The sequence below is a fragment of the Rutilus rutilus genome (assembly GCF_951802725.1).
Source record: "Rutilus rutilus genome assembly, chromosome: 17".
Lineage (NCBI taxonomy): Eukaryota > Metazoa > Chordata > Actinopteri > Cypriniformes > Leuciscidae > Rutilus > Rutilus rutilus.
The window spans coordinates 34,586,387-34,730,565 of record NC_140230.1 but is presented as its reverse complement, the minus strand read 5'-3'; the positions used below and the strand labels follow the sequence as shown (position 1 = coordinate 34,730,565).

The 144,179-nt window shown below is 38.0% G+C and overlaps 9 protein-coding genes and 1 long non-coding RNA gene across 18 annotated transcripts in view; 6 read left to right on the top strand and 4 right to left on the bottom strand.

Moving 5' to 3' along the window:
- Positions 1 to 553, top strand: part of dhdds (dehydrodolichyl diphosphate synthase) — a 12,132-nt gene extending 11,579 nt beyond the window's left edge. Inside the window, exon 9 of the mRNA XM_084384988.1 lies at positions 1 to 553. This exon is cut by the window's left edge and continues 323 nt beyond it. The gene's annotated coding sequence lies outside the window, so the exon portion shown is untranslated.
- Positions 554 to 675: 122 nt separating this feature from the next.
- Positions 676 to 3,925, top strand: hmgn2 (high mobility group nucleosomal binding domain 2). The gene is made up of 6 exons (XM_084384989.1): positions 676 to 979; positions 2,093 to 2,128; positions 2,450 to 2,479; positions 2,563 to 2,616; positions 2,965 to 3,027; positions 3,239 to 3,925. The coding sequence occupies exons 1-6, from the start codon at positions 965 to 967 to the stop codon at positions 3,272 to 3,274; spliced, it is 234 nt and encodes a 77-aa protein (XP_084241115.1). The 5' UTR covers positions 676 to 964; the 3' UTR covers positions 3,275 to 3,925.
- Positions 3,926 to 6,601: 2,676 nt separating this feature from the next.
- On the top strand, positions 6,602 to 17,502 carry LOC311276509 (putative transmembrane protein ZNF593OS). Its single transcript, XM_084386205.1, has 3 exons — positions 6,602 to 6,702; positions 14,381 to 14,502; positions 16,872 to 17,502. The coding sequence occupies exons 2-3, from the start codon at positions 14,452 to 14,454 to the stop codon at positions 17,016 to 17,018; spliced, it is 198 nt and encodes a 65-aa protein (XP_084242331.1). The 5' UTR covers positions 6,602 to 6,702; positions 14,381 to 14,451; the 3' UTR covers positions 17,019 to 17,502.
- A 23,321-nt stretch (positions 17,503 to 40,823) lies between these two features.
- LOC311275637 lies at positions 40,824 to 45,518 on the bottom strand. Its single transcript, XR_014624962.1, has 5 exons — positions 45,279 to 45,518; positions 44,915 to 44,999; positions 43,645 to 43,712; positions 42,256 to 42,383; positions 40,824 to 41,448 (listed from the first exon to the last, which is right to left on the bottom strand). It is a non-coding gene; the product is annotated as an uncharacterized lncRNA (long non-coding RNA).
- Positions 45,519 to 45,848: 330 nt separating this feature from the next.
- On the bottom strand, positions 45,849 to 119,811 carry LOC311275950 (leukocyte elastase inhibitor-like). Of its 5 annotated transcripts, none has more exons than XM_084385316.1 (8): positions 119,788 to 119,811; positions 52,298 to 52,474; positions 49,250 to 49,321; positions 48,930 to 49,070; positions 48,732 to 48,849; positions 48,372 to 48,514; positions 48,104 to 48,271; positions 45,849 to 47,991 (listed from the first exon to the last, which is right to left on the bottom strand). In XM_084385316.1, the coding sequence occupies exons 2-8, from the start codon at positions 52,463 to 52,465 to the stop codon at positions 47,587 to 47,589; spliced, it is 1,215 nt and encodes a 404-aa protein (XP_084241442.1). In that variant the 5' UTR covers positions 52,466 to 52,474; positions 119,788 to 119,811; the 3' UTR covers positions 45,849 to 47,586. The 5 variants fall into 5 exon arrangements, with proteins under 5 accessions (XP_084241442.1, XP_084241441.1, XP_084241439.1 ...); XM_084385315.1 differs by lacking the exon at positions 119,788 to 119,811 and adding an exon at positions 102,840 to 102,972; XM_084385313.1 differs by lacking the exon at positions 119,788 to 119,811 and adding an exon at positions 81,722 to 81,852.
- On the top strand, positions 54,086 to 63,190 carry LOC311275964 (uncharacterized protein). 2 transcript variants are annotated; one of them, XM_084385339.1, is made up of 9 exons: positions 54,086 to 54,290; positions 54,657 to 54,741; positions 57,300 to 57,440; positions 57,530 to 57,618; positions 57,754 to 57,890; positions 59,157 to 59,250; positions 59,371 to 59,470; positions 59,635 to 59,886; positions 59,997 to 60,158. In XM_084385339.1, exons 2-8 carry the CDS (start codon positions 54,660 to 54,662, stop codon positions 59,715 to 59,717), a joined length of 726 nt encoding a protein of 241 aa, XP_084241465.1. In that variant the 5' UTR covers positions 54,086 to 54,290; positions 54,657 to 54,659; the 3' UTR covers positions 59,718 to 59,886; positions 59,997 to 60,158. The 2 variants fall into 2 exon arrangements, with proteins under 2 accessions (XP_084241465.1, XP_084241464.1); XM_084385338.1 differs by lacking the exon at positions 54,086 to 54,290 and adding an exon at positions 63,087 to 63,190 and having other exon boundaries at positions 59,997 to 60,183.
- On the bottom strand, positions 71,376 to 81,852 carry LOC311275951 (leukocyte elastase inhibitor-like). Its single transcript, XM_084385318.1, has 8 exons — positions 81,722 to 81,852; positions 80,189 to 80,365; positions 74,396 to 74,467; positions 74,076 to 74,216; positions 73,872 to 73,989; positions 73,517 to 73,659; positions 73,248 to 73,415; positions 71,376 to 73,135 (listed from the first exon to the last, which is right to left on the bottom strand). Exons 2-8 carry the CDS (start codon positions 80,354 to 80,356, stop codon positions 72,731 to 72,733), a joined length of 1,215 nt encoding a protein of 404 aa, XP_084241444.1. The 5' UTR covers positions 80,357 to 80,365; positions 81,722 to 81,852; the 3' UTR covers positions 71,376 to 72,730.
- Positions 89,659 to 102,977, bottom strand: LOC311275953 (leukocyte elastase inhibitor-like). The gene is made up of 8 exons (XM_084385323.1): positions 102,840 to 102,977; positions 100,241 to 100,417; positions 94,783 to 94,854; positions 94,463 to 94,603; positions 94,259 to 94,376; positions 93,900 to 94,042; positions 93,631 to 93,798; positions 89,659 to 92,788 (listed from the first exon to the last, which is right to left on the bottom strand). The coding sequence occupies exons 2-8, from the start codon at positions 100,406 to 100,408 to the stop codon at positions 92,384 to 92,386; spliced, it is 1,215 nt and encodes a 404-aa protein (XP_084241449.1). The 5' UTR covers positions 100,409 to 100,417; positions 102,840 to 102,977; the 3' UTR covers positions 89,659 to 92,383.
- On the top strand, positions 104,790 to 113,714 carry LOC311275957 (leukocyte elastase inhibitor-like). The gene is made up of 8 exons (XM_084385330.1): positions 104,790 to 104,892; positions 105,135 to 105,311; positions 109,734 to 109,805; positions 109,985 to 110,125; positions 110,212 to 110,329; positions 110,549 to 110,691; positions 110,792 to 110,959; positions 111,054 to 113,714. The coding sequence occupies exons 2-8, from the start codon at positions 105,144 to 105,146 to the stop codon at positions 111,453 to 111,455; spliced, it is 1,212 nt and encodes a 403-aa protein (XP_084241456.1). The 5' UTR covers positions 104,790 to 104,892; positions 105,135 to 105,143; the 3' UTR covers positions 111,456 to 113,714.
- On the top strand, positions 104,813 to 133,916 carry LOC311275952 (leukocyte elastase inhibitor-like). Of its 4 annotated transcripts, none has more exons than XM_084385320.1 (8): positions 104,813 to 104,892; positions 123,570 to 123,746; positions 129,631 to 129,702; positions 129,882 to 130,022; positions 130,109 to 130,226; positions 131,925 to 132,067; positions 132,156 to 132,323; positions 132,436 to 133,916. In XM_084385320.1, the coding sequence occupies exons 2-8, from the start codon at positions 123,579 to 123,581 to the stop codon at positions 132,838 to 132,840; spliced, it is 1,215 nt and encodes a 404-aa protein (XP_084241446.1). In that variant the 5' UTR covers positions 104,813 to 104,892; positions 123,570 to 123,578; the 3' UTR covers positions 132,841 to 133,916. The 4 variants fall into 4 exon arrangements, with proteins under 4 accessions (XP_084241446.1, XP_084241447.1, XP_084241445.1 ...); XM_084385321.1 differs by lacking the exon at positions 104,813 to 104,892 and adding an exon at positions 123,369 to 123,392; XM_084385319.1 differs by lacking the exon at positions 104,813 to 104,892 and adding an exon at positions 123,405 to 123,472.
- Positions 133,917 to 144,179: the final 10,263 nt, after the last annotated feature.

The window sequence follows — 144,179 nt, the reverse complement described above, 5'->3', positions numbered from 1 at the left end:
GTGGCTATGTATGTTTGTCAATAGAACAGATCTTAAATCTTCAAAATAAATTGATTGACCACAGGGGCTTCTTTTATGGACTAGAAATATGTTGTTCAAAAGTTTGGGATCTGTAAGGTTTTTAAAAGAAGTTACAAAATATTTTTATTTCAGAAAAATGCTGTATTTTTTTTTACTTTTTATTCATCTAAGAATCCTGAAAAAAACTGTTTTCAACATTGATAATAATAATAAATGTTTCTTGAGCCGCAAATCATCATATTAGAATGATTTCTGAAGGATCATGTGACACTGAAGACTGGAGTAATGATGCTGAAAATTCAGCTTTGATCACAGGAATAAATTCAAATAGAAAACAGTTATTTAAAACTGTCATAATATTTCACATTATTACAGTTTTTTGTTTGTTTTAATCGAATGATTGGTGAGACTTTTTTTAAAAACATTAAAAAAGATTACGATCCCAAACTTTTATATAAGTATATATGTATATATAAATGTAATGTGTAAAAATGTATACAAATTTTAATTAAATGAGATGAGTATGTGTGTATAAAGTTATGACTAGCGGTTTTTCCCTCTGAATTCGGTTTTTAAATTTCCGGTGTAATTCCCACTCTGTCCAGCAGAGGCGCCGTTCTTACCAAGACGAGCATCATCATCAGTCTGAGCTCCGAGTCTGAAACCTGAGCGGGGAATTCTGTCATTGTTGCTTTAAGAGATAAGCGACGCCCAACGATACGTGATAGTTCTAGCAGCCAATCGCTGAACGGAATATGCTAAATCTGGTTTAAACCGGTTTCTATCTTAAATTTCAATATAAAAACTTAATAAAACATATACAGCCGTTATTGTATTTTACGCGAGACGCTGTGAGGCGTGTACGGTTCCGTTGCTCACGAGCACATTATTTTGACAAATATTCCGATTTTTGACATTTTTTCGGGGTTTTTCTGCAGTCAAGATGCCCAAAAGAAAGGTAAGGATGCACTGCAATATTTTTTATTTCTAAAAAAAAATCACGAATTTTGTTATTTTGTACATATGTTCCTATATTTTTACATTTTTCTGTTGCTGTTATGGGCTGTGATCGTGTAGTTGTTTTATAATGGCGGACAGTCGATTTTACATATTCACTGTCAGACTGTCAGTCTTGCCGCGCAGTGATCAAAACATGACCCAAAGAAACTCGACGTTTAACTTAAAATAAACCAGACGGGCATTTTAAAAACGACAAATACTGTAGCCTGTATATGTGCATTATTATTTCCTATAATTATCCGAGCAAAACAAATCCTGTAACATCCGCCTGATCACTTGGTAATATAAATGGAGGGAACTTGCATGTCTTTAAGATGCTGCTCGAACTCCCACTGGCAACTATTACTAGTATTACTGAACATAAGCCTTCACATTAACTAACATATTAGCATTTTCACACTGCAGATAAGTGTTTGTGTTGGAATTTTACAGGAAAAATAGCTCTCGTTTAATATTTTGCGTTGATATCAGATTGCGCACGTGTATTTTCGGTTCTCAAGTCAATTTTATTAAACATAATAATGTGTTGTACTGTTCTTTCGTGTCATTTAAGCTCTGCTCCTGTCATTGTTGATGTGCACAACGCCTACCCGAAACGTCAAGCTGCCATCTTTACAGCACCTGTGTCTTTAGAAGACGGTGCCTTGCTAGTTATACGCGTTTTGACTGTAAATGTAATTTTTTGCATTTTACTTCAGTATTCAATGTGCTTTTGTGCGAGTTACAGTGTTTTCGTGCCGAAAACAAAGGAACTATACGCTGAGAATCGCCCCTCAATCGTTTAAAAGGCGCGTAGTGATGCGGCCAAACAAAAGGAAGCCGTCTTGCCCGCGCGCACTGACAGCCCGGATTTGAATTTGAATATGCGCGGGAAGACAGAGCAGAAATAAAGTCATCCGTTATGGAAAATAACTGCGGCTCGTCGCCTGTGACGTAACGCCGTGTAACTGTCACATAGAGCGGTCTATTGTGTATTTCGACGAATAGGTATGTACAATATATATATATTTTTTTGATATCTATAACGTTTTTGTGTTTTGTTATTTTACAGATTGATGGTGAGAAGGCCGCCAAAGGCAAGGAGGAGGTTTGTCCATTTAAATATATATATTTAATATTTGTATATATTTTTTACAATTATTTTTAATAAATTATTGCATTAAAATGACATAAGAAAGTTTTTTGCATAAATTTGTCCTACTTTTGCTGGAAGAATAACGCCCTTATTTTTAGTTTATGCCTGTATTAGTTACATCAACCATCAGATGAATTTACTATAATGGGCGATTAATATGATGGGGTTTTTTTCCGTTTTTTTTCAGTGAATATAATAATTAGCATTTTATATTGGCTCCCCCACTCTTTAATATTTACTTTCATGATTGATTTTGTATAATTTTTTTTGCAGCCAACAAGACGCTCCGCGAGGTTGTCTGCTGTAAGTATCATCTTTAGGATCTATTCAATAATTAGATCTTTGTCTAATTTCTCTGTCTAATTAATTTCTGAATTGATTTACAGAAACCAGCTCCTCCTAAAGCAGAACCAAAGCCCAAAAAAGCCGCCGCCCCTAAGGTAAGGATGTAATGTGTGTGTGTATATATATATATATATATATATATATATACAGTAGTCAACATTTGAAGTGGATCAAAACCTTCCAATACCCGTTCTTGTCTTAGGACAACTTTGATGAACTTTTTTGATCCACTTGAAATGTTGACTACTGTATGTATGTGTGTATATATATATATGTGTGTGTGTGTGTATGACCATTTAGTAATTGATTTTTGTTCCATTGATGACAAAATGCCTTGCCTACTTGTTAACCCTCAAACCGCCGGGTGTGAATGCGTCCTAATCCAGCGGTTCGGTGTGTGTTATTATTTCTGCAATCATATTTTTGTGTCATTGCTCACACAGAAGCCAGCCAAGGGGAAGAAGGGCAGCAACCCTGCTGAGAACGGAGACGCCAAGGCAGACCAGGTCCGTCTGAAAACTTCTTTGCTTAAATCTTTACTCTAAGATGACACTTGTATAAAGAGAGCTAAATAAACGAGACCCTCGAGTGCTTCTGCTTTTCGTTCAGTAGCATAGATAACACACCAACTAATTACTGGAGCATATAAGATAATTACTCCGCCAAATCCCTGTTTAACTGACTTGTTTTTAACGTTTTGATCATTTTTTCCTCTAGGCACAGAAGGTTGACACTGCTGGTGATGCCAAATGAGAAGCTAATGAGTGTCTAATCCTTCTATGTACTTGGTGACTGTACAGTTTGAAATAACTATTTTTTACCAAGTTTTATATTAAGAATAACATTTATAGTTGACTTGTTGACTTGCTTTTGATGTATTGATTGATTTGACAGGAGTTACTATATTTCATTCATATCCATTTGTATCCCATTTTTTTTTAATCAAGCGTCTATATCTTGCCAGAACGGTTTGCCCTTGCTAAATCCAATGGCGAAACGCAAGAATATTGTCCTAAAGTTTGTTTATTGCTTTCTTCTATCTCTTTCTTTCTTGGTTTATCTTTGGATTTTAAACACCAAACATTCTCAAAAGGCAGCTTAAGAGGGTTTTCACCATGTTGTTAGCATTTAAATGTAGAAATACTGTGTTTTTTTCTTTTTTTTTTTAGGGAAATTACAATGAAATTGTCACGAGAAAAAAAAAAAATGATTAAGGCAACAATGTTAAATAAATTTACAATGTGAACCTTCAATTTCTTTAGATCTGTGTGTTCTGAACTTGTCTTTTTTTTTTTTTTTTTTTTATTAAGTTATGTTCTGAAACAGTGGAAGGATATTCAGTGACTCTTAAAATGCTTTGTTTTAAATGGTTTTGAATAAAAAAATTAAAAAACTGTCCAGAAATTGTATATCATCTTTGTCATCTTTTGCATGTGATGGTGGGCTAAATATAAATACAATTGATGACCTCATAAAAAGTAAATATATATACAGTGGTTTGCCAAAATTATTATAACAATAAGATCTTTTTTAATGTTTTAAAAAGTATCTTCTGCTCACCAAGGCTTCATTTATTTGATCTAAAGTACAGCAAAACCTAATATTGTGAAATATTTTTACAAAATAACTTTTCTATTTGAATATATTATATATATATATAGATATATATATCAAAGCTGAATTTTCAGCATCATTACTCCAGTCTTCAGTGTCACATGATCCTTCAGAAATCATTCTAATATCGTTAGCCTCATAGCATAATTGCCTAAGTCATTTAAAAAAAAAAAAATTACTTAGCCAATTATGCTATGAGGCTAACAATATATATTTACTGCTCAGGAAACATTTATGATTATTATCAATGTTGAAAGCAATTTTTTTCAGAATTCTTTGATGAATAGAAAGTTTGAAAGAACAGCATTTATCTGAAATAGAAAGTTTTTGCAACATAAAAAAACACTTTTGATCAATTTAATTTATCCTTGCTGAATAAAATTATTAATTTCTTTCCAAAAAAAACCCCATACTGACCCCAAACTTTTGAACGGTAGTGATAATGTTACAAAAGCTTTTGAACTTTCTATTCATCAAATAATCCTGAAAATAAATTGTACACAACTGTTTTCAACATTGATAATAAAAAAATATATATAATTTCTGAAGGATCATGTGACACTGAAGACTGGAGTAATGATGCTGAAAATTCAGCTTTGATCACAGAAATAAATTCCATTTTAAAATATATTCAAATAGAAGTGATTTTAAATTATAAAAATATTTCACAATATTACTGTTTTTTGCGTTATTTTGGATCAAATTAATGAAGCCTTGGTGAGCAGAAGAGACTTATTTTAAAACATAATAATTTTGTCCACCACTGTATATAAACAGATAAATAAACAATTAAGTAGTATTAAATCCTTTGCATTATTATCAAATGATCATCTCACTATAGCAAATTGCATTGTGTTTGGGAGAATTCTGCTTTCTAACAGGCAAATGGCAATCGAGTGCAGTTAAAGGGCAACTTCCAGAATAGGTAACCGAGAATGCATATTTCTTATCCGAATAATCTAACAAATAGTGCATGCAGAGTGAATATGATTTCAGATTCCAATCAACCAATCAGATTTGGGTTGCACTTTATTTTACAGTAGCACTTACAGTGTACTTACCTAATAAAGTACTGTGATATTAACTACAAGGGTTTAGGGGTTGGTTCAGGGTTAGTACCTACTGTAATTATTACAGTATGGAAATGGGGAACAGAAACTGTAAACTTGTCATTCAAATCTGAGTTTATTTGACAGTTCTGTCAAGTTTAGGCTTAACCCCAGGATTAGGTGCTTCTCCGTCGGTGTTATTCACCTCTCATTTCGGTCTGATTTTGGGGATAACTTATTGTTAGGGATCGGACTGTGTTCTTGTAGGAATGTCGTTCTAGGATCAACAAAATATGATGATCCAGGAACATGAAGGGTGCTGAAGTTACATTTGTTGCTCGCTAGATGTCGCTGCCGTTTAATAAACGAGAGAAAATGATTCAAACGGTAATTCGTTCACTGTCCAGCAGGGGGCTCTGTTTATATCGCTCGATTTCCTCAGCAGGAGAGCGTCAAATAAACATTTCAATCTCAGTAATACATGATTTTGTGACACGATTGGTGTAAAATCAGTTTTACTTTCTTTTGTGGGAATATTTTCTGTGGGAGTTGGAATGTGTTCCCTGGAAAACGCCTCTTGCTCAACACATGCGGCCTTACACACTCCCAGAAGACATGTTGACCAAATTTAAAACCATATAAAGACTTGTATTTCTTGTTGAGACTGGAGAGCACAAAGATCTTGTAGTACTAAATATCACACCGATTCTACTACATTGTCCTTGTAAAAGGCAAAATATTTTGTGATCGTTTATGAATGAAAAAAAAAAGTTTATCTTGAATTGTGTTGAACATAGTCGCAGCTTTCTAGATGCTCATGTAACTGGTTGACCTGCTAATTTGCTGGTCTTTAGATGATCATGTACTGGTTAACTTGATAATTTGTTGGTCTCTCTATGATCATGGTTGACCTGCTAATTTGTTACAAAGCGGATATGACCATGCAATGGATAGTCAACATTTTGGACGGATTTCTAGTGCTACATGAGTTGATAAATGGCAATTCGATCGTTTATGCTCTAAATTATATATTAGATATGTGAAGAGACAGAATTTTACTCCATTAACACTGAAGCAAGATCTTTTCTCGTTGTTTGCTGAGCGGATTCGTTAATAACAACAGACAGAACAAATAAATGAAAGCTAAACCCATGTGAATGCCAAGTGAGACGATGATAACACGATGAGTAAATCTCGGTTTGTTGACCAAACAACTCTAGTCCAACACGTAGCTGTTTATTATTGGTAAGAAATCAATAAGAAGATGTCACCGATGTTCCAACCCCGTCTGAAACTCAAACACACGACTCTGGTGACAACGAGGAAAACGTGCAAGTTGTGTTCTTCTGAACACAATCATTAATCAGCACTGAGGGGCTGCACGTCTATATGTTGTGTTCAGCCACACCTCCCACTGAACCTATAGGCGGACCGGGCTTCATATATAATGTGGAGGAACATCGTGTTCCTTGCTTCAGTGTTCTGCCACTCTCAACTCACGGCGGTCCATATCATCAGGTAAGCAAAAAATAAACACAAGATCAGTGAGTTTCATGACAGTCATGTTTGCGCAAAAAGCGCAAAAATGTGTCAACGCAAGGTGGGATTTATAACGTTACCCCCTTTGTAAAATTACTTTTCTGATTGGCAATTGGCAAATTCTGATACTGGTGGTAAATAACAGTATATTCCTGTGGTAAATAACAGTATATTCCTGCACCAAATGCAAACATTCTTCCCTAAATGGAATAAGTGAATTTATGGGTGTTTCGGTTCATTTTCTTTGTTTGTTTGTTTGTTTGTTTGTTTGTTAAAACCTTGCAGTTTTTTTTTTTTTTTTGAAAAAGCATTGACAATGTGCGGTTGATTGGGACGCTTTTTCCAAGTTATCTCAATAGGAAAAAAAAGTCCCAATCACCCATACGTCCTTTTTTTTTTTTTTTTTTTGTAATTTATAGTTTCATATGAGCAAGTTTCTTAATTACTGTATATGGAAAGATTATCAAAACTACCGTGTTGTAAACCTCATATGCTGCTCATTATGGATCTACTGAATACAATATTGTTTGGTCCCAGGTTTTGCATTTAATAAGATGTCTTAACCACAACTGGCAATTTTGGTTGTTCATAATGATAAGGGAGACTGTATTAATTTGAAGACATTGTATTGAATGCAGATTTGAATGACTGTAAAATCCAGGTTATTTCTGTAATATTTCATGCTAGTTTACTATTGTAAAGTGGTTCAACAACATTGTTGGAAATTAAGTTTTGATGGCATGTTCCACTTGACCTAAAACTAGCTTGGCATTTTTGATTTGATCTTTCTTTATAGACCAGATAAGCAGATGTTAAAATATGTTTCAGATCAGTGTCGTCATTGTGATTTCATTTGGAATTTACTCCTACAACAATTATTACTTTAAATTCACCCAAACCTGTGGAAGGGACTTTTTGTCCTCCGATGAGGGTCATTTCAGCTGATTGAGTGTCAGCTTGGGGATCAAATGTCTCCTGTGAATGTAATTGTATTTTCCTGTCATTAATGTAGAAGTGTGAATGGTAGCCGTTTGGTTTAGACTATTGATATTCATGTCTCTGGGGGCTGAATATTCAGATGCCGCTCACAGCTGTTTACAGTTGCTATCTGTTTCAAGTGATCCAATCACAAATGCTCCGCTAAAACTGCTTGACCTTTACACCTGGTATTTAAAGGGTGGTTGACTATGATTTCACTTTTTTAACTTTAGTTAGTGTGTAATGTTACCCTGGTAATCCAGAGTTCTTGCGAGAGCACAAGTTGAATTTGCTCAGCGAGTTACTCTGGCGTTGAGTAATGATGCTCATTAAATATGCCCTTGTTTCCAAGCTGCACCAATCGCATCGGGTTATCTAATATAGGCGGGCCAGAGGCGAGATGACGACAGCGCTGTGACGGGGAAGTCATTAGTAAACATTGCAAGATGGCTATGGATGAACACCAGTTGTATGAAACGGCTTTGGCCGCTACAATGAAAGATTTTGACTTTCTCTCTAAAAGAGGAACAGAAGACGGCGCTCGAATCGTTCCTTTGTAAGAAGGGCGTTTTTGCTTTTTTTGCCGACCGGATACGGCAAGAGTCTAATCTACCAGTTAGCTCCGCTGGTAGCTAAGCGATAACTTGTTGTGATTGGTCATAGTGTTATCTAATTGCGTGCAGTGAGATTTTCAAATGCATGCTTGGTGCCGCCCCTCGAGCTGGCCGATTTTCATTAGTCGATGCTAGACCATTAATCTTTTAGATTTAGGTCTGGATTTCCAGGCTAGTGTAATGTTGCTGTTTGAGCATAAACAACATCTGCAAAGTTACAACGCTCAATGTTCAAAGCAAAGGGAGATATTTGCTTTTAAAGAAATTGCTTTTTAAGGACTACAACAAACGGCTGGTAGAGACTACACCACATTCCTCCCGGGTTAGTGACATCACCAACCCTAAAATTTACATAAACCCCACCCCCTGAACACGATTTATAGATTATCAAGACAGAATCATGCTAATCAATGACTTAAAGATAACTACACATAAGCTACACAAATTCATCAACTAACCATTCAGAAATGTCCTGTTGCTTCTACATGTCACTTCTTCTTGAGTCTCTCCATCATTGTCTGAATCCGGTTTGGACACAAAAGGCTAAATGTTTTGAAATTTATAGTGCATGCAAGCTGTTGAAGCTCCGCCCTCTGTGCCGGGAGCAGCAGCTCATTTGCATTTAAAGGAACAGACACAAAACGGTGCGTTTTTGCTCACCCTCAAAAAGTGACAATTTTAACATCTGTGGGGTATTTTGAGCTAAAACTTCACACACACACTCTGGGGACATCAGAGACTTATTTTACATCTTGTGAAAAGGACATTATACCACCCCTTTAAACGTCTCAAATCAAATGCATCTCTCTTGACAACTTGGGTCCAGTATGGACTTTCTGGTTTCATAATTGCATTGCTGCATGTTGGTGAAGTGCAAAAAAGTCAATTTTGTGTGATAAATGTGAAGTAATTTGTGATGTTACATAAACTAAAATGAGGATGTGCTTCACATGATCTTGTGTGTTCATATCAGGCATATTGTAGATGTTCTTAAGTTTTGTGCATCTATATGTTTGTGCGCTCATGCAGTTATTAACTGGTCATGTTAACTCTTGCGCAGTGGATGATTGATGTTTTGCTCCCTGTTTGAACGATGATCATAAACCTAGATGATGCTTAATGTTTTCATGTCACTGCCGAGAGCTCTTGCTACAGAGCCATGTGCTCAAACCATCGAAACTGCACATGCCACTAACATGAGAGGTTAGGATGAGGGCGGCGCTTAAGCTTTAGTAGGAATGGGAATGCTCCTTACGGCTGGGAATCACTCCGATTGGGCAATGATGTAATGCTGAGCAGCATCACGGACACTCAAGCGAATGCAAAGCGAGGGATGCTGTGAACGTCTGCTTTGTTCTCAGTGTATGAGAATGGAGGGAAGCCCCCAGACTCGTTTCAGACGTGAGGGCGAGTTACACATGGGGGCGGGGCTTGCGGGGATGGTGGGATGAGGAGGGGGAGGAGGGTTTGTTAAAGAGTGAAAGGAGGGGTTGCGCTACGATTGCTTGATGCACAACAAAGCTTGAGGATTTCTCATTCAAACCCTAAACTCTCCTAACCAAAATAATAAAAAGGGTTGCACAAGGATAATGAGTCCTGTTTTAGGGTTCATGAAAGACTCTTTTTGCATATTTTTTTCAAATTAAGAAACATTTCCACTAAATACTGATTACTACCCAAAAGTTTTAGCTTTATGGTTATATACATAATAAATTGTTCTCTTAAAGGGATAGTTCACCCAAAAATTCAAATTCTGTCATTTACTCTCCCTCAAGTTATTCCAAACCTGTATGAATTTCTTTCTTCTGCTGAACACAAAAGATGATATCAGTAACTAAACCGTTGCGGGGCCCCATTGACTGTAGTATTATCTTCTTTCTTTTTTCCATACTGTGGAAGTCAGTGGGGCCCCACAACGGTTTAGTTACCGATATTATCTTTTGTGTTCAGCAGAGGAAAGAAATTCATACAAGTTTGGAATAACTTGACAGAATTAAAAATGTTTGGATGAAGTAACTCTTTAATACTCTCATAATGCACACAATTCTTGACAATGTCACAAATTAATATCTACAAATATAGCTTAAGTTCTCATTTCTCTTTGGTTTTGGGGACGAAATGTTCTTGACAGGTTTTATGAGATTTGCCCTTGTACTTTTAGTAACTAAACAATAACTGATCAAAAGTTCAAAGATCTTGTTGTAAAAAATGACTACTACCATGGTTAATAGGTTTTAATATTGTATTGTTGGTATGGTTGGATTTTTATGGCAAGTGTCAACAAGACCAGCCTCAGGGATTCACATCATTTTAAATGTGCATGAATTAGATTTAAAATGACTTGCAATACAACCAAAATGTTGAAGGGTGTCTCTAATGCCCTGTTTATTAAGATTTGTTTTGGTCGAAGTAAACTACGCTAAATACAGGTGTAAACTGGGTGTAAAATGTTTTGAGCTTCTCCGCTTTCGACCACTTCTAATGGTAGTTGAAAACCCATTGGACCGAATTGCTTTCGTAGTGTAAATGCTCATGTGATCGAATGTGTTCAAACATCCACAAAAGACCGTCTTCCCTCCAAATACTGACCTAATGCGTAAACATTATGGGAAGCGCTCTAGCCAGACGGGATTTAAACTTTGTCGGCTGAAGATTCAAGTTTGTTTTGAAGATGAAAGACGTACCAAGCACAACGTTCTCTCGCCGTTCCTGATTTCTAACACACACTCACAGCGTTCGGCTGGTCTTGCGACTGTCAGAGCAGAAACGAAAGCTCCTGCTCTCCGTATGTTTTTCCGTCGTCTCCGGGCGCGTTCATATGCAAATTGTGTGAGCTTACTTTGTGCGTTAGATTGAAAGATCTGAAAAAAACATACATTTACCCACCCATAGCCTCTCCTCTAGAAGAAATCAGGACAGAAGTGGTTAAAAGTGGACAAAAGAGACGGGTTAAAACACCAGGTGTAAACGGGAATGTGTCTCTCGTCTACTTGTGTTCCGATCGATCAAAGTGCATCTTAATATCAGGTGTAAACAGGGCCTCACTCTGGAAGTTGAAAAGGATAGTCTAAAGCAGGGGTTCCCAAACTTTTTCATTCTAGGACCCACCTAGACAAGTATAATCAATCTCAAGACCCACTTGCACTGGTGCTACCAACTTTCTCAGTTGGTCGCACCAGCATGATTTGGTCGCACCTTTTTTTTTTTTTTTTGCTACATGCCATGGGATTAATCAATGCATGCTGATGGTCTTAATCTGCATACCCTAGTTTTTCACTGATGTAAAAAGACTGACAGTGACAAGACTTCATGTTAGCAAAATATTTTTAACTGTTAACTCTTAAAAAAAAAAAAAAACATGTATGTTCTTTAATGTTTGATTATAATTTTACCGTCTTCACATAGGGATGGGAAATGATAAGATTTTATCAATAATAAAAATGCCACTGACGATTCTGCTTATCGATCCGATTCTTTAACGATTCTCTTATCGATTCTTAATAGCACTGTGTGGAAAAATGTGGTCATATGCTTTTCAAAAAAAATAAAAAAAATAATAATATTTTAAAGCTTGAGTAAGCAAACTGTACTTTTATGTAATTTATGTAATAAATAGAGCCTTATTGTAAAGTGTTACTGATTAGTTATACACCGATTCAGACGTCTCCTGAGTTCACTGTTGGAAAGATCAGTTGTTTTAACCATTCATTAAAATGAATCGTTCAAAGGAGTCATTAGTTCGCGAATTGGACGTGTGCGCGTTGTGTGATTATCCCAGCAGTTAGGACATGGACATCCAAGATTTGTGTCAACACAGAAAACATTTCCGACTTTTTACCACCGTGTCAATTTATTTTGATTAATATGTGCGAGGGAGAGAGAGGAAGACAGCGCCTAGTTTGGAGATGGTGAAGTCTTGTTTACTTTTTCGCCTGGCTCCGAGAGAGAGAGCGCGCGCGACCTCTCTCTCTCTGCTCGTTCTTTCAGTTAAACATGCACTGTGTGACTCTGTCACACGCGCAGCAGTTCATCTAGGCTACTCACCGATCAAATAAGACTTTGGCGGGACAAAAATTCACTTTGGCGGGCGCTAAAACTCACATAAAAGTCGTTTGGTCATTAATCGGACTGGTTTTGTTCCACTCATCGTAACAAATTTAGCTGCAGCTAAGTGCCTTTGCGCGACCCACCTTCTCTCACTGCGTGACCCACAAGTGGGTCGCGACCCACAGTTTGAAAACCACTGGTCTAAAGTGAAGTGCGTGGTCAATTGATGTTTAAATGGTCTACAGTCTGATATCTGTCAGGTTCTTTGTCTTTATAAATAACTCATGCGTGAATAAATTAGGCTTTCATTGTCTCACAGTCTTTTTAAGGAGCTTAATTAAATCCCATCATGATAGAAATTTACACTGGAAACTATTTTTCTCACTGAAGAGAAGAAATCTGTTCCCTTTACCACACAATGCTCCAAAAGACAATAACAACCGGAGTAGTGCTTCCCAGTCTTTGTAACTGCAAGGTCCTCCATTGTCAATATTTGAAGGCCCACATGCACAGGCTGTGGAATTTCCTCTTCTGCTGAAATCAAGTGGTGTTTTTTTTTTTTTTTTTTAAGCTTATTTTTAATTGAGAGAAACTAGGGTTCATATGACTGTACAATCACATTGTCTATTTTATCTTTCCTTAAAGCGGTTTTCTTGGCCTTAAATGTTAGATTATTTCAAAATAACGGATGTAATAAAGCCCTCTACCGAATCAGGTCATTGAGATGATCTTTTGTTACATCACTCTTTGTAAAATCTGCAGTGATGCATTCTGTAATTCAGACCAGTGAAGTGGAATAGACTTGCATAACGAAAACACTTTGCCACATGTGGTCTGTGGCGTAGAAGCATAATGTTGTGTGAATGCGGTCACTCCGTCCTCACTTAGAGGCAGGATAATGGAGGATGATCTTGACAACACGTTGAGTATTTGTCACGATTTCATAAATGCAAAGTGTGTTCTTTCTGTTCACATGGCTATTAAAGTCATTCTTGCAAAGGCAAAGTGGGTGTGTACATGTGCAAGCCAGAAAGCCCATGATGCATTCTGACAGCTGTGCATGGTGAAGAGAGAAGAGAGAGAGAGGGCAACACACAATCCGCCAATCTGACGGCAAGAGATCAGGTTGAATAAAAGGGCGGAGCTCCTGAGAAAACTTCCTCTTGGAGCAGCTTCTTCATTTGCTGGCCGCTCATGCTGTTTGCAGTCTGACTGGCAGAGGTCTCTGCATTTAAAGTCCAACTTCAGCTGCTAGAAATGAGGTTTATTGGCTAACCTTTGAAGGTCTCATTGTTTTTTCCATTCCAGCTGTTTTTGGAGTTTGCCTTGGAGCAACAACGACGGAGTCATTTTCCTTTCCCTGAACAAGCGTGCATTTGCAGCAAGGTTGGTAGATGCATCCCAGACATGTATCTACCATTGCCTTCTCACTTCTTGCCACTTTACAAGTGGTTAATGTAGTTCTAGTTCCTCTTACCCACTTGTATATCATATTTTGAGTACCAAATTTGCAGTCGTTAGTCTAAAACGTGAAGCTGTTCTAAACTCTGAGTTCGAATCGTTGTTTTGTGATCTGTTCTGAGTAATGGTGCCTTGCAGGCTTTGGACGAGTTTTTCTTCTGTTTCTTATTTGAGTCAGAGTAGGTCTGGTTCAAACCAGCACAGTATGTATTTTCAGACAACAGATTACTGTCACCCAGACGTGATTCTCTGCATTTGTTCGGGATTGTTGCCTACGGCGTGAAGTGTTCCCTTGCTCTTGCATCAGCCATATTCGGTTTATGGCAAAACAAACTTTTTATTTGTATTCTTTTTTTTATTTTTGGTGTTTCTTTTAACCCTAATTTTGAACTTTCCAAGGACCATTTCAAGGTTTTAATAGCATTCTTTTTTTCTAATGATTTTCAGTCAGAATGGCTGAATAAGTGGTCCTTTTTGGCGCACTAATTATTTAAATGTTCACAATTGATTGCATTCTCGTTGTTTTTTTTAATTGACTCGTCCTGTCCGGTCTACAGGTTCACACCTCGGCATTGCACAACCCTTCGGGAAGTTCGTTTCAGTCGTGTGGCGCACAAAAACAGCAGTGATGATCATCAGACTCGGCAGACTGACTCCTGGATACTTCCGTCTTCTGCAGGTTGGTATTTGTTCAAATCTTTTAACTTGGTTAAATCTGTGAAAAGTGAACCTTTTTGGATTGCATGTATAAATGGGTCATCTCATGAGGAACCAGATTTCCTCAAATCTATTGTTAATTGTACTGTGAAAACATACTGGAGCTTTCAGAACTCCATTTCTTTCTAGTGAAAAAAAAAAAAAATTATTTTAAACTAAGCTGCTTCAATCTCTTGATCTGACATCTGAGACCCATCATTAATATGATTGCTCACATTTAAATGTATTCGGTGTTCACCAAAAAAAAAAAAAGTGCATCAGAGAATAAATAAAATGATAAAGTATGATATGACCCCTTTAAAACGCATGCATGTGTGACACTTACATAATGGCTTTTTGCGAGGAGCAAGTAATGTTGGTTAGTTTGGGGCGTGATAATGTCCATTGGAAAGATCAGACTGGTGCCGGTCTGGCTTTTACACTGCATTCCTCATGGCTAAAAGCGACTGAACTAATTATATGAACAATGACCGTGAAGGGCTGAATGAAGGCTATGTACACATGGGAAATACCAGTTTAAATTCATCTCTCATGAGCTTGATGTAATTCTCACGACTTGGAATATAAAAATAGCGTGAAAGCCGCAGGGGGGAATGGTAGTAAACAAGCAACTATCTTGATTGATTTGTTTTGACAGACATTCATTTTAAAGTTTTAACATTCAAAACATTATCAATCCTCCATCTTGAATAGCAAATTTAATTATTGGACTAATATTGGGGTATAACAAACACCTACTTTTTCCATAGTGTCACAATAGTTCAGATTTTTACAGTATTGAGCTGCTTTTTCCAACAAGTATCTACATATATTGTTTTATGTATTGTGCATGTAGATTCAGACGAGCTAATCAAATGGTGTTTGGTGTTTTTAGCCCCCAACGGCGCCTTCCAGGCAGCGAGGGGATGGGTAGGTTTAAGGTTGAGGTTAGGGTTAGCTGCCTGGAAGGAGCCATTGGGGGCTAAAAACACCATCGAGCCAATCAAACACTACTAGAACTACTTCGAAATGTCAAGCTTATTACTTAAAATACTGACATTAAAACCCATGAACATTTAAAAATTCTTGCAGTTTGAACAAATCCTCTTGTTAGTCAGTTTAATAACCTGTCCTTAGTTTTTAATTCGACAACAATTTTCCATACATCACAAAACTCTGAATCATTAAGTTTGCAATGCATAAAAATCTGCAAATCTAAGGCAACCTTATTGTCAAGCCCTGCCCTAATGATTAAATGCTTAATCTTTTTAATCTTAAAAAGATTATCATCTTACTTTTCTTAGACCCCTCTAAACCTACTTGCTTTAATGGAGATTGCAGAGACTTGTTAAACCGTCTTAATGTCGTCACCTTGAGGTTTGCGGTGGTTAAACCCGAGTGTGGCGTCATTCAATGAGCTTTTATAGACTCCACTTATCACAACAAATACTGTCATAATCCTTCATATCTGGTTGTAAAATAATATTTAATTAAAGCTACCCTTTGTAACCGCATGAGTCTTGTGGAATAACGGTGTTTTGGTTGTGCTTTGCATCTCTGCATGGATGAATGTGGATACTTTTTGCTCGCTCTCATTATAGACGACCTATTATGCCCTTTTTTAAAGTCTCGATGTTGTTTTTGGGCTCTGCTAGAAGAGGTTTTCATGCTTGAATGTTCAAAAACGCATTATTTTCCCCATATTCTCCATTGTTGCAGCTCCTCTCTTCCCAGTCTGTCAGTAACGCTCTGTTTAGTTTCTGTCTCTATGAAGCCCCTCCTTCTGAAAAGCACACTGTGCTCTGATTGGTCGGCTGGAGCAGTGTGTTGTGATTGGTCGAGCGCTTTGAGCGTGTTTTTGGACGAAACCGCCAGTTTTAACACACTACTAACTAAATCAACCAGACCCCGCCCCATTATTCTGCATATTAATTATTTAAATGAGGAATATTGTGACGTGTTTGATTGGTCGAGTGCTTCGAGCGTGTTTGGGAAATATCCCGTCCCTTACCATAACCGCCGAGAATAACTCCCGCTGGAGGGACTTTGCAGAGCTTTTTCATGTTCAAACAGCAACATTACACACTAAAAAAAGTTAAATAGTGTAGCTTTCATTCAAGTTGTAATTGAGTCCTTTTTAGTCGTCATATGCTTTTGATTGCAAACATGCAGAATGATGTTCCTGTCCTGCTGTTACTTTATTGGCAATAAATATTTAATGATTCCATATATCCCACACAAATGAGCAGGACATTGTGGTCTTTATGAGGAAGTCTGATGATTGTACAAAATTTTAAAGCATTTAGAAGATGATGGCCTTGTTAACGATCCTTTTTCCCATTCTTTTCGCAGAGGCAGGTAGCAGGAGAGGTTCAGGCCCCGGCTCACGACCGCTCCGTCAACCAGATCGCCATGATGCTGGCCATCATGGGCCTTGGCATGTCCTACTACAGCGCCAAACAGATGACCGAGAAGGTTCACCATGAGCCCGCCCCGTGAAGATGTGCTCCTGTCCTTCGGAGTGACGGCATCCGGAGAAGACGAAGCCAAACGGAAGATGCAGTTGGATCTTGAAGATGTTCAGACTCTGTCACACTACACCTTTCTATAACCGTTGGATTTCCAGGGATCGCACACCATGGTGCTTCTGCTTAGGGGTTCTCTTGCTTTAGTTTCGCTCTCAATGGGGTCTGGAAGGGGTTGAATGTTGTGGCCTGAGTTTCGATAGCTGCCGTGGTACATGCATATCAGAGAGTCAATCAATTCTGCTGTGGGTTTACTGGGAAAAAACTCGAGCTCCATCAGCGCATGTCTAAATATGGAGCTCAACTCTGAGCCATAATGTCTTTAAAAGGGAAGGACCTCTGCATTTGAGATGTACCAAGCAACTATTGAAAGCAGGGCCACTGCACAAGGTTGAAATGCTGGATTTATTTAAGATTTCCCCCGAAAAGATGCTATTGAAGAACGTCAGAGACTTGAGGATTTATAGTGGGAGGTACTACACTTGTTTTAGACACTTTAGGAAATTTATTGCAGTACTACAGAGACTGTTCGAGGACCTTATGTTAAAGTTACTTATCTTTCTTTCATAATAACAAACAATATCTTCATATCATCTTGTTTGTTCTGGCAAATGGCTTCAATCTTTAGATTGTTAAAGCCGACTTTCTATGTGCAATTGCATGAGCTTAAAGCAGTTTTTTGTGAAACCAATCCATATGTTGTTTCTAATACTTTTTATGATAATGTGATTTATGATGATGACGAATGTACTGTATGTTATATTTTTAAGACACAATGATCAAATAAAGCTGTGAATAATTTGAACACGATCAAGTAATGGGAAGCAAGTCATGACTCAAGAAGGTTTAGAAGAAACTTATAAAATAAGTTCTCAGAAATTGTCCGCTGTTGACAATGTCATTCCTGCTGAGTCGAGTTCCACAACGAAACCATATGAAGGGTTTTCGTGTCGACTGAAGCGTGCTGTTGAACAGGAAGTGGGCAAAGCCTCAGGCAACAACTTCCTCTATCTGCACGCAATATTTGTCTACCATCCTGCCTGTTGCCTCTGTCTTGAAGTCTGGCCCACTTACCATATTCAATAGATGTCGGTTAAACCCAACATTTGTACACCTTGTAACATAAGGTGCATCTGCTCCATCACTCCCCTCATATACTAAGCAATTTAGACCTGAACAGTACTTACACACGTACAGGAACACCGATGCATCTACCAAGACAGTATTTTCCTCATATTCTCCATTGTTGCAGCTCCTCTCTTCCCAGTCTGTCAGTAACGCTCTGTTTAGTTCCTGTCTCTATGAAGCTCCTCCTTCTGAAAAGCACACTGTGCTCTGATTGGTCGGCTGGAGCAGTGTGTTGTGATTGGTCAATCGCTTCAAGTGTGTTTGGGAAATGTCCCGCCCCTTACCATAACCGTCAGTTTAACACACTACTAACGCAACTCAACAAGCCCCCGCCCCTTTATACTGCGTATTAATTATTTAAATGAGGACTATTGGCTGCGTCTGACATGATGAGCTCTCTTGAGTAGCTACTTATTTTAAATAAGTAATTACTTCACGACCGCTAAAAAAGTACGTATGTGTGTAGTATGAATGTAATCTGGACGTCTGCCGGAAATAGTAGGTCATCCGGGCACTTTTTGCCTTCTCTTTTATGAGTACTGTTAATTCGGACATACTACTTTTGTCTGTTTTTTTCGTCTACTTTATAGTAGGGACACATGCGAAGTTCCCGGAAGAAAACTCAAGACTGCAATGGAGGCGTTTCAGGGAGTTCAGAAACAGTGACACTGACATAGAGAATAACTCTCACTGGAGGGACTTTGTGCTTTGGAAATTTGCAGAGCTTTCTCATGCTCAAACAGCAGCATCACACACTAAAAAAAAAGAAGAAAAAGAAGTATAATCGAACCCCTTCCTGATTTTGGTTAAACCCCAATGGTGAATTGCGTCCAATCCACCCAACTACCACCAAATGTTTCTTTTGACGCCATGATTTTCCCATTATTACCAAGCAGTTAACACACCATTGCTGTGTGGATGGGGGAGCGGGTGTGTTTTTAAGCGTTCGCTCGGATGCTCTCGGCAGATGTGATGTCCTGTGACAAGCCGAGGCCACATTGCATGACACGTTTCATTACGCCAATCGCCTTTAGCTCCTCCTCTTTCCGCTCAACTCTCTGATCACTGGGCAAACTTGCCCAAAAAAAATACCGCTGGGGCAGTTCTGACATGCTAGCTCAGGACATGAACCTCAACACGCTCGTCCCATTGGCTGTCTGGTGATGCATCATCATGGTGTCTTTGCTGTGAAACAAAAGGATGGGGATCACGTTGGCGGCGGCGTAATGCACATGGCTGCTAAAAGGGATGGATAAAGAAATACCTTAAATATGAGGTAGCAGAGGCCTTTTCTGTTTGTTGTTTTGATGGTGATTTGTACATGTAAGAAGCACTTTGAGTTTGAAATAATGGTGAGAATCATATTTTCTATATGATTGATTGCTTTGTATTAACGAATGACACTGAAATGTGAATTAAACCATATAGTTAACCATATGTCCATCATTAAGTGACTTGTTTTGTTGCTCATGCCATGTTGCTATGTTTCATTAAAGTCATTTCAATCATATGTCTAATTTCAGTTGTTGTTTTCATCGCCTCACACATTTGTCCTAATTCAGTGGTTTCAACTGGTGCAAAGCTGGTCTTTTTTGCAAACAGCAGGGGAAAAAACAATGCAAAATACCAAAAATATAATGCAACTTAGTTAGGAAAATAAAATAAATGGACAACACTTCTCATATATGCTGGAACTTCAAAAGTTGGGGGTCAGTAAGATTTTTTTTTTTTTTTTTTTCGGAAGGAAATTAATACTTTTATTCAGCAAGGACGCATCAAATTGATCAAAATGTGGTTCTTAAAAATGTTTTATTCATCAAAGAATACTGAAAAACTGTATTGCTAATTTCATCACTGATCAAAATGATTTCTGAAGGATCATGTGACACTGAAGACTGGAGTAACGACGCTGATAAATTCAGCTTTGATCACAGGAATAAATTAGTTTAAAATATATTCACATAGAAAACAGCTATTTTAAATTGTAATAATATTTCACAATATTTCAGTTTTTGCTGTATTTCTGATCAAATAAGATTATAAGAGACTTCTTTCAAAAAAAAGCTTAACGACCACAAACCTTTGAACAGAAGTACATTTTGTTATCAAAGGTCATGAAGGTCACGTAAGGCGGGTGCCAGTAAGTCTGGGCTACCCCGCGAGAAAGCAAAAGGCTAACATTTGAACTCTCGAAAAGGTAATAAAGTTTCTAAGAGATAACTTGCACACAGAGGAGGCTGCGTCTTCCAGGCAAATGGCCTCCTGCTCTCAAAAGGTGTAAACTCTGAATGCAAATTCTCATTGTACTAAAGGTGTGACAATTCATAGACCCCCGAAGTATACACACACCTCGGCCTACAGGCCTTGATCGCTATCAGCCCCTCTGTGTCTTTGGGAAATCCAAATGGTTCTTGTGGTAGAAAGAGGGGGTTGGAAAACAGGAAAGCAAATGTCTTTGTTTATTTCAAATATCTTGGATTATTTTCAATCCTACAGTCATCTAATCTTTCTAAAGATACAGACAACATTGTGAATTTAAAATCTGGGTCTATGAAAACCAGTTGTGACTGAACATGGACTTAAACCATGTCATTAAATATATCCAGACACTCACATCTCTGTTCTTATCCCACTACAAGCACACACAGGCGTTTGACATGATGTCTTGGTTGACGTGCCGGTCCGTGTCTGATGTTCTGTCTGGACCGTGACAAAGATCACTGTGTGTCGCAGCATCTGCTCTGTCAGCCGCTCAGTGAAAATACGCCATCATGTTCTCATCCGCGTGTTTGTCCTTCTCTGTCTTTCATCAGGGTTTGTGGGAGAGAGTTTATCACTGCAGCAATGCTGGATAATCCTGCCTAGAAACTTGTGGGCATTTCCCGTCGTTTTGATTTGATATACAGCAGTGGCCAAAAGTGATGTCTTCACCCTTCACCCTTTATTTCAATATTATTAAATATTTAAGCATATTGCATAGTCGTGCTCGGAGCCAAGAGTTTTATTTGTGATAATAACGCAATGAAACATGACAAATTGTGTGGACATAATTTTTGGCATACAAAGAAAATCTTCATACAAAAGTATATCTTCATACAAAGATATTGTGAACACATGCAAAAACAAGAGAACCAACAAAATATTTCTAACTGTCAATGTTTGCTTTTTTTCTGTGAGCTTTTTGGTTTTCTATGCATTTTATGTTGCATATAGTACAATAAAACCTGTAGCTGTTTATTTTGCCAAATAATTTTGTAAGACAAATACCTTAACCAAGTTTAGTGTTTTTTCTTCCTTCACATTTAAAATGATAATATCCCCCTATACTGTATCTGACCAAAAGGTAAAGCTGATATGAAATTAAAATGCATACTATTTACTACTTAAATATTCACTTACATGTTATTTAAAATCTAAAACTATATATATATATTTTTTTTTTATATATTTGTCTTCAATAGTTTTTTTTTTTTATTTTTTATTAAAAGATATTATACAAAATATATCTTAAAATCTATGTGGGTTTTTTTTTTTTTTGTTGCTAAAATCACAAATATCTTTTCCCTTTTTTGATCTGACTCCATTATGGCATGTAAACCCCATTTTCACAATCTAACTGATCCTGTTTCACTCAACAGTCAACATACATCAGATTTTAGGAGGTAAAATAGGTTGCAAAGAGTGTTTCTCATTGACTTTGTCAGATTTTGGTTTAGCTGTTAGCGAATTAAAAGATCCCTATATACGAATAACCACGAATATGTATTTAACAGTTTTATTTTTCATATTTTAATGTTTTGCAGAGGTCTCTTGCTGCTCTGCAGATTTGATCAGATTTGTCACAGATCTCATCAAATTCTTCCCAGATCAAATGATGCTGCTCATCTGCATTCATATTCCAACTCTAGTATATCTGAATTGTTTTGATTCTAAGATGTAAACATGTTCATTCTTAATCAGTTATAACTGTGCATCATGTGTATTTATCAGTGTTGGTGTGTTTGATGCAGAATCATACAGTAAAACCATCTCTGCATGTGATTTCAGTGGTTGCTATAATAAAACCGCATGTATTTTAGTCAAATACCCTTGAAAGGCAAATCTGTGCAAAGCCATGCAGGTCTTGGCGATGGACGTGGCCATTTTGGGGAATGCAGCCTTTGGAAAGATTATATACAGCATTTGAGCCCTGTTGCAAAATAGAGAAGTTAAAATGATGACTCAAGGAAACGAGGACCATAACATAATCGTATCATTTTTTTCATCAGCTTATTTAAATCTGAAGATATGCAAGTTACACTCTGCCATCTGTTAGCATGTTCTTTTGTGCTCTGAAAACATATACATGAATATTTAAGGTTTAATAAAACTGCATTAATAACACCTTCAGTCTTCAGTGTCACACGATCCTTCAGAAATCATTCTAATATGATGATTTGCTGATTATTTTGTGGATACTCAGATTTTCAGGATTCTTCGATGAATAGAAAGTTCAACGAACAGCATTAATTTGAAATAGAAATCTTTTGCAACATTATAAATGTAACTTTTGATCAGTTTAATGCATCCATGCTGAATAAAAGTTTTAATTTCTTTCAAAAAACTATTGAATGTAAGTTTATATCTTAATTTAAGTGCACTTCTTTTTCCACAAGTGGTTGTTTGTGAAGCGCTTGACTTCATTTGTAAGCGAGAACATCTTTTCCCTGGAGCAGCTTGAGATCAGCATGTATTTTAATCACACAAAGCATGTTTTAGTAAAAGACTGAAAGCTTAAATTACGCTGCAAATTCATTTTGCACAGAAGCATTTTTAGATGTGTTATATGAGAAAATGAAATGCAAATAAAATGGTCATTGAGTGTGAGAATTCAATATTTTTGTATATCATGATCTATATATCTTTCTTCTCAGATGATAAAATAATTTCCGCACTGAGCTCAAACTCAAGCACCTTCACTGAACCTTGAGTGCAGTTGTGTTTTGCTCAAAGGTGATCACTGACAGCCTCATTGCAACACTCACACACACTCAACTCATCTAAACACTGACGTGAGGGCTGGATCATTTCAGGGAACAGGTGCTGGGAGACATCGGAGTGGTTCAGGTGGAAACATGTGGAGAGACAGCCAAAGTGTGTTTGACACGGGAGGAGAGGTTTCCAATAAATTCCCTCATCAGCTGCCATTTTGCCCTATTGGTCAACAGATGCGCCGTCACAAATGCTGCCCTGAATAGGATGAGAAGAGGATTTTGTGTGAGATTCATCATAGTGACAACAGCTGAATGTGGCATGTGCTCTGTGATTGGCTGGCTCACGTCACATGACTGAGTTACATAAAAAGTACATGAATCTGCCCTACATTCTGATGTCAACAAACTTATCCCTTATTTAAATTGATGCCTTTGGCAGATTCATTTTATCCAAAACTACAATGCAAATGTATGTAAATTCCAAGTTAAATTTGTATAGCCTACTGTAACCTATCATATCATTTGACACGCATATTTCTCTGGCCTCTGATCAACATGATCAAAACTTTGCTGAAAAACCTGTTGCACACATGCTACTACATGCCTTCTGTCGTCTGACTGTAGTTTATATATTTCAGCAAGTAAAAAGGCCTTTTTGTAAAAACGCCCATCAGCTTCACTGTCTTTTTGCTGTGAAATCTTTTTTATAAGTTAAACATAAGAACTTATATGTTATTTGTAATATTTCAAGATGAACATTTACTGAACATGAATCAATGGTTTACTTTATTATCCATACATCTTTTTTTTCTTCTTTTTTTTTATGTTCAAATATGATCCATCAGACTTTTGAGGAACGTTTCTTTTTTCATCTCTCGATCATCATTGTATGTTTTGAAACTACAGAGCTTTGATCATAAAAGTAAGCATTTAAATATCATCTTAATAAGAAATGTTATTGGCAGATTTAGAGTGACGACTGATATTTATATGCATTTTATGTGAGTACTGTTGAAAAGATCGCATTGCTTTACATTAATGCATCAGAGATTTTCATATTTTTGTCCATATAAATATCAGCATCTGCACCAAATTGCATATTTTTGGTCAGTTTGGGCTTCTGAATTATTTTTTTTTAGCGGTTTTTCCCTCCCGCATATTCTCGCGATTTCATACGATATGAGCCATAAAAGCCTGATGTCAAATATCAAATGATCAAATATGATACTTAACATAAAACCATAGGCAAACTTTTGCTTAGATTTTGTTTTATATATTTATTATTTTATATTAGGTTTAATATCATTTTTGTCAGGCTTTACACACTAAAAAAAAAATCTGGTCAAGAAACAGGTTTTACTCCGAAATTGCTATTAATAATTGCAAAGAAGTTACAAAAAATAATTACAAAGAAACTGCAAGTAACACTTTGAATTAAACATACATTTTTGAAGTAGAAAGACTTGTAAAACATACAATAATCTTTTGAAACTTTGAAAAATCTTTTTTTCTTGACGAAAAAAGCACTTTTGCCTCATTTTGCTTTGTTTCATTGGCAGATTTGTATTCACTTGTTTTAATCACTAAATGCTTGATTCTTATTTTCTGTCAGCCATTGTTTCTGAGTAGGAAAGGAAGCTGTTGAGCATGTTAGGTTGTGTAATGTTGTCACATTCTTCCTATGAAACTCTAGGGGCCATTTTTGTTGCACTTCAGTGCCATGTGATATTTTTGGTCACTTATTCTGTGCACATGAGGCCCGGGGTCCCATTTCAACAGGTTACAGCTAATTGTGGCAGATATGTAAGAATGACTATGTGTGTTTGTGTTTAGCAGGACATCCAGGACATCAGTGAGGCCTTTGAATAAGAAGTGAGTTCAAACATGCGGGAAAACCTGCTGAATAACTGCACTGCAACCAGTTTGAACCAGTTACCAGAGACGGGTGGGGGCAATACAAACAGAACCAGATCTCAGTACGGAGAAACACAACCCTGGAGTTTCAGAAATGTGTCTTTGGGAAGGTTTAACCAGCAGCAGTTCTGGGAAGAGTGGTCCTAATCCTCTGGCTTAACTGCAGGGTCACGGTTTGATTGGCAGGTAATAAATATCAAAGGGATATATCTGACTATTGTGTGAATCACTTTGGATAAACACATATGCCAATAATGTAAATGTAAAATGTAATGTTATATTAAGCACAAGTTCACTGCCTCTCAAACTAAAAAAAGAAAAGAAAAGAAATTAACACTTATATTCAACAAGGATGCATTAAATTGATGAAAAGTGACATTTATAAAGTTACAAAAGATTTCTGTTTCAGATAAATGCTGTTTCTTTTGATTTTTCTCTTCATCAAAGAAAACTGGAACACAAACTGTATTATGTTTTCCGCCAAAATATGAAGCAGCACAACTGTTTTCAGCATTGATAATAATCAGAAAAGTTTCTTTAGCGGCAAATCATCATATCAGAATGATTTCTGAAGGATCATGTGACACTGAAGACTGCAGTAATGATGCTGAAAATTCAGCTTTGATCACAGGAATAAATTACTTGTTGCAATATATTCACAAATAAAAAGTTATTTTGAATTGTGATCATTTTTCACAGTATTACTGTTATTTTTATTCATCAAATGCAGCCTTGGTGAGCAAACATCTTTATTTGTTTATTTTTGCAGTAACATGCAAAGTTAAAAGCATCTTAAAATAATCCAAAACAGTGCATTCAGGATTAAAATAAAAATGCACGTTAAGTGTAACATTTTATATTATTAGTTGCATTTTTAAGTTAGTTGCAAAGATTTTCCTAAAGTCCTGTGAAATTCCTCGAGGACATAGAGACGATTGCTGAGGCTGTTTGTAGGATCACTGCATTCCTCACAGGCAGGACAAAGATTGGGGGGGGGGGGGGGGGGGGGTATTCTGGTGACCACCGAGCCTCATACTGAGTCACATAACCATACGTTACATGAGGGGCAGAGGTCAAATGGTGCTTGCGTAACAGAGGAGCTCTGATTTATGAAATCTCTGTCAAGTAAACAGCAGGTTTGGTAACGTGGAAGTCACCCCTATATTAGTATCTATGGTCTTTCAACACATTTTTAAAAATCTGAGTTCTGTTCCATTACATTCTGTCCAGTTGTTTTTGAATACATGTACAAAAGCATAAGCCCCAATATTCCCATAAACCCATACTTCAAGCGAAGTGGAAAAACAAACTGGTGTGATGTCATTTCTAACTAAATCAAGCCAAAATTAAGTTGCTTTTGGGAGTTTGAAACAGCTTGCCAAAGCAAACTTTCCAGAATAGCTCTTTCCGGCTGTTAAACACCTTCGAACTACCATTGGTCCATGGCGATGATGTAACAGGTGGGTGTGGCTGAGAGGCTCAGAGAGGCTTCATGCAGCTCTGCGCAGACCAATCGGCGGCTGACTTGAAGCAGTGCATGCCGGTTAGAAATTTTGTCCGACTTGATACAGCCAGGGGGGCAGGGTTTTTTATTATTTTGAAGGTACCCCAGGGCGCCGCCATTGGCTAGCGGACCCCCACCTGCTGTTAGCATCCCATTGACTCCCATTCATTTTGGCGTCACTTTGACAGCGAATAACTTCACATCTGAGGCGTTTAAAGACTCCATTTGTCCATTATTTATTTCTAAAGAAACACGAAAATGTATAAAAGGCTTCATTACCTTGTAGCTTCTGTTATGGCCCCGTAGAAGCAATTTTTGTAAAAATAGGCTAACGGTTGCGTCATAACCACGCGGCTCTCTGTCGCACAGTAGAGAATTACCGTATGGACAGGAGGAGAAGCTTGCGCGCAATCGGGGGGACGTGGAGGCAAAGTGACAAAATAATTAATCAGAATACCTAGCAAACGTTTCTCTTGCTCCTAGCTCATGGACACCTCCTACTCACGCTCTCCGTCTCTGCAAGTTTCGGAAGGGAATGATTCAGATTTCTATTGACACAGCTACTAGAAGACAGACGGGTTGCTCACGTCACATCTACGTCATTAAGCTCAGTTTGAGTCTGCGCAGTACGCTCGACCCCCAGGAAGTAAGAGTTTCTAATTGACTTCACTTTGGGTGTTTCTCAATATACGTTCTTCAGCGATCTTGCGTCCTTGTGTTCTCGTTTTACGTCATCATTAACCGTCGAAGTTCAGACCCAATTCTCAAGAACGCAAGTACAGAGGACGCATGAAAGAACCCGGATGTGTTCTTGATACCGAGGATGCATCGAATGCAGACTTGAGCTAATACTCGCCTGGTGTCCCAGAAGTCATTGCGGGCGGTTCCGAGTTCGTTCTTCCAAGGAAGCTTGGCAAGACCGGTCTCCACGAGAACACAAGTCCGTTCTCTGCGTTCTTGGAATTGAGAAACAGCCAATGTCTCCGTTGAATCCAATGGGGTCGCTGTGTCCATTTCTTTTACTGTCTATGGATACAGCGCCGACGCCACGTGACTGTGACGTATGCCATCAAAGTACCGCGAGAGCGATTCGAGAGTAGCCGGAGAACTCAGCCAGCGGAGTTCTCAAGAGCGGCTGCACTGGGCTGCACTGGGCTGCACTGGGCTGCACGAGGGCTGATGACGACACAGCTGTTCCACGATTGGCCGGATTCACCGCATGACAACGATCACGTGTGTTTCGTGTTTATTCGAACACCTTTAGTTCCTCTAAAGCTCACAAATCAGTTTTGTATAACAGTAAACACTCTTTTCATGTCGTTGCGATGTTATATTGTGTCATGTTTATCAAATTAAAACTGATTAAAAAACGTAGACTCCACTTCATTGATAGTAGCTTATGCTGAACTTTATTCTTGTTCAAACAGACGCTGTATGAAGCAGTACATAAAGTATTGAATGAAAATGTCTCTGAAACATCTGTGTATTATTTGGCAAATATTGCATTTATTTCACTTCAGCTGTGGTAAAGTATGCAAACACCACATGAGCGGTCACTGCGGGAACCAGAAAGTGTCCGACTTCACGTCTCCGTTTGCAGCTCCTCCCCGCCTGCACACGGCTACTCTCGCCGATCGGTTACATCCAGCGGCAGCCGATGTCGAACACACCTGAAATCTTCTCCACTTGATTTCTTCTGTTCAGTCTGTCGCGTTCAGACGTCTACGAGTGCAAACACGAACACGCTGGATTACCGCTTTATAGTAGAAAACAAAGTTGTAATTCTAAACAAAAGAGACACTGACACTGTTTTTCTGCTGCTTTAAAGAAATGCATTGTATAAAGTGGTATGTAAATTAATGTGACGTGACTCGACTGTGCTGAATTATAGAGCTGGTGCAAACATATTCATATCATTATTATCAGATGCTTTCTTAACTGCTGTTTTCTCACCACTGTCATTTTGTTGTGTGTTTGTTTTGGTATTAAAGGTGCAGTAAGCAATTTCTGAGAAACACAGTTGATATTTGAAATCAATCAAACAAACACACCCCTCCCTTCATTGCTCCGCCCCCAAAATGCACGACCACTCTATGCAAGAGTGGATGTCTCTTTATCATAGCTGAAGCGAAGCGAAAAATAAAGCAAAGATGACAAACAAACGACAAGGAAGAACAAAAAATGAACGTAGTACACAAGATATACAAGCAAGAGTTTGATGTTAATCTCTAGCAGCACGCACACAAATCAGTGTTACTCACTTATGGAGCAGAAACAACACTTCTGCGCTGGAACGCTTTTCTAATATTAACACGGGTCTTGAAGCTCTTGGCTCTTGCCACATTTTTACATATTCATCTCTAAACGTCTTCTCGGCAGTGTGGGAGGCGTCGGGATGTTCGCTACACTGATAAAAATGATTTTGTGGTGAAGTAAATACTACAGAAAAAAACAATGTAATTTACATGAAAAATTTAGTTAAGGCAAGAATGAAAAAAAAAAACTAAGTAAATTCTATATTAGTACTCAGTTCAAACATGTAGAAATGAAAGCGTAAATATCAACGTTATAAAATTAAAGGGGTGGAATAATGCCCTTTTCACAAGATGTCCCCAGAGTGTGTGTGTGAAGTTTTAGCTCAAAATACACCACAGATATTTTTATATAGCATGTTAAAATTGTCACTTTTTGAGGGTGAGCAGAAACACACCGTTTTGTGTCTGTCCCTTTAAATGCAAATGAGCTGCTGCTCCCGGTACAGAGGGCGGAGCTTCATGAGCTTGTGTCCTTTTACCTCACAAACAAAACTTTTAGCCTTTTATGTTCAAACCGAAGTAAGAAAGATGGAGAGACTCAAGAAGAAGTGACAACATGTAGACAACATTTCTGAATGGTTAGTTGATGAATTTATGCAGCTTATGTGTAGTTATCTTCTAGTCATTGATTAGCATATTCTGTCATGATAATCTATAAATCATGTTCCCGGGGCGGGGTTTATGTAAATTCTAGGGTTGGTGATGTCACTAACCCGGGAGGAATGTCCTGTAGTCTCTACCAGCCGTTTGTTGTAGTCCTTAAAAAGCAATTTCTTTAAAAGAAAATATCTCCCTTTGCTTTAAACTTTGAGCGTTGTAACTTTGCAGATGTTGTTTATGCTCAAACAGCAACATTACACACTAACTAAAGTTAGAAAAGTGAAATCATAATCAACCACCCCTTTAAGTCACCCCATCATGCACTGGGCCTTGAATAATTAATGAGGTTGATTTTTCACTGTTTTCCAGCTGTATTTACACTGTTTTATCATTGCTTTCGTTCTTAGGATGAGTAACGTGCCATTTTGTGACTTAGAGTTCATTTTCTACTCAAAATGACCCATTCAAACACAAAAACGATCAATCAAATGTTACCGTCATTGTGTATTGTCAACCGAGTGTTGAGGTCTCTGTGTTCACGTGATTAACCTTTGACATGTAGATATGTTGTCTTACATTAAAATGATTGTATTAATTACTTGTTGTTACTTAATTAAGTGAAGTATATGCTTAAAACGAGTGATTTAATTCAATATTATAATGTTAGGGAGAACTGTATTTGCAAAGGAAATTTGAACTAAATAATTATTACTCAACCTTTTACTAGCCAAGTTAATATTACTTATTTTCTTTATTACTTTCACTTAATTTAGTTAAATAGTTTACTTAATTCCATATGTGAAATTTACTTAAAAAATATGTGTGAAATTTACCTAAAAAATATTCATGCAAAAACTTGCCAAAGAAAAATTATGTAAATTTTACTTATTGTTTTTTTTCAGTGTAACAGTAAACCACTGGTAATGTATTTTGAACTTATTTTTACTCCTAGGACGTAACTTCACCATGAGTATATAGGGACCTATTCTCTGGTTCAGGCTAGGGCTTGTTTGTAGAGATAGTGTGCCCCTGCTGGTAGATGCTGTAACTACACCCTTTCAGGGGCAAAAATCATGCATCACCATTACCGTTACAATGTAAAAAAAAAAAAATAAGTATAGTGTTTACTTTGAAACAAGTTTTGCTCAGACACTGCTAGTTAATTTCACAAATAATTGCTAAGAATTGGCCAGTAACACATTGAATTAAACATGAAATTTGTAGAAAGACTGAAATAGTATTTCCTTGTAAACGTACTCTAGTAATCTTTGTTTTATTTACAACTTTGAAAATCAGTTTTTACAGTGTATTCAAAAGATAACAGGCAGAATAAATGCATAAACAGCAGCAGAAATGTGATTTATCAGTCATTACATACACAGCTTTTGATATTAACAACAAAAGACGTGCGTTTTCACCTCCTCTTTTTGTTTTAAAAAAACGGACACACCTATTTTTTTTCTGTCCTATCAATGCATGATTATATGGTTTGTTGCATTTAATTATTTGTGTTAAGCATTGCTGAAATGTCAGAACACAGACACAGTTTGATCAGTTAAGAACCAAAAACCTAAATGAATATGGTCAAATTAAAGTATATAAGATCACAGTCACAGTACATGAATGCTGGTGTATGTCATACAGCAGTACTTGTGTGACTCTTCTCATGTCCACACACACACACACACACACACACACACACACGCACACGCACACACACACGCACACACACACACACGCACACACACACAAACACACATTTTATATTCTTTATTTGATTCCACATTACATGTCAAATTTCATTAGAATTAGATTATTTTTTTTAATTAATCTTTTGTAAACTTTATTTATTTTATTTTTTTTATAATCCAACAGATTAAAACAAATCAGCACATTGTTATGGATTATACAGGTCTAAGGGTACAGGAAACATTTATTTCCAAATAAACATGCTTCCTATAGTTGCTGAGATAGAGACAGTACTTTGCCAACTGTTTGGCCCCTGTTTTAGAAATCCCCCCAATGCAAAGTCCACAGATCGCCAGCCTGTGTACATGACCTAGACTACCAAACACTAGCACAATAAGCTGGCATTTGTACCCAAGGTTCTCAATGGTCAATATCAATGCCTGATATTTTAGAATCTTAGAGCAGTAAGAGTCCTCCATAAACATGTCAAATGCACATGACACATCAAATAGTGTAACTTCTGCCATTCTGAGAGATGTTAACAATATCTGGTGTATTAGCAATTCCTAAAAAAGTGTTTGCAGGTGAGTTAAAGGGGTGTTATAATGCCCTTTTCACAAGATGTAAAATAAATCTTTGATGTCCCCAGAGTGTGTGTGTGAAGTTTAAGCTCAAAATACCCCACAGATATTTTTATATAGCATGTTAAAATTGTCACTTTTTGAGGGTGAGCAAAAACACACCGTTTTGTTTCTGTCCCTTTAAATGCAAATGAGCTGCTGCCCACAGGGGGCGGAGCTACAACAGTTTATGTCCTTTTACCTCACACACACATGCACTGAAAATTTCAGTGTTTATGTTCAAACCGGAGTCAGACAATGATGGAGAGACTCAAGAAGAATTGACAACATGTAGAAGCAACAGGACAATCAACCACCCCTTTAAACCATTCAGACTGTACAGTAGTGTGTTTAAAGATCTGCTCATGAGCCACGCAGGGAATCTGAGCAGCAATGAGGTCCACAAGTCTGTCATGTCTGGCAGTATATAGTCCTTTAAGTGATGAACAACTGTTGATGATGTGGGCTACTGACTCCAGGTGTTGAGGGGTCATGCACCATGCAGAGGGGTGAATGTGTGTAGGGAAACCACAGTGATAAGTTGTATTTTGTAGGAAGAACCTGCAGACGTGCTTTTACACAGAAAGTGAGGAGCTCCTCACTGATGGTGGCATTGCTGTAGATGGTGTGTGATACAGAGTCGTCCGCGCAGGGCAGTTTCGCACACACACACACACACACACACACACACACACACACACACACACACACACACACACACACACACACACACACACACACACACACACACACACACACACACACACACACACACACACACACACACACACACACACACACACGATGTTAAAGGGTTAGTTCACCCAAAAATGAAAATTCTGTCAGTAATTACTCACCCTCATGTTGTTCCAACCCCGTAAGACCTTCGTTCATCTCCGGAACACAAATTAAGATATTTTTGATGAAATCTGACAGCTGGCTCACTCCTCCATAGGCTTCTAGGTGACTGAAACTTGCTGGCCCAGAAAAGTTATTAAAGAGATCGTTAATATAGCCCAAGTGACTATAGTGGCTCAATCTTAAGTTTATAAAGCGACGAGAATACTTTTTGTGCGCAAAAACAAACAAAAATAACGACTTTATTCCACTATTCATTTCCTTCTCTCTGGGCCTCGAGTTAGTTCACGTAGTGTTTTAGCGCAGCGTTTCTGTGTTGCACGTCACCACGTAGGCTCACTATTGGCCGACGCTGGTCATGTGTGTGATGCGTGTGACGAACAACACAGACGCGCTGCGCAAAAACACTACGTGAACTAACTCGAGGCCCAGAGAGAAGGAAATGAATAGTGGAATAAAGTCGTTATTTTTGTTTGTTTTTGCGCACAAAAAGTATTCTCGTCGCTTGATATACTTAAGATTGAGCCACTATAGTCACTTGGGCTATATTAACGATGTCTTTAATACATTTTCTGGGCCAGCAAGTTTCGGTCACCTAGAAGCCTATGGAGGAGTGAGACAGCTCTCAGATTTCATCAAAAATATCTTAATTTGTGTTCCGAAGATGAACGAAGGTCTTACGGGGTTGGAACAACATGAGGGTGAGTAATTACTGACAGAATTTTCATTTTTGGGTGAACTAACCCTTTATTGTACAGACATCCTGGAGTGAGTTTAATCCGACCTGACGGTGCATTGATTTCATGATGGGTGGAACTGCATTACTCATATAATTACAACATAAAACTATAATTGAGAAAACATCACATTCTAATGTGATGGACTGGAAGTAAAATGAAATGGCAAGAAAGTTTTTATCCTTGATATCTTAGCATATTCATCCAGAGTAAAACCTCCAAAGTCATTTTGAATCTTAAAGGGATGGTTCGGAGTAATTTCAACCTAGGGTCCTTTGCACCATGACCTCGAGCCAAACACCCCCCCCCAGAAGCCTTTTTCCCCTCGGTCGAACATTATTAAAGTTAGAGCTTATTTAGAGACATCAGCCGAATGGCTTAGTACAGGCGCTAATGGATCCAAGGTTGTATCTCGTAAATTACCCCACTAATAATGCTCGGAATGGCACCAAACTTCTACAGTAGTACAAATAGGTTCTGTACTCATAAAATGAGGCATTGGAAAGTTTGAAAGTACATCAGGAGTTTATTTACATAACACTTGCCTGATGGCTAATGCTACCGCTAACCCGCACGTCGAGGTCACTTCCGTGATTAGGGAAAAGCACGTAAAAGTCCTGGCAGAAAGCGATGCATAAGGATTGACTTCTTCTTCTTCTTCTTTTTAGTTTTATTGGCAACCGCACTTAACAGTGCATTACTGCCATCATCCGGTAGCTTGGAGCTTGGATCAGAAACAATCCTATCTCTTAACATTTCTACCCCCCCCCCCCCCCCCCCCCCACGTGTTCAGCTCCTCCAGCTTCCACCCCACTTCCCTTTAACTCCCGCTTCCCATCCGTAACCTTATTTACCTCCAGATTTACTTACCCTGTCTCACACTATACTTCATCCGCATCTTCTACCTCTCTCTATAAGCCTATATACATATTAATCCTACATTCTCTTCATTAAACCAGTATTATTCAAAAACTGAAACAACACATTAGCCGTACTATTTCCTATATCTGAGTCTAATATATTCTTCAATGTTAACTCTTTTCCCTTCATTCTTCCATAATTCGTCTCTTAGCACTTCTCTTTCTTCATCATAACCATTACAATTAATAAACACATGTTCTACAGTTTCACTCTGTCCACATTTCTCACACAAACCCATTGGATGCTTAGATATTAAATGTAATGTTCTATTCAAACCAGTATGTCCCACCCTTAGTCTTGTAATTATACTTTCCTCCCTTCTCTTTTTCTACCTTTCCCCACTTTCTTTTGTACTGCATATAAATGTCTCCCTTTACTAAGGATTGACTTTACTCCGAACCATCCCTTTAAGTAACATGACGGATGTCACTTTGAAATGCACTCAGGTCTTGTTTCAAATGCTTTTTTAACGTAACATTACATTTTATGCATGATTTAATTAATACTTATAATTATTTTAATTTTGAAAGAGCATTAAAATCTCTGTAAAGCAACTACAATTTACCAATTTAAATTGTCACTCATGATGTCAAAGGGACTTTTATGACAAACCCTTGAGAAATTCTTCCTCAGGTCAAAGGTCACAGATGGACTGAGTCGCCACTGACAAACAGTGAGTTTATTTACATTCATACATTTACACAGATACTTTTATGCGAAACGACTTATGTTACATTCAAAGTAGTTTGAGTTTGACTTGAGCTACATTTTATCTATGAACTATATCAGAATTTTTGATGGATTGTTTGTCTTTGAAAATGTTTCACACAACCGCATGCAGTGAAGATTTTAACTCTTTGCACATAAAATAAAACTTAACATTAGAATAAACTTAGAGATAAAATAAAAAAAAGTTTGAATAATTCTGAAATCAAGTAATATTTTGTGATATTAAGATCAATGGAAACATCCAACCTTCCTTTATCCTGAAAATTAACCATGCAGTTCATCAGCAGTGTTATTAGCTCCCATTTATCTTTATTAAAAGTAAATAAAAGAGCAGAATAGAGATGTTTTGAATGCAGTATCGGATATGAGTTTGATTGCTGAATCACTTTCAGATGGAAATGCATGGTTGTATGGGTGCATGTATGGACGTTCATTTAATCTCAGGGAGGGTCAGAGTGTTTGAATTCTCTTAGGGTCATAATATTGTTTTTGCAAAGTGCTATTTTGAGCGGGAACATACTGTACCGCACATGTGTATATATACACACACATATATATATATGTATATATAACCTGCATGAACAGCTCAGAGCTGCGGGATGCATGTGGTGTCAGTGTCATGAAGAGCGAGGATAGGTCCGTTAAATAGGTCAGTATATGACATGGCACTCAACACTTACAGTATAGGTGATGAGAAATGATACTGAGAAAATCTGTCGCATCTAAACGCTGCAGGTTCTGCCAGATGCATGCTGGGTGAGCATCTGTGTTGCCGATCAAGATGCTCAAAACTCTGACACGTGTTGATGATGACCACGTGTAACCTTGAGAGATCACATAGAAACACTTGGCTAAACAGTATGGTTTTAAGTTTGCTACTGAAAATGGTACCATGCTAATACAGAAGATCTGGGCCCGTATTCATAAAGATTCTAAGAATCCTCTCAGAAAACTCTTAATTTAGCTTAAAAACTTTTATGTAGGAGTCTTAGCTTAAAAGCGATTCGGGACCGATCTGAGAGCAACTCTGAGTAAGGAAAATATAAAAACTTTTATCTTAGTGAGGAGGCGGGGTTGACCCCGTTGCTATGTATGACACAATCTTTTGAAGACTGTGATTGGTTGGTTGTCCAAGAAGGGAAAAAAAAAGTGATTTTAAGTATAGGGTCTATTCTAAGCCTCCACTTTGAACTTACATGCGTAATTTTTCCTATTTGATTGTTCTCTCACACACACTATTGCATTATATATGTGTATATAAATCCTTTTTTTTTATTTACCATGCTGTTAATTTCCTATAAGGTATTTGCTTGGCTTAGAATGATAAAAATTGTTCCACTCTTTCCAATTACACTGATTGCTGGCATGTCTATTTAAGCGGTGGTTTGAATGTTGGTTTTAATGTATCAAACATGGAATTTTCCCAGTTACCAAATATCGTAATATAGTGATTACTTTCATTTCAGGCGCTATGGCATTTCTGCGCTGTGTCGGAGATATTAGCGTGTCTCTAATAAGATCAGTCACAAACATGATCCCTGCACGATCTAATCTATAGCGTCTTATTAACTCACTGGCATCCATTGTCTGCAACACATTTCTTCTCCCTCTTCGTCGTTCTGCCATTTTCTCCTCTGCTAAAGAAACTCTTAAGCCTCTTAAAAGTCCTCGTCCGTGCTCCTAACAATTTTGACCTTAAGACCTCTTTTAAGGGTTAAGATGCTTTCTGAATTACTTTTTTCTTTACTAGGAGTTTTTCTTTAATTTTAAGAGTAAACGGCCACATTTCTAAGAATTTTCTTAGAATTTTGTCACTAGGAGCTACTCTTTTAAGATTCTTTATGAATACGGGCCCTGGTTTCCTTGCCTCCATTAAGTTGGATATTGTTGGATATAATCTGTATTCCCAGAAGAGAAAGACCATACATTTATGTCTGGTAAAACTTTGCCAATATTTAGGATATAGATGGATGGGTGGAACCGGGGCTAGTTTAATCAGAAGTTCCTAACCTTTGCAAAATGATAAAAATGAATGTTCCCTTAACATTTGCATTACCAAGAAAACTTTTCTTTTTTTGTAAATGGACATTTTGAAACATTAAAAAATAATGTTTTCATAATTTAATGAGAACATCAACAAAACGTTCGTAGAACAGAATATTTTTACTATTTAAAATGTTTTTTTTTTATCTTTAAATTTGCAACAAAGAACACATCATTTACAAGAGCTCAAGAATACAAATATAAATCTTTCTTGAAAATAAAAAATAAGGTATATTGTTTGAAATTTGCATTTATGAATGGTAAATGCATAAGGAATGGTAATAAAACAAGGTTTGAGTATATACAGAAATGGACTCTTCCCTTGCTCTATAGTGTTTACACAAGACAAAAGTAGGCTAGTTGTTGTACGCTGCATATAGGGTCTGTATACATTAACACAAGTGAATTAGCCTTGCTTTAATAATTAATAAGCCTTCATCAGTGTGATCTCTTGACCTACAGTCAAGCATCACTGCTGGATATTAAAGGCCAGCTGGGAAACGTTGGATCTGGGTCATACTGAGAGACACATACATGAAGACAAAGACTCATTATGTGACACGTGGGTCTTTCACAGGAACACTGTGTTCTGTACATTCTGTTCTACATGTCAAGCAGAAGCTCGGACCGCGAACACACGTGATCAAAAAGAGCTCTGACGCCATCTGGCGGTGATGACGTGTGATCGAACACCGCACTCGAGACGTTCTTAATGCCATTGCATTCGATGACATCACATTCAGACTAATCATTTCAAAAGAAAGATAAAGCGAGCGTTTATACTTTTCATTTAAACAATGAAACAATAAACGCAGAGCTCAAAATAAAGACACATTTGTGGTTCTCAGACATTAGGTTTTTTATTTTTTATTTTATGTAATGCAGTGACTTTTTAAGTAAGACATTTTAAGTGACCTTCTGAAACCACTGTTTAGGGGACTCCGGGGCTAGTTGTCACACTTTTTTACTCCTCCAGTTAATATATATATATATATTTTTTTTTTATTATTTTATTTTTTATAGACACAAACTCTAAAAACTCTTGACAAGTGTTGTTATTCTTAACTTAAACTAAAAGTTAAATTACTTTGGGTAGTTAAAATAAAAATGAAATAAAATGTAATTATTAGATGTAAAACAAAAAATTAAGAAATGTTTATTTATACATTTAATTTGATTAGTTTCTAAATGACTGAAATTGAATTATTTAATTTATAATTAAAATTAGCTTTATTTTAATCATAAAATAGGCTATAATATGAAATATATGAATAATAATTATTATAAAACAACACTGGTCTTGACTACATAATTGTGATTGAACATTATTATTGTCACATTATATATATATATAGGCTTTTGTTACAAGGTCGTCTGATTCTAGATCAGTCTGAGTGGCATAAGTCTTCAAATAGATTATTTTTAGTTTTGAGTTGATCTTTGAGTTTGGTTTATATTTAATTGTCAGTCTTTACTCATCTTTTTGTAACCACAGATCAGTTTGTGACACTTTTTAGTGGCTTTTCATCAAAACATGACAATGAAACTCAAAACTATACATTAAAAATGCAGTAACAAGCCCCAATCTAACTTAGAGTATACCATACCTTCATTAAACTGTAATTGTAACTTTTATACAGTAATGTTACGAAACAGAATTGTCAAATGGTAAAAATATAAATAACTATTTAAATATATATTACAACATATATACACCCTGATGTGACATTCATAAAAATTAACTTATTTTAGTAATTTAAATGGTAGATTCATTTCCTCTCTTTCCGTGTTTTCTCCCTCAACACTCTTTTCAGAAACCAGTTTTCTTCGAGTTTCATTTGCACCAGTTTGACCAGTTCATTTGTAACAGCTGTTTACAATAAAAAAAATTACAATAAAAACTCAAATAAAGCAGGTTTTATTGAATTTTTTTAAAGATTTATTTCATTTATTTTGAAAATACTGTTACAGTGAATGCATACACGTAATATGTAACCTCATAAATGTTTCTTTTAAACTGAGATTTGATTACATATACAGTAGTAGGGCTGGGTATTGACAAATTTCACAATTCGATTCGATTTCACTTTTTTTTATAATAATACAGTTATATAAAATATAAACATTTAAATGGTGGCTGTCATAAAAACTTGCCAGATTTATTCAAACAAGCATTAAATATTGAAGAACATTAAAAATTATAATAATAAAATATATATATATAATATATATATATATGAAGAGTTCAGATGCAAAAGCCTCTAAGTGCCATCTGCAATTTTCTTCTAGAATGATCATTTTTATCAAGCTCGTATATTTAAGTTCAATAATTTCACTTAAATGGCAATGCAAATTACCTATTAATTGTCATTTAAGTGAAATTATTGAACTTAAATATACGAGTTTGATAAAAATGATCATTCTAGAAGAAAATTGCAGATGGCACTTAAGAGGCTTTTGCATCTGAACTCTTCATATAGTGTAGGCTATAATATGGTGCATATATTTAGCAAAATGCTCATCTCTAGAGTTAATTTTTCAAGCTGACTAATGAGTTTATGGTCACTGGATATGGTTTTTCTGAGGTAAATGTGACATTGTTTACAAGCTGATTTACTGATGTCTTTCCATGGTTGAAACACTGAGCGATTCCATGTCACATGATACGGATTTCGATAAGTTGTACTCTACCTTTTAACACACTTTCAGAAGCTCATTCATGTTTATTTCGCGCTGTAACTGGTGTTATTAAGGCGGAAGAGAAGATCATATGCGCTCTGCGCTGCTGCTTCTCTTGAGCGATCTCACGCCACAGCGCCGAAACTGTATTTATGGTTTTGAATTTCGTAAGCATGCGTAATGGCTTGCTTTAACTGTTGCTCTGGTCTTCGTCAACAACACGCGCTTTTGCACCACCTGCTGGTGAGGGAGACTAACAGCAGATGGAGAGTATGCTCGGCAATCCACTGCTTTTCCTGCAGTTCCTGGATGTCAATGTTGAATTTACTGTCGAATTTGAACCACTGAATCTGTGGAAGCGAATTTGCAAAGCGAAATAAAATTGACTGAAAATTGCCTGTTGAATATTATAGGTTGTATTTTTAAACAGTTTGAATATTTTGGAAGTGAAATATTAAAAGGTGAATATGGATTATTGATTTTTTAATAATGAAAATGTGTTTTGAATTGAAATATTCACAGCTTAAATATTCAACCATGTTGAATTTCAGCTCATAAATATGCAAGCCCTAAAAATACAATGCATTAAAATGCAAGCATGGTTAATGCAATGCATATTTTTTTCAAGTGCAATTCAACAGGCTTTTTTATTTCAAAAACATTTGGCATTATTTTACTTCCATAGGATTACCCTTTAATAAACTACTGCGTTTGGATCCTCAGCCTTTCTGAGCAGTTTGTAACATTTTTTTTAGGGATGCAATGATACCATTTTTTCAGAATCGATCCGATCCGATACAAAAAATTCTGAGTATCGGCCGATACCGATTCGTACACTCTAAAAAATGCTGGGTTAAAAACAACCCAATTTGGGTTATTTGACAACCCAGCGCTGGGTAAATATTGGACAGAACACATGCTGGGTTATTTTGACCCAGCAGGTTGGGTTTTTATACATTAACCCATCCGCTGGGTTGTTTTTAATCAGTGCTGGGTCAAACAACCCCCATGCTACAGGTTATTCATTTTAGATAATAATAATAAAAAAATATATATATTAATAACAATAATAACACTACTGTTTATTGATTCAATTAAAGTGTTTATTCCAGGAAATTAATATAATCAAATACATTCATGTTAAAAAAACAGTTAGACATCTGCAACATAAACGGAGGCCCACAAAAATCATTTGTGCTAAAATGTTGGTATGTTAAAAGATTATAAAATGGTAAGATTCTCAAAATTCAAAACTCTACACTTATAAACTGTAAAATAGCCCATAGCTAAAGATTCTCTTCACAAAGAATACAATAAAAAACACATAAGTACATACATTGCAATTCACTTAAATAAGCAATCATTTAGTCCTGTGCAGCAAAAATGGGAGGCACATAAAAACTCTGCGTATAAACAGTAAGTACAGTACATACATTACAATTCATTTTAAATAAGCAATCATTTAGTCATGTGTAGCAAAATAAAAACATGAAACTCTATACCTATAAACTGTCAAATAGCCTAGCTAAAAATTATCTTCACAAAAAGATAAAAAAATAAAAAAACTGAGTCAACTGTTCCAGAGTTTCCACATTCACCAAAAAACTGTCCAGCCATTCCAAGCTCCAAGACAAAGGGGAAGGGCTTTGCTTCTCTCTGCCTTTCCAGGTAAAAAGCACCATGTTGGTTCCAGACTAAATGAGGAAAAGACAATATCAGACACAGATAATTATTTAAAAGTGTGTCTTAGGTTTTCATAAGATCAGTCTTAAATTAGTTAAATACCGTCTTAAATTAACTTAAAGAATTAGTTCACCCCAAAATATAAATTTCCTCATCATTTACTCACCCCAATGCCATCCAAGATATCCATGTCTTTCTTTCTTCAGTGGAAAATAAATTAAGTTTTTTTGAGGAAAACATTTCATTTCAATTCTACACAGAATGGACTTAAATGGTAGAGACTCTGAAGCTGCATTGAGACGGACATTTGAACCTTCTTTGAATGTTGGGATAGTTGGTTGTCATTAAAGTCCATTCTGTGTAGAATAATCCTCAAATGTTTTCCTCAAAAAACTTAATTTCTCTTCCACTGAAGAAAGAAAGACATGGATATCTTGGAAGACATTGGGGTGAGTAAATTTTCATTTTGGGGTGAACTAATCCTTTAAAGCAGTGGTTCTCAACTCCAGTCCTCGGGACCCGCTGCTCTGCACATTTTGTATGTCTCTCTTATCTGACACACTCAAATCAGTTCATGGAGTCTCTCCTGACGAGCTGATTCAGGTGTGTTAAATAAGGGAGACATACAAAATGTGCAGAGCAGTAGGTCCCGAGGACTGGAGTTGAGAACCACTGCTTTAAAGAGTTGTGAGAAAATTAAATGCGTGTCAGATCCAAGCAGCAATAACCATAAACGATTAAAACGATTTATCGTGCAGCCCTACAAACAGGTGTAAAGAAATGAGCCTGCTCTTTTTGTCCCCTATTGTTTTACTTACCGGTTGTACATCAATGAATGAGGTTCTTGCCTCTTGAATAGTTGGCCGAAAGGTTTTGTGGCCAATCTTGTACACAGGCGGGGGAAGAATGACAGGCAGGATTGTAAGTGCTAGTATGCCTTTGGAATCTAAGAATAGAAAAATGGCAAATTAGAATTTGTTCGGTCATCAGCTTTTAAATTAAGCAAAGTGCATTTCTAACTAAGGTCAACTTAGAATGAGTGAAATTAGCTTAAATATATAACAGTTAAATACGTACTGTGGTAATCTGAAAACATTTAGTGTTATTAAAGGTATAGTTCACCTTAAAATGCAAATTTACTCACCCTCATGTCAAATTTACTTGCCTCATTTACTCACCCTCACGTTGTTCCAGACCTGTACAAGTTTCTTTCTTCTGCTGAACACAAAAAGATTTTTTAAAGAATGTCAGTAACAAGATAGTTGACGGTAGCCACTGACTTCCATAATAGGAAAAAAGTACTATAAAAGTCAATGGCTACTGTTAACTGTTTTGTTACCAACATTTTTTCAAATATCTTCTTTTGTGTTCAGGAGAAGAAAGTCATTCAGGTTTGTAATAACATGAGGGTGAGTAAATGACGACAGAATTTTCCTTTTCAGGTGAGCTATCCCTTACCAGTCAGGGATCACTGGTGATCCCAGATTATTTTAGTTCAAAATATGTTTGAGCTTATATATCTCAATATTAATAACAGTCTGGTTAATTTTGAGTCTTGAACTATAAACTCTCAAGTGTTGGCTTTCTAAATGTATGTGTGTTATGTTTCTATTCAGAATTACTTATGAGCAGTAACCTTTTTATTTTGGGCATTTCATGTATGCAGCACTTGCCAAAATTGGGGGTGATGGGGAAGGGGTTAAAGCAGTGCTTCTCAAACCCGTCCTGGGGACCCCATACCACTGCATATTTTGTATCTCTCCCTCATTTAACACACCTGATTCAGCTCATTAGTACAGACTGCAAAATTTAAATTGGGTGTGTCTGATGAGGGAGACATCCAAAATTATGGGGGGTCCCAGGACATTTGAGAACCACTGCCTTAAACCAAGAAAGGGGCAAACAAGCAAGGCTATCTATGAAATTACACTGACAACGACTAAGCACAGAAGTGGTAGCCTATGCCAGCCCTACAATATAACTGGTTTAAATTCACCCTACATGGTTTGACATTAAGTCTTGTCATGTGCTTGTACTTTGGTACTTGTACATGTAAATTGGCCATTCATGTTTTTGAGCTTATTTATTGTGAATGGTGTAGCAAACTCTGTTAAAGGGTTAGGGTTGGCACTGGATGCAACTGTGAAAAAAAGATTACCTACAAAGAAAGAGAATTTGAAATGCAAAATTGTTCATCACATATTTACCAGCAATTTTTCAATGAGGCACTCAAGATTCCAGTTGAGGAGTTTTTGTTGAACAAAAATGTCCATTGCTGTAAAAGAAAAGAAGGAAACATCTGATTAGTAATATCTTTACAAAGTTAGCATGTCTTATACAATGCTTTTAAAATTAATTTTTATGCTGGCTCCAGTTAATTAAAAAAATATATATATAAATCATTTTATTGAATCATTACTTAAAAAATATTTTTTAACAGCTTAATTAACTATTGTTAATTCACAAGACTGTAAACAGAAGAAATGTTAATTTTGTGGATAATTAAAACAATATTTTATAAAATCACCTGTAGATATTTCATAGAATATTTTTTATTCATTCCAATGTATTAGTCTATCGGTATAACAATCGCCTGAGGGCATTGCGCCCATTGACTTATTTGATTGCAGTTTCAAGATATAAGTAAAAATAATAAATAAATGTTGTTAATGTTTAACAACTGTTGCCTTTGGCTTGCTCAGTTGGGGATATTCTGGGGATATCTAATTTGATTTTATCAATAAATTCCACTAGAAACAAACCTTGTTGTATTATTTTAATTTAATACTGTGAAGCTGCTTTGATACAATCTGTATTGTGAAAAGCGCTATACAAATATACTTGACTTGACTTGACTATTCTTCCTGACAGTTTTTTTTTTTTTTTATTCATTCACGATTCAATGATCATCATAGTTAGTTATTTTAATGATTGTGAACCAAATTGCATGACAAACCAAAATAATAAATTGTATTAGGCTATTTAATACATAAGCTTGGTTCCTCCTACGTTTTTTTTTCCTCTCCATTCTGTCACCTGATGGAGTGTGGGTTCCTTGCCACTGTTGTCTCTGGCTTGCTTAGTTAGGGGCACTTAGTTTTCAACAATATTATTGATTTAATTGCACTGACAATATCAGAAGATAACTGAACTGAACTGAATGACTCTTTTTTTCAGAGCCGGTTTAAGACCAAATTGTACTTCAGTAACTACTTTGATTATCTTCACATAGTTTCTGAACGTAACTGAAGCAACACTGAACTGACTTCAAATGAACAAAGACAGTTTTTGATAAGAATTGTACTGAGCTGGACGATGACATCACTGTTTTCTGCAGAAATGCTTAGCCAAATTGAACTAAGGCGCACGCACCCAAACACAGAGAACATACTGCAGCATAAGAAAATATTTTATGTAAAGCTACCTTTCGAAAATGACTAACAAAAACAGTTAAATAATAGGTAACGTTAGACTTACAGCTTCTTTAGCATATCCAGCCACTAGCCAGTGACGTTACACTGCATCCATCCAACACCGCCGAGTCAAGTAACCCGCAACATTTCTGGAGATAAAACGGACACCAACAACTGTACTCAAACATTGTGACCGTGTTATAATTGGAATAATTGATGACAGACCGTGTAAAAATAATGAATGTTATGTGTAACGTAACGTTAGCATAACGGTCGCTAGTTCGACAGACGCAAAATCTAGACTAGAGCATTTGGTCCGTCGTCAAAAATTCATAGTTCATTTCAACATAACTTCTTGTTGACTTTCTGACTTCTTTGACTAACGTTACTTAACTTTAGGATAGTTTTAATAAAACAGGGTTGCTCACCTTTATGCTCGCTCCTGCTTGAACCTCTCGTCCTCCTGTTGACGTAGTGAATAGTGATTTGAACAGTGTGGACAAAAGCGGCGCGCGCGACTCGCGAGGAGGTAAGCGCTGGGTCAAAATTTCCAAAACAAACCCAAATGCTGGGTCATTGTCAGCTGATTCCTGAGAAAATAACCCAGCAACATAGTCAAAATGCTCAACCCAGCATTTGGGTTTAAAAAATAACCCAGCATTTTTTAGAGTGTACCGATACCAGCACAGTTTTTTTTAATCAAGTAGAATTTCTACAACTCTGTGTTGAACTGATAATAAGAACTGAAAAAAAAAAAAAAAAATTATATATATATATATATATATATATATATATATATATATATATATATATATATATATATGATCATAATCTGACATAAATGCTTTTATAAACTAGGTTATGGATAATTCAGCAGTAAAATTTTGTCTAGAAAAATCACGAGTCCACAATAATTGTATAAAATCTGAACATTTTGTGAAAAAAAATGTTTAGTGGGGAACAAATTAGAGACAATAAGTGTAACACTAAATCTGGTAAAACTTTACACATTGCTCTTTGTATTGTTGTAAAATACATTCATGAAAAACAAGATAAAAATTAAAATTGAGACATTTTTTAAATGTATAGCACAGCTGTTTAATGAGGTAGCAACATATGATAGATAGGACAGAACAAGAACGGCTATTAATAATCTTTAATTTCGTCACTGTATTATGATATGAAAGACTCCAACACAGTGCGGCACAGAGCGCTTATGCACATCCCGAGCGCAGAATGATGCGCTTGAAGCAACATGAGTCACAGCGCGCAGCACGTCGAGTCCGCATTGAACAAAGCACAAAGAAAATACATATTGATGCGTAGTGTATTATACAGTATCTATCTATGCAATAGTCTATTCAGCATTTTCTTTTAACAGTTTTAAATTTCAGTAACTGTGCGCGTGAAGAACAAACAGTGCACTGACTTTACTCCAGTGTTGTGATCTAACAGACACCCAGTAGAAAGTAACATGATTAAGGTACAGCGTTAAAGTTAAGGACGATAAAGTTGTTTTATGCGAAACCATAGACCTTTATCTACAGATCAAGTATAATAATAGTAACATTGAATCATCTTGGAGAGAGTTTCATCGTGTTGACTGTCCTAACCGAACGTGACGCGCTGTTTGAATGCTGAAGCTGAATGACTGACAGCGCAGCTGAGGGAACATTTACGTGATCTTGAATTTAACGACTTAAATATTAATTTATATCTCACATTATACTATATAATGGCTTCAGAACACTTATAATATTGTGCACGAAAACGTATGGTGCTTTATAATGTTTGTGTGCCTTTTGTGGGGCTTAACAATAACACTGAATAGTAAACACACAATATCGGATTTGGATCGGCCTTGTCTGACCGATACCCGATCCGCCAAAAATCGGAGCCGATACCGATACTGAGTAATCCCTAATTTTTATTATTATTGATATACTATTATAGTTTTTGGTAATATTTTCAATTAGATTACCCTTTTTTCTATTTTTTTTTTATGTCAGTTAATGTTTATATTATTTAAAGTAACATTTATGGTTTAGTTTTTGTACAGATTTATACTATTAATTTAATAAGTCTTTCTCATGTAAATTGCAATAGGTACTGATCTGTTGGCACATATAAATGTTTCTTAAAGGTGAACTAAGTAACTTTTTTTACCTTAACTGAACAGCTTCGGAGTCATTGGAATGGTTATATTACTTATTTCGGGTTGAATGGTGGTCGTTTCGCACCCCCCTGGTGCCCGTGAGTGGAAAATACGCACTTGCAACTTTGGGGCGGCGGGCCGCCGGCCGCCGCGTCAGGAAGTCTCGCGTGATATCAGGTCTCGCGATGTAAACAATTGCTTTACGGCCAAAAGAAATCTGCTAAAATGCCGTCATTATTGCGCTCCCTCACGCTGTTCGAACCCGAATGAAGAAGACGTTTTAAAGAATATCCCATCTGCTTTGATGTCGTTGATCTGCTAGCCTCTGGTGTCTGAGAATAGCCAACGAGTTTTTACAACAGTGTTGTCAAATATCTATTCCGAAGCTGTGGGGGGAGCTCTAGAGAGAAACCTGCGAGCAAAAAGCGAGAATACTGCAAAGAAATCCCGAAGTTACTGAGCCCCGCTTTAAACCAAAATATGACAGGTTGATTTGTAGTAGTTGTCCCGAGTCTCCTCTACTCATTTTAACCAGATCATCACCTAAACTAGCTGGAAGCGTCTCATGCAGCAGGACTCACTCATGGAGAGCAGAAGCGTCCGTAAAACAAAATGCTCTTGGTTGGATTGTGTCGGATGAAGAAAAGGAAAGGATGGTCTGCGTTGAAGACCTGCGGGACGGTATAACAACATGCCATCATGACGGCACCGGTGGCTGCAGCCGCTTCGGTTCCTTCCTCGTTGACTTCAACAAAGGCTTTATGGATCACCTTCGACACCACCAGGTCGTTATTGGAGGACATGCCTGAAAGATTCACCTTCTGCGGGTCAAAAACATCCTCCATTCCCATGCTGATCAGAAGACTCTTCATGTCGTATTTTTCCTCCATCTTGAATCTGGGCAGAGACACTTCAACCTCTTGTTTACGCATGATTTCTGGTTTGGTCCATTCCATGAGCTTCTCGTAGGTCAGTGCCTTTTCAAGCTGGATCATAAGAGAGACATGTCAGATGAATAGTTGAAATAGTCCAAATAAAAACTGCTCCACAAGTAAACATCTGACTGGTCACGGCTGGCTAATTAAGCATTTAAATCACCTTCTGAAGGCCAGTGGTGTCGTCTTCCATCTCGTTAGGAAGGATGATCAACATACTGAGATTATTCCCGACATACGGCAGCTCCAGAACCTGACTGTTGATCTCTGGGATGAAGGCCAGAGGAAAGTCCTCCTTTTGATACATCATCTTCACTGGTTTAGTTTGATTCTGCCAAACATTAATGGAAACACATTATAACCCCTCATATTTCATCATGACTGTTACAAATATTAGTAAAATAATACTAAAAAAGAGCATGAAATCTCACCTTGTTCAGCTTAAACTGCCCATCTCTGGTGGCTTCCTTTGGGAATTTGTCCTTCCAGTTTCCCTTGAAGTAGATGGCGTTCACCAAAACCAGTTTCGTCATCCCATCGATGGCTCCCTGTGGCACCAAGTCCTTGATCTTCTCTAAAATACAAATGGACATTGTTCACTTTGAGCAGTGATTTGAACTGGTTGGTTTGATATTGTTACTATAAAGCTCAACTCAAGAACCCATGAAGCCAAACATGGCCCTTGAAAAGACATTTTCACTGAATCTAAAGTGCTTCAAAAAACATAAAACAACTTTTGTAAGAGTGTAGAATAAGTTTCAAATTGAGAATAAGTTTATGCTGGATTTCACCTTGTGTTTTTTTCTCCACCCATTGGTTGATGTTGAGACGAGCAGCCTCTGATTGGTTCTCGAAGTCCACCTTCTCCAGTCCGGCTTCATAGTAGCTTTTTGCGTCATTGAGGAATTTCTGTAATACAGCAAACCGATTGAAGTGATATTAGAGTTGAGAACATTTCCAGAACCTCCAGTGAATAAACAGAGTCTTACCTCAACAAACTGGTAGGATTGCTCTCCGTAGAGGCGGTTGGCGAGACTCAACACATACGGGACTCCTGGTTTGTTCAGATCACTCATGAACTTGCTGAAGCTGGAATGAATTTGGTCCTCAGGTTTTTCCTCTGGACATTTCTGTTTGCATCAACAATATCAGATTTAATCAGTTGAATCAGATGAACCCAAAGGATACATGCATCTCTACAGTAAATACAGCTGTTCATGCAACAGAACCTTGACAGAATGTTAGCTAAAGTTCTGAGAACATTCCCTGTTAACTGGGTTAGTGTTTGATGTAAATATTCATACGAAACCTTGAGTTCAGCAGGAGTCTGAGGATTCTGGGTTTGCTCCATCATTGGTGGTTCATTGTTAAAGCCCAGGACCTACACAGCATTGATATGGTAGAGTTAATAAAGATAACTTAAACATTGTGAATGCACTTCTCAAATGCTCATTTTAATGAGTGGAAAGAGTGATTAATTGCTGGCACTTTACAGTTTATGCCATGCCTGGAACTCAATTTACATGTGGTGCGTCCAGAATCGAATAATTCCCAATGCCAAAAGAGTAAAGCAAGGCAAGTTTATTTATATAGCACATTTCATACACAACGGTAATTCAAAGTGCTTTACATAGAAGAAAATAAAATAATCAAAAGAAATAAGAATAATTAAAACAGTTTTGAATAAAAAAGAAAAGAAAATACAGTACAAACAGTCGGACGAACAGTGGCACAGTGCTCATTCAGTAAATGCACAGCTAAACAGAAGTGTTTTGAGTCTGGATTAGTATGCACTGTATTTGAAACACAGTAGGCAAAAAGTCCCCGGATGACCTACTACTACTTCCAAGGTTCTGAAGTGCACATTCGATGGACACTTTACTATCCCATGAGGCCACGGGAGAAGATTATGAATAGCAGTGAAGCGACGCAACTGACGCTGGTTGGTCACGTGACAGTAACAACATGGTGGATGTAGTACGTCTGGATTACATTCATAATACACATTCATACTTAATATAACATGCTTTTTAATGCCCGCAAAGTAAATTCAAATTAAAATGTATACATACTCAGACAGTTTGTGATTTCAGACGCAGCTACAGATTAGATCTCATTCAGGAAACAATTTCCCGTTAGTGAAAGCATTTTTACATATATAAAATGTAAATGCTATATACAGAGATGGGAAGTAATGAAGTACAAATACTGTGTTACTTTACTTAAGTAGATTTTTCTGGTATCGGTTTACTTCACTATTTATTTTTCTGACAACTTTTTACTTTCACTCACATTTTTTACACAAATGTCTGTACTTTCTACTTATATTTTCAAACCTGGCTCATTACTTTAATTCTAATCTGTATTTGCAGGCATGATCAATACTATTTCTTGTCATTGCGCGCCTTTTCCAACAGAAAACATGACTCCCCCATTGGTGTATGATTTTCTTGACTATCACGCACCACAGACGTAGGCTATAAGCTCACTTGGAGCAAGGCAGAAGACAACAAGAAGAATAGCTAACCTTATGGATGAGACAGAGGGAGTTAAAGATGTCGACATGACTGAGAATAGAGACATTCCTGATCACGCATGGTCATATATGAGAGAGATTATGTAATTGTCTACGTTAAAAAGGATTCCTGGCGAATGCATTGCTAATTGTGTCAACCTAAAAAGCACAAAGTGCTGGCTTTCAAGAATTCGCCGTTGAATTTAAGAAAGCACTTAAAGGTTGTGTTTGACAGTTAATGCCCAGTTTTTGAAGGGATTCGCAGGGGTTCAGATTTAGGAGCGGCTAAGGATTTTTCCCTAAACTTTTGTTTCTCAGTGTTTGTATAAGGGATGTTGCCACATGTTGCTGGTGCTGATGGCACACACATTCAGTCTTTAGGACAAATTGTTTAGGCCAGTGAATAGGCCAGTGAATGTTTCCATGTAATGTCGCCAATTTGAGCATGTACTGATTTAAAGAAATACTTTTTGTTTTGTTTTTTAAGGAAATGTGTACTCTACTGTTAATTTCTCCAGTATTAAGCGGTCATCTGAAACCTGACAGGTTTAGTCAGATAGTTTCCATATGCTGTAAAACCAGGTGAAGTGTAAATTATGCTTGCATTCTGATTTTCTTTCTGTTTGTACTTAAATAGAATTTACAGTATAACTCGCCTCAATTTTGTCATTTTTAAAGCTTGTAAAGATGAGGCAGAATCACCCTACAATCTATGATGTGGCCTAAGGGATGGCAAATAGTTTTTTTTCATCAGCCTAGTCTTTTCTCTGCTTGTGTATTACATGGTGGTTGTTCAGCCTGGATACATTCATTAGCTAACAAAATTTGAAATGTAAGTTCTTTTGTATTAAAGCATCAATCGGATGTGAGGTCCAGTTACCAGCGCGACACTAAAAACAGGTAGTAGTAATGGCTACTTGAAACTTGAGTATCTGCACTTCTGCTTTAGTGAAGGATGTGTGCACTTTCGCCATCTCTGGCTATATACGCTATCTAAATATAATATCAACAAACAACACGATTAATTAACCTTGAGAGCTGTAATAGTAAAAAACGTGCTAAACGTTTTACGATAGAGTCCCACATGTAATACTCAGCTGTGGGCGTTTACACTGAAGTCTCACAGCAGACACGCCCCTTCAAACAGAGCGTTCAAATCAGAGGCTAACATCAGGGTAGGAAAAAGCACAGGATTGAACTCAACACTTGCAATAAATAATGGGGAAGCATGAAAATGGTATGTGTGATGAATGTGATGTTTTAGAAACAGCAGAGCATGTACTTTTTAAATGTAACAAATATGATGATCAACGACCAGTAAATCTCACGGTTTGAGAGATTCTCAGTCATATTGGGCTGTTTTAACCTTTTTAATGAATACAGGATTAGAGCATGTATGGGAATCGTGATGCTTCTGCCCATCCTGGAAGTTGAGGGGAAAGAGTGGAAGCTGGAGGAGCTGAACATACAGCGCCAGCAGAGGGTGGGTGGGGCATTAAACAAACAAAAAATACAGATTACAGATACCCATGTAAGATATACAGTATGTGGCGATAATACTCCTATTGAGTGAGCGGCCATTAACAAGAGGAAGAAGAAGAAAAAGAAGAGTAGAAAAAAATGCCTTTTATTTATAAATTATGACATTTTTTTTATGTAAAAATCATACTAACATCATAAGTGCACCCCAGCAAACATTATAAAACAATAAATCAAAACAGTTCATGACCCCTTTAAAATCTGGAATGCATGCAAAGGCTTGCATCACTTCCTGGTCCCTCTGTCTCAGTCTACTTTTACTTTTCCGTCACCCACTTTTAAAAGTATATTGTGTGAGATCACCTTAATCATCTGAGCCGCTGTGTTTCCTCTTGCACCGAGCGACACCATGGCCAGAGCCGAGGAGATGCTGACAGGAGAGTAGAACACATTTCCTGATGCGTTTCCTCCGCTGATCTTCTTGAACAGGTTGAGGGAGAACTGTGTGTTTGCTGCAGTCAAAGACTCCATTTTCACAAGCTAGACAGTAAGAGAGAGAAATATATGATCAGCATAACAGAAGTGAAAATTGCTCATTGCTCAGTTCCGTTGTCATTTCCTGTGTAAACAACAACACATGCTTGTCTAAGAAAACATAAATCCATGCATTATCTTTCATATGACAGTACAGTACTAGAAAAGTAGTTTTTGCATCATTTTAATCATTACACGTACAGAAGTGTAATGTAAAAAATCTGTTCTATTCAAGCACTAGGCTACCTAGAGTTTTTTTTTTTAGCAGGAACGATGATGTTTCCCCAGAGGTGAAAGAATGATCTGCTGAGTCACTAAGTTTAATTCTTATAAACACTTGTCTCGCCCTGAAGAGCCCATCCTCTAGTCTAAACCAAATCCAGCCCTTCTGTAAAACGCGACGCCTCGGGAGTCGGGTTACTCAACCAAGAGAAGAGGGAATGAGATGATATGTGTGTGACGTCACTGCCGGCCGGAGTGACTGCGGTTACGCCCACTGAGTAGTAGCATTGGTTTTCAGCGTTCCGTGAATGCCACGAAAAACACACACAACACATCTAAAATGGGAAAGAGCTTTGAGATTGACTGTACAAATAGATTTGACAAAGAAATCTGGGATATATTTATACAGACTGTCGAAAGCTACAGCAAAGAGAAGCAAATGAATATATTAATATAATATATTATATTAATATAATATTTATCGTTTCTGTGACAAACGCGTAAACACCTAATAAGAACATTGCTCACACTGTGTGTGTGTGTGTGTGTGTGTGTTTTCTAAAAACGGTTGAAACTTTTTATCTATGTATTATTTTATCTTTATAACGATTTCGTTGTTTTCCTCACTTTTAAAGCTGCTTTGGACAAAAGCGTCTGCTATTATTATGTAAATTACTAGACTTAAAAGGCTGTGAAAGCTTAGATAGTGCACCCCTATTTATTTTTTGTCCACCGCATTTACGTGTGTGTTATTTGTGAATTAATCTAAATCATCTGATTTCTGTTGAGTTGTTCAGTGTTATGATACTGTACCTATTAATACATAATGAAAATGCTTTATTTTTTTTAGACACATTTATTATCATTAGCCTACTTTTGCCGGTGCTTGATGCTTGAACTGCACACAGGATTGATTAACGTGCGATATTAGTCATTGCTTAAATGAACGACTAACGTTAAAAATATTTAGTCTATCGTAGATGGCCTACATTTAATGACATAAGGCCTATTTAAGTAGCCTAGTATCCAGCTCTAACCATGGCAACTGATAGAATTACCACCTAAAACGGCGGCGCCTTCCCGGAATGCAACGCTGCGGGAAAAGATCGTGACGTAACTCTTTGATAGCGAGAAAGTTAACCTGCGCATGCGCGGCCCCTCCCACTAAATGGAGCTCTAGCTCCTCCCATTTGGCTCTGCATCGAGTACCACTTGACTTGAGGCGATGCCTCGTTAACTTTACACAGTTAAGCTCCGCCCCTCAACCTAACCAGGGGTGCGTTTCCCGAAAGCATCGTTGGCCAACTATGGTCGCAAGTTCATCGCAATGCCCATTGAACTCTATTGGTAACGACGGAACTTGCGACCATAGTTGGCCAACGATGCTTTCGGGAAACGCACCCCAGATGACTTGAATTTCCTCGTGGTTGTCGCCATTTTCTTCTACATCGCACCAAATGGTAAGCTCTTTTAAGTAACACTTTAAAACATAATTTTAACATTTTATGTGAATACATGTGTTAATATTACTGTATATGTTGTAGTTTGATGAACTTTGTGTAATTTGATAGGTTCAAACTCCGAATGGAACAACTTCGCGGTGAGTTCATGTGGTGGAGAAATATTTTTTTCGTCACAATGTGGTAATTTAATCTAGAATGATGTCAAAAATCTTATTTAATTTGTATTTCTGTTGGTTGAAGTTGGTATTGTTATATCCTGATAATTTGTATATTGTTATTTTTGAACGTTGAGTTTTCTGCAATGCATTAGCCGCCCGATTTTATGGGACGGTCAAAATGGCAATGTTCAAATTCAAAGACCTAGCTAACGTTAGGCTAACGTTAACGTTATTTAAAAATACTGTATGCAACATGTTGCAACAGAATTTTGTTTCTTATTTATTTGTTATAAATAGCAGCCCTTTTCCACTGTCATCTGTGTAAAACTCTGTCTCCTATTACAGAGCATGCTGGTTAAGGTGAAACTTGGGGATGGTCAAAAATTTGTTAAAATAACCGAACTGAGCCTGAAGGAATATTTGTCTCCTGGTAAGAAAAATATATACTTTTACTGCGGTGAATCGTTTAATTATCGTGTTCTCGATTTAAATGTGTTCTGCTTTTCAGTCGTTTCAAACACGCATCCTTCGAATCCTTGTTTCTGTGTTGCAAATATTAAAATTAATAACTGAAGTACTGGGATAAACGTTTAATGTCTGGATATAAGCACTGATGTCCATGGTAGAGATTAAAAATCGAGCAAATCACCTTTTTTACACTTCAAATTAAGATTATAGCTACCAATTACATCCTTACGCCTCAAGATGGCGCCAAGAGACTGTAAAACATGTATTTGTCCTTGAATTTGATTTGATTTATTGGTTTATTTAAAAGGGGACAGTGCAATTTCATAAAACACATGAACAAACATGGTTAAAAAAGCCAGAATTAGCCAAAAGGCTATTTTTCATCTGTAGTCCCAAATCAAATCCCAGTCATTCATTCAAAAGATTAGTTCAAAAGGCTGATTCATTCGGCAAAGAAACATTTAATTTAATTAATTCATTCAAGTTAAAAAAAAATGTGGACTGCAGCAATTAACATTTTGTTGGAGTCTTTAGTAAATTACATGTTATTTTGTTGTCTATTCAGAATCATGGGTGAACCATGATCTCAGTTTGAAAAAAAAATCATGATTCTCAATTAATTTGAGTATTTTAATGAATTTGTAAATAATAATAATAATAATAATAATAAAAAAAAAAAATATATATATATATATATATATATATATGTATATATATATATATGTATATATATATGTATATGTATGTGTGTATATATATGTACAGTGAGGAAAATAAGTATTTGAACACCCTGCTATTTTGCAAGTTCACCCACTTGGAAATCATGGAGGGGTCTGAAATTGTCATCGTAGGTGCATGTCCACTGTGAGAGACATAATCAAAAAAAAGAAATCCAGAAATCACAATATATGATTTTTTAACTATTTATTTGTATGATACAGCTGCAAATAAGTATTTGAACACCTGTCTATCAGCTAGAATTCTGACCCTCAAAGACCTGTTAGTCTGCCTTTAAAATGTCCACCTCCACTCCATTTATTATCCTAAATTAGATGCACCTGTTTGAGGTCGGTAGCTGCATAAAGACACCTGTCCACCCCATACAATCAGTAAGAATCCAACTACTAACATGGCCAAGACCAAAGAGCTGTCCAAAGACACTAGAGACAAAATTGTACACCTCCACAAGGCTGGAAAGGGCTACGGGGAAATTGCCAAGCAGCTTGGTGAAAAAAGGTCCACTGTTGGAGCAATCATTAGAAAATGGAAAAGCTAAACATGACTGTCAATCTCCCTCGGACTGGGGCTCCATGCAAGATCTCACCTCGTGGGGTCTCAATGATCCTAAGAAAGGTGAGAAATCAGCCCAGAACTACACGGGAGGAGCTGGTCAATGACCTGAAAAGAGCTGGGACCACCGTTTCCAAGGTTACTGTTGGTAATACACTAAGACGTCATGGTTTGAAATCATGCATGGCACGGAAGGTTCCCCTGCTTAAACCAGCACATGTCAAGGCCCGTTTTAAGTTTGCCAATGACCATTTGGATGATCCAGAGGAGTCATGGGAGAAAGTCATGTGGTCAGATGAGACCAAAATAGAACTTTTTGGTCATAATTCCACTAAACGTGTTTGGAGGAAGAAGAATGATGAGTACCATCCCAAGAACACCATCCCTACTGTGAAGCATGGGGGTGGTAGCATCATGCTTTGGGGGTGTTTTTCTGCACATGGGACAGGGCGACTGCACTGTATTAAGGAGAGGATGACCGGGGCCATGTATTGCGAGATTTTGGGGAACAACCTCCTTCCCTCAGTTAGAGCATTGAAGATGGGTCGAGGCTGGGTCTTCCAACATGACAATGACCCGAAGCACACAGCCAGGATAACCAAGGAGTGGCTCTGTAAGAAGCATATCAAGGTTCTGGCGTGGCCTAGCCAGTCTCCAGACCTAAACCCAATAGAGAATCTTTGGAGGGAGCTCAAACTCCGTGTTTCTCAGCGACAGCCCAGAAACCTGACTGATCTAGAGAAGATCTGTGTGGAGGAGTGGGCCAAAATCCCTCCTGCAGTGTGTGCAAACCTGGTGAAAAACTACAGGAAACGTTTGACCTCTGTAATTGCAAACAAAGGCTACTGTACCAAATATTAACATTGATTTTCTCAGGTGTTCAAATACTTATTTGCAGCTGTATCATACAAATAAATAGTTAAAAAATCATACATTGTGATTTCTGGATTTTTTTTATTTAGATTATGTCTCTCACAGTGGACATGCACCTATGATGACAATTTCAGACCCCTCCATGATTTCTAAGTGGGAGAACTTGCAAAATAGCAGGGTGTTCAAATACTTATTTTCCTCACTGTATGTATGTGTGTGTATGGTATTTGGTCATTTTATTTTAGAATATACTGTCACATGTTATATTTGCTCTGATGTTAAGAGTTACCAGCAAGTAATTGATCAACCTTGTAATGTATACCCTTTCTCATTAATTTGCATACATTTTTTTTCCAGCTTTTTTAAAGTTCGGTGTCCCAACTGTACCCGAGAATGTGAAGGTTATTGATGAATCGGGGACTGAGGTGGATGATGATGTTTTTGAGGATGTTGTTAAGGATCCCTCAGTTGGTGTTCTCACCATAAAACATGGTGCAGGTTCGTGTTTGTTTTATTACTTTCTAGAACATTTCTCAATGCTTATTTATTAGTATCATGAAGACTTTGACCACCCTATATGCAACTAGACTTGGAATCTTCCTCTCCACAAGCCTCTCCTGTGCAGTTGAATCTGTCCCTGTGTTCATCAATTGACTCCACTGACTCACAGGATACAGTAAGAAAAGTTAAAATTCATCAATCTGAAACAGCCTATTTTTTTTTTAATTACACATCTTGTTTGAGGTAATGTTTTGTACTTAATATGCCAAACTTATGCTTTTTTATTTTATTTTTATTTATTATTATTAAGTTGGTGGAATCCGTTCTTGTCCATAAACCTGGTGGGGAGCATATAATAAATGAATACAACCGATTTAAGACTTTGGGAGATGAAACGAGGAGGAAAATGGTGAACATCCTGGCAGCTGACCTGACAGAAAAGAATGGGTAATCTGCATATCTTTAACTGGTGTATATTAGGGGTGCACGATTCAGAAAATGTCACGATTCGATTCGATAACGATTTTTAGGCTCAAGATTCGATTCAAAATCGATTTTCGATTCAAAAAAACGATTCACAGTAGGCTATGTAATGTTAGGGGTGGAAATCTTTAGTCACCTCACGATCCGATCCAATTCCAGAATGATTCTTTATCTACTCCTCCCCCCTCCCCTCCCCTCACCCTATTAGTTTACATAGGTAATTAAGTACTTTTAAAAAAAAATTACAAAAAAATAAAATTAAAATTAAACCAGTTGTATGTTAAGAATTTTAAACTAATATAACTTCAAAACATACAAGTAAGTAGCAAATAATAAAGAGGAGCATAGAAACAAACAAACAAATAGTGCTTTCAGTTGCCTATTTAAGATTATCTGAACGTTTTCCATTCAAGAACTATGAGTGATTTTTCTTCATCTTTACAGTTGTTTTTTACTATGACATCATAGACTGCGAGAGATCTATTAAGCTGCATTCACGCACGGATCTCTTTTGACATATAGCAAGTAAAGTGTTTTTTCCTATCCGTTTAATCGCTTAAGACATAACTGGCTGTGTTCACGTTCATTTTGCACAAGTATAGGCCTATTAAACCACTTACACGGAGTCGCACAGCCGCATGCGCGAGCAGTCTACACAAACAAAGCGCGCGTCAGCATTTGAAATGGAAAGCAGCCTCTGTTAGTGAGGTAAGGTTCATATTATAAATATAAAAGTCCACTGCATTCCAAACCACATAAATTATGACTTCGTAGAGCATTTGTAAGGAAAATACCGAAAGGCGAGACAGCACGCTTCAAGTGTAACGTAACATCAAACAAAGCGCGCGTCTCTCACAGCGCATCCTGTGCAATGAAGCCTGTGAATGTCCTTGTAATTCGCTTCAACCTTTCCGAACTTATGAAAGATTATTTTACGGAAAGTTTGACTGGTGTATGTATGTGTGTGAGGAATTAGAAGAAAGCAGATTACGGGTGTTTCTAAAGCAAACTCAGCGTCATCGCATATCTGGTTAAAAACTAAGTTCAGAATCGATTCTGAAATTCTCAGAATCGATCCAGAATCGTTGGAGAGAGAATCGCGATGCATCGATGAATCGATTTTTTCTCCCACCCCTAGTGTATATGATCTCTCACTGTAGTTCTATCATTTCTTGTTTTTTTTTAACCTGTGCTAAAGATAGGTGTTTTTTTTTTTTTTTTATTATACAGTACATCACCACCAAGGCAGGTTAAAGAAAAATACGCCAGAGGAATTGTGTCCTTGTTCCCTTACCTCAGTGACCCCATGTCCAAAAATGGATACGTAAGTATCACACCTTTTTTAAATTTTAATTCTGTGTTGACATGTCTTAAATGCTGATGATCACACACAATACAGGTGGTGTATTTTGCGCTTGAATTAAGACATTTTTGTCTTTCTAAGGAGCATTACTATGATGGTGAGAGTGGCACTGGGTACTTGGCATGGAGAATCAAAACTATACAGAGAGGCCTGGCTAAAGAACGAAGAGCATCATTTGAAGGTACAGAATGAAATTCAGAAATTACCTTTATTGCCTTTTTTCATAGCTCATTGTGCCTGTGACATTTCAATTTGTACAATTTTTTTATTTATTTTTTTATAGTATGAACTGTATATAGTATTCTTTATGCAGTGTTGAAGCTTTTTAAATGCTTTATTCATCAGGACAAGGATTGTCTGCTGAGGTGATGTCTGGTGGACCAACTGTAAGACGGGAGTCAGAGTTTACTCCGGAGACTCTTGAGTGAGGATGAAATCAAGGAAGCTATTGCATTCATGAACCATTCTGCTGATGAGGATGCAGTCAAGAAGAAGATGAAACTGACATTCGACTATCGCCGCAACATGGTTCTTGACCCTATGCAGTCAAGCGATATATTGACAGTCTTTCCACGTTTCAAAGACGTTAAAGGTTTGGTAAGTAAAGTCTTTATAATCAAATATTTAAGGATTTTTAAAAATGCATTGCTGTTGTCTAAAAATAAGTTTCTTCAGGGTTTATATCTAATAATGATTCCCTTTCTTAGATTGAGCAAGACTTTGTTCTGATGTTTGGAGAAGGAGTGTCAGGCAAGCTACTGGAGAAGTGGACGACTGCGTTCAAGAAAAAAGTGATTCAGCAGTGCAAAAAGCTTCCAACCACCAGTGATGTTGGAGAACTCCTGCTAGCAGCTGAATCTCTTTCTGATGACTCCGAAGAGGGTGTTAATTTTGGTAAGACTTTTAAGATTAATTTAGTAATATTCGTTCAACACACTGCCTCGCCAAAAAAAAAAAAGCTTAAAAAAAATGCTTAAAGTATATGATTGGATCATCATTGCAGTGATTATTATGTTTCTATCATGTTATATGTTTGGGAACAGTTCTTTTAATTCTAATTGATGGAGAGTGAAGCTTTTCTGAGAGGTGCAGACATTTATGGTCAAGATCTTGTATTGACAATGCAAGAGTTAAACACTCTGTAAAGTCTCCCATAACATAACTTTCAATTCATTTAAGGTCTGGATTCAGAGATGCCAATTCATACGTGGAAATTATTCTTAATGCACCTCCCAACTATTCTTTCACAGTTTGAGCCTGATGAATCTTCACATTGTCAATCCTGGAATATGACCATGCTGTGTCTTCCTACATAGTTGTTTAAGAAATGAAAAGCTACACACTCCATCAATTAGGATTAAAAGAACTGTTCCCAAACATATAACATGATAGAAACATAATAATCACTGCAATGATGATCCAATCATAAACTCTTTTAACCCTTTAGAACCTGAAGCTAAAATAGGTGTTTTTCACATAATTTGATTTTTTTACTGTACAATTCTAAAACAATGTGCTATCTTCATGTGCAAGGTGTCATCTTTTTCAGAAAAAGATAAGCTTTCAACAAATTACAGTTATTGACCATTATTGTGTGTGGTGAGATTGTAAATAGAATTTAAATAGACAAAAAAAAAAAAAACGAGAATAAATTTACTGATTTTTATTTAGAAAAAAAACAGAAAAAATCATGAACGAAAGAAACTAACACTTTAAAGTTGAAAAATGAACTATAATACATATATACAAGTCTTTTTGTGACATTGGGATGCACAGTTTTCATTTAGGACACTTTTTTTCATTCACGCACACATAAAAATGCACGCATTCATAGGCACGCGCAAATACACATGCACTCACTACATGCTTAGATGCGTGAAAGAGTAACGGCCATCCGCCTCCCAAATTTCATTAAAAATCATCCCAATCCCCTCTTCTGCTGTCTAACACTTCTTTCGCCATGTATTTGTTCGTTTCTTTTATTATTTTATGCAATCCAAAACACTCTAACCTGCCGCGCGTCGTTTCTCTCTGTTCAAATCCTTCCATCCCGCGCTGTTGTCATTTGCAGACGGGCATTAGACATTACCGTAATAAGCCGTATATTGGCGAAAAGCTCATGATGTCTACTTCCAGGAACTATTTGAATTATATTGATAGTGCAAACGGTTGAAGAGTTACAGTGAAATGAAAACAGTTTGGTTGGCTGTGTCGTCGACGACACGTCCGGTTTTAAAGGGTTAAGCATTTGCCTATTTAAATCCAAACAGTGACTTTTTTTTTTTTTGGCCATGCAGTGTATTTTGAGGAACATAAGGGTGATGTATTTAGTCTAGGGCTGCAGCTATCGATTCTTTTTGTAATCGATTAATCTAGCATTTTATCGATCGATTAATCGAGTAATCGGATAAAAAAATTAGTGTGTTTTTAAACAACCAAAACAAATAATGCATAACGAAAATGATGTGGCTGTAAAATAATCAAGCATTTGGCTTTTATTTCTCAAAAAAACCCTAAAAAAACAGAGCTATTTATTTCAACTCCAACATTTGGCTCCAAAACTAAGCCTATTTATTGTACTTTTTACCCATTTAGTGTTTATAAGTGCCAGTGCCAACAATTATATAACAATACAGTTAAGTCAACTTTATACTGTAAAACATGTATAACATGTAAAACTATTAATACAAACTTAAATAGTAAAGGTCATTTGGCCTTAGTTTTGTCTTATTAATACAACATTACAAAAAAAGGATTGCACCTTCTGCAAATTACCCACCGGAGAACAAAAATAAATTAAATGAATATAAAATATCAAGCCAAACAGGTACACAATGTATACAATTTATAAAAAAATAAGTGTAGCTTTAAAAAGGGGAATGTTTTATTGCAAATATGTTAAAAAGAACAGCATTTTGTTTCTCACTTAGGCTAGTTGAAGTATATTAGCACGTTTTGTAGTATTATATTTTTTTGTTAATTGAAAATGTTCTATGCTCAATTACTTTGGTAGCCGATTATGTCTTCCCCAAAAGTACGAGTGGATTTGGAGAAGCAGGCTGGGGAGTTTCATTTTTTGTTGTTGTCTGTAACTATTTGGCAGACGTGACAAACAAGGTCTCGCAAAGACTGCAATGCAATATTTGTTCCTCCATCACGTCCCGGTGTATACAGTGAATGCATGCTGAAATTATTGTTGCGTGGCTACATAAAAGTTTGAGCATATGTGATGCATTGCCGCAATTGGTCTGACTGGCGCGTGAGAGAGACGAGGGTGCGTGTGTGTGTGTGTGTGTGTGAAGGGGTTCTTTTTTAGGCTATTCTCTCTTGCAGTTGAACATGAATACATTTACTACTTTAAAACATCAAAGCTAAACATCATATCGGCACGGGCGGAAATATTGGCGCTGGGTTAAAAAAAATGCGGGGGACAGAATCGTTACCTTGTTTCAGCGACGCTGGAAGGAAGCGATCCCAAACTTTATGGACATCTTTACTCTCCGCCATCGCGCCAACTAAATTCAAAATGTATCACGCGCTATTGTGCTTCCTGAGCACTGAACAACGGTCCGTGTGAAATCAGATCCCTGCGCGTATAGTGCGCGTCATAGGAATTTAACGAGGCTTCGAGGCAGAGTTTTTGCCTCGAGGAATTTTTGTAATCGAGTAAATCGAGTAACTCGATGAATCGTTGTAGCCCTAATTTAGTCCCTACAAATGTTTTTAATATTTATTCTTTAGTATCAGTTTTCATTATTGATGAAGTTTTGCTAACATAATTAATATTGTCTAAACAGTTTGGGACACTGACCTCTCTTCTATACTACTGCTGTTGCATCTGATCCCACCTTCTGCCCAAGGCCGGAAGTGATTACAAATTTTGCTATGTGGGTAAGGGCAAAAAGGGCATGTGCTCTGCACAGGTTGATTCCTACCTGTGCACGTGCCTGCCTCCAGCACCCGAGGCGGGCTCGACGGCTCCGGCAGGGCGCCGGGAAGAGCCTCCTGCACACGCTCCCTTTCCTCCAAAACTCGCTCCCTCTCCTCCAACACCCGGTCCCTCTCATCCAACACCAGCACCCTCTCCTCCAGCACCCGAGGCGGGCTCGACGGCTCCGGCAGGGCGCCGGGAAGAGCCTCCTGCACACGCTCCCTTTCCTCCAAAACTCGCTCCCTCTCCTCCAACACCCGGTCCCTCTCATCCAACACCAGCACCCTCTCCTCCAGCACCCGAGGCGGGCTCGACGGCTCCGGCAGGGCGGCGAGAAGAGCCTCCAGCACCTGCTTTCTCTTCTCCAGGACCTGCACCCTCTCCTGCAGCACCCGGGCCCTCTCCTCCAGCACCCGAGGCGGGCTCGACGGCTCCAGCAGGGCGCCGGGAAGAGCCTCCTGCACACGCTCCCTTTCCTCCAAAACTCGCTCCCTCTCCTCCAACACCCGGTCCCTCTCATCCAACACCAGCACCCTCTCCTCCAGCACCCGAGGCGGGCTCGACGGCTCCGGCAGGGCGCCGGGAAGAGCCTCCTGCACACGCTCCCTTTCCTCCAAAACTCGCTCCCTCTCCTCCAACACCCGGTCCCTCTCATCCAACACCAGCACCCTCTCCTCCAGCACACGAGGCGGGCTCGACGGCTCCGGCAGGGCGGCGGGAAGAGCCTCCAGCACCTGCTTTCTCTTCTCCAGGACCTGCACCCTCTCCTGCAGCACCCGGGCCCTCTCATCCAACACCAGCACCCTCTCCTCCAGCACACGAGGCGGGCTCGACGGCTCCGGCAGGGCGGCGGGAAGAGCCTCCAGCACCTGCTTTCTCTTCTCCAGGACCTGCACCCTCTCCTGCAGCACCCGGGCCCTCTCCTCCAGCACCCGAGGCGGACTCGACGGCTCCGGCAGGGAGGCATTGATCTGCAGGATAAGGTCTAATAAAGTGCACAGGGCACTGAAATCGTCCAGCTCCTGCGATGTGTTGTTTGTTGACATGCTGTTTGCTCTGTTTTAGTGTTGTGAGCGGCGGCGTCTTTGAGTGCTTAGCAACTGATTCAGTACAACCGGCACATCCGGGAACTTAACTGTAAATTTCGTAACCGCCCCTTTTTAAGGGAAAACAAACCAGACTTCCCATAGACTTCAATAGAGACAGAGCGCAACGCGTCATAATCTGAAGACCACGCCCATCGAGGGGGAAAACAGTCCCAACGGTCTCCATTGACTTTGCATTGCGAGAGGCTGCCTCCTTGTCATTTCTTGCTTCTAACAAAATACAGAATACTGCCTAAAAGCTGGTATGTGACAAGGTGTACAGCAAACAAGCTAAGAAACCCAGAAATACGTTTTCATAAGCTGTCAACCCCAAAAAACGAGCGTTTGAGGACATAAAAGTGGATACAGGCTGGATCGAATGGGTAAATTGTGGGATCCTGACACTCAGTATGCACTAAAAATACACTACGTGTGCAGTAAGTTAAACATTTGGTCACTGGTAAGTCAAATATCCAAATGTCAGTTTTATATATTATATTTCTGTAAGATAAACTATCCTGTGTCGCCGATTACGGTCTCCTCCAGCGGGCGTACGTTAGTTCTCAGAGTATGAGACATGTGACGCTCTGTCTGCCTGGATCCACTTTTATGCCCTAAAACACTCGTTTTTTGGGGTCGAGAGCTAATAAAAACTTATTTCTGGTTTTTTTAGCTTGTTTGCTGTACACCTTGTCACACAGCAGCTTTTAGGCATTTTTCTGTCTTTTGTTAGAAGCAAGAAATGACAAGGAGGCAGCCTCTCGCAATGCAAAGTCAATGGAGACGGTTAGATTGTTTTCCCCCTGGGTGTGGGCGTGGCCTAAATACGCTCTGTCTCTATACATACGGTAGTCAAAGTCCTTTTAGGCAAGTCGTGCCACTCGGCCGCCATCTTTGCCGTTACGGGTTTTCCTTGTATAGTTCTATTGAGGATTGAGGAAGTGGCATGTCTCTTATATAAATATGCTGAGTCCCAATTCGCATACTATCCGTCCTAAATAGTATGCGAAACTAGAATTAGTACGTCCCAAATCGTAGTATGTTGAAAAGAGTATTCCAAAGATACCCGGATGGTCTACTATTTCCGGTTAGAATTCGAAGTGCAGATCAATGCACACTCTAACGGCTAATATTGCCCACAACCCATTGCGTGCGGGAGGGAGGAGCTTTGTGGTGATGGTGGTATCTATGGTGATTCGCCCTCAGTTTTTAAGTGTAAGAATTCAAATGTTTAACCCTTATTAAAGTTATATTTTATTGTCTCGTAATATTAATGGGGTTATGTTGTGCCAAAAAGTACCGTGTTTATCTTGTAGGGTCCGATGAAATAAAAAGTACAATGTCATGCAAGTGTCTTTTTTTAATGTATTTCTTCTGATGTTTCTGCCTTAGATTTATAAGTTACCTTACTATAAACCCTTATGAAAATAAACACCTTTTACTACACTAACCATAGTTTAACCACACTGACTTATTTGTAGTAATACTGTGGCTGTACAAATGTTAACTTTATCAATCCAACCAAAGAAACATGGTTACTACACTTTTACTATAGTAAAAGCATGGTTCATTTTCATCGGGGTATTTTTGAGTATTATACATAAGTATAAAATACGTTAAACAATAGTTATACTATAACTTTAAATATTTTAGCTTTCGTTACACACATTGCACATGAACGTCAGAACCAGCCGCCTCACAAACGACCTGCGTTTGGTTGATCTACGACGACGCCCTGCTTCACTCCTCAATTTGGTAGTACACATTGTAAATGTATTTTGGAAAAAACTATGAGGAAAAAAAGATGGGAATAGTAAATACAGTTATATTGGACATATAAGAATGAATGAAATGTAAAATGTTTTGTTAACAGTCATGGTGTGCGTAACTAAGCAACCACGTTCTCTTTCACGTTGCATGACGTCATCGAAGTATGTCCCAGAACGTGCATACTCTTTTGCTACACACTCAAAAGTATGTACTTTTTCCTCAAAAAAAAGTACATACTTTTAGGTCGTAGTATAAGTAGGCGAATTGGGACTCAGCCATTGTCTCTGACATAGTTCCCACATGACGTCACAACATACGGGCATTTGCCGACCCGGCGCCATTTCTGAGGGCAGAACACAACATTCGTACAATGCAGAACATGAGAAGAAGAAGCTGAAACGGAAATTTTGTGATTAAAAAGTGAAAATGGTCATCTCCTTCTGGGTCAATGGATGTTCCAATCGTTCAGTTAAATTTAGTTTTTTAGCATTTGCCGACCCGGCGCCATTTCTGTGGGCAGAACAATAGTAGAAGAAGCTGAAGCGAGTTAATTTCGTGATAAAAAGTGAAAATGGTGATCTCCTGCTGGGTCAATGGATGTTTAAATCGTGTCGGAGGTTCAGTTAAATTTGGATTTTACAGTATACCCGTCATTAGACTTCATGAATGTGAGAAGACTAAGCTTTTGTCAGAACAACGACGGAGGTAATGGCTGGGGAGGATAAACAGGAAAGAAACTCCCCCAAAACACGCAAGAATTTGTTGTTTTTTATTGCGAGTGTACACAAATATAAGTTAACACTTTGCAGTTTGAATTATGTCCTGTATGAACAAAATGACGAGATATTAAAAACATACAAAAACAACATTGTTTCCACTGTTCGATCGCGCCCGCGACTCTCACTCTCTCACACACACATTCCAGCACGGCAATCTCAGATTATGTCCCTAAAGAACCCGCGTATAAAGTAACGTTAGTTCCGCATTACATTAATTAATTTGCACGCGAGTTTTATTTATTTTCATACCGTGTATATTCATATTCATGCACATATTTCCAGGCTCGGAATTGCTCACATGTATTAAAACTCCTAGCCAATACCAGATAATGATACACATGATAATACTGTATCTGAGGCAATGCTGCATAATCAGTGCTCAGTGCTTCCTTTGTTAGCGCATACGGATCCACACCATTTATGACTGAAATTTTCGCATTGTACCTCTCTCTGTCTTGTGTTAATAGAGTCTCTTTATAATCTCTGTCACTTTGTCTCTTCATGATTTTCGTAACATTATAAATGGAAAGAAATATTCGAAATTTGCTTGTAAAACTCATAGACAGTATGGTAAAACATTGTAAACACAGCAGCTTTTGCCCTCAAAGATGGCGTCTCCGGGGAGGTCACGTGACATTAATTGGCCTGTGGGAACTATAAAATAGCGGCACACAGGGGCGTTTCTTGGTTTTAAAAACATCAGGGGCTGAGCCCGAAACATCAGGGGCTGGGTTACAAGATAACATCCCAGCAAGCAATAGCCGTCATTTCAACGTCTAGGTTAAATATAGACCTATATAGACCGGCTATGTGTAACCACTTTTAGCCCAAATAACATTTAATCTGGTTTAATGTATTTTTTTTCCAAAATAACTTGCGAGATGTATGATATTCCATCATATAAGCAAAGTCAACTGTGATGACAAGGTGTTTGGATTGCTTTATTTGTCATATTATAAGTGTAGGCTGTGCGTAGCCACGATTTAGCTCATATTTAGACACGGCGGCTATTGTAGCCGTCAAAACGAATTAATTGTATATTTTTTGTGCCAGACAGTGCATGAGATGGTTGATATCCTATCATGTTCGCATTGGTAATAATATCTACAAGGTGCAATGTGTCATTTAACGACATGGTCGATGTGGTCACGATTTAGCTCTGAAGTGGACGGGCTATGTGTGTAATGCGCCAGTGCTTTTTTGTATACATATCAGCATTTAGCTGCTTTTGTGTGCTGTTCAGTAAAATCAGCTATCGTGCAGGTTCACTCGCTGTCTTTATTGTCTCCAGTATCTTACAATGTGCAGCCTGCTTTAGCCCACCCAGCGAAATCGAGGAAATCTGGTCCACGTATGACCAGCAATTGTATAAGAATAAAATTAAAATTGTTTTCACACACACAGCATAATGTTTGCTGTCACACATAAACATAACATTCATACATACACAATCTACGATATTATTTGACTGTCTGTCTATCATTTTTAAATAAATAAAAGGCAATTACATTTCACAACCGCTAGATGGCAACAGAAACCACTATTAAAGATAGACCCGATATAGTCCGGTGTTGTACCGAAAACCGACTCCCCGGACAAATCGCACTCCCCTTCGCGTGCACGCGCAAGCGAGTTTAAATGCACTTCCTTTGCCATATATCCGTTTATCGATCGATTTTTCACACAGCAAGCACCTAGATCATGCATGGAAGCTTTGTCTACACTTAAATAAATTAACAGAAAGTGAACTAGTGTGGATAAAAGGTGCAAAAAAAAACAAAAAAAAAAAACAGATCGATTCAAACTTCGACGAAGGAATAACGCTACCAGCTATCAAAACAAAACTGTTAATTTCACTTAATTTAACCGAACTTATCGTTTGTGTTAAACACGCTGTGGTTCATAGGAAAATATTCTCCCCATTGCACACGAATGTCATTAAAAATAATAATATTTAACCTTTTTTCCACGAAGATAGGCTTTAAGAGTTCATCAGATAGGCTACATACTGTACATCTTTTTTTTTTTTTTTTTTTTTGCTTAACTGCGTCTTAAAAATAGAAATAAAACAAATTATAAGTGATAATTGACACTTAAAGCAAAGAATGTAAAAAAAAAAAAAAAACCTTAGACATTTTTTAAAATAAATTAATAGTTATTTTCCAGCACATTAGGGCCCCAAAAAGCATTATTTATTTCATTCATTCTTTCACTTTTACATCTTATGGATATAGCCTACAATTAAAATAGCTGGAGTATAGCATAAGTCTTCAAATAGATTATTTTTAGTTTTGAGTTGATCTTTGAGTTTGGTTTATATTTAATTGTCAGTCTTTACTCATCTTTTTGTAACCACAGATCAGTTTGTGACACTTTTTAGTGGCTTTTCATCAAAACATGACAATGAAACTCAAAACTATACATTAAAAATGCAGTAACAAGCCCCAATCTAACTTAGAGTATACCATACCTTCATTAAACTGTAATTGTAACTTTTATACAGTAATATTACGAAACAGAATTGTCAAATGGTAAACATATAAATAACTATTTAAATATATATTACAACATATATACACCCCGATGTGACATTCATAAAAATTAACTTATTTTAGTAATTAAAATGGTAGACTCATTTCCTCTCTTTCCGTGTTTTCCCCCCTCAACACTCTTTTCAGAAACCAGTTTTCTTCGAGTTTCATTGGCACCAGTTTGACCAGTTCATTTGTAACAGCTGTTTACAATAAAAAAAAATTACAATAAAAACTCAAATAAAGCAGGTTTTATTGAAAATTTTTAAAGATTTATTTCATTTATTTTGAAAATACTGTTACAGTGAATGCATACACGTAATATGTAACCTCATAAATGTTTCTTTTAAACTGAGATTTGATTACATATACAGTAGTAGGGCTGGGTATTGACAAATTTCACAATTCGATTCGATTTCACTTTTTTTTTATAATAATACAGTTATATAAAATATAAACATTTAAATGGTGGCTGTCATAAAAACTTGCCAGATTTATTCAAACAAGCATTAAATATTGAAGAACATTAAAAATTATAATAATAAAATATATATATATATATATAATATATATATATATGAAGAGTTCAGATGCAAAAGCCTCTAAGTGCCATCTGCAATTTTCTTCTAGAATGATCATTTTTATCAAGCTCGTATATTTAAGTTCAATAATTTCACTTAAATGGCAATGCAAATTACCTATTAATTGTCATTTAAGTGAAATTATTGAACTTAAATATACGAGTTTGATAAAAATGATCATTCTAGAAGAAAATTGCAGATGGCACTTAAGAGGCTTTTGCATCTGAACTCTTCATATAGTGTAGGCTATAATATGGTGCATATATTTAGCAAAATGCTCATCTCTAGAGTTAATTTTTCAAGCTGACTAATGAGTTTATGGTCACTGGATATGGTTTTTCTGAGGTAAATGTGACATTGTTTACAAGCTGATTTACTGATGTCTTTCCATGGTTGAAACACTGAGCGATTCCATGTGACACGATACGGATTTCGATAAGTTGTACTCTACCTTTTAACACACTTTCAGAAGCTCATTCATGTTTATTTCGCGCTGTAACTGGTGTTATTAAGGCGGAAGAGAAGATCATATGCGCTCTGCGCTGCTGCTTCTCTTGAGCGATCTCACGCCACAGCGCCGAAACTGTATTTATGGTTTTGAATTTCGTAAGCATGCGTAATGGCTTGCTCTAACTGTTGCTCTGGTCTTCGTCAACAACACGCGCTTTTGCACCACCTGCTGGTGAGGAAGACTAACAGCAGATGGAGAGTATGCTCGGCAATCCACTGCTTTTCCTGCAGTTCCTGGATGTCAATGTTGAATTTACTGTCGAATTTGAACCACTGAATCTGTGGAAGCGAATTTGCAAAGCGAAATAAAATTGACTGAAAATTGCCTGTTGAATATTATAGGTTGTATTTTGAAACAGTTTGAATATTTTGGAAGTGAAATATGAAAGGTGAATATGGATTATTGATTTTTTAATAATGAAAATGTGTTTTGAATTTAAATATTCACAGCTTAAATATTCAACCATGTTGAATTTCAGCTCATAAATATGCAAGCCCTAAAAATACAATGCATTAAAATGCAAGCATGGTTAATGCAATGCATATTTTTTTCAAGTGCAATTCAACAGGCTTTTTTATTTCAAAAACATTTGGCATTATTTTACTTCCATAGGATTACCCTTTAATAAACTACTGCGTTTGGATCCTCAGCCTTTCTGAGCAGTTTGTAACATTTTTTTTAGGGATGCAATGATACAATTTTTTCAGAATCGATCCGATCCGATACAAAAAATTCTGAGTATCGGCCGATACCGATCCGTACCGATACCAGCGCAGTTTTTTTTTTATCAAGTAGAATTTCTATAACTCTGTGTTGAACTGATAATAAGAACTGAAAAAATAAATAAATGAATATATATATATATATATATATATATATATATATATATATATATATGATCATAATCTGAAATAAATGCTTTTATAAACTAGGTTATGGATAATTCAGCAGTAAAATTTTGTCTAGAAAAATCACGAGTCCACAATAATTGTATAAAATCTGAACATTTTGTGAAAAAAAATGTTTAGTGGGGAACAAATTAGAGACAATAAGTGTAAAACTAAATCTGGTAAAACTTTACACATTGCTCTTTGTATTGTTGTAAAATACATTCATGAAAAACATGTATAGCACAGCTGTTTAATGAGGTAGCAACATATGATAGATAGGACAGAACAAGAACGGCTATTAATAATCTTTAATTTCGTCACTGTATTATGATATGAAAGACTCCAACACAGTGCGGCACAAAGCGCTTATGCACATCCCGAGCGCAGAATGATGCGCTTGAAGCAACATGAGTCACAGCGCGCAGCGCGTCGAGTCCGCATTGAACAAAGCACAAAGAAAATACATATTGATGCGTAGTGTATTATAAAGTATCTATCTATGCAATAGTCTATTCAGCATTTTCTTTTAACAGTTTTACATTTCAGTAACTGTGCGCGTGAAGAACAAACAGTGCTCTGACTTTACTCCAGTGGTACAACAATAAAGTTCAGGAAGATAAAGTTGTTTTATGCGAAACCATAGACCTTTATCTACAGATCAAGTATAATAATAGTAACATTGAATCATCTTGGAGAGAGTTTCATCGTGTTGACTGTCCTAACCGAACGTGACGCGCTGTTTGAATGCGGAATGGAGAATGACTGACAGCGCAGCTGAGGGAAACGTTTACGTGATCTTGAATTTAACGACTTAAATATTAATTTATATCTTCTCACATTATACTATATAATGGCTTCAGTTCAGAACACTTATAATATTGTGCACGAAAACGTATGGTGCTTTATAATGTTTGTGTGCCTTTTGTGGGGCTTAACAATAACACTGAATAGTAAACACACAATATCGGATTTGGATCTGCCTTGTCTGACCGATACCCGATCCGCCAAAAATGGCAGTATTGGAGCCGATACTGAGTAATCCCTAATTTGTTTTATTATTGATATACTATTATAGTTTTTGGTAATATTTTCAATTAGATTTCCCTTTTTTCTATATTTTTTTTATGTCAGTTAACGTTTATATTATTTAAAGTAACATTTATGGTTTAGTTTTTGTACAAATTTATACTATTAATTGAATAAGTCTTTCTCCTGTAAATTGCAATAGGTACTGATCTGTTAAATATTTCTTAAACCAAAATATGACAGGTTGATTTGTAGTAGTTGTCCCGAGTCTCCTCTACTCATTTTAACCAGATCATCACCTAAACTAGCTGGAAGCGTCTCATCCAGCAGGACTCACTCATGGAGAGCAGAAGCGTCCGTAAAACAAAATGCTCTTGGATGGATTGTGTCGGATGAAGAAAAGGAAAGGATGGTCTGCGTTAAAGACCTGCGGGACGGTATAACAACAGTCCATCATTACGACGCCAGTGGCTGCAGCCGCTTCGGTTCCTTCCTCGTTGACTTCAACAAAGGCTTTATGGATCACCTTCGACACCACCAGGTCGTTGTTGGAGGACATGCCTGAAAGATTCACCTTTTTCTCATCAAAAACATCCTCCATTCCCATGCTGATCAGAAGACTCTTCATGTCGTAGGTTTCCTCCATCTTGAATCTGGGCAGAGACACTTCAACCTCTTGTTTACGCATGACTTCTGGTTTGGTCCATTCCATGAGCTTCTCGTAGGTCAGTGCCTTTTCAAGCTGGATAATAAGAAAGACATGTCAGATGAATAGTTGAAATAGTCCAAATAAAAACTGCTCCACAAGTAAACATCTGCCTGGTCACGGCTGGCTAATTAAGCATTTAAATCACCTTCTGAAGGCCAGTGGTGTCGTCTTCCATCTCGTTAGGAAGGATGATCAACATACTGAGATTATTCCCGTCATACGGCAGCTCCAGAACCTGACTGTTGATCTCTGGGATGAAGGCCAGAGGAAAGTCCTCCTTTTGATACATCATCTTCACTGGTTTAGTTTGATTCTGCCAAGCATTAATGGAAACACATTATAACCCCTCATATTTCATCATGACTGTTACAAATATTATTAATATAATACTAAAAAAAGAGCATGAAATCTCACCTTGCTCAGCTTAAACTGCCCATCTCTGGTGTCTTCCTTTGGGAATTTGTCCTTCCAGTTTCCCTTGAAGTAGATGGCGTTCACCAAAACCAGTTTCGTCATCTCATCGATGGCTCCCTGTGGCATCAAGTCCTTGATCTTCTCTAAAATACAAATGGACATTGTTCACTTTGAGCAGTGATTTGAACTGGTTGGTTTGATATTGTTACTATATATCTCAACTCAAGAACCCATGAAGCCAAACATGGCCCTTGAAAAGACATTTTCACTGAATCTAAAGTGCTTCAAACAAACAAACTTTTGTAAGAGTGTAGAATAAGTTTCAAATTGAGAATAAGTTTATGCTGGATTTCACCTTGTGTTTTTGTCTCCACCCATTGGTTGATGTTGACACGAGCAGCCTCTGATTGGTTCTTGAAGTCCACCTTCTCCAGTCCGGCTTCATAGTAGCTTTTTGCGTCATTGAGGAATTTCTGTAATACAGCAAACCGATTGAGGTGGAAGTGATATTAGAGTTGAGAACATTTCCAGAACCTCCAGTGAATAAACCGAGTCTTACCTCAACAAACTGGTAGGATTGCTCTCCGTAGAGGCGGTTGGCGAGACTCAACTCATACGGGACTCCTGGTTTGTTCAGATCACTCATGAACTTGCTGAAGCTGGAATGAATTTGGTCCTCAGGTTTTTCCTCTGGACATTTCTGTTTGCATCAACAATATCAGATTTAATCAGTTGAATCAGACGAACCCAAAGGATAAATGCATCTCTACAGTAAATACAGCTGTTCATGCAACAGAACCTTGACAGAATGTTGGCTAAAGTTCTGAGAACGTTCCCTGTTAACTGGGTTAGTGTTTGATGTAAATATTCATACGAAACCTTGAGTTCAGCAGGAGTCTGAGGATTCTGGGTTTGCTCCATCATTGGTGGTTCATTGTTAAAGCCCAGGACCTACACAACATTGATATGGTAGAGTTAATAAAGATAACTTAAACATATATTGTGAGTGCACTTTTCAAATGCTCATTTTAATGAGTGGAAAGAGTGATTAATTGCTGGCACTTTACTGTTTATGCCATGCCTGGAACTCAATTTACATGTGGTGCATGCAGAATCGAATAATTCCCTACGCCAAAAGAGTAAAGCAAGGCAAGTTTATTTGTATAGCACATTTCATACACAATGGTAATTCAAAGTGCTTTACATAGAAGAAAATAAAATAATCAAAAGAAATAAGATTAATTAAAACAGTTTTGAATAAAAAAGAAAAGAAAATACAGTACAAATAGTCGGACGAACAGTGGCACAGTGCTCATTCAGTAAATGCACAGCTAAACAGAAGTGTTTTGAGTCTGGATTAGTATGCACTGTATTTGAAACACAGTTGGCGAAAAGTCCCCGGATGACCTACTACTACTTCCAAGGTTCTGAAGTGCGCTATCTGAAGTTACTATCCCATGAGGCCACGGGAGAAGATTTATGAATGGCAGTGAAGCAATGCAACTGAGGCTGGTTGGTCACGTGACAGTAACAACATGGTGGATGTAGTACGTCTGGATTACATTCATAATACACATTCATACTTAATATAACATGCTTTTTAATGCCCGCAAAGTAAATTCAAATTAAAATGTATACTCAGACAGTTTGTGATTTCAGACGCAGCTACAGATTAGATCTCATTCAGGAAACAATTTCCCGTTAGTGAAAGCATTTTTACATATATAAAATGTAAATGTTATATACAGAGATGGGAAGTAATGAAGTACAAATACTGTGTTACTTAAGTAGATTTTTCTGGTATCGGTTTACTTCACTATTTATTATAGCTAACCTTATGGGTGAGACAGAGGGAGTTAAAGATGTCGACATGACTGAGAATAGAGACATTCCTGATCACGCATGGTCATATATGAGAGAGATATGCAATTGTCTGCGTTAAAAAGGATTCCTGGCAAATGCGCTACAAATTGCACGAACCTAAAAAGCACAAAATGCTGGCTTTCAAGAATTCGCCGTTGAATTTAAGAAAGCACTTAAAGGTTGTGTTTGACAGTTAATGCCCAGGGCCCGGTTTCCCAAAGCGTTCTTATCTCTAAGTAGTTCTTAACCTATTCCTTAACCTCTCTCTTAACCTTATGGGACGGTTCCCGAAACGTTCGTACGCTAAGTATATCTTTTGTAAGTCACACTTTCGTAAGGTTGGTCTGGACCACTCTTAGCTTTACCTTATCACTGTTGCAGGTCTATATGAATATAATTCTGAAGTTTTAATACACCCAGACAGTATTAAATTAGGCTAATTCAAGTGTTTTCATGCAAAGAATAAAATTGTCATTACACTGATTGTTGTTAGATTTTTAATTATATTATTATACAATATTATTCATTTAATTAAAACGCTCTTTTAAAGGCCAGTGAAAGCATAGGCTACTGTCAGTTAAGTCCTATTCGGACGCTAATATTGTTTCTCATGGGCTCGCCCGGTATTTGAAACATTTACAGGGGTAAGTCGGTGATTTTAGTGCCGTCCGAATCCATAATATCAGTGTTTTTCTCACCCAATCCGCGTAAAAATCCCTGGCCAAATTAGTACCTTCTGTTTTTTGACAAACAGGTCGTGTGGTAATTTAATTGCCGTCTGAATCCACATCTCTGAGTTTACAAGAGATTCAAAATTCACGGTTTAAATCCTTTTTGATCACTGCCGAGCACCGTACGCAAGATGTAAACTTTTATTACTGAAATGCTGGAAAGTATTTACAAGAACAATATTTCATCGCAGCTCCACCTCAGCGAACAAAAATGGGAAAGAGAAGAAGGCACGTCAATTTTTGAAAAGGTTATTGTGGCAGCAATATTATGTTACAATTTTAAAATATGTAGGCTAGGCTATTATAGGCTATTATAGTTTGGATTATTTTTTATAATATCCAATAATCATAATAAATTGCAATTTCAACTATTTCTGAAGTGCTTCATTTATAAAGATCACCGCTTTCTCACATAAACAGCCCCTGCACGAGAGAATAATTGATTGTCGAGCCATCGATATCAAACAATTCAGCACCATCGCCACGGACAGCACCGGGTAACGTCGCACGTAAGAAGGTATATCTTAAGCAGCTTCCTAAGGTATGGTTCGGGGAACACACTTAGGAACATATCTCACCTTTGGTAAGATATATCTTTCGAGCTCTCTTAGCGCGCTAAGAGTGAGCGTTATCGGGAAACCGGGCCCAGTTTTTGAAGGGATTCGCAGGGGTTCAGATTTAGGAGCGGCTAAGGATTTTTCCCTAAACTTTTATTTCTCAGTGCTTGTATAAGGGATGTTGCCACATGTTGCTGGTGCTGATGGCACACACATTCAGTCTTTAGGACAAATTGTTTAGGCCAGTGAATGTTTCCATGTAATGTCGCCAATTTGAGCATGTACTGATTTAAAGAAATACTTTTTGTTTTGTTTTTTAAGGAAATGTGTACTCTGCTGTTAATTTCTCCAGTATTAAGCGGTCATCTGAAACCTGACAGGTTTAGTCAGATAGTTTCCATATGCTGTAAAACCAGGTGAAGTGTAAATTATGCTTGCATTCTGATTTTCTTTCTGTTTGTACTTAAATAGAATTTACAGTATAACTCGCCTCAATTTTGTCATTTTTAAAGCTTGTAAAGATGAGGCAGAATCACCCTACAATCTATGATGTGGCCTAAGGGATGGCAAATAGTTTTTTTTCATCAGCTTAGTCTTTTCTCTGCTTGTGTATTACATGGTGGTTGTTCAGCCTGGATACATTCATTAGCTAACAAAATTTGAAATGTAAGTTCTTTTGTATTAAAGCATCAATCGGATGTGAGGTCCAGTTACCAGCGCGACACTAAAAACAGGTAGTAGTAATGGCTACTTGAAACTTGAGTATCTGTACTTCTGCTTTAGTGAAGGATGTGTGCACTTTCGCCATCTCTGGCTATATAGGCTATCTAAATATAATATCAACAAACAACACGATTAATTAACCTTGAGAGCTGTAATAGTAAAAACGTGCTAAACGTTTTACGATAGAGGCAAGGCAAGGCAAGGCAAGGCAAGTTTATTTATATAGCACATTTCATACACAATGGCAGTTCAAAGTGCTTTACATAGAATAAATTAAAATAATAAAAAGAAATAAGAATAATTAAAACAGTTTAGAAAAATAAAAAATAAAATACAGTACAGTACAGTACAAACAGCGGCACAGTGCTCATTCATTAAATGCATAGCTAAACAGAAGTGTTTTGAGTCTGGATTTGAATGTGATTACTGTAGGAGCACGTCTGATCTCCTCTGGAAGCTGGTTCCAGCATAATAGCTAAAAGCGGACTCGCCATGCTTAGAGTGAACCCTTGGTATTTCTAGCTGATATGATTCTAGTGATCTGAGTGATCTGTTGGGTTTATATTCAGTGAGGATATCTGCAATGTATTGAGGTCCTAGGCCATTGAATGATTTATATACCAGTAATAATACTTTAAAATCAATCCTAAATTTAACTGGGAGCCAGTGTAAAGACCTGAGGACTGGTGTGATATGTTCATATTTTCTGGTTCTGCTCAGAATCCTGGCGGCAGCGTTCTGTATGAGCTGCAACTGTCTTATGGTCTTTTTGGGAAGTCCAGTGAGGAGTCCATTACAATAATCCACCCTGCTGGTGATGAAAGCATGCACAAGTTTCTCTAGGTCTTGTCTGGAAATAAAGCATCTAATTCTTGCAAAATTTTTCAGATGATAGTATTGCTGATTTAGTTATTGCTTTGACATGACTACTGAAACTAAGGTCTGACTCTAGTGTCACACCAAGATTCCTGACTTGATTTTTAATTGTTTGACCCCTAGAGTGAAGGTATGCGTTCACCTTGAGAACTTCATCTTTGTTTCCAAATGCAATGACTTCAGTTTTGTCTTTGTTTAACTGAAGAAAGTTTTGACACATCCAACTGTTGACTTCATCAATGCATTGGCACAGGGAGTCAATGGGGCTGTAATCGTTAGGCGATAGGGCTAAGTAAATCTGTGTGTCGTCTGCATAGCTGTGGTAAGCAATTTGCTTCTTTCTCATTATGTGGCTCATTGGGAGCATATACAGGTTGAACAGGAGTGGCGCAAGAATTGAGCCTTGAGGAACTCCGCATGTCATGGATGTCCACTCAGACTTATGGTCTCCTATACTCACATAATAACCTCTCCCATCTAAGTATGACCTGAACCATTTTAGGACTATCCCAGAAAGCCCCACCCAGTTTTCCAGCCTGTCCAGAAGTATGATATGATCGACAGTGTCAAATGCAGCACTGAGGTCGAGTAGCACCAGCACTGATAATTTGCCTGAATTAGTATTTAAGCGAATATCGTTTATTATCTTTATGAGCGCTGTCTCTGTGCTGTGGTGCGGTCGGAAACCAGATTGAAAATGGTCAAAGTATCCATTCAAGCATAAGAATTTGTTCAGCTGATTGAAGACAACTTTTTCAATGATCTTGCCTATGAAAGGAAGATTTGAGATCGGTCTATAGTTGCTTAATATGGTCTTATCCAGATTGCTCTTTTTCAGGAGGGGCTTGACAACTGCAGTTTTCAGGGAGTTTGGAAAACTCCCAGAGAGAAGTGAAGCATTTACCACTTCTAGAAGATCTGCTTCTAAACTGTTTAACACACTTTTGAAAAAAGATGTGGGAAGTGTGTCAAGAGCGCATGTTGATGTTTTAAGGTGCTGTACAGTTTCTTCCAAAATTTTGCCATCAATTTCTTTGAAGTCAGACATAGTAGCTACTTTCTCAGGTGGTCTGATCTGTCTGACCCCAGTGCAACTCAAGGATGTGCTGATCACCTTTCTGATATTATTGATTTTACTCAAGTTACATGTAGAGTCCCACATGTAATACTCAGCTGTGGGCGTTTACACTGAAGTCTCACAGCAGACACGCCCCTTCAAACAGAGCGTTCAAATCAGAGGCTAAAATCAGGGTAGGAAAAAGCACAGGATTGAACTCAACACTTGCAATAAATAATGGGGAAGCATGAAATGGTATGTGTGATGAATGTGATGTTTTAGAAACAGCAGAGCATGTACTTTTTAAATGTAACAAATATGATGATCAACGACCAGTAAATATTACAGTTTGAGAGATTCTCAGTCATATAGGGCTGTTTTAACCTTTTTAAAGAATACAGGATTAGAGCATAGGATATAATGTATGGGAATCGTGATGCTTCTGCCCATCCTGGAAGTTGAGGGGAAAGAGTGGAAGCTGGAGGAGCTGAACATACAGCGCCAGCAGAGGGTGGGTGGGGCATTAAACAAACAAACACAGATTACAGATACCCATGTAAGATATACAGTATGTGGCGATAATACTCCTATTGAGTGAGCGGCCATTAACAAGAGGAAGAAGAAGAAAAAGAAGAGTAGAAAAAAATGCCTTTTATTTATAAATTATGACTTTTTTTATGTAAAAATCATACTAACATCATAAGTGCACCCCAGCAAACATTATAAAACAATAAAACAAAACAGTTCATGACCCCTTTAAAATCTGGAATGCATGCAAAGGCTTGCATCACTTCCTGGTCCCTCTGACTCAGTCTACTTTTACTTTTCCTTCACTCTCTTTTAAAAGTATATTGTGTGAGATCACCTTAATCATCTGATCTGCTGTGTTTCCTCTTGCACCGAGCGACACCATGGCCAGAGCCGAGGAGATGCTGACAGGAGAGTAGAACACATTTCCTGATGCGTTTCCTCCGCTGATCTTCTGGAACAGGTTGAGGGAGAACTGTGTGTTTGCTGCAGTCAAAGGCTCCATTTTCACAAGCTAGAAAGTAAGAGAGAGAAATATATGATCAGCATAACAGAAGTGAAAATTGCTCATTTCCGTTGTCATTTCCTGTGTAAACAACACATGCTTGTCTAAGAAAACATAAATCCATGCATTATCTTTCATATGACAGTACAGTACTAGAAAAGTGCCCAAAATGAACAGAATTTGCGTGTTTTAACAAGAACTGGAGTAGGCCATGTCAGAAAAGAAGACTAATATTTATAGAAAATGTACCCATTTAAACTTGTTTTATTATTCAGTTTGTACAAGTGATTGCAATTGTTCCTGTGTGTGTGTGTGTGCTTTGAGAAATAGCCTATCTTTATACTGCAAGGCTATATTTTTTTATTTTTTTATTTATATATTATTTTATTGCCATTCCCTGTTTTCATACAGAGGTTTAGTTTGCTAAATACATATATAAAAAAATGATTGGATATTGAATGTGAAAAGGAAATGGTTCTTCCATAACACTGCACTTCAGATGTGTGTGAATTACCCACACCTGGAGTAATTTATATAGTTCTATTTTATAGCTTTTATCTGTTCAAAAAAAGATGTAGCCTACTATGCAAATTGTAAAATGTTCTATTACAGAAAAGATATAAAATAAATATTTGTGTGTGCTGTAAAGTGGTTAGAAAAAATGAAATCGGAATCGGCTAAAATCGGTATCGGCAGGTCAAACTTAATGAAAAATCGGAAATCGGCCCAGAAAATTGTAATCGGTGCATCTCTAGCGTTTATACTTTTCATTTAAACAAAAAATAAAGACGCATTTGCGGTTCTCAGACATGAGTGTATTTAAAAAAAAAAAAAAAAAGTTTATCTATGCAGTGACTTTTTAAGTAAGACATTTTAAATGACCTTCTGGAACCACGCTGTAGGGGACACTGGGGCTAGTTGTCACACTTTTTCTTTCTTTTTTTACTCCAGTGATCATTTCTGTTTAAAAATCTGTGTAGACACAAACTCTAAACTCTTGACAAGTGTTGTTATTCTTAACTAAAACTAAAAATGTAATTACTTTGGGTCGTTAAAATAAAGATGAAATTATATACACGTGCCACAAATATCACATGTGGTATGTAGCTATTAGCATTAAACATTATCACGTGTGTGATACACCTGTCAACACACATTACTAAAACAGCATTACAACACGTATTAGATCTGTTTAACAAATAAATGCAACATATAATGCTTGAATATTTCAATAGGCAATATAAACTATAAATATAAAACCAAACATAATAGCCTAAACAAACTAACATTAGGCGTTTAGGCGCTAATCGCAATAGCGATCTACATAATGATTGTAATACACAACAACAACAAAAAATGACTCACCACGTTGGGAATATATAGTTTAGATTAAGGGTTTTATCTGTAGTTGTTATAGAACATTGGAAAGTCTGCATATGAGCATCAACAGGGATTTCACACTCAGATCGGTTCAGTTTCAGTTTTTTTTTCTACTTCCTAGGTGATCACATGAGTCCCCAGAATCAACGTCCTTAACCCATTCAGACCATAGACAGTATATTCAGACCCTGCGTCCATTACAATGGACCTCACATGTCAACCCCCTTTTTTTTACTTCTGGAGCATTTCACCTAGTTTAAAGCCTGCAGTCCATTAGATTGGACGCTTGTCATCCAATCAAATGGCAGTAAAGCTCTCCATGTAGTAATTATAAAAAAAAAAACACTACTTTGAAGAGAAGCATGTCAGCACTTCACTCCAAACACAGAAGCAAGCAACATTTTCTATGGTTTTATTTACATTTTTTGATATGTTTGCCAGTATTTCATAGTTTGTATGTAAAATAGAAAGATTGAACTTATTAATTAAAGTTAAAAATGGATTGTAGAATTGCTCATTTTAAATCAGGATTTTTTCAAATGTGTCTGTCCATTAGAATGGACAGTGGGTTCAAAAGCCTGTTACTGAACTCACATTCCAGTAATTGAAGTCCAGTAATGCTGATTGAAATTTCTTATATAAAAATTCTATATCACAGTACCGATACATTTTTAAAAACTTTTTCATATGCAGAATATAGTTCTTGAAGTGCTTGAACATATAGCTGATGGAAGTATCTCAGATGTTGACTTTATGTGGAGTGATGATGAGGAAGATGGAGATGTAAGAAAAATATCCGTATTTAAAACTTTATAAAGTAAAATGACTAGCTTCCGGCCAAACGAAACATATGGATTTGACATAAATCTAAAGCCTAACTTGAAAATGAATTATTTTTCTTACACAAACGCATCGCTTCGCTTCAGAAGGCCTTTATTTACCCCCAAGAGCCGCATAGAGCACTTTTATCATGGATGGATGCACTTTTATGGACTTTCAAAACAGAAACAACCATTCACTGCCATTATAAAGCTTGGAAACCTTTTCGTCTGAAAGAAGAACGATGTCATATACACCTAGGATGGCTTGAGGGTGAGTAAATCATGGGCCAATTTAAATTTTTTGGGTGAAGTATCCCTTTATAGGTATAGTACACCCAAAAATGATATTTGTCATCACTTACTCATCCTCATGTTGTTCCAAATCTGTATGAGTTTCTTTATTCTGCTGAACACAAAAGAAGATATTTTGAAGAATGTCGGTAACTAGACAGTTGACAGTATAGCCATTGATTTCCATATTTTTTCCTACTATAGCCTATATTTCCTAATAACTACATATTATATTATTATGATATAATATTATCATTATTAGTAATTATTTTGAAAATTATAATAATATTTATCAGTAATGTATCAATATAGATATTACAGTACAATACCGCATAATTAATTACAGCAAAAGCAGATCAAATGACGAAATACAGTACAAATACAGTAAAGTACTACTTGGTAGTTTACAGTACTGATCTTGTGTACTGTAAAGTGAATTACAGTACAGTTACTGGAAATCGAAATACATGCATCATGCATGGCAACCGTGCTGCCAGTAATGTACTGTAGAAATACAAGAAAATCGTTAACAGAGAAATTGTTTCAAAGATGCACACAGGAAATTACTCTAACGTGAATGCGTTGATTGATTCCTAGGTTTATTTTGTTATGAATAAACAAATGTGCGATCTATAAAGCAAAAACCTTACAATTAAAGTTGAAATGTTGTAATGTTCAAGATTTTGATCTAAAAAAAGAAAGATGCGCAAAAAAAATGACTCTAACATGACCATATTGATTGATTCTAAGATATTTAGTTTGTTACAAACAATGTGCAATCTGTAAAACAAAAACCTCAAAATTATAGTTGAAATGGTATATTGTTGAAAGGTTTTTGACCTTGAGAAAAAGCTTTAAGTATATACTAACAATTTTTATGTTTATTATTTAATTTTATGTTGGTACATTTTTGTGAAGTACACCTGTTTTGACCTGACGTCCATTGAAATGGACAAAAAAAATTACAATTAAAGCCAAACATTTTTTTAATTTTTTTTATTTGGTCTCATTTATAGAAGCCTCATGAGCTGGGAAAATGTACTTTTATATTTTTCAGAAACCTAAAACATAATTCAGGTCTGAAGGGGTTAAAGCCCAGGACCTACACAGCATTGATATGGTAGAGTTAATAAAGATAACTTAAACATATTGTGAATGCACAACTCAAATGCTCATTAGAATAGTTTCAAATGTGCTAGAAAAGACAATGAAGAACTGATGATTTTGGCCCTCAAGCCTTTGATAATTAAATGAGTTAATTTCTCCAGTATTAAGCGGTCATCTGAAACCTGACAGGTTTAGTAAGATAGTTTCCATATGCTGTAAAACCGGTAAACAAGGTGAAGTGTAAATTATGCTTGCATTATAATTTTCTTTCTGTTTGTACTTAAATAGAATTTACAGTATAACTCGCCTCAATTTTGTAATTTTTAAAGCATCCAAAGACAAGAGTCAAAATAACCCTATAATCTACACTCACCTAAAGGATTATTAGGAACACCATACTAATACTGTGTTTGACCCCCTTTCGCCTTCAGAACTGCCTTAATTCTACGTTGCATTGATTCAACAAGGTGCTGAAAACATTCTTTAGAAATGTTGGCCCATATTGATAGGATAGCATCTTGCAGTTGATGGAGATTTGTGGGATGCACATCCACATGTGCGATACAGCATGTTCCCTGAGATTAAATGAACTTCCATAACATGCACAACCATGCATTTCCATCTGAAAGTGATCCAGCAATCAAACTCATATCTGATACTGCATTCAAAACATCTCTATTCTGCTTTTATTTACTTTTAATAAAATAAATGGGAGCTAATTACACTGCTGATGAACTGCATGGTTAATTTTCAGGATAAAGGAAGGATGGATGCTTCCATTGATCTTAATATTGTAAGGCCCGCTATATTGGTCCAATTTCCGGTTCGCCAATACACGGGGAAGGTATCACGTGTTATTGTCCTTTTCTCATGCAAAGTATTGGTTGGTTAAATGCAATACATTAATCATGTATTCTCTCGTTATTTCATCTGACTCCATAAATGAAAGGTTTTAATAATATCTGTGCCTCACTAAGAGTGAGCGAATGTTTGACTATTCCTTTTAACCATTAAATGAACAATGTCAAAATCAGTTAGAATAATCACATGTAACAATTTAATATTTCAGATATCAGAGATCAATTCCACAATCAATTCAAATATCTAGAATATGGTTTATACATTGGTTACACCAAAGAATCTTACCCAGCTTGTACCTGAGATAGAGAGAGAGAAAGGGAGAGAAAGAGAGATAGAGAGAGAGAGAGAGAGAGAGAGAGAGACCACCTATTCCATTCGTGTCCAGCAAAGAAGAGCCCAGAGAGAGCGAGAACACCTTCCTTTATTCTCTCTTGACCAGGTGACATGGGGGATGAAATGGGGGGGGTTGCCTTATCTGGCCTTATCTCTAAACCAGTTTTCTCTAAACTTCTCTAAGCCTTATTTCCTTTTATTTTATCTATCTGGATATGAGATATCTGTACCACTCACTTTGAGACATTTCAAATGACACCAAAAACATAACAGTCAATGTTAAATATTCACATTAAACCATGTTCTTGTGTGAGTTCCTAGTTGTTTTCCGAGAGGAAGTGAGGCCGAATGGGGGAGGTCCATAGACCGGGCCTCGACCAGTATTTTCAGCCTTTCAATATCACTGAATATTACTTGATTTCAGAATTATTCAAACTTTTTTTATTTTATCTCTAAGTTAACTCTAAGTTTATTCTAATGTTGTTTTATTTTATGTGCAAAGAGTTAAAATCTTCACTGCATGTTGTACTATACACTCAACTAAAGGATTATTAGGAACACCTGTTCAATTTCTCCTTAATGCAATTATCTAATCAACCAATCACATGGCAGTAGCTTCAATGCATTTAGGGGTGTGGTCCTGGTCAAGACAATCTCCTGAACTCCAAACTGAATGTCAGAATGGGAAAGAAAGGTGATTTAAGCAATTTTGAGCGTGGCATGGTTGTTGGTGCCAGACGGGCCGGTCTGAGTATTTCACAATCTGCTCAGTTACTGGGATTTTCACGCACAACCATTTCTAGGGTTTACAAAGAATGGTGTGAAAAGGGAAAAACATCCAGTATGCGGCAGTCCTGTGGGCGAAAATGCCTTGTTGATGCTAGAGGTCAGAGGAGAATGGGCCGACTGATTCAAGCTGATAGAAGAGCAACTTTGACTGAAATAACCACTCGTTACAACCGAGGTATGCAGCAAAGCATTTGTGAAGCCACAACACGCACAACCTTGAGGCGGATGGGCTACAACAGCAGAAGACCCCACCGGGTACCACTCATCTCCACTACAAATAGGAAAAAGAGGCTACAATTTGCACGAGCTCACCAAAATTGGACAGTTGAAGACTGGAAAAATGTTCCCTGGTCTGATGAGTCTCGATTTCTGTTGAGACATTCAGATGGTAGAGTCAGAATTTGGCGTAAACAGAATGAGAACATGGATCCATCATGCCTTGTTACCACTGTGCAGGCTGGTGGTGGTGGTGTAATGGTGTGGGGGATGTTTTCTTGGCACACTTTAGGCCCCTTAGTGCCAACTGGGCGTCATTTAAATGCCACGGCCAACCTGAGCATTGTTTCTGACCATGTCCATCCCTTTATGACCACCACGTACCCATCCTCTGATGGCTACTTCCAGCAGGATAATGCACCATGTCACGAAGCTCGAATCATTTCAAATTGGTTTCTTGAACATGACAATGAGTTCACTGTACAAAAATGGCCCCCACAGTCTCCAGATCTCAACCCAATAGAGCATCTTTGGGATGTGTTGGAACGGGAGCTTCGTGCCCTGGATGTGCATCCCACAAATCTCCATCAACTGCAAGATGCTATCCTATCAATATGGGCCAACATTTCTAAAGAATGCTTTCAGCACCTTGTTGAATCAATGCCACGTAGAATTAAGGCAGTTCTGAAGGCGAAAGGGGGTCAAACACAGTATTAGTATGGTGTTCCTAATAATCCTTTAGTGAATTTTGAACTTAACACCTGGACACTGATCCCCTGAAAGTTTCTGCTTGCTAGCCACCACCTGGATGCTCTGCTAGCAGCCTGCTACAGGTAGCCCTGCTTGTTAGCTTGCTGCATCTAGCTTTGCAAGTAGTCACCATCTGCATGATCTATTGCTAGCTTGCTGTTGGAATTACTGCTGCTAGCCTGCTGTCAGTAGTCCTGCTTGCTAGCCGCCTCTGGATGCCCTGCTGCTATCCTGCTACTGGTAGCTCTGCTGCTAGCTTGCTGTTGGTAGCTTTGCTTCATAGCTTGCTGCTGGTAGCTTTGTCCGCTAGCCTTCACCTGGATGCTTTGTTACTAACCTGTTGCCGGTAACTATCGTCTGGATGCCTTGCTGCTAGCTGCCCTTGCTAGCTGCCTTCCGGATGCCTTGTTGCTGGCCCCACTTGCTAGCCACTGCCTGGATGCTCTGCTGTCAGCCCCTCTAGCTAGCCACCACCTGGATGCCCTGCTGCCAGTTTTGTTACTGATAGCCCTACTCCTGGCCTGCTACTGTTAGCCTATTGCTGGCTATCACCTGGAAGCCTCCCTGCTAGCCTCCATTCTATACTCCTGACCTTTTGATTTTAAGCTACTGTTCACCCTGGTTAAGGCTGTCATCAACTAAACCTGGTAATTTGACATTATGCATTTGTTTATACTCTTCATATTTTTACAGTCTAGTCTTATACTAGATGAATTTAATATGCCCAAAATGAGAAGTAGTATACTGATACAGTTAAATGATGGTCATTTCTCAGTTTCATCTACAAGTCATTATGAGATGCACCGCCAGAAAATCAACTTGTGTAACCAAAAAAATTGTTCACAAATTAATAATATCCTGTATCTCCAGAACTTACTGTTGTTAAATGATCATTTCGCTGTCTCAGATGACTCTTTTTCTCAGTTCATAGAGGACAGTGGTAATGATAAATATTACCCAGCTAAACAAAAACTACGTTGTTTGATTATGCTTTTATTGACGTTATCTGGTAATGTTCAGCCCAATCCTGGTCTTCGTAATACTTTGCAATTCTTAGCCTCTCCTTCAGATTTCAAAAGCAGACATGGCCTTGGTTTTATACATTTAAACGTTAGAAGCCTAGTCCCTAAAATGGATATGATTAAGATCTGGGCTAATACAGCCAATGCTGATATTATTATTATCTCTGAAACCTGGCTTAAAAAATCTGTATCTGATGAACTTATTTCTACTGACGGTTTTAAAGTTTATAGAACTGATCGGGTTGGCAAAGGAGGTGGGGTTGCCATATATGTGAAATCTAAGTTTATAAACTCGATAACCCTGTCACTAACTAAAGCAAAACAGTTTGAAATTCTGACCGTTAAAGTGAATATTTCAAAAGATGCTGATATTACAGTAGTTGGGTGCTATAGACCTCCATCTGCTTCAAAGGATGCTTTCCAATCTCTATCCGAAATATTACATGAAATTAATGACTCTGAATTTATTCTCATGGGTGATATGAATTGGGACTGGCTGTCTGGGAATTCTGATTGCTTTAAAGATTTATGTAATGACTTAAATTTAGTGCAACTTATTAAAGACCCAACAAGAATAAATCCCAAAGCAGAAATAAAATCTACTCTCCTAGATCTAATCGTAACAAACTCAGTTCATAAATATACCTCAACTGCCGTATTTTGTAATGACGTCAGTGACCATTGTGCAGTCGCTTGTGTAAGAAATACAAAAATCCCTGAATTAAAACCCCGCATGATCCTAAAAAAACATTTTAAAAGTTTTGAACAACAGGCTTTTCTGCATGATCTGTATCATAGTGGACTCAGCAGGGTGTCCTTGTTTTCAGATGTTGAAATGGCATGGGATTTTTTTTTATTCAAATTTTATTTTCATTGTAAATAAACATGTACCAATCAAAAAGTTCAGGATCAGTGGTAGGGACCATAGATATCATATATAAAGGCTAGATGTCTCGTGCGCACTGCTGGCCAATGGAGGTCGACGTCCGCACGTGGCGGCCATCTTGCTACAGTGTACTCGCTCACTACTTCAATGGTGCATGTACTTTTAAATAACCATAACTTGCTCATTTTTCTACCGATTTTCAAACGGTTTGTTTTGTTATAAACGTCAGAGATGTAGTTATGACACTGCATACATATGAAAAATTATAACATACATGTTCAAGCATTCGGAATTATAGCCACGGTAATAACGTTTGTAAGAAACCAAACCGTTTGTAAATCCGTCAAGATTTCAGCGAGATAAGAGGATTTGTGTGCGTGCTGATCATTCACCTTAATGCACAGAGCACTGTGACAAGATGGCCGAACGATGATGCCGGAAGTGACTGCGCCATAAGACATCTAGCGTTTATATATATCTATGGTAGGGACAATCATTGGTTTTCAGACAGCCTATCAGAACTAATCTGTTTGAGAAATAAAATGTGGGCACAAGCCAGATTTTCCGACTCTTCTGCTGATTGGACTGCATTTAGAACTGTAAGAAACAACTGTACCTTGATGATTAGAAAGTTCAAATCGGAGTTTTCTTTTTTAAGTCAACTACAGAAAACTTAAACAATCCTTTAAAGTTTTGGAAATCATTCAAATCTTTGTCGGGTGCACGTGCAACCTTTAATCTCCCAGAACAGATTCTTACTGGTTCAGATGAAATAAAAGACAAAGCAGTCATGGTCAATCAGTTTAATAAACACTTTATTCATATTTAATCAAACTGTAGATAAATCTCTCCCATGTCCTGTCATGTCAGCATCTGAAAATGTAAATCGGGAATTGTTTAATTTTAAACCGATTTCAGTTTCAGAAGTTCATAAGGCCCTCAGAGACATTGACCACAAAAAGTCAGCAGGTACAGATAATTTGGATCCATTTCTGTTAAAAGTGGCAGCTGATATTTTTGCTGAGCCCATAGCGCATGTTTTTAATTTAAGTCTTCTTTCTAACTCAGTTCCTAAAAGTTGGAAAGCAGCCTATGTTCTCCCTTTACATAAAGGTGAAGACCCATCAGAATTGAATAATTACCATCCAATATCAAAACTTTCTATTTTGTCAAAGATCTTGGAATCATTTGTGAATGTACAGTTAAAACAGTACTTGACCGACAAAAATATTTTAAATAATTTTCAGTCAGGGTTCAGAAGTGGCCATAGCACTATCACTGCTACTACATTAGTGACAAATTATATTATTGGGGCCTTAGATAAGAAGCAACATTCTGCTGCATTATTTGTTGATCTTTCTAAGGCATTTGATTCAGTTGATCGTGGATTGTTATTGACCAAATTACGTTTAGTTGGTTTAAGTGAGAAGGCTGTTGCATGGTTCCAGAATTATTTTGTAGATCGTACTCAATGTGTTTATGCTGAAGGTTATAAATCTGATTTTCTTGAGAGAACTAAAGGTGTCCTTCAAGGATCAATCTTAGGACCCATTCTGTTTTCAATTTTTATAAATGATTTGGATAGAGATGTTTAAGCCAAAGTACATTTATATGCTGATGATACAGTGGTTTATACCCAGGCTTCTACCATTTCAGTAGAAGTGCAGGAACTTCAGACTGCATTTCAGGCATTGCAATATACATTATTGAATTTAAAACTGGTTTTAAATACACAGAAAACAAAGTTTATGGTTTTCTCAAAAGCTCGAGCACAGCTACTTGAAAATTGTGGCCTTTTGTCATTGGATGGGAAACCAATTGAGAGAGTGTCTTCATACAAGTACTTGGGGATATGGATAGATAAGCGTTCCTTTAATGAACATATTACCGTTTTAGTTAAAAAACTTACAGTCAAGCTCGGTTTCTATTACAGAAACAAATCTTGCTTTACTTTTAGTGCTAAGAAGAAACTTGTGGAAGCTACTTTTCTGCCTGTAATTGATTATGGAGATATATTGTACATGCATGCTGCATTTTCAGTCTTGCGTCATGTTGATTCAGTTTACCATGCATCACTACAAATCATTACAAATACAAAGTCCCTTACCCATCACTGCATTCTTTATGATTTAGTTGGTTGGACATCACTTAAAATTCGTAGACAACAGCATTGGTATATCTTTATTTATAAAGCTCTACGTGGCAAATTACCACTGTACCTTTGTAACCTCCTTTCTGTTTGCTCTGGAACCTATCAGCTACGCTCCTCAAAGTGGTTACTTTTTAATGTGCCACGAGTTACAACTGATTTGGGAAAAACAGCTTTTTCTTATTTAGCACCTTGGGGGTGGAATAATCTACAAAAAAAGCTAAAGTGGGAAACCCTTATGTCCATAAATTAATTTAAAACTACTGTACAGAGCGTTGTGATGGAGACATGTTCTTGTTTTTCTTAAGAGTCTCATTGTGTTTTTATATTATTATTTTGACATTTTGTACTTCTTTCATTGTGTTATGTATGTATTTGTTGTGATTTGGCTGCTACCTTGGCCAGGTCTCTCTTGTAAAAGAGATTCTGAATCTCAATGGGACCTCCTGGTTAAATAAAGGTAAATAAAAATATATGTGTGTATGTGTATATATATAAATAAATAAATAATATGGTGCATATATTTAGCAAAACGCTCCTCTCTAGAGTTAATTTTTCAAGCTGACTAACGAGTTTATGGTCACTGGATATGATTTTTCTGAGGTAAATGTGACATTGTTTACAAGCTGTTTTACTAACGTCTTTCCACGGTTGAAACACTGAGCGATTCCATTTGACATGATACGATTTCGATAAGTTGTACTCTATCTTTTAACACACTTTCAGATGCTCATTCATGTTTGTTTCGCATTGTAACTAGTACTATTAAGGCGGAGGAGAAGATCATATGCGCTCTGCGCTGCTGCTTCTGTTGAGCGATCTCACGCCACAGCGCCAAAAAAACTGTATAAATTTATGGTTTTGAATTTTGTAAGCATGCGTAATGGCTTGCTCTAACTGTTGCTGGTCTTCGTCAACAACACGCGCTTTTGCACCCGCTGCTGGTGAGTCGACTAACAGCAGATGGAGAGTATGCTCGGCAATCCACTGCTTTTCCTGCAGTTCCTGGATGTCAATGTTGAATTTACTGTCGAATTTGAACCACTGAATTTGTGGAAGCGAATTTGCAAAGCGAAATAAAATGGACTGAAAACTGCCTGTTGAATATTATAGGTTGTATTTTTAAACAGTTTGAATATTTTGGAAGTGAAATATGAAAGGTGAATATGGATTATTGCATTTTTAATAATGAAAATGTGTTTTGAATTGAAATTCACAGCTTAAATATTCAACCATGTTGAATTTCAGCCCATAAATATGCAAGCCCTAAAAACTACAATGCATTAAAATGCAAGCTTGGTTAATGCAATGCCTATTTTTTTCAAGTAGTGCAAGTGCAGTAGTCGTCTCGAGTCTCTCCTACTCATTTTAACCAGATCATCACCTAAACTAGCTGGAAACGTCTCATGCAGCAGGACTCACTCATGGAGAGCAGAAGCGTCCGTAAAACAAAATGCTCTTGGTTGGATTGTGTCGGATGAAGAATAGGAAAGGGTGGTCTGCGTTGAAGACCTCCGGTTTGATATAACACATAACCCTCGCAACGACGCCAGTGGCTGCAGCCGCTTCGGTTCCTTCCTCGTTGACTTCAACAAAGGCTTTATGGATCACCTTCGACACCACCAGGTCGTTGTTGGAGGACATGCCTGAAAGATTCACCTTTTCCTCATCAAAAACATCCTCCATTCCCATGCTGATCAGAAGACTCTTCATGTCGCAGGTTTCCTCCATCTTGAATCTGGGCAGAGATACTTCAACCTCTTCTTGACCCATGACTTCTGGTTTGGTCCATTCCATGAGCTTCTCGTAGGTCAGTGCCTTTTCAAGCTGGATAATGAGAGAGACATGTCAGATGAATAGTTAAAATAGTCCAAATAAAAAACTGCTCCACAAGTAAACACCTGACTGGTCACGGCTGGCTAATTAAAGGACAAGTTCGGTATTTTACACTTAAAGCCCTGTTTTCAGATCGTTTCTGATGAAATAGAATGGTTAAGATTGAAATTAGGACAGATGCTGCTGGCCCGAGAATTTTCGGTTTCTGTGGTAGCACCCCCCCCACCACCACCTCCACAATGGCTGCATAGGTGCACTGGAACAATCCTTCCTAAAACGCATTAAACTTTCGTTTACAAAGACGTGAAACTCACCGAGTGGTCAGGGGTGTTCACTGATATGCTCACACAAAAATCGCTGCAAAAGATGCTTTCCAACAGGTGTTTTACCATTCGTTGTAAATGGACCTATTTTTCCAAACGCCTCACACCCGTACATTCTTCCGTTGAGAGCTTGAATAATAGACACTCCAGCCCAGTTGGTGGCGGAGTAATACCGTACCTCACAGCACATCCAATACAAGTCAATGGAGCTGGACAAAAACTACAATAAAACCTGTTGGAAAGCATCTTTTGCAGCGATTTTTGTGTGAGCATATCAGTGAGTTTCACATCTTTGTAAACGAAAGTTTAATGCGTTTTAGGAAGGATTGTTCCAGTGCACCTATGCAGCCATTGTGGAGGTGAGGGGGTGCTACCACAGAAACCGAAAATTCTCGGGCCAGCAGCATGTGTCCAAATTTCAATCTTAACCGTTCTATTTCAACAGAAACGATCTGAAAACAGGGCTTTAAGTGTAAAATACCGAACTTGTTCTTTAAGCATTTAAATCACCTTCTGAAGGCCAGTGGTGTCGTCTTCCATCTCGTTAGGAAGGATGATCAACATACTGAGATTCTTCCCGACATACGGCAGCTCCAGAACCTGACTGTTGATCTCTGGGATGAAGGCCAGAGGAAAGTCCTCCTTTTGATGCATCATCTTCACTGGTTTAGTTTGATTCTGCCAAACATTAATGGAAACACATTATAACCTCTCAGATTTCATCATGACTGTTACAAATATTATTAAAATAATATTAAAAAAAGAGCATGAAATCTCACCTTGTTCAGCTTAAACTGCCCATCTCTGGTGGCTTCCTTTGGGAATTTGTCCTTCCAGTTTCCCTTGAAGTAGATGGCGTTCACCAAAACCAGTTTCGTCCTCTTATCGATGGCTCCCTGTGGCATCAAGTCCTTGATCTTGTCTAAAATACAAATGGACATTGTTCACTTTGAGCAGTAATTTGAACTGGTTGGTTTGATATTGTTACTATATATCTCAACTCAAGAACCCATGAAGCCAAACATGGCCCTTGAAAAGACATTTTCGCTGAAACTAAAGTGCTGCAAAAACATGAAATAACTTTTGTAAGAGTGTAGAATAAGTTTCAAATTGTGAATAAGTTTATGCTGGATTTCACCTTGTGTTTTTGTCTCCACCCATTGGTTGATGTTGACACGAGCAGCCTCTGATTGGTTCTTGAAGTCCACCTTCTCCAGTCCGGCTTCATAGTAGCTTTTTGCATCATCAAGGAATTTCTGTAATACAGCAAACCGATTGAGGTGGAAGTGATATCAGAGTTGAGAACATTTCTAGAACCTCCAGTGAATAATCCGAGTCTTACCTCAACAAACTGGTAGGATTGCTCTCCGTAGAGGCGGTTGGCGAGACTCAACGTATACGGGACTCCTGGTTTGTTCAGATCACCCATGAACTTGCTGAAGCTGGAATGAATTTGGTCCTCAGGTTTTTCCTCTGGACATTTCTGTTTGCATCAACAATATCAGATTTAATCAGTTGAATCAGACGAACCCAAAGGATACATGCATCTCTACAGTAAATATAGCTGTTCATGCAACAGAACCTTGACAGAATGTTAGCTAAAGTTCTGAGAACGTTCCCTGTTAACTGGGTTAGTGTTTGATGTAAATATTCATACAAAACCTTGAGTTCAGCAGGAGTCTGAGCATTCTGGGTTTGCTGCATCATTGGTGGTTCATTGTTAAAGCCCAGGACCTACACAACATTGATATGGTAGAGTTAATAAAGATAACTTAAACATATATTGTGAATGCACAACTCAAATGCTCATTAAGATTTAAAACAATCTCATTTCAATATGTCCCCGTAATTGTGTGATAAAAAAAAAAAAAATAAAAATAAAAAAAAAAAAATCGGTGTAATAAGTGTAGATAGTCTTGTTTGACCTTGATCGTTCGTCTTTGGCTCAAAGCCACTTGCTGCGAACTTTTCTTCGCGGAAGCTTCACGTTTATTTCAAGTGATTGAGATAAAATATTTCAACTCAAAACAACATTTTGTGCCCAATTATTTCCCAGACGTAGTTTTGGTATTGAAGTCAAAGTTAACTTGCCTTGCGTTCGCTATAAACAGTGGGTGATGGTCACACAAGACGACTCGGCAGATTTGAAGTGTTTCTCCCATATTGTAGTGAGCATCCTCGATTAAGTTTCACTCAGGAATTTTGTAAATGCCAAAATATGACCACACCTCAGATTTGGTCCTTTTAAAAGGGAAAAAAATCTCCCGAGGACGGTCTGCCTTCCGCCATTCCTTCTCGAAAAAAATAAAAATAAAATAACATTGTGCGCTGCGTCAGACTGTTGCTGGCTGGACAGGATTTACAGTGAGTTATTAAAATCACGATAATCAAACACGGTTTTAATGATAATTTAAATTTGAACGATAATACTGTGATGAACGCTGGGGATTTGTCTTTCTGGTTTGGTTCGGCCCATCTGAAACTTTCTGTAGCACATTTCATTGATGGCCTGAAGGAAGAGATAATTGATCTCACCTGGAGTGAGGAGATTTAAGGAGAGTGAGAGAAGCGGAGAGTGACGGCCCATTCACACCGGACGCCGAAGCGACGCCGAAGCGGCGCGGAACGGAGGCCGCTTCCTTTCGGCGCCCATGTTAACCTATGGTGTCGTTCACACCAGACGCGGTGCGCCGCGGCTCGTCGCGGCCGGCCCGCGCCGTGAAGCGCCAGTTTCGGCGTCTGGTCTATTTTTTTCGCGAGCCGCGAGTGATCCGCGTCCATTCCGGCAGGAAGTCACACCAAGAAACACGAGACATCCGGTCAATTGTCAAAATATAAGCAATTTTCAAATTAAAATACCGCGAGTATTAACAAAAAGTATTAATACAAGAAGTGTACAAACTTCTTGGTTACAGAAACATGATGTATTCATTTTATGAGGTTACTTACTTACCCATGATGTAAAAAAATAGCTCTGAATAAACAACAACTGAGCAGAAGCTTGTAGACCGCCGCGGAGAATACGCGTCTAGTGTGAACAGGCAGGCGCCGGACCGCGCGTGATTTTCCGTTCCGCGTCGCTTCGGCGTCCTGTGTGGTTCACACAGGACGCCGAAGCGACGCGGAACGGAAAATCACGCGCGGTCCGGCGCCTGCCTGTTCACACTAGACGCGTATTCTCCGCGGCGCTTCTGCTCAGTTGTTGTTTATTCAGAGCTATTTTTTTACATCATGGGTAAGTAAATAACCTCATAAAATGAATACACCATGTTTCTGTAACCAAGAAGTTTGTACACTTCTTGTATTAATACTTTTTGTTAATACTCGCGGTATTTTAATTTGAAAATTGCTTATATTTTGACAATTGACCGGATGTCTCGTGTTTCTTGGTGTGACTTCCTGCCGGAATGGACGCGGATCACTCGCGGCTCGCGGAAAAATAGACCAGACGCCGAAACTGGCGCTTCACGGCGCGGGCCGGCCGCGACGCGCCGCGGCGCACCGCGTCTGGTGTGAACGACACCATAGGTTAACATGGGCGCCGAAAGGAAGCGGCCTCCGTTCCGCGCCGCTTCGGCGTCCGGTGTGAATGGGCCGTAACCCCTGGTTCACACCGGACGCCGAAGCGACGCGGAACGGAAAATCACGCGCGGTCCGGCGCCTGCCTGTTCACACTAGACGCGTATTCTCCGCGGCGGTCGACAAGCGCTTCTGCTCAGTTGTTGTTTATTCAGAGCTATTTTTTTTACATCATGGGTAAGTAAATAACCTCATAAAATGAATACACCATGTTTCTGTAACCAAGAAGTTTGTACACTTCTTGTATCAATACTTTTTGTTAATACTCGCGGTATTTTAATTTGAAAATTGCTTATATTTTGACAATTGACCGGATGTCTCGTGTTTCTTGGTGTGACTTCCTGCCGGAATGGACGCGAATCACTCGCGGCTCGCGCAAAAAATAGACCAGACGCCGAAACTGGCGTGCCGCGGCGCTCCGCGTCTGGTGTGAACGACACCATAGGTTAACATGGGCGCCGAAAGGAAGCGGCCTCCGTTCCGCGCCGCTTCGGCGTCCGGTGTGAATGGGCCGTAACCCCTGGTTCACACAGGACGCCGAAGCGACGCGGAACGGAAAATCACGCGCGGTCCGGCGCCTGCCTGTTCACACTAGACGCATATTCTCCGCGGCGGTCTACAAGCTTCTGCTCAGTTGTTGTTTATTCAGAGCTATTTTTTTACATCATGGGTAAGTAAGTAACCTCATAAAATGAATACATCATGTTTCTGTAACCAAGAAGTTTGTACACTTCTTGTATTAATACTTTTTGTTAATACTCGCGGTATTTTAATTTGAAAATTGCTTATATTTTGACAATTGACCGGATGTCTCGTGTTTCTTGGTGTGACTTCCTGCCGGAATGGACGCGGATCACTCGCGGCTCGCGAAAAAAATAGACCAGACGCCGAAACTGGCGCTTCATGGCGCGGGCCGGCCGCGACGCGCCGCGGCGCACTGCGTCTGGTGTGAACGACACCATAGGTTAACATGGGCGCCGAAAGGAAGCGGCCTCCGTTCCGCGCCGCTTCGGCGTCGCTTCGGCGTCCGGTGTGAATGGGCCGTAAGGCAGACGGGACTGGCTTGTCGCACTCGGGAAAGAAATGGGGACGTTTTGTGTTGCTCGAGACCGTTAGGGTTTGTTCGGCAACAAAGATAGCTAGACCGACCTGTGTAGTTAGATAATAGTGGGGCTGCTGTGTGTGCAGGAGCGCTGGCCACATGTTCCAGGAACGGTTAAGAGCCGTGCTGCCCAAAGAGACCTCGTAAAGCCCAAAGACACTTTATAAGTTCTAAAGAGAGCTGTGACGGCCAAAGAGGACTAATTCCAGTCAGAACCAGTGATTAATTGCCGTGACTGTGGGGACGGGAACAACGCTCAGGAGAGCGCGTGCTGTTGTGGACTGCCTGGCACGGCTGATTCCTTTCCCTAGACCCCGGGTCGGGGTCTTGTGTCATGGAAACGGGGAAGTGTTTTATATTTTAATTACTATTGTGAGTGTGTATGAGTGAGTGTGTATGAGTGAGTGTATGTTGTATTTTAACAATTTGAAGTTTACGGCCATTATAATTCGTGTATGCTGGACTAGGGACGTGCTGATTTTCCACTTAAAAACCTGATTGCTGTGTGATCACGAATTATATTGTGCTGTGCTGGTCTGAGGTTAACCACTAGAGTGCAGTGGAGTGACGTGTTTGGAGTTTCACTTGTGTATCGCCGTTTGTCCTAGTGAGCGTACTGAGTTGATGTTTGATGAACTAAATGCTGTTTCACGTAATGACTACTTTTCTAAACTGAACATTGTCAATAAAGTAATATTTTCCATTAAAGCTTGCGGTGTGGTGTACCCTCTGTCCTCCATTAAAATCTAATTAAACCTCTTAAAAGAAACCCCAGCTAAGAGGTTTATTACAATAACCGTCAGTACATTTTATCGTGGTTTATAGTGAAACCGGTAATCGTCCCATCCCTACATTACATATAGCCTATAACACGCTCTCACACGTTTATTTTGTAGCATTTTTGGAAGGAGTAAAATTTACATATATGGTTTCAACAACCAGATGCATTTAGCCTACACTTGTTCAGTTTCGTCTGGGATGCGGCCCAGATCTCCTCCTGAAGTGGTTTGAGCGATCGGATTCAAATCCGTCTCGAATGCGTTTCGGAGGGCATGTACACCTGGTCTTTTCACGATCGGATAGCTATCCGATCACAGAAAACGCATGAAGTGGCCAAGTGTAAACAGCCCCTATTTCTGAGCTGAGCCGGTGATTGTCTGAACTGAAAAAAAATTTACTGTAAAGGCGATGAAGAGACAAAAAAAAAAAAAAAAATCACCTCATTTTTTCAAAAACCAAACAATTAGTATTATTATTATTATTTGCACATAGGTTCTTTGCTTTTTTGTTCATAATGATAGACTTTGTATGCTGAGATAAGCAAATGTTTAAATAAAACATACTTTGCTGATGACATGAAGCTTTGGTGGGTGATTGGCATACTAGTCAAATAACAGTCTGATCATGCATTGCTAGTGGTGATCAGGTAGGCCTTTGTTTACCTTTGTTCATTGTTGTTTATCCATGATTTCAAATAACAATCCCCCAATGGCTTTTTAATGCAAATCATTAGCCCAAATTATGCAAAGTTACTACTTGAGCACTAGTTAAAGCCCAAATTACGCAAATAACGAATTGAGTTTAAATAATTTGCTGACAGCTTGGTTCTTTTTTAATTCAAAGCATTATTTATTTTATAAAAGGTATTTGTAAAGGTAAAAATGCACTTGAAAAAAATCGATTTAAGGGGGAAAATATTGTCCCTTACTGAAAAAGGTGTGAGTGAAGAGTGGGGGTATGCAGAAGGATATTAAAGCCTCTTGGGGTACAACTGTAAAAAGCTTGAGAACCACTGGGACTGGGTTAAGGAATAGAACAAAATAAACATCAAAGCACAATACACATACCAAGGGCAGAAAGTAGGCCTAATACTCCCATGGTTACCAGACTATTGAAACTGGCTGAATATGACAGCCCCACCTAAGATATTTTTCACCAGCCGCCACTGCTAATTACTGTTTTTGCAATTGGAATCCCCTACTTTACTCGTTACTTGAAAAAAGTAATCGAATTACAGTAACGCGTTACTTCTAATGCGTTACTGCCCATCAGTGCCTGGAAGTTGAGGGGAAAGAGTGGAAGCTGGAGGAGCTGAACATACAGCGCCAGCAGAGGGTGGGGCATTAAACAAACAAAAAATACAGATTACAGATACCCATGTAAGATATACAGTAGGTGGCGATTATACTCCTATTGAGTGAGTGGCCATTAACAAGAGGAAGAAGAAGAAAAAGAAGGGTAGAAAAAATGCCTTTTATATATAAATTATGACAATTTTTTTGTATGTAAAAATCCTATTAACAACATAAGTGCACCCCAGCAAACATTATAAAACAATAAAACAAAACAGTTCATGACCCCTTTAAAACCTGGAATGCATGCAAAGGCTTGCGTCACTCTCTCGTCACTCTCTTTTAAAAGTATATTTTGTGAGATCACCTTAATCATCTGATCTGCTGTGTTTCCTCTTGCACCGAGCGACACCATGGCCAGAGCCGAGGAGATGCTGACAGGAGAGTAGAACACATTTCCTGATGCATTTCCTCCGCTGATCTTCTTGAACAGGTTGAGGGAGAACTGTGTGTTTGCTGCAGTCAAAGGCTCCATTTTCACAAGCTAGAAGGTAAAAGCAAAATATTAAGTGAAAGCAAAAATAAATCCATGCATTATCTTTCATATGACAGTACAGTACTAGAACAGCAGTTTTTGCATCATTTTCATCATTACACATACAGAACTGTAATGTAAAAAATCTGTTCTATTCAAGCACTACCTAGAGGTTTTTTAGCTGGAACGATGAAGTTTCCCCAGAGGTGAAAGTATGATCTGCTGAGTCACATGTTTCATTCTTATAAACATTGCCTCGCCCTGAAGAGCCCATCCTCTAACCAGGGGTGCCCAATCCTACTTCTGCCAATCGACTGTCCTGCACAGTTCATCTCCAACCCTAATCAAACACACCTGCCTTTAATTTTCAAGTGATCCTGAAGACCTTAATTGGTTGCTTCAGGTGTGTTTGATTAGGGTTGGAGATGAACTGTGCAGGACAGTCGATCGGCAGGAGCAGGATTGGGCACCCCTGCTCTAAACTAATCCAGCCCTTCTGTAAAACGTCTCGGGTTACTCAACCATGGGAGGAGGGAATGAGAGGAGATGTGTGTGTGATGTCCGCGTTTCCATTAGTGATGGCCAGATCGAGGCCTCGTGAAGCAATGAAACAGTTGAACCAAATGTGCCATATTGTTTCGAGGCTTCGAATCAATCCGACACCCGTCTCCACGGTGACACCTAGTGGTCACTTGCAGGTGTTGATCTGAAACAACCTTGACGAGCCATTAAAAAAAATTGTTGTTTTTTTATTATTATAATTTTCTAATATGTGAAGATTGTAACCTATAGGCTCCTCACTGTGCATAATGTTATTTTGGTCTTGCAAAATGAATATTAATAAAAGAAATCAAGCCACAATGTCTCACTTTTTTTAGAGATTTTTATTCAAAAATATTAATTTCTCTGCTGTGGAAGGCCTCATTATACTTCTGCGTCGGACCTACGCCGGAGCCTATACGCCGTAGGCAACGTGTTGGTTTTAATTTATACTTCTGTGTTGTTGTCCGCGTTGACGCGTACCTAGGGAGCGTGTGAAACCCCGAGGGAGGGGTTCTGGCAGACCAATCACAGCGCTTGTGTCCGCGTAGAATTGACGCGTTGTTACATTTTTGGAGAGGTGCACGTCAGGGTACGCCGTAGGGTACGCGCGCTACACACAGCCTACGACGTAGCTACGGCGGCAGTTCGACGCAGAAGCATAAAACAGGCTTCTAGACTACTTCTTTTTTTACAGATAATTTCTCCAGCCTTTGAAAAAATCCTCTCACAAGGGACACTTGTTGCTGGCATGCAAAGATATATATATATATAAAACAGTTTTGAATAAAATAAAATAAAATACAGTATAAATAGTCGGATGAACAGTGGCACAGTGCTCATTCAGTAAATGCACAGCTAAACAGAAGTGTTTTGAGTCTGGATTAGTATGCACTGTATTTGAAACACAGTTGGCGAAAAGTCCCCGGATGACCTACTACTACTTCCAAGGTTCTGAAGTGCGCATTCGATGGACACTTTACTATCCCATGAGGCCACGGGAGAGGACTTATGAATGGCAGTGAAGCGACGCAACTGACTCTGGTTGGTCACGTGACAGTAACAACATGGTGGATAGGTTATCTAAATATAATATTAACAAACAACATGATTAATTAACCTTGAGAGCTGTAATAGTAAAAACGTGGTTAACGTTTACGATAGAGTCCCACATGTAATACTCAGCTGTGGGCGTTTACACTGAAGTCTCACAAGATACAGTATGTGGCGATAATACTCCTATTGAGTGAGCGGCCATTAACAAGAGGAAGAAGAAAAAGAAAAAGAAGTGTAGAAAAAATGCCTTTTATATATAAATGATGACAATTTTTTTTTAAGTAAAAATCCTATTAACATCATAAGTGCACCCCAGCAAACATTATAAAACAATAAAAGGCTTGCATCACTTCCTGGTCCCTCTGTCTCAGTCTACTCTCTCGTCACCCACTTTTAAAAGTATATTGTGTGAGATCACCTTAATCATCTGATCTGCTGTGTTTCCTCTTGCACCGAGCGACACCATGGCCAGAGCCGAGGAGATGCTGACAGGAGAGAAGAACACATTTCCTGATGCGTTTCCTCCGCTGATCTTCTTGAACAGGTTGAGGGAGAACTGTGTGTTTGCTGCAGTCAAAGGCTCCATTTTCATAAGCTAGAAAGTAAGAGAGAGAGAGATGATCAGCATAACAATGTGAAAATCCCAAACAGAGCATTGCTCAGTTCAGTTGTCCTTTCCTATGTAAACAACATCACATGCTTGTCTAAGAAAAACAAAAATCAATGCATTATCTTTCATATGACAGTACAGTACTAGAATAGTAGTTTCTGCATCATTTTCATCATTACACGTACAGAAGTTCAATGCACAAAATCTGTTCTATTCAAGCACTACCTAGATTTTTTTTAGCAGGAACGATGAAGTTTCCCCAGAGGTGAAAGAATGATTTGCTGAGTCACAAGTTTCGTTCTTATAAACGTTGTGTCTCCCTGAAGAGGCCATTCTCTAAACCAAATCCATCTCAAACGTCTCGGTTTGAGAGGAGGGAATGAGAGGAGATGTGTGTGACGTCACTGTCGGCCGGAGTGACTGCGGTTACGCCCACTGAGTGGCAAAAGACTAAGTAGCATTGGTTTTCAGCGTGAATGCCGCGAAAAACACACAACACATCTCAAATGGGAAAGAGCTTTGAGATTGACTGTACAAATAGATTTGACAAAGAAATCTGAGATGTATTTATACAGACTGTCGAAAGCTACAGCAAAGAGAAGCAAATGAATCGCTGCAATTCACAGAAATAGCGACTCCAGGCAGAGAAACGTGGATTTGCAGTTGTCATTTTGTGTCAATATGTTGACTTTTGGGGTAAAATCATACCCTATGTATTGTTATATTGTATTGACAAATCATCAATTAAATATTTACCATCTTATATTTTGCATAATTTGATGTTTTTAAATAAACACTGCAAACAATAAGTTTTAGGGCTGGACGATATGACGATATAATATTGATATGTGATCACCCGGATTTAGACCTTCCTATGTTGTCTTTATATAAAGCGTTCACAGGCAAATTTGCTTTTTATATTTTCCTGGCGTCGAAATCTGCAGTAGCAGTTTTAACATTAAGTGGCATGGCATCTGACGCACAGAAGCCAACAGGCTTGTTTGAGATGCGCTTTGCCTCGGCTGAAATGTATGCGAGAGTAGGCGGCTGCAGTGAGAGGAGGAGCAGAGACTGTCTAATAAGGGGAGAACTTCCACTCTCAGTAAACTTCCGGCTTCTGAACTGTTTGCAGTTCCACTCTAGTTCCATATGAGGGCGCTCACAGGACTACTCAACCTGTAATGTATTGTTCTCTTTTAAACTGTTTGATTTTAAAACTCTGATCTCATGTTTTTATGTGTATACTATAAATTATGTGTTAGTATTCCCAAACTCTCTGACAGTGTGATCTATGGGTTATATTATTGTTGTCATATTTATACAAATATATATATATATATATATATATATATATATATATGAAGAGTTCAGATGCAAAAGCCTCTAAGTGCCATCTAAAATTTTCTTCTAGAATGATCATTTTTATCAAGCTCGTATATTTAAGTTCAGTAATTTCACTTAAATTACAATAAATAGGTCATTTTCATTGCCATTTAAGTGAAATTACTGAACTTAAATATACGAGCTTGATAAAAATGATCATTCTAGAAGAAAATTTCAGATGGCACTTAGAGGCTTTTGCATCTGAACTCTTCATATATATATATATAGGCCTATGTAACATGTAATTAAAGTAGCCTACAAATTATTGATAAACACGTCTTTGGTAGGCTAATGGGCGTCTTGTTCATTATAGTTATTTTCATATTAAAGCAACAGAACTTCCCGCGATATCCATGATCTCACAGGTGTCAGTCTGATCCACTGCTAGAAGAGAGAACTGTCCGTCTTGCCTGCGCTTTTTTCACTCCTCCTCTCACTGCAGAGGCGCATCTCAAACAAGCTTGCTTCTGTGCGTCAGATGCCATGTCACTTAATGTCAAAACTGCTGTGCACATTTCGACGCCAGGAAAATACAAAAAGCAAATTTGCCTGTGAACGCTTTATATAAAGACAATATAGCCTAGGAAGGTCTAAATTCCACGTTTCGCTGCCTGGAGTCGCTAGACAGAATTGTGAATTGCAGCGATTCATTTGCTTCTCTTTTGCCACTCAGTGGGCGTAACCGCAGTCACTCCGGCCGACAGTGACGTCACACACATCTCCTCTCATTCCCTCCTCTCATGGTTGAGTAACCCGAGACGTTTGGGCTGGATTTGGTTTAGAGGGTGGGCTCTTCAGGGCGAGATAACGTTTATAAGAACGAAACTTGTGACTCAGCAGATCATTCTTTCACCTCTGGGGGAACTTCATCGTTCCTGCTAAAAAAAAAATCTAGGTAGAGCTTGAATAGAACAGATTTTTTACATTACACTTCTGTATGTGTAATGATGAAAATGATGCAAAAATTACCGTTCTAGTAGGCTACTGTACTGTCATATGAAAGATAATGCATGGATTTATTTTTTCTTAGACAAGCATGTGATGTTGTTTATAGGAAATGACAACTGAACTGAGCAATGCTCTGTTTGGGATTTTCACTTTGTTATGCTGATCATCTCTCTCTCTCTTACTTTCTAGCTTGTGAAAATGGAGCCTTTGACTGCAGCAAACACACAGTTCTCCCTCAACCTGTTCAAGAAGATCAGCGGAGGAAACGCATCAGGGAATGTGTTCTACTCTCCTGTCAGCATCTCCTCGGCTCTGGCAATGGTGTCACTCGGTGCAAGAGGAAACACAGCAGATCAGATGATTAAGGTGATCTCACACAATATACTTTTAAAAGAGGGTGACGAGAGAGTATGAGACAGAGGGACCAGGAAGCAAGTTGACACAACGAGTGCATGCATTCCAGATTTTAAAGGGGTCATGAACTGCATTGTTTCATTATTTTTTTTATGTTTCCTGGGGTGCACTTATGATGTTAGTATGATTTTTACACCAAATATTGTCAAAATTTATAAATAAAAGGCATTTTGTAATTTAATTCAATTTGGCTTATGTAAGTTGCTCTGAAGAGTAGACCTCTAAAGTATTTGATATGCTGGGATAGAGATAGATATTTTTTTTTAGAAAGAAGACTATCTAGTAAAAAATTCGGGAAATTAGCTGTAAGACGGTTAAGCTAGAAAATTTGATAGGATACTTGATTGACAGGAGCGGTTAAGTGTGGCGAGTCCCTCAGAGAAAGGGTTTAGAATAAACTCTAAAACATTAACACGCTGGAGTAATACAAGTATAAAAAGGCAGCGATACTTGATTGACAGGAGCGGTTAAGTGTGGTGAGTCCCATAAAAAGGGGTAGAATAAACTCTAAAACATTAACACGCTGGAGTAATACAAGTATAAAGGCGCCGTTGTAACTAGCTAGGATCGCGTGCATCCTGATTTTGACCGTAAAGCTGTTCAAAATATTTGAGGATACTATTCTGAGTAAGCTTGAAGGAAAAAGAAAATTCATATAAATTAATCTGAGATAAACTAGGAAAAAAAGAAAGAACATTCAAAATGATTAATCTGAGATAAAACTAAAAAAAGAAAAAAAAGTAACTGATCTGAGTTAAACTTGAAAAGGAAGAAAAAAGACAACTGAAAATATAAGGGTTAATTTTGTTTTTAACTTCTCTTTTCCTTTTCCTTGAGTTCATCGAGTGAGAAGGGAGAGTGAATCAGCCCTTCCTTTGGAATCTATACCCTCCTTTAGACACACACACACACACACACACACACACACACACACACACACACACACACACACACACACACACACACACACACACAGATATAAATAGAAAGCCTGTTGCTTCTCAAGTATACATGAAGGTTATTGTATAGCAAAACATTATCTTCTGGGTATATCTGAAGAGAAAAACAGAAACAAGCTAAGCTTTTTAACAGATTTCTGGTGTTAATGTGTTAATGTTTGAAAGGTGATCATTGTTTAACATTACAAAATTTAAGTTTTGTCTGAAGAAGAACAAGAGATAAAATAACATCATAAGATTGAAGTTAAGGAATTACTTTGAGGAAAGATCTATGATAATATTTTTATAGATAATTGACAAGTATAAGCTGATGAAAATTATAGAAAATGACTGCATAAGAATGTGAGTTGGAAAATGTATAAGGAAAAATGTCAAATAAACAAAGATGTTTATTTGAAATACATATAATTTCTGACTAAGTCAGAATATAAGTGAGTAAAATGAAATTATGAAAGTATTGTAAATGCAGAATTACTCTGAGGCAGTCTGTCACATTCACCACCTTCTTCATCGTCTGTGTCTTCACTTCACTTCCCAGAATCCTCTGTCATCATCACCTGCACCTGCTCCTCATCACCCTCATCATCATCATCACCTGTTGTCTTTGTCATTATCTGTGTATTTAAGTTCCCCTCTCACTCCTTTTCATTGCTGGTTATTGTTTGTGCACTAGCACACTGTTTCGTGTTTGTTTGGATTTTGCCTATGGAAATAAATATTGAGTATTTTGTATCTTCGCTTGACCTTCGTCTTCTTCTTCAACCCGCTGACGTTACGCAGTCTTGACATTCAGAGTTTTTCTCTCATTCAAAGTCATTTAGATTTTGTTATTTGAGCCTGTGTCATAAGTAACAAGCTATCTAGAGTGAGCACAGCGTCTCAGTTGGAAATTATAGACAGAGATTTTTAAATAATAATATATGCAATTGGGAGTTAAATGTTTTAATGATATTCTACCTTGAATGATAGAAGAGACCATTTTTATTTGTTTATTCCATGACCAGTGACTTCTTTGTCTCATCTTTGTCTTTACCATGTACAGGGCTGATGGTTCCAGTTATTGATGGTTCCGGTTATTGATGTAACAGAACATTACACTGAATTAACGGTTGTAATAACTAAATTCATTGAGTAAAAGCAGAATTGCTATGTTGATGTTTGAAGATCATATCTGTCATTAATTTGTCTCCATGTTTACACTATTAGGCGTTCCAAATGACTCTGATGGCTCTTGAATGCACTTTCCTGAGCTCCAGAATATACCTGTTAAAAATGTCCTAATGGGACTCGTCCTACTTAACGAGTCAAGGCACCGGCAGAAGAATTATTAGTTTTTTTTTTCTTAGATGATTGGGGTTCATTTTAAATGCGTACACATAGACGTTAAATACACATAGTATGCGGGGACATAACATGAGTGAGGTTTTTTTTGTTTTCCTTATGTTTCTATTGTATCTTTATTTTGTGTATTTTGTTTTGTTATCGTATCTTTCTTTGGTCTGCTTTTCCTTTTCTTCACTATTGCTTCATTAGATGGCCACTGGTGGAGTGACGGTGTGGAACTTACTGTCGTAGTTCCAGTGGAGGGACTGAAGACTAAAAAATGTAGTGTTTAATGTTATGTATCTGTGTTATTTTTCTTTATTCATTTTCATAATAATTTCATAATGTAATTTGTCAAGTCAGATTTTCATGTGCATGTGTTGAGTGTATGAGGAGGCTATAGATAGCATGGAACCATGTGAAGATCATATGTCAGAGACCAGAGGGAGGCTATATTTTGTAGAGGGTGTGTACTGTACAATGTAACGTTGCAACTGATGCAGATGTAAACAACAAAGATAGTTCTTAATATGGAAGTGAATTGTGCCATGTGTTCGCAATCGCATGACATATATGTTCCATTTTTAAAGCTCAAGCAACATAGTTTGCTACCTTAAAGGAAGCTGCTCTGTAATGTATATAAGCTCAATCTTACTGTACCACCGCAGAGAAACATAAAGCCGGAGAAACCATTTACATCTAGTATGATGGGGTGAGAAGATAAATGGGGAATAGAGAAATCTGGAATAAAGACCACTTTCATGTAGCCATTCTTATATGCCTGTTTCTCTCTGTCTGACACATGATACATAATAAATTGAGATCACTTGGCAAAAGTAACTGGTGTAGCTTCCGTGATTCAACCATAATGGGGGGAAACCATGATTTTTAAATCTACAACACAATTAGCAATGCATTTGCCAGGAATCCTTTTTAACGCAGACAATTTCGAATATCTCTCTCATATATGGCCGTGCGTGATCAGGAATGTCTCTATTCTCAGTCATGTCGACATCTTTAACTCCCTCTGTCTCATCCATAACGTTAGCTATTCTTCTTGTTATCTTCTGCCTTGCTCCGTGGGAGCTTATAGCCTACGTCTGTGGTGCGTGATAGTCAAGAAAATTATACACCAATGGGGGAGTCATGTTTTCTGTTGAAAAAGGCGCGCAATGACAAGAAATAGTATTGATCATGTCAGCAAATACAGATTAGAATTAAAGTAATGAGGCAGGTTTGAAAATATAAGTAGAAAGTACAGACGTGAAAAAATGTGAGTGAAAGTAAAAAGTTGTCAGAAAAATAAATAGTGAAGTAAACTGATACCAGAAAAATCTACTTAAGTAAAGTAACACATTATTTGTACTTCATTACTTCCCATCTCTGTATATAGCATTTACATTTTATACATTTTGATACTGTCATGTGATCAACCTGCATCTGTTGCGTCACTTCACTGCCATTCATAAGTCCTCTCCCGTGGCCTCATGGGATAGTAAAGTGTCCATCGAATGCGCACTTCAGAACCTTGGAAGTAGTAGTAGGTCATCCGGGGACTTTTCGCCAACTGTGTTTCAAATACAGTGCATACTAATCCAGACTCAAAACACTTCTGTTTAGCTGTGCATTTACTGAATGAGCACTGTGCCACTGTTCGTCCGACTATTTGTACTGTATTTTCTTTTCTTTTTTATTCAAAACTGTTTTAATTATTCTTATTGCTTTTGATTATTTTATTTTCTTCTATGTAAAGCACTTTGAATTACCATTGTGTATGAAATGTGCTATATAAATAAACTTGCCTTGCTTTACTCTTTTGGCGTAGGGAAGTATTCGATTCTGGACGCACCACATGTAAACTGAGTTCCAGGCATGGCATAAACAGTAAAGTGCCAGCAATTAATCACTCTTTCCACTCATTTAATTATCAAAGGCTTGAGGGCCAAAATCAACAAAGAATGTATTTGACATCATCAGTTCTTCATTGTCTTTTCTAGAACATTTGAAACTATTCTAATGAGCATTTGAGAAGTGCACTCACAATATATGTTTAAGTTATCTTTATTAACTCTACCATATCAATGCTGTGTAGGTCCTGGGCTTTAACAATGAACCACCAATGATGCAGCAAACCCAGAATCCTCAGACTCCTGCTGACCTCAAGGTTTCGTATGAATATTTACATCAAACACTAACCCAGTTAACAGGGAACGTTCTCAGAACTTTAGCTAACATTCTGTCAAGGTTCTGTTGCATGAACAGCTGTATTTACTGTAGAGATGCATGTATCCTTTGGGTTCGTCTGATTCTACTGATTAAATCTGATATTGTTGATGCAAACAGAAATGTCCAGAGGAAAAACCTGAGGACCAAATTCATTCCAGCTTCAGCAAGTTCATGAGTGATCTGAACAAACCAGGAGTCCCGTATGCGTTGAGTCTCGCCAACCGCCTCTACGGAGAGCAATCCTACCAGTTTGTTGAGGTAAGACTCGGTTTATTCACTGGAGGTTCTGGAAATGTTCTCAACTCTAATATCACTTCCACCTCAATCGGTTTGCTGTATTACAGAAATTCTTCGATGACGCAAAAAGCTACTATGAAGCCGGACTGGAGAAGGTGGACTTCAAGAACAAATCAGAGGCTGCTCGTGTCAACATCAACCAATGGGTGGAGACAAAAACACAAGGTGAAATCCAGCATAAACTTATTCTCAATTTGAAACTTACTCTAAACTCTTACAAAAGTTTTTTTCTATGTTTTTTGCAGCCCTTTAGATTAAGCAAAATTGTCTGTTCATAGGCCATGTTTGGCTTCATGGCTTCTTGAGTTGAGCTTTATAGTAACAATATCAAACCAACCAGTTCAAATCACTGCTCAAAGTGAACAATGTCCATTTGTATTTTAGAAAAGATCAAGGACTTGGTGCCACAGGGAGCCATCGATGAGATGACGAAACTGGTTTTGGTGAACGCCATCTACTTCAAGGGAAACTGGGAGAATAAATTCCCAAAGGAAGACACCAGAGATGGGCTGTTTAAGATGAACAAGGTGAGATTTCATGCTCTTTTTTTATATTATTTTACTTATATTTGTAACAGTCATGATGAAATCTGAGGGGTTATAATGTATTTCCATTGATGTTTGGCAGAATCAAACTAAACCAGTGAAGATGATGTATCAAGAGGAGGACTTTCCTCTGGCCTTCATCCCAGAGATCAACAGTCAGGTTCTGGAGCTGCCGTATGTCGGGAAGAATCTCAGTATGTTGATCATCCTTCCTAACGAGATGGAAGACGACACCACTGGCCTTCAGAAGGTGATTTGAATGCTTAATTAGCCAGCCGTGACCAGTCAGATGTACTTGTGGACTATTTCAACTATTTCTCTGACATGTCTCTCTTATTATCCAGCTTGAAAAGGCACTGACCTACGAGAAGCTCATGGAATGGACCAAACCAGAAGTCATGCGTAAACAAGAGGTTGAAGTGTCTCTGCCCAGATTCAAGATGGAGGAAACCTATGACATGAAGAGTCTTCTGATCAGCATGGGAATGGAGGATGTTTTCGACCCGCAGAAGGTGAATCTTTCAGGCATGTCCTCCAACAACGACCTGGTGGTGTCGAAGGTGATCCATAAAGCCTTTGTTGAAGTCAACGAGGAAGGAACCGAAGCGGCTGCAGCCACCACAGTCGTGATGGAAAATAGTTATATCGAACCGCAGTTCTTCAACGCCGACCATCCTTTCCTTTTCTTCATCCGACACAATCCAACCAAGAGCATTTTGTTTTACGGACGCTTCTGCTCTCCATGAGTGAGTCCTGCTGCATGAGACGCTTCCAGCTAGTTTAGGTGATGATCTGGTTAAAATGAGTAGAGGAGACTCGGGACAACTTCTACAAATCAAAACAGTTTAAGAAAAAATTATATGTGCCAACAGATCTTTTGCAATTTACAGGACAAAGACTTATTTAATTAATAGTATAAAATTTTACAAAAATGATTTGCTTCAAACAGAAATTAATCCTACTAGGGTAAGTGGAACCTGCATTACAATTATTTGAAATACATTAATTCCTAATCATTTTAGATCAGGGTTATTATCGTTAACTAAAGCCATAAAAGTTACTTGAAAAAAAACACACAAAAAAAACATTTAGTTTAAGTTGAAGTACTCAAATAATTACAAATGACAATGTACACAACAAAATTACGAAAACTTTAAAATGAAAACAAAATAGCCTATAATAAAAAGGAAATCTAATTTAAAATATTACCAAAAACTATAATAGTATATCAATGATAAATGTTACAAACTGCTCGGATACGCAAAGGCTGAGGATCCAAAGGCAGTAGTTTATTAAAGGGTAACCCAAAGTATCATTTGGCTACATATTATGTGTATGCATTCACTGTAAAGCCCCTTTCACACAGCGCATTGAACCCGGGAAATTGCCGGAACGCCTTCTGTGTGAACGCAAACACGACCCGGGTTTAATGCCGGGATCGATGCCGGGTTGGGGACCTAGTAACATTGCCGTGTTCAGTCCCGGGACGCGCGCTGTGTGAACAAAAGCCGTAATAATGCCGTGTCGTAGTGATGACGCTGAAGCCGGGATCGTTCGCCAGCTGTGAAACGGTACGAAATGCGCAATTTTATGATCGAATCAGAGAAATAAATGCACAAGCGTGGTTTCTCGAGAGAGAAATCGCAGCTCATAAGCAAACTGAAGACGCTGCTGAGACATTACAAGTCACATCGATGTCACGTGTCTTTCCGGGACATACACGGGTTGTGTGTGAACGCGCTCTCTGATTCCGGAAAATCACTGGCAGTGTGAATGAACCAAAATCAAATGAACCCGGGTCAAATCCCGGGTCATTTTATCCGTGTATTTTCCGTAATCTCTGTGTGAAAAGGGCTTAACAGTATATTCAACATAAATGAAATAAATCTTTACAATTCTTCAATAAAACCTGATTTTGAGTCATTTTTAACTGTAAACCGTTGTGACAAATTAACTGTGGTCAAACTCTGGTGCCAATGAAACTCAAAGAAAACTGGTTTCTGAAAAGAGTGTTGAGGGAAAAACACGGAAAGAGGAAATTAAACTATCATTTTAATTAGTAAAATAGGTTTATTTTTATGAATGTAACATCAGGGTGTATATGTTGTTATACACACACACACACACACACACGCGCACACACACACACACACACACACACACACACACACACACACACACACACACACACACACACACACACACACACACACAAGTCAAGTCAAGTCAAGTCAAGTATATTTGTATAGCGCTTTTCACAATACAGATTGTATCAAAGCAGCTTCACAGTATTAAATTAAAATAATACAACAAGGTTTGTTTCTAGTGGAATTTATTGATAAAATCAAATTAGATATCCCCAGAATATCCCCAACTGAGCAAGCCAAAGGCAACAGTGGCAAGGAACCGAAAAACTCCATCAAGTGACCTAATAGTGTCCTAAAACTCCATCAGGTGACCCAATGGAGAAAAAAAAAACCTTGGGAGAACCCAGGCTCAGTCGGGGGCCAGTTCTCCTCTGGCGTTTATTAACTAGAGGCCGGATTGTAATTTGAACTGTAAGATTAAAAATATTATATGAATGCCTGGCTGAAGAGATGCGACTTTAATCTAGTTTTAAACTGGGAGAGCGAGTCTGAGCAACGAACAGTATCAGGAAGGCTATTCCAGAGTTTTGGAGCTAAATGTGAAAATGCTCTCCCTCCTTTGGTGGATCTGGATATCCTAGGTATGACCAAAAGCCTTGAATTTAGTGATCTTAAAGAGCGCGATGGATTATAGGGCGATAGAAGATCCGTTAAATAGACTGGAGCTAAGCCGTTTAGGGCTTTATAAGTCAGTAGCAATACCTTGTAATTAATACGGAACTTTATAGGTAACCAATGCAGTGATGATAAAATCGGTGTTATATGATCATATTTTCTTGATCTAGTAAGAACTCTAGCGGCGGCATTTTGGACTAACTGTAGCTTGTTAATTGAAGATGTAGGACAACCGGCTAATAAAGCATTACAGTAATCTAGTCTCGAGGTCATGAATGCATGAACCAACTTTTCTGCATCAGAAACTGATAGCATATTACGTAGCTTAGCAATGTTTCTAAGGTGGAAAAAGGCGGTTTTTGTAACATATGAAATATGATTTTTGAAAGACAGGTTGCAATCGAGTATAACACCCAGGTCTTTTACTGTAGAGGATAAAGTAACAGGACATCCTACTATATTAAAGTTGTATTGCGAGAGGTTTTGTGGGCGGTTTTTTGAACCGATAAGTAGTACCTCTGTTTTGTCTGGATTTAATAAAAGAAATTACGCGTCATCCAATCTTTTATATCTTTAACACACTCTGTGTTAAACACACACACACACATATATATATAATATATATATATATATATATATATATATATATATATATATATAATAAAACAAATGTATTGACTAAAATTATATATTTTATATTTTTACCATTAAGAGAATTCTCTGTTTCATAATATTACTGTATAAAAGTTGCTGAAAAACTTAGGAAGTTTAATGAAGTTAGGGAATAGCCTACTTTAGATTGGGGCTTGTTGCAATTGAACTGTATTTCATGTAAAATAAAGCTTAATTTTAGTTTAATTTTAGTTATTTTGTTATGAGCTTTTGTCGATTTTATTTAGGTGGGTTTTTCCATTCAATTTAGCCTTTATTTTTATTTCATTTTTAGTAATTGATTAGCTTATCAAAATTAGCTTATCACCCTTGTGCTGCATTAGGGAAATTTTTGTCCTTTTCAGTTTAATTTCTTTGACCATTTTGGCTGTTTTAATGCAAATGGTATGTAATTTGGCAAAATTGTGACTTTGTGGATAAATTAAAAAAATTTGATTCCATTTTGCATAATATGTATAACACACACTGTGTAGATCAAATAGGAACACTCAGCACCATAATGGCCAAAAATGTCCCATTGAAACCCATTAAAACGTCGTTTAAAGCCGGGGCCGTCATTAATACATGAATCATGATTTATGTTGAAACATCCTTTCATTTTGAAGCAAAAGCATTATATTTGCATTATATAGTGTATTCCACCAGATGACATCACTACATAGGTATTCCCTATGGGGGGAAATGCAAGTTATTTTCCTGGTTTCCACTAGGGGCACTATTGACTGTGATATGAATCATTTTAATGACTCAACGATCTAAAATGATGTTTCTGAGTATTTGTGGATGTCTGAGAGCAATGTGTGTCTGCGTTGACGAAAGTGTGTCTGCGTTAACGAAAGTGTGTGTGTGTGTGTGTGTGTGTGTGTGTGTAGGGCCTAAATATAATACATGGTGTTTAGGCAGGCGAGTGACAAAAATCATATCCTGAAGGTCATATACTCTCTCTCTCTCTCCCTCTGTGTGTGTGTGTGTGTGTGTGTCGGTGGTGTAGGATGTGTGTGTAGGCGTGTATGTGTGTGTGTGTGTGTGTGTGTGCATTTAGCAAGAGAAAGCGCTTCTCACTGCATTGTTTTCTTTTGGTTTGATTTGGCTGAACAATGACCCCATTTTGTTTTGAAGTTTTTGATATGTTTGATATGTTTATACTTATAACATACATCGACTTGATGCAACCTGGACACATCATCAGTGATGTTACCTGGGGTCACGGAGTGTTTCGGGTCTTTCGAGCATCATACACTCTCACCTAGGCGACCCAGCCGGGGTTGATCAGGCCCCAGCTTGTGTCCAGGTAGCCCTACCCCACCCACGGTTCTCCTCTCCTTATCCACAGCCACCTTGAGGCAACATCTGCTGACTCCGTGACCTCCTTGATAGCCCTTCGCTTACTGGCCCCTATGATGCCCAGGATGTTATAGGCCCTGCAGAGAGACTGGCCAGCAAACCCTCTGCATCCCACCTCAATGGGCTCACACCGCACTCGCCACCCATTGTTCCGACACTCCTCCACTAGCTCAGCGTATTTTGCCCTCTTCCTCTCATTGGCCTCCTCGATACGGTCCTCCCAGAGTACGGTGAGTTCTAGGAGAACGATCTGCTTGGAGGTCTCTGAGATAAGTAACATGTCAGGCCGTAGTGTTGTGGTGGCGACAATTTTTGGGAATTTCAGTTGCTTCCCCAGGTCAACTTTCAACTCCCAGTCTCGTGCTGTCGCTAGCAGGCCAGATGAGGCGGCCCTGGCAGCTAGTGGTGGCTTCTCCCCAGCCCGGACAAAAGCAATGGTGTTCTTCACTGGGCGAAGGCGCTTGCAGTGGCCAAAAATTCATGTTCATGGTGATCTTGTAGTTTTGTTTTCTTTCTAGAGCAAATTTTGATGTGTAGGGAGACAGGCACAGGTTATAGTCACCTAGAAATCAGGAAAATGTTTGCAATACTGCAGATGTTTGCAGTATGTCAATTATATGAAAAATGGTACCAACTGGTGGAAAACAGTAAAAAGTTAATATTTTACCCCAAGGCTTGGTAATGACAGGGTATTTGAATAGAAATTATGATTTTATGATATTGTGACAGTGGGTTCAAAAATGGATGTTTTAATGGGTTTGAACAATTCTTTTTTTTTTAAATTTCAACGAAACTTAAACTAAAATTAAGCTTTATTTTAGGTGAAATGCAGTTCAATTGAAACAACAATCCCCAAATATAAAATATAAATGGTAAAAATATAAAATATATAATTTTAGTCAATACATTTTATATATATATATATATATATATACAGGTGCTGGTCATAAAATTAGAATATCATCAAAAAGTTTATTTATTTCAAGAATTCAACTTAACAGGTGAAACTAATATATTATATAGACTCATTACATGCAAACTGAGATATTTCAAGCCTTTATTTGTTATAATTTTGATGATTATGGCTTACAGCTTATGAAACCAAGAAATCAAAATCCCAGAAAATTAGAATATTACTTAAGACCAATACAAAAAAAGGATTTTTAGAAATGCTGGCCAACTGAAAAGTATGAACATGAAAAGTATGAGCATGTACAGCACTCAATACTTAGTTGGGGCTCCTTTTGCCTGAATTACTGCAGCAATGCGGCGTGGAGTCGATCAGTCTGTGGCACTGCTCAGGTGTTATGAGAGCCCTGGTTGCTCTGATAGGGGCCTTCAGCTCTTCTGCATTGTTGGGTCTGGCGTATCGCATCTTCCTCATCACAATACCCCATAGATTTCCTATAGGGTTAAGGTCAGGCGAGTTTGCTGGCCAATTAAGAACAGGGATACCATGGTCCTTAAACCAGGTACTGGAAGCTTTGGCACTGTGTGCAGTTGCCAAGTCCTGCTGGAAAATGAAATCTGCATCTCCATAAAGTTGGTCAGCAGCAGGAAGCATGAAGTGCTCTAAAACTTCCTGGTAGACGGCTGTGTTGACCTTGGACCTCAGAAAACACAGTGGACCAACACCAGCCGATGACATGGCACCCCAAACCATCACTGACTGTGGAAACTTCACACTGGACTTCAAGCATCTTGGATTGTGTGCCTCTCCATTCTTCCTCCAGACTCTGGGACCTTGGTTTCCAAATGAGATGCAAAATTTGCTCTCATCAGAAAAGAGGACTTTGGTCCACTGTGCTTTATTAAATCCAGAGTCAACGCAGCCGTCTACCAGGACATTTTCAGAGCACTTCATGCTGACTTCATTTTCCAGCAGGATTTTCACCTGCCCACACTGCCAAAAGAACCAAAACCTGGTTCAATAACCATGATATTATTGTGTAATTACTGTGTGATTTCATGTAATATTCTAATTTTCTGCGATTTTGATTTCTTGGTTTCATAAGCTGTAAGCCATAATCATCAAAATTATAACAAATAAAGGCTTGAAATATCCCAGTTTGCATGTAATGAGTCTATATAATATATTAATTGCACCTGTTAAGTTGAATTCTTGAAATAAATAAACTTTTTGATGATATTCTAATTTTATGACCAGCACCTGTATATATATATATATATATATATATATATATACAGTGCTATGCATAAGTTTAGGCAACCATGCTAAAGTTGACTAAAAAGAGGAATAAAAAATCATATTTTGCAAATTTAACTTAATGCCTTATTTTAAAAAATTAGGAAAAATCCAACCTTTAAGGACACCAATTTTCTTTGTGAATGAATAATGTATCGTAAATAAATAAATGTTCTTCCTTAAAAAACAGGGTGCATAAGTTTGGGCACCACTATGTTAAATTCCCATAGAGGCAGGCAGATTTTTATTTTTAAGTTTTTTTTTTGTTTTTTTTTTAGGATACTATGCATCCTGATAAAGTTCCCTTGGCCTTTGGAATTAAAATAGCCCCACATCATCACATAGCCTTCACCATACCTAGAGATTGGCATGGAGTACTTTCCATAAGATCATCTCTCAATGCAAATCAAACTAGCTATTAGGCTAACTGAAATAAAATCATGCCAATCTCTAGGTATGGTGAAGGCTATGTGATGATGTGGGGCTATTTTAATTCCAAAGGCCAAGGGAACTTTATCAGGATGCATAGTATCCTAAAAAAAAAAAAAAAAAAATACTTAAAAATAAAAATCTGCCTGCCTCTATGGGAATTTAACATAGTGGTGCCCAAACTTATGCACCCTGTTTTTTAAGGAAGAACATTTATTTATTTACGATACATTATTCATTCACAAAGAAAATTGGTGTCCTTAAAGGTTGGATTTTTCCTAATTTTTTAAAATAAGGCATTAAGTTAAATTTGCAAAATATGATTTTTTATTCCTCTTTTTAGTCAACTTTAGCATGGTTGCCTAAACTTATGCATAGCACTGTATATATATATTAGAACATATACATCCTGATGTTACATTCATAAAAATAAACTTATTTTACTAATTAAAATGATAGTTTAATTTCCTCTCTTTCCGTGTTTTCCCTCAACACTCTTTTCAGAAACCAGTTTTCTTTGAGCTTCATTGGCACCAGAGTTTGACCACAGTTAATTTGTCACAACGGTTTACAGTTAAAAATGACTCAAAATCAGGTTTTATTGAAGAATTGTGAAGATTTATTTAATTTATGTTGAATATACTGTTGCAGCAACACTTGCAATAAATAATGGGGAAGCATGAAATGGTATGTGTGATGGATGTGATGTTTTTAATAACAGTAAAGCATGTATTTTTTAAATGTAACAAATATGATGATCAACGACCAGTAAATCTCATGGTTTGAGAGATTCTCAGTCATATAGGGCTGTTTTAATCTTTTTAAAGAATACAGGAATAGAGCATAGGATGTATGGGAATCGTGATGCTTCTGCCCATCCTGGAAGTTGAGGGGAAAGAGTGGAAGCTGGAGGAGCTGAACATACAGCGCCAGCAGAGGGTGGGTGGGGCATTAAACAAACAAAAAACACAGATTACAGATACCCATGTAAGATATACAGTATGTGGCGATAATACTCCTATTGAGTGAGCGGCCATTAACAAGAGGAAGAAGAAGAAGAAAAAGAAGGGTAGAAAAAATGCCTATTATATACAAATTATGACAATTTTTTTATGTAAAAATCCTATTAACATCATAAGTACACCCCAAACATTATAAAACAATAAAAGGCTTGCGTCACTTCCTGGTCTCTCTGTCTCAGTCTACTCTCTCGTCACCCTCTTTTAAAAGTATATTGTGTGAGATCACCTTAATCATCTGATCTGCTGTGTTTCCTCTTGCACCGAGCGACACCATGGCCAGAGCCGAGGAGATGCTGACAGGAGAGAAGAACACATTTCCTGATGCGTTTCCTCCGCTGATCTTCTTGAACAGGTTGAGGGAGAACTGTGTGTTTGCTGCAGTCAAAGGCTCCATTTTCACAAGCTAGAAAGTAAGAGAGAGAGAGATGATCAGCATAACAATGTGAAAATCCCAAACAAAGCATTGCTCAGTTCAGTTGTCATTTCCTGTGTAAACAACATCACATGCTTGTCTAAGAAAAACATAAATCCATGCATTATCTTTCATATGACAGTACAGTACTAGAACAGTAGTTTCTGCATCATTTTCATCATTACACGTACAGAAGTTCAATGTAAAAAATCTGTTTTATTCAAGCACTACCTAGAGTTTTTTTTAGCAGGAACGATGATGTTTCCCAATGTGTCAGAGGTGAAAGAATGATCTGCTGAGTCACTAAGTTTCATTTTTATAAACGTCTCGCCCTGAAGAGCCCACCCTCAATCCAGCCCAAACGTCTCGGGTTACTCAACCATGAGAGGAGGGAATGAGAGGAGATGTGTGTGACGTCACTGTCGGCCGGAGTGACTGCGGTTATGCCCACTGAGTGGCAAAAGACTAAGTAGTAGCATTGGTTTTCAGCGTGAATGCCGCGAAAAACACACACATCTCAAATGGGAAAGAGCTTTGAGATTGACTGTACAAATAGATTTGACAAAGAAATCTGAGATGTATTTATACAGTCTGTCGAAAGCTACAGCAAAGAGAAGCAAATGAATCGCTGCAATTCACAGAAATAGCGACTCCAGGCAGAGAAACGTGGATTTGCAGTTGTCATTTTGTGTCAATATGTTGACTTTTGGGGTAAAATCATACCCTTTGTATTGTTATATATTGTATTGACAAATCATCAATTAAATATTTACCATCTTATATTTTGCATAATTTGATGTTTTTAAATAAACACTGCAAACAATCAGTTTTAGGGCTGGACGATATGACGATATAATATTGATATAAGTGATCACCCGGATTTAGACCTTCCTATATTGTCTTTATATAAAGCGTTCACAGGCAAATTTGCTTTTTATATTTTCCTGGCGTCGTAATCTGCAGTAGCAGTTTTAACATGAAAGGAGAACTCCGGTCAATTTTAACATTGAGCATGGACTTTTTTTGCACATTTGGAGTGCTGTCAATACAGAGAACAACGACAAAAATCCTGTTTTCGGTCAAACTCCATAGTAATCGATTGTCTAATTCACGCGCATGATCATAGGTACTAAACCAATGCGCGTGAACTCGACAATCGATTACTATGGACTTTGACCGAAAACAGGATGTAAATACAGGTATGAGCGCTGGCTAAATAAATATCATTTTTATTCATATCTTTCACATCTACTGCAGTCAGATTGACCCGCGTTCACTCCGAAGGAATCACTCACATGACCTGTGCACTTGTAATGACACATCAAGGATGTTAAGAGGCTAAAAGCAGGTTTGAAACTTGCTCATTGAAGTCAACAGGGTGCAAATTTTAAAAAGAAGATAACACGGTGTAGGCAACACCGATTTTTGTCGTTGTTCTCTGTACTGACAGCACTCCAAATGTACAAAAAAATTAGCTCAATGTTAAAGTTGACCGGAGTTCTCCTTTAAGTGACATGGCATCTGACGCACAGAAGCCAATAAGCTTGTTTGAAATGCGCTTTGCCTCGCCTGAATATGACGTACAGTACGTCAGCAGACAGCAAAGCATTGGCCAAGAGCAGAAGGCCCTCCCTCCAGGCTTTTTGTTTAAAGGGATACTTCACCTCTGGAAGGATGAATGTGTATTTAAATTGGGTCATTTATGTAGTAGAAATGTGAAATAATTTTTTAATTTGGAGCCTTCTAGAATGTCAGAAAGCCAGAAAATGTATTTTTGGCTCATGTGGATGAAAGACAACAACTCCCAGAATGCACTTGCTTCGCTGCTCTACGAGGCCACCCCCAAGCCACGCCTACCGGTTACAGAGCAGTTGTTAACAATAAAGCTAAGCGACAAGTGAGTCTCCGTGACGAGTCTGCCCAGGTTTTTGAGATCGCACAAAATTTCCGGGATTCGGCTTTTGCGTTCTACAGTCACCATTCATCATGTTTACTGAGCAGTACGAGGCTGAGGAGCGTGGGAGAATGGCACGAGGCCGGTGGCGTGATTACTGATGAGCGCTTGTGAGACGCACTGGTCTCGTATCTCTCACGGAGGAGCGGGTATTTTCTTAGCAATGGTAAAACGCACATCAACTGATCACGCCACCGGCCTCGCGTCGTTCTCCCGCGGCCCTAGCCTCGTCCTGCTCGCCACAGTAAACATGATGAATGGCGACTGTAGAACGCAAAAGCCGGTGGCGTGATTACTGATGACCGCCTGTGAGACTCGTGGGCTGTATCTCTCACGGAGGAGCGTGTATTTTCTTAGCAATGGTAAAACGCACATCAACCGATCACTTGTTTAGCGTTCATGTAAACACTACATTCAGATTCACCAGTCGGAATGAATTCAGTTAGATTGAAACAAAAGGTGTGCATGTAAACAATGAATGGCGACTGTATAAAGCAAAAACTGAATCCCGGACATTTTGGACGATCTCGACGGCCAGACATGTCCGGGAAAAAGAGGATGGTAACCCCTACTACTCATCTCTCTCCACAGAATAAGAACTCGATAGCTTAGCTTCCAAATAAAGATGGCTGACACTGTGTACATTCTGTGAGTGAGATCCCACCCTCTATGGGCGGGTTGAAAACATGCAGAACAGCTCCTCCTACTGGCTGTAGTCTTTAGCCTCTGGACAAAAAATCCTCAGATGACACAAAATGACGATTTTTGCGTCATCGGAGGATTTTTTCCAGACAAAAAATACATAAATCTCTCATATTAGGGGGATATGAGGGGGGAAAGCATGGTGATTCGAAAATACTACAGGTTTTCTACTGATACAAAGCTTAATGCTAAATCCTGAAGTATCCCTTTAAGTTGCGAAGCTTCATTTTTGCTCAGTCTGAGATTCAGAGTTTCAGAGCAGAGCTGCGTGACAACGCTGCCACAAATCACATGAGTCGCAAGCTCGCAACTGTGTGGGCGTATCTCCGCAAAGTGGGTGTTGTAAACTCAGCTCTGAAAAAATAGTCTGCAATAGGAGTGCAAATGTAATGTAATAAGTATCGCCCTTTCGAACCTCAGTTTTCAGAGTTTCAAAACTTTTTTTCACCTATTCGCACACCAGTTTTCAGATCACCATTTACAAGGTTTCAAATCTGGAAAACAAACTAATACAATGGGAGAACACTGACAAATTTGAAACTCTGAACAAATGATTGCACAACACCGTAAAAAAGGGTGTTGCACTTCTGAGGAAGGAAAACTCAAAAACAACAATGTTTGCAGAGATAGGCTATATATTTTTTTTTTACATTTTGTAAAAAAAAAAAAAAAAAAAAAAAAAAAATTCAAAACAAAATGATGTTTGCGGAGATATATATATTTTTTTTACCACTTTGCAAGCCTGCAAAACTCTGTTTTCAGAGTTTCAAAACTTTTTTTTCACACATTCCACACCAGTTTTCAGATCACCATTTACAAGGTTTCAAACCTGGAAAACAAACTAATACAATGGGAGAACACTGACAAATTTGAAACTCTGAAAAATTGTTTGCGCAACATCGTAAAAAAAAGTTGCAGTTCTGAAGAAGGAAATCTCAAAAACAACATAATGTTTGCAGAGATATATATATTTTTTTTTTTACATTTTGCAAGCTTGCAAATCTTATTTTTCGATCTTGCAAAACTTTTTTTTGTAAGATTTTGAGTTTTCTAACACTTAGTTTCAACCTTTCAGAACTTTATTTTCACTTTTGAATCATGGCAAGATATTAATCCCATAATGGTTGAGTAACCCGATACGTTTGGGCTGGATTTGATACGCTCTACAGGGCGAGACAAGGTTTGTAAGAATAAAACTTAGTGACTCAGCAGATCATTCTTTCACCTCTGGGGAAACATCGTTCCTGCTAAAAAAACTAGGTAGTGCTTGAATAGAACAGACTACTGAACTGAGCAATGCTCTGTTTGGGATTTTCACTTTGTTATGCTGATCATCTATCTCTCTCTTACTTTCTAGCTTGTGAAAATGGAGTCTTTGACTGCAGCAAACACACAGTTCTCCCTCAACCTGTTCAAGAAGATCAGCGGAGGAAACGCATCAGGAAATGTGTTCTTCTCTCCTGTCAGCATCTCCTCGGCTCTGGCCATGGTGTCGCTCGGTGCAAGAGGAAACACAGCGGCTCAGATGATTAAGGTGATCTCACAGACTCACACAACAGTAAAAGTAGACTGAGACAGAGGAACCAGGAAGCAAGTTGACACAACGAGTGCATGCGTTCCAGATTTTAAAGGGGTCACGAACTGCATTGTTTCATTATTTTTTTTTATGTTTCCTGGGGTGCACTTATGATGTTAGTATGATTTTTACACCAAAAATTGTCAATTTATAAATAAAAGGCATTTTGCTGCTCACTCCTTAGGAGTATTACCCCCACCTACTGGATAGCCTACATGGGGGATGCATCTGTATTTTTTTTGTACTCATGTTTCAAGTAGCCATTACTTCTACCTGTTTTAGTGTCGCGCTGGTAAATGGACCTCACATCCTATTAATGCTTTAATACAAAAGAACTTAGCCTACATTTCAAATTTTGTTAGCTAATTAATGTATCCAGGCTGAGCAACTACCGTACCATGTAATACACAAGCAGAGAAAAGACTAAGCTGATTTAAAAAAAAAAAAAAAAAAAAAAAAAAAAAAAAAAACCACCTTTCCCGTCCCCTAGGCCACATCATAGATTGTAGGGTGATTCTGCCTCTTGTCTTTGGATGCTTTAAAAATGACACAATTGAGGCGAGTTATACTGTAAATTCTATTTAAAGGAGAAGTTCACTTTTAAAATGAAAATTCTGTCATCATATACTCACCCTCATGTGGTTTCAAACCTGTATGAATTTCTTTCTTCTGCTGAACAGAAAAGATGATATTTAGAAGATTATCAGTAACCAGGCAGTTTTTGGGTCCCATTGACTTCCATAGTGGGAAAAAAATATACTATGGAAGTCATTGGGTCTGGTTACTGATAATCTTCTAAATATCTTCTTTTCTGTTCAGCAGAAGAAAGAAATTCATACAGGTTTGAAACAACATGAGGGTGAGTATATGATGACAGAATTTTCATTTTAAAAGTGAACTTCTCCTTTAAGTACAAACAGAAAGAAAATTGTGATGACCGCTTATTACTGGAGAAAATAACAGCAGAGTACACATTTCTATAATAAAAAAGAAAAAGTATTTAAATCAGTACATGCTCAAATTGCTGACATGGACTATTCACTGGTGTTACGGACCCTGGTCTAGGTCAGGGAAGTAACAAACAACACAATGCTTCTCAGTTAGTCTTTTTATTTGACTTTTCTTGCTCTCTTGATTGTTTTCGGAATATGGTATCTCAGAGTTTACAAAGTGTTTTGAGTAAATCAAATAAATCAAAATGAAGCAAAAACTTAACTTCAGGGGTGAGCTAATGCCAAAACAACAAACAAACAGAGACTAACTTTCCCACAAGAAAGCTAACTTCCCTATTGATCACAAATAAAAGAAACAAAATATACAAAAAAGTACCCTATCTCCTTAACTATCCAGTAAACAGGAGAAAAGTGAAGGCCTTTTGGCCTACAAAGAAAACGAGGCACTCACCCCCTACGGCTTCTCAAAGTCATGTAGCTTGTATGTAACAGATGTAATCAAAAACATTGAAGTTTCTAAAAACATGTCACCAAAAATTAGGTGGCTAACAGCACTCTGTTAACTCTACACAGAAAGAGCACAGCAGACATTGTATTTTACACTTTCACAGGTCAAACACACAGTACAACAAAGTGCAGGCAAAAAAAAAAAAAAACCAGAGAGCTCCCTCCAGAGGAATTCCAAGGGATTTTATAGTCCAGGCCTCTTTCTCTGGTCCAACCACCAACCCTTCTCATTAAGTCCATGACCAATCCTAAAGGAGGAGAAGGAGACAGCAGGAACAACAACAAAAGCATCACAACCATAACACTGGCCTAAACAATTTGTCCTAAAGACTGAATATTAATGTGTGTGCCATCAGCTCCAGCAACATGTGGCAACATCGCTTATACAAACACTGAGAAAAAAAATTGTTGGCCGCTCCTAAATCTGAACCCCTGCGAATCGCTTCAAAATCTGGGCATTATCTGTCATAGACAACCTTTAAGTGCTTTCTTAAATTCAACAGTGAATTCTTGAAAGCCAGCATTTTGTGCTTTTTAGGTTGACACAATTAGCAATGCATTCGCCAGGAATCCTTTTTAACGCAGACAATTACATAATCTCGCTCATATATGGCCGTGCGTGATCAGGAATGTCTCTATTCTCAGTCATGTCGACATCTTTAACTCCCTCTGTCTCATCCATAACGTTAGCTATTCTTCTTGTTGTCTTCTGCCTTGCTCCGTGCGAGCTTATAGCCTACGTCTGTGGTGCGTGATAGTCAAGAGATTTATACACCAATGGGGGAGTCATGTTTTCTGTTGAAAAAGGCGCACAATGACAAGAAATAGTATTTATCATGTCAGCAAATACAGATTAGAATTAAAGTAATGAGCCAGGTTTGAAAATATAAGTAGAAAGTACAGACATTTGTGTAAAAAAATGTGAGTGAAAGTAAAAAGTTGTCAGAAAAATAGTGAAATAAACTGATACCAGAAAAATCTACTTAAGTAAAGTAACACAGTATTTGTACTTCATTACTTCCCATTTCTGTATATAGCATTTACATTTTATATATGTAAAAATGCTTTCACAAATGGAAAAATTGTGTTTCCTGAATGAGATCTAATCTGTGGCTGCGTCTGAAATCACAAACTGTCTGAGTATGTATACATTTGAATTTGAATTTACTTCATGGGCATTAAAAAGCGTGTTATATGAAGTATGAATGTGTATTATGAATGTAATCCGGACGTTCTACATCCACCATGTTGATACTGTCACGTGACCAACCAGCATCAGTTGCGTCGCTTCACTGACATTCATAAATCCTCTCCGTGGCCTCATGGGATAGTAAAGTGTCCATCGAATGCGCACTTCAGAACCTTGGAAGTAGTAGTAGGTCATCCGGGGACTTTTCGCCAACTGTGTTTCAAATACAGTGCATACTAATCCAGACTCAAAACCCTTCTGTTTAGCTGTGCATTTACTGAATGAGCACTGTGCCTGTCACGAATCCGGTCTGTGGCCTTCTGCCCGATAGCCACCAGAGGTCCCTGCTCCATCATATTGACTCTTCACACCACACAGCACACTGGACTACACTTCCTATCATCCATTGCACAGACGACACACAGCTGATTACATTAATCACGCTCACAGCTGTGAACTATCTCACAAGCGCTTATCCTAGTGATAGCTACTCTACGGAGCCGAGTTGTTTATGCCTTGCCTTGCCTGTTTTCTTGTGTTTTGACATCTGCCCGTGTTTCCAGGATTAACCCTCTGCCTTGCCCTTCGGACTCTGTTTGCCCCTCATTTGGATCTTTGCTTGTGTACCTGGATTATCTCTCTGCCTGGCCCTGTTGGATATTGTTCGCTAATCGTAGACCCACGCTTGCCCTAGGATCTCTCTTGTGTCTTGCCCGAACTATACCTGGGGGCTGTTCCATAAAAGCCGCTTAAAAAAGCGGGGATTAAACTCCAAAACCGGACTTGAATGAGCCTAACAAATAAGTTGGGGCTAAAGTGGTTCCATAAAAGGTAATTGAAGTTCACGCAATCTCACTAATTTGATCCAGGTTTATCAAGTCTAGATAATTGCGTGTGCACGCGTTTCTGAAGCAGCCCTAGAGGTCGATCGTGGATCAAATCGATCCACCATCAAACAGCCTATATTTTGTGCTGTTTTATGCGTTTGTGACATTTTTTTTCCCCTCAGTGCAAAACTTACATTTTACAGTTATATTCTCCATCTGTAAATGTTAGAAAGTCATGCAAATGTATCCATTTTACTGCTAATCTTCATATTGAACGAGCGCCGCTGCGCGCATGCGCGGCAAATAGGAGCGCAATAATTCGGACTAAAATATACATTTTGCTTGGAAAATTATTATGCGATATTTTATAACACTAGAAATATCTTCTAATTATAATAATTTATCTTTAGGATGTTGGATAAGTTGCAGTGAACTTCTAGCAAACAGAAGTACTTTAGTGAACAGAAGTAGCCTAATTCAGGGAGGATTTTTTTTAAGAAACTAAATATATAAAGATACAAAATATAGTTTTGGGTATAGGACCTATGCTACTTAATAAATATGATGTATATTTATTTAGAATGCTGAGAATTACAGCTTTTAATGCAATATTTTTTTGGATAAAGCAAGAATCCCCAGTTTTAAATGAGTGGTTAGATTTAGTTTCTAGAATGTATTTTTTATATATTATAAATATAATATAATATATTCTTAATGTACTTTACATTATGAAGAGGATAATATGAAATTAAGAGCAAATGTACACATTTTGAAAAGATATGTGCAACTCTAAAATCAAAGAATATTCCATAAAATAAAGGAATATATATTAGTCTACATTAACAATTTTTATATAACCCTCCCTCACTTTTATTTCTAGGCTAGTTATTTGTTATTTTATTTATTTGCTTATTTTATATTGAATATTTGATATTCAAATAATATTACTTGAATAACTATTTGGAATTATGTGTCATTATAAGAGTTTGATATAAATATGTGAATGTTACATTTTTATTAATATTTATTTATTGTTTTTTGTCTTTTCCCCCTTAAATCATATGTAAAAGTGTCTAACTATGTACTTCTTGGTTATTGTTCTAATCATGTGTGTTGGTGGGTATTATCACAAAAGAAAAAAAGTAGAAGGAAAAATAAGGAATATTTATTGGGGGAAAATATGATGTCTTTAAAGGAACTGTCAATTTGTATAATTGTGTTAAATGTGTTTGAATTGAAAGACATAATAAAGTACATAATAAATATATATCTGTCAATTACTAAGCTCAGATTCATCTTACCAGTTCAAATTCATACTTTGCTTTTGTAATTATTTATTTTTAATTTTGTGATTTTAACTTCTGCTTTACAAAGCTTTTTTTTAGATTGTGTTCTAATGTTCTTCTAATAATCATAAACATGTACTACAGCTGCCAAACAAACCAGAGATAAATGTATTCATAAGTCTATATTGTCTAATTTATCATTGTAGCCTTATTTAAGTTGATTTTCTGTATACTGTGTATTTATGTTTGGACTAATAATGGTTAATAAAGTCCAATAATGGTATGAGAGAGTGTCAGTGGTAATATCATTGTGTTCTTGTCGGTCAGTGTTAGAGGATCTGTGTAACAGCTGAGGCTTAGCCTGACAGTTAGCCTGCCCTGGACCAGGCTAGTTTCCCAGCATAAGTTGCCAGGGTAACTGAGTTTGAACTTTTTTAAGTTTGCTTTATGAAACCGAATCTACCAAAAATAAGCCTGACTAACCGAAATAAGCCTGGCTTATACTCTAATCTTGGTTTATGGAACAGCCCCCTGTTTGCCGTTGTCTGACCCTGCTGTTTACTATGTTTATAAATAAAAGCTTGCACATGGATCCGCACGCCTCATGTCTTGTTCGCCCCGTAACAATGCCACTGTTCGTCCAACTATTTGTACTGTATTTTATTTTATTTTTTATTCAAAACTGTTTTAATTATTCTTATTTCTTTTGATTATTTTATTTTATTCTATGTAAAGCACTTTGAATTACCAATTTGTATGAAATGTGCTATATAAATAAACTTGCCTTGCCTTGCTTTACTCTTTTTGGCATAGGGAAGTATTTGATTCTGGACGCACCACATGTAAACTGAGTTCCAGGCATGGCATAAACAGTAAAGTGCCAGCAATTAATCACTCTTTCCACTCATTTAATTATCAAAGGCCTGAGGGCCAAAATCAACAAAGAATGTGTTTGACATCATCAGTTCTTCATTGTCTTTTCTAGTACATTTTAAACTATTCTAATGAGCATTTGAGAAGTGCATTCACAATATATGTTAAAGTTATCTTTATTAACTCTACCATATCAATGCTGTGTAGGTCCTGGGCTTTAACAATGAACCACCAATGATGCAGCAAACCCAGAATCCTCAGACACCTGCTGAACTCAAGGTTTCGTATGAATATTTACATCAAACACTAACCCAGTTAACAGGGAACGTTTTCAGAACTTTAGCTAACATTCTGTCAAGGTTCTGTTGCATGAACAGCTGTATTTACTGTAGAGATGCATGTGTCCTTTGGGTTCGTCTGATTCAACTGATTAAATCTGATATTGTTGATGCAAACAGAAATGTCCAGAGGAAAAACCTGAGGACCAAATTCATTCCAGCTTCAAAATGTTCATGAGTGATCTGAACAAACCAGGAGTCCCGTATGTGTTGAGTCTCGCCAACCGCCTCTACGGAGAGCAATCCTACCAGTTTGTTGAGGTAAGACTCGGTTTATTCACTGGATGTTCTGGAAATGTTCTCAACTCTAATATCACTTCCACCTCAATCGGTTTGCTGTATTACAGAAATTCCTCGATGACACAAAAAGCTACTATGAAGCCGGACTGGAGAAGGTGGACTTCAAGAACCAATCAGAGGCTGCTCGGGTCAACATCAACCAATGGGTGGAGACAAATACACAAGGTGAAATCCAGCATAAACTTATTCTCAATTTGAAACTTATTCTACACTCTTACAAAAGTTAGGCTATGTTCACACTTAGCGTCTTTTTTCAAACTGCCAGCGTCTGTTCTACATTATAACCCTATGGAGTAAACCGTTTTTTCAAAAAAGTCCTGAGCGCTTTTTTAGACACCACCGACGGCGTCTTTTTCTGCAGCTCAGAGCGTCTTTTTACAGTTTTTCTCGATTGTTTACACACATTTTCTGAAAGCATGCCTCATATTCTCAGAACTCTACACACAAATAAAAACACACACACAATGGGCAAAACCCCTCAATTCTCCTGCAAAATTAAACTTTACATTCAAAACAATGTTATTTCTTCTCAAAATGGTATTTTGTTTTCAAATGACACACACAAACCATCATATGAACAGACATTTATAAGAACCAGTTGAACACTGATGTGCTCAATGTAAAACACTATGATGAATGGAAAACACTTCTTCTCCATTCATCATAATGACTTAGGCCTTTTTTTGTTCAGTGTTACACTTATAACAGTACATACTGTGTACATAAGTGTGTTGTAAAATATTTGAGAATATTGTTTTTATACTCAGAACACACAAATACACGGTAACAGATATATTTTATTTTTCCCACAAAAACATTATACACAGTGTACATCCCAACCAACACAAAGTTGTACATACAGTGGTCTACATACAAAACAACAGAAGAATTGACTGTATACAGTTACAGTAAAAAAAAAAAAAAAAAATCCAATGTTGGCATCCATTGCTCCATTGAAGAGCTCACCTGTTGCCCTTTTATGCTAAAGCTCTGATTGCTAATTGTAAAACTGTGTGACGGGTGTTTGCCCATGTGATGAGTCAGTGTGCATATTTGAATGGCAGTGTGTTCCTTGTGAAAACAAGAGATTTTCTGCATGAAAATTGTGCCAAAAGCAGAGAATTGTGTGTAGTGTTTTGAAAAAGGTGTGTTTAAGAACTGAATTTTGAGTGTAAAGCAGGAATTGTGCTTGTAGTTTAGCAGAATTGGTTCAGGGGGTTGGTGAATGAGTTACATGTTGTGGTCATTGTGTCTCAAGTACCAGTATTTGTGTGTAAACAATTGAGAAAAACTGTAAGTTGAAAAAAGTTCAACTTTTCTGAAAAGAACGCCCTACGTCAAGCGCCTTTTTGACTGCTGACCAATGACAAGTGAGTAGCGAGACCTGTCGTTTCCATAACAACAAAAACAACAAGAAAAAATGGAGCACCATACAGTTTCCTTCCCCGTATAATGTCGTGCACCCACAAACGTCTTTGTGAACCGACATTCTCCTCCCCGGTAACTTCAAAAGCCAACGCAAGAGCCAACTTTCTCTTTCTCAACATTTTTTGCATCACACAGCACTAGGCTACTGTTGCAGCTGTTGTTATAGCAACAAAAGATGCGCTCGGCTGCTATTTGTAACCGAACGTTTTTTTTGCTAAAAAAACGCCGTTGTCAACTTTTTCTTGTCAAAAAAGACGCTAAGTGTGAACATAGCCTTATTTCATGTTTTTTTGCAGCACTTTAGATTCAGCAAAAATGTCTTTTCAAGGGCCATGTTTGGCTTCATGGGTTCTTGAGTTGAGCTTTATAGTAACAATATCAAACCAACCAGTTCAAATCACTGCTCAAAGTGAACAATGTCCATTTGTATTTTAGAGAAGATCAAGGACTTGGTGCCACAGGGAGCCATCGATGAGATGACGAAACTGGTTTTGGTGAACGCCATCTACTTCAAAGGAAACTGGGAGATGAAATTCCCAAAGGAAGCCACCAGAGATGGGCAGTTTAAGCTGAGCAAGGTGAGATTTAATGCTCTTTTTAAAATAAATTTTAGCAGTCATGATGAAATCTGAGGGGTTATAATGTGTTTCCATTGATGCTTGGCAGAATCAAACTAAACCAGTGAAGATGATGTATCAAAAGGAGGACTTTCCTCTGGCCTTCATCCCAGAGATCAACAGTCAGGTTCTGGAGCTGCCGTATGACGGGAAGAATCTCAGTATGTTGATCATCCTTCCTAACGAGATGGAAGACGACACCACTGGCCTTCAGAAGGTGATTTAAATGCTTAATTAGCCAGCCGTGACCAGTCAGATGTTTACTTGTGGAGCAGTTTTCATTTTGACTATTTCAACTATTCATCTGACATGTCTCTCTTATTATCCAGCTTGAAAAGGCACTGACCTACGAGAAGCTCATGGAATGGACCAAACCAGAAGTCATGCGTCAACAAGAGGTTGAAGTGTCTCTGCCCAGATTCAAGATGGCGGAAAAATACGACATGAAGAGTCTTCTGATCAGCATGGGAATGGAGGATGTTTTCGACCCGCAGAAGGTGAATCTTTCAGGCATGTCCTCCAACAACGACCTGGTGGTGTCGAAGGTGATCCATAAAGCCTTTGTTGAAGTCAACGAGGAAGGAACCGAAGCGGCTGCAGCCACTGGTGCCGTCATGATAGCAGATTGTTGGACCTATCCGCGGGTCTTCAACGCAGACCACCCTTTCCTTTTCTTCATCCGACACAATCCATCGAAGAGCATTTTGTTTTACGGACGCTTCTGCTCTCCATGAGTGAGTCCTGCTGGATGAGACACGTCCAGCTAGTTTAGGTGATGATCTGGTTAAAATGAGTAGAAGAGACTCGAGACAACTACTACAAATCAACCTGTCATATTTTAGTTTAAGAAACATTTATATGTGCCAACAGATCAGTACCTATTGCAATTTACAGGAGAAAGACTTGAATAGTATAAAGTTATACAAAAACTAAACCATAAATGTTACTTGAAATAATATAAACATTAACTGACATAAAACAAAATTGAAAAAAAGGAAATCTAAATGAAAATATTACCAAAAACAATAATAGTATATCAATAATAATAAATGTTACAAACTGCTCAGAAAGGCTGACGATCCAAACGCAGTAGTTTATTAAAGGGTAATCCAAAGTAGTGATGTGAGCTTTCGAAACACTCCTTCATGAAGCTTCGAAACCTTTACGAATCTTTTGTTTCGAATCAGTGGTTCGAAGCGTGTTTTAAACTGCCAAAGTCACATGGTTTCAGTAAACAAGGCTTCATTACATCATAAATGTTTCGAAATCCATCATTCACTTAGGCCTCGTTTACACTGCAGGTCTTGATGCCCAATTCTGATTTGTTGCCTGTATCCGTCCGTTTACACGTTGTGACCCATGTCCGATTCATGTCATTTAAAGCATCAAATAAACATGAATGAATATAAGGAATGTTGTTTTAACCATGGAAAGATGTCAGTACACACCGTTTCTAATCCACCGACATTAATCTACTAACTCTCCTGAATGGCGGATTCGGCGGATGGCGGATTATGATTGGTCAGATCGCCTGTCAATCAAACTCTCTGCAAAGGGTCAATTGATTCAAAGCTTTGAAAAGCTTAATTTCTCCCATCACTAATCAAAAGACGTAATCCAAAACACGGGCAAACAATCCAAATAGATACCAGGGCAGGGACAAACCATGGAACAGATAATCAAAGATGCGCTCAGAAATGCAGTTGTGACACATACAAGACTTAGAAATGAATGACTGAATTAACCGGACTTATATAGACAGAGTTTACAAGGTTAATAATACACAGCTGACACAGGCAGAGAGTTCTGGGAAACATATGTTTACGTCTTTATGATTCAAGAAATTAAAATCATTGCAGTTTCTTCATACTACTGTATAGGACTGGGTAAAAAAAAAATTGATTTTGATTGATTGATTTTATTTTATTTAAAAGGGACCATGTGCAATTAAAAACATAAATGTAAACATTTGATGCATTACACCAGATTTAGCCTTAGGCTCATTTGCATCTGCAGTCCCCAAATTTCATTTTTGTGAACCGATATCGATTTTTAAATCCCAAGATTCGATTAGGCTAGTCATCTTGTTTTCAGTTGATGAATGAATGGAACATCGTGGCAACATCCCATCCAATAAATCGCAATAATCTTTGTGCTATTGATATGAAACAAAGTCTCAGATTTCAAATTACGTCCATTTTCTTATGAAATTCAAAACCATAAATACAGTTTCGGCGCTTATCTTTTTGTAACCACAGATCAGTTTGTGCAACTTTTAAGTGGCTTTTCATCAAAACATGACAGTTAAGCTCAAAACTATAAATGAAATGCAGTTCACAACAACAAGCCCCAATCTAAAGTATTCCCGAACTTCATTAAACTTCCAAAGTTTTTCAGCAACTTTTATACAGTAATATTATGAAACATAATTCTCAAATTTAATGGTAAAAATATAAAAAATATAATTTTAGCCAATACATTTTTTTTTTGTGACCAATACTTTATTGTATTTCTTACGCACAAGGCTATCAGCATTAGCATTGACAAATTTTCACAAAATTACTTCAATGCGGAGGACATAACTGATAACAAATACAAAACAGATATACAGAAGAGAAACATGTGCATATACAGAAGGATTAATAAAATAAAATAAGTTAAATAAAATAAAATAAAAATATTTTTGAACTATATACATAGTCAGAGATAAATGGTTTACAGATAGAAAGTGTCTAATGAGATAAAGATGATTAAGGCCCCTATAAACATAAATAAATAAAAATTAAAAGTTACAATAAATAAAGAGGGAAAAAGAGGGAATCTGCCATCCCATCAGCCCTGATCCCCATCTGAGTACTCCCCTATCCCTTTAGAACAGTCAAGTTTAAAGAATAGACATTAAGCTGTCATGTGTTTGGCTCCAGTGCTCAATAGTTTTAATCTTTGCCCTATTAATTAAGGCAGAGGATCGCTCCAAACGAACAATATCTATAAAATAGGACAACCACTGCTGCTTTGATAGTGAATTAGGGGGAAACCAAGAACTAATTATGGTTTTCTTAGCAGCAGTTAACCCAGAGAAGAGAGTCCGTTTTTGATTTAACGTAAGAGCAACAGAAGAGACATCGTTAAGAAGGAAAAGACATGGCTCAGGATCAATTGTCAGTTCCAAAAGTTGTGATAGAACAGAAGAAATTTTAACCCAGAAGCTGAAGATCAGAGGACATTCCCAGAACAGATGGAGAAAGCTGCCGATTGCCCCAGTGCTACATTTATCACACACAGGGGAGGGAATAAGTTTCATTCTAAAACGTTTCAGGGGAGTATAATATATTCTGTGGATTACATTGTAGTTTATCAGCTGGTGAGCAGGGTTTTTAGATGAGACTGAGACATTTTGCCATATTGTCTCCCAATCAAAACTGCGATCCTGTGCCAAAAGCTCTCTGTCCCAAATTCGGGTGATACCAAGAGTCCCACATTTCTCCACGACAAGACTACCATAAATAATAGAGACCTTGGCTGTTTTCCCCTTCATGGATTCAAACCAATGAGCCATGGGGTGAGATGTCAAAGGTCTGTCCCAAGGAACTCCATAAGCTTTAAGTGAGGACCTTAACTGTAAATACAAGAACCATGAGAATCCAGGCAGATTATAACAGGACTGCAGATCCCGGAATGTCCTTAACCCTGTCTGATCATAAATATTATCTAATGTATTAATACCTCTATCTGACCACAGCGAACAGGTATATGGTTTCATGTTTCGTAATAGGTAGTAATTGTTCCAAATGGGAGACTGCATGCAAAATTTGGATGAATGATTAACATATTTTTCTACCAGACGCCATGTAGATATTGAATTAGCTATAATTGGGCCAAATTCTTTAGAAGCTTTTTTAAGTTTGATTCCTGAAAATAGCACATCCTGCAATCTATGAGGAGAAACCAATGACTCTTCAATTAATTTCCACTGAGGAGCCCGGGAAGGTTGTACATCTAACCATGAATTTAAAGACTTTAACTGAAAAGACCAATAGTACAACTTAAAGTCCGGCAATGATAGGCCACCCAAAGACTTAGGACGTTTTAGGGTATCGAATTTGATACGGGGTTTTTTGTTATTCCAAATGAATTTAGAAGTCATCCTTTGGAGGTCTGTGAAGTAATCTTTAGGGGGAGAAAATGGCAGCATGGAGAACAAAAAATGTAAGCGCCCAAGAACATTCATCTTTACTAACGCAATCCTCCCTTGTAATGTCAATTTCAAGGATGACCACCTTTGTAAATCCGTTTGTATTTTGCCCTTAAGTGTAACATAATTCTCAAAGCCGATATTTGAAAAACAGGGAGGAATACATAGACCAAGGTAAGTAAATTTTGAAGTGTGCCACTCGAGAGGTAAGCTGTCAGGGAGGGGAGTCTTCTTCGCTGCATCATTTAAAGGAACTAATAGGGACTTCTCCCAATTTATTTTATATCCTGAAAAGGAACTAAAATTAGAAAAAAGGTTCATGATCTGAGGAAGCGAATTAGTAATATCAGAAAAATAAAGGATAATGTCATCAGCATATAATGAAATTTTATGACTTGTATCTTTAATAATTATTGGTGAGATCATGGAATTTTGTCTTATGGCCTGTGCTAAAGGCTCCACGGAAAGGGCAAATAAGACTGGCGAAAGTGGACAGCCTTGACGAGACCCTCTATTAAGAGGAAAAGAGTTGGAGATAACCTCCCCTGTTTGAACCACTGCCTGTGAGCAGCTGTATAGTGTTTCTATCATCTTACAATCAAAGCCAAATACATCAAGAACTGCCCATAAATACCTCCATTCAAGCCTGTCAAAGGCTTTTTCAGCATCTAGGCTGAAAAGTGCTGCTGGGTTATTAGATGTTTCAAGAATATTAAGAATGTGAAAAAGTCGTCTGACATTATCAGAAGCCAGTCTACCTTTAATAAAACCGGTCTGGTCCTCATGTATCAGTTTACCAATCAGTGGGTCGATTCTATTTACAAGTACTTTAGCAAAAAGTTTTAATTCTGAAGATATTAAAGAAATAGGCCGGTAGCTTTTGGGGGAAAACGGAGGTTTGTCTTTTTTTAAAAGTAGAGTAATTAAGGATGTGTTTTGGTCTCTATGAAACCTCCCATGTTCAATGGCATAATTTATTGAAGCCAGGACCAGTGGTCCCACCTGATCCCATACCTCCTGAAAAAGTTCAGGAGGAAGCCCATCTAAACCCGGGGACTTGCCCAGTTTCAACGATTTTAAAGCTCTTGTCAGCTCTTCTAGCGTGATAGGAGCTCCTAGAGCCATAGCTTCCTCCGGAGATAAGGAGGGAAGGTTTAGGTCAGCTAAGAATTCCCTCATCGCGCATTCATTTGGATCCGCTTCTGAGGTGTATAATGTGGAATAAAATTCCTTAAATGTACAGTTTATTTCTTGCTGATTGTGAGTGATCAACCCCTGGAGTGTTTGAATACTACTAATAAACGACAAAGACTCCCCTTCCTTCATTTTTAAAGCCAAAAGTCTGCTTGACCGCTCGTTATAATAATAGTAGTTGACTCTAGTTCTATGAATTATAAATTCTGCAATATGTTGCGTAGCAGTGTTATATTCTTTTTTCAGTGCTGACAGCTGTTTCTCTCTCGATTCACAATATGCAGACTTTTGGCAATTTTCGATTAGAGAGATCTGAGTTTGTAAATCAGATAATGTCTTTTTCCTAGCCGACTGGAGACGCGATGAGAAGGAAATAGCATTGCCCCGTAGAAAGCATTTAGTTACTTCCCACAGGGATTGCGGATTAGAAGCAGAATCCTTATTGCGAAGAATAAAGTCAGCAAGATTAGAATTAAGCTGTAAAATGAAGTCGCTGTTTTTCAGGAGAGCATTGTTAAATCTCCAACGCCTAGTCTTGGAATTCACTCTATCTCCTATGAGAAGTGTATACAATACCGCACCATGGTCAGATATAAGAATAGGCAATATCTGTGTGGACACAATGCATCCCTCAAGTTGAGGAGAAACAAAAATATAATCAATTCGAGAGTATGTTTTGTGGCGAGATGAATAAAAGGAATAATCCTTAATGGATAAGTTCCTAGAGCGCACACGCATCAATTACATTGAGCTCTTCCATGAATATATTCAATTCACTAGGAGGGTGCGCAATATCTACAGCTGGACCTGAAGATTTATCAAGAGCAGGATTACACACTTGATTGAAATCACCTCCAATTATTAAATAATAGTCTTTAAAATCTAACAATGTTTTTGTCATAAGTGAAAAGAAGTTAGAATTATGATCATTTGGGGCATAAATGCATGCTATACAAAACTTATTATTATTAATGACAACACATAAGCCATTCGACCCACATTATCAGATCCAATATATTCGACATGGACTTTGAACTTCCTATTAAATAGAATCAGTACTCCTTTTGTTTTATTGTTAGCAGAGGAATATGCGACAGACCTATAGTGTCTGTTTTGAAAGCAGTGCACATCCTTCTGTCTCAAGTGTGTTTCTTGTATTAATGCTATGGTCACCTTGTTCTGCTTAAGATAATGTAAACATTTAGCCCGTTTTACTTTCGAGTTCAGACCTCGAACATTCCATGATATCAATATTAAATCCTGCACCACTCTACCACCAATTCTTGTAATGGAGAAATGAACGGATACATTTGCGCTTTAACGTGATTCTGCATGTAATGAGACCACAAAATAAAATAAAATAAAATAAAAAACACTTTCAAATCCAAGAAACAAAAGATCCACTCTGACAAACACCTAAACTCCCAACCGGGAGAACTTTTAACCGTTAACAACTGAGGCGGCATAACTTGCCTGACTCTGTCTTTGGTTAAACTCTCACACACAAAAAAAAAAGAAAAATACTCCGCGTAGCTCCTTGACCGTGACGCGGCCGTCCCAGGCCCCTCTAACTCAGATCGCTACATCAAACTGCTTAAATGTTAATGAACAGTCCACAAATGATTTAAGTGCCGATTCTCGACGTCCGCCAAAGCCTATGACGCAGATTTTTCACGGAGCATGACCGCTCTCCGTATCAGCAAGTGCGTCAAAGTTGTTACTGCATTCCGGGTCTTCACGATCAGCATTCAGTTTACCGGCTAGAAAGTTTTCGGCGTCCGAAGGTGAGTGAAACTCGTGGATTTCTCCGCCGTCCTCTCTAACCTTCAAGACCGCAGGGTAAACCAAGAAAGGATGATAGCCTTTTGCGTAGAGCTGTTTCTTGATCGCGTCAAATGCCTTCCGCCGGGAAGTCGTCTCGGGGCTGTAATCCGCGAAAAAGTACAGATTCGACCTGGCATGGGATGGAGGAGATTTCAGGGCCCTGGCCTCTCGAAGAATTTTCACTCGGTCGCCGTATCTCAACAAGCAAAAGATCAGCGTGCGCGGACGTCCGCCGGAGCGGAGTCCATAGATCCGATGTGCCCTCTGAATTTCAACTTTACGACCGGCTAGTGCAGGAAACCATTTGGCGAGGTTTTCTTGGAGAAACCCAATTGGGTCAGAGCCTTCAGCGCCTTCTGGTAGATTCACGAGCCGTAAATTGAGACGCCTGGCTCTGTCCTCTTGGCTTACAATTCTTTCTCGTAGTTGACTGATTTCTCCGCCGTGTTCAGCTATATCCTTCTTCACAGCGCGGAGCGATACATCCATGGTGTTTTGCTGCATCTTTAAGATGTCGGAGACTTCGGCCTGCGCTTTCACATCCTTTGAAAGCTGTTCAATGGCTGAAATAGACGTCTCGAACATCTCTTTCATCTGCTTAAATTCACCTGACAAAACTTCCTGAACAGTTTCCTTTACCACTTGCTTCATCATATCACGCATCGACGTCTCTTGCTGTTTTAGCGCCAGTAACACAGCCGGGTCCGTTTGGTCTTCCGATGGGTCTTTGGCTGGAGTTTGAGTATTTTTAAGCCTGGTAGTGTATGATTTTAGATTCATTTGCGTGCCCGCACTTGTCTTCTTGTTTTCAGAAGCCATTATCTTTGAATTCAGCAGTAAAATCGGTCGGATTAAAGCAAAAAACACAAGACCTGAGACGGAGCCTTCGACTACACGTGCATCTCGACCATCGGGCTACCCGGAAGTCCCAATACATTTTTTGATTAATATACATACATATACACCCTGATGTTACAATCATAAAAATAAACTTATTTTACTAATTAAAATGGTAGATTAATTTCCTCTCTTTCCGTGTTTTCCCTCAACACTCTTTTCAGAAACCAGTTTTCTTTGAGCTTCATTGGCACCAGAGTTTGACCACAGTTAATTTGTCAAAGCGGTTTACAGTAAAAAATGACTCAAAATCAGGTTTTATTGAAGAATTGTAAAGATTTATTTAATTTATGTTGAATATACTGTTGCAGTGAATGCATACACATAATATGTAGCCTCATAAATGATTCTGTAAACTGATAGATTTGATTACATGAACAGTAGCATGAAGAGACCCGTCCAAAAACACAAACTGAATGAGACTCAGGACAACTGCAATGCATTTAATTTCTTCAGTCATAAACACGTTTCCTAGAACTCTCCCGGACTCATTATCCCTGATGCTGTCAACTGTGTAACCTTGTTAACTCCATCTAGGCTATATAAGCCCGATTTATTCCGATTTTAAAGGGGTATCTATTTGGATTGTTTGCCTGTGTTTTGACCTTTTGCCTGTTTTGGATTACGTATTTGGATTAGTGATAGGAGAAAAGCTTCGAATCAATTGAACCAATTGCTTTGCAAAATGATTCACTGTTTCAAAGCATTTGAAACGCCACTCGCTGGTGACGCCTGCTGGTCAAAACAGTGTAAATGCAACAAAAATCACGTGATATTGGCAGTTTAAAACAGGCGTCGAACCACTGATTCGCTTCATGAAGGAGTGTTTCGAAAGCTCACATCACTACTTTGGATTACCCTTTAATAAACGACTGCCTTTGAATCCTCAGCCTTTGCGTATCCGAGCAGTTTGTAACATTTATCATTGATATACTATTATAGTTTTTGGTAATATTTTCAAATTAGATTTCCTTTTTATTATAGGCTATTTTGTCTTCATTTTAAAGTTTTCATAATTTTGTTGTGTACATTGTCATTTTTAATTATTTGAGTACTTCAACTTAAACAAAAATTTTTTTTTTCAAGTAACATTTATGGTTTTAGTTAACGATAATAACCCTGATCTAAAATGAGTAGGAATTAATGTATTTCAAATAATTGTAATGCAGGTTCCACTCACCCTAGTAGGATTAATTTGTGTTTGAAGCAAAATCATTTTTGTAAAATTTTATATTATTAAAGCTACACTGTGTAACTTTTTAAGTTGATTCTTAGCAAAAAACACTTTGTTCTATCAAAAGTATATGTGCTCATTCATGTGTAATTACTTCCACCAACTAATAAAGTATTCTCGTAAGCGTAAAATCTGCCATTTAGAATACATACGAGCGAGTCGCTCGAATGGTGGCAGCCATGTTGCGCCTCCATCTTGAAAATACATTCGCCAAAGAGGGACATACCTGGAAATTCAAGCTTTGCCTTTCGCGTTTTACACTCAGTGACACCGTGACGAATGCGAGGGGGAGATTACTCGCGACTGCTGGCAGATTTGAAAGATTGCTGAAGATGGAGGATCACGCCTATTTTCGAAGACATGTGGCAGAGTCGCCAAGGAAGCGAAAGAGAGAATTAAAACGTCAACGCGACAAGCAAATCAGCAAGACCAAAGTCAATACTGGAGTAATTTTTCCCAGATGGAAAGAGCTCACGAGGAGCAAAGATTTTAAAACGGACGCCGAAGTTCCCTGCTTTCTTCTCGACAGGTAATTCACCCTATTTGTGTAAATTCAAAGTTTTATAGTTGCTTTTCTAACCATAGCATGGTTGTGCATAACGCCAGAACGACCTCTAGTATAACTTGTGTTACTTTTCCTCGCGTCAATGGTGAAAAAGTATTGTTTACCTTGTAACATAAATCTGTGCTGCGACGGATCACAGGTGATGAATAGTTTTAAAGGTGCAATTTTTGTGAAGTCGAACTGGAAGCCATGTTAATCTTGGAATAATATGGCCATGTTTACCCTTGAATGGGTTTAGGAGTTTTTTGTATGTCCTAATTCGGGGAATAGACACAGTCTCTAAATGATGATATCTAGGTGAAAGAGGCTCTATGTGATGGGATTTATCTGACCTTGGTGACGCGAGGCCGCTAGCAGACGGCCGGTTTAGCCAGTCTGTCTGCTTCCTGACCTGAGCCCCAGATTGTCATGTTTGAGCTCTAAGACTATGTGCCATATTACTAGAGAGAAGAGCAGCATCATCCCATGAGGGATGAATACCATGTCTTTTCAACAGGTCAGGTCTGCCCCAAAAACTTTTCCAATTGTCTATGAATTCTATATTATTTTGCGGACACCATCTCGACAGCAAGCCATTGAGTGAGGACAATCTACTAACTATCTCATCACTCCGGCGAACAGGAAGGGGGCCAGAGCAAATTACAGTGCCTGACGTCGTACTTGCAAGTTCACACACCTCTTTAATATTAATTTTGGTGATCTCCGACTGGCGGAGTCCAACATCATTAGTGCCGACGTGAATAATAATTTTAGAGAATTTACGATTAGCATTAGCCAGCACTTTTAAATTTGCTTTGATGTCAGGCGCTCTGGCTCCCAGCAAACATGTGACTATGGTGGCTGGTGTCTCTATGATCTGGATACGGCCGGGGTCCACCTCACTTCAGGAAACGGAGAAACTGGTTGACACTTCAGGACTGCGTTGTCGACCCGTCCAGGCGCTGGTCCTTCATCAGATCTGGATACGCCCTGGATCCGGCAGGCTGTGGTAAACCTCGGTATAAACAGAGAGACTAATATTAGCGTAGACGCCATTCTTCTTATGATGTAACGAGTACATCAGGATTTATGGGAGGTGTTCCTGGTTCCGGCTGGCCTAATCTATGCAGCCTAATATGGAATTATAGAAGTCTATAATGTGTTATGTGTATGCTAGGTCAAAGAGATGTGTCTTTAGTCTAGCTTTGAACTGACAGAGTGTGTCTGCTTCCCGGACAATGTTAGGAAGACTGTTCCAAAGTTTTGGTGCTAAATAGGAGAAGGATCTACCGCCAGCAGTCGATTTTGATATTCTAGGTATTATCAACTGGCCGGAATTTTGAGATCGCAATAGACGTGAAGGAGTATAATGCGTTAAGAGCTCGCTCAAGTTCTGCGGAGCTAAACCATTTAGTGCTTTGTAAGTAATCAGCAATATTTTAAAATGTATGTGTAGCGACAATGACTATGACATGCTGTTCAAAGTAGTAAATCCTGATCTCCAAACACGTCCTTCGTTGTCTCCTTAGACAACGAGTCTGTTCATGGTGCCTCTAAAGGCCCGTTCACACCAAGCACGATAACTATAAAGATAACGATAAAGATAACTATATATGCGTCCACACCAACGACCGATAACGGTCTTTTTATTCTAAGCACGCGCGCGCCCGGATGATCCAGATCCATTTTAAATGTGCGAGACCTTTAAATTAGAGTGGATTCTGATTGGCTGTAAGTGTTTTATCGTTCGACAGCTGGAAAAAAATCGTTCTGAAAGTGATCCCAACAATATCGTTCCTCATATCTTTATCGTTATAGTTGTGGTGTGAACTCTGTTATTCTTTAATATGGAGAACGATTTTTAGAATTATATCTTTATCGTTATCTTTATAGTTATCGTCCTTGGTGTGAACGGGCCTTAAGTCTACCATGAACGGTCAAAATTGCATCTTTGTGGCTCCCCAGAGGAACATCTGAGTCACAAAAGGAACCCTGTTTTTGGAGAATCCCCTCTAAAACCCCCATGCCTTTGAATCACGTGACAAGACTCGAGACATTCCAGATACTCCACACACACACACACACACACACACACACACACACACACACACACACACACACACACACACACACACACACACACACACACACACACACACACACACACACACACACACACACACAC

Coding starts and splice junctions, on each gene's coding strand:
- hmgn2 (XM_084384989.1), top strand. Junction 2,129..2,449: donor CCGCCAAAGGCAAGGAGGAG/GTTTGTCCATTT, acceptor TTTTTTTTGCAG/CCAACAAGACGCTCCGCGAG. Junction 2,617..2,964: donor AAAAAGCCGCCGCCCCTAAG/GTAAGGATGTAA, acceptor TTGCTCACACAG/AAGCCAGCCAAGGGGAAGAA.
- LOC311276509 (XM_084386205.1), top strand. CDS start 14,452: ATGATCATCAGACTCGGCAGACTGACTCCTGGATACTTCCGTCTTCTG. Junction 14,503..16,871: donor GATACTTCCGTCTTCTGCAG/GTTGGTATTTGT, acceptor TTCTTTTCGCAG/AGGCAGGTAGCAGGAGAGGT.
- LOC311275964 (XM_084385338.1), top strand. CDS start 54,660: ATGCTGGTTAAGGTGAAACTTGGGGATGGTCAAAAATTTGTTAAAATA. Junction 54,742..57,299: donor GAAGGAATATTTGTCTCCTG/GTAAGAAAAATA, acceptor TTTTTTTTCCAG/CTTTTTTAAAGTTCGGTGTC. Junction 59,471..59,634: donor ACGAAGAGCATCATTTGAAG/GTACAGAATGAA, acceptor TTTATTCATCAG/GACAAGGATTGTCTGCTGAG.
- LOC311275950 (XM_084385317.1), bottom strand. CDS start 63,356: ATGAGAGGGACCGGGTGTTGGAGGAGAGGGAGCGAGTTTTGGAGGAAA. Junction 49,322..52,297: donor CAGCGGCTCAGATGATTAAG/GTGATCTCACAC, acceptor AATGCTGTGTAG/GTCCTGGGCTTTAACAATGA. Junction 48,272..48,371: donor GGCAGTTTAAGCTGAACAAG/GTGAGATTTCAT, acceptor AATGTTTGGCAG/AATCAAACTAAACCAGTGAA.
- LOC311275951 (XM_084385318.1), bottom strand. CDS start 80,356: ATGGAGCCTTTGACTGCAGCAAACACACAGTTCTCCCTCAACCTGTTC. Junction 73,660..73,871: donor GGTGGAGACAAAAACACAAG/GTGAAATCCAGC, acceptor TTTGTATTTTAG/AGAAGATCAAGGACTTGATG. Junction 73,136..73,247: donor ACACCACTGGCCTTCAGAAG/GTGATTTAAATG, acceptor CTTATTATCCAG/CTTGAAAAGGCACTGACCTA.
- LOC311275953 (XM_084385323.1), bottom strand. CDS start 100,408: ATGGAGCCTTTGACTGCAGCAAACACACAGTTCTCCCTCAACCTGTTC. Junction 94,855..100,240: donor CAGCAGATCAGATGATTAAG/GTGATCTCACAA, acceptor AATGTTGTGTAG/GTCCTGGGCTTTAACAATGA. Junction 94,043..94,258: donor GGTGGAGACAAAAACACAAG/GTGAAATCCAGC, acceptor TTTGTATTTTAG/ACAAGATCAAGGACTTGATG.
- LOC311275957 (XM_084385330.1), top strand. CDS start 105,144: ATGGAGCCTTTGACTGCAGCAAACACACAGTTCTCCCTCAACCTGTTC. Junction 109,806..109,984: donor AGACTCCTGCTGACCTCAAG/GTTTCGTATGAA, acceptor TGATGCAAACAG/AAATGTCCAGAGGAAAAACC. Junction 110,960..111,053: donor ACACCACTGGCCTTCAGAAG/GTGATTTGAATG, acceptor CTTATTATCCAG/CTTGAAAAGGCACTGACCTA.
- LOC311275952 (XM_084385320.1), top strand. CDS start 123,579: ATGGAGTCTTTGACTGCAGCAAACACACAGTTCTCCCTCAACCTGTTC. Junction 130,023..130,108: donor AATCCTACCAGTTTGTTGAG/GTAAGACTCGGT, acceptor GCTGTATTACAG/AAATTCCTCGATGACACAAA. Junction 132,324..132,435: donor ACACCACTGGCCTTCAGAAG/GTGATTTAAATG, acceptor CTTATTATCCAG/CTTGAAAAGGCACTGACCTA.